Here is a 144,179-nt window from a genome sequence, read left to right as displayed (position 1 = left end):
GGACTTCAAGAGGTGCAGTCGGAATATTGATGCTTTGGGCGAAGTGAATATCCATAAAGTTCCCAGCCGCCCCTGAGTCTATCAAAGCTTGACAAGAGTGGACAGACTCACCCCAGGAGATGGAGACCGGGATGTAGATTCCTTGGCCAGGGAGTCCGGGAGAGAGGGTAGGCCCCGTCACAACCCTCCCTCGGCTGGACGGGGCGGTCCTTTTCCCAAGAGTTCGGGACATGATGCTCGGAAGTGACCAGGCTTGCCACAGTAGATGCAGCACTTGTCCCTCCTTCTGCGCTCCCTCTCAGATGCGGAGAGGCGAGTACGACCCACTTGCATGGGTTCTGGACAGTCACTGAAGGAGGTAGACGGTCTCCAGGTAGAGGTAGGGAGGCTGGGGGGGCTCAAGGCTTGGTGGCGTTCTCTCATCCTGTTGTCCAGACGAATAGCATGTGAGATGAGGGTTTCGAGGTCACTTGGGCATCCAATAGAGGCCAGACCGTCCTTGATGGGGTCAGACAGACCATGGTGGAAGGCTGACACCAGGGCAGTCTCGTTCCATCCACTTACTGCTGCGAGTGTTCGGAACGAGATGGCGTAATCTGCGACGCTTTCTCCTTGCCGGATGGACATGAGCTTTCGGGCTGCGTCGGTACTGATGTCTGCCTGATCGAAGACCCGAAGCATCTCTTCAGAAAACAGCTGGAAATCAAAGCACTCAGGTCCCTGTCTTTGCCAGATAGCAGTAGCCCAGGCTCGCGCCTTACCAGCTAATAAGGTGATCACAAAGGCAATCTTGCGGCGATCCGTAGTGTAGGTGGTAGGCTGAAGCTCAAAGGTGAGTTGACACTGGGTAAGGAACTCTCGGCACTCACTGTGCTTGCCGTCATACCTCTGTGGTGCAGGAAGGCTGGGTTCGCGAGGTGAAGAAGGCAGCATTGCAGGAGGCACTGGAGCAGGAGTGGGAGCTGGATCAGGAGCAGGAACTGGATCAGGAGCAGGAGATGCAGGCAGAGATGTCAGCTGTGCCAGGGTTTTCCCAATTTGCTGAAGCAGTTCCTCGTGGCGAGCGAGGGCCTCACGTTGGCTGGTGAGCGTACGTCCATGAGCGTCCATGGTCGCTCCGAAGCGTGTCAAAGCTGCCATAATTCCCTGAAGGTTGGCCGGGTAGACAGTTGAAGCAGCCTCTGCTGAGTCGGTCATGACGGAGTCTTTCTGTTAGGGTTTTGCTGGGATTCGAACCTGGTTCGTTGGTGTGATAATCCAGCAAACCCCCACTAGGCCACCAGGGGGATGACTCAAATGCAGAGGCGTGAGGCGGAAGTAGAAAAAGAATCAAAAGGTTTATTTAAACTATATACACTATATACAGGGCAAAACAAAAGACAAAAAAAAAACCAAAGAGTATAATCCAAAAGAAAAGCAAAGTGCAAAAATACAAAAGCTAAGAAGATCAAAAAACACAGTACAAAGGAAACTGGAGATAAACATAACAGCACAAAGACTCCGTGACAAGAGGACTGAACTCAGGGGTATAAATAGACAAACTAATTAAGGACACAGGTGAAGATAATTAGGCAATTAACACAAACACAAAACACAGGAACAGTGGCGGCCTCTAGAGGCCAAAATAAACACGACATGAAAAGGAAATAACAGCGGCCTCTAGAGGCCAAAACAGTCCTAGTCCTAACAATTGCTTTGACATATGGACTGATATATTACATGGCATATTTCAAACACTCATAACTTGCTATAGCAGTGACACAATAGCTATCAAAAATGCATTCCTATATTTAATAAAATGAGATATATAATTTTGACAATAAAAAATTTGCTTTTAGTTCTCCTTTAATGTGATGAGTAACCCAAAAAATTTCAGACGCACATAAAATCGCAAATATGACAGGTAGCACCACCATCTTGACAACTTTTTTGCACAACCACCTGAGGAACGTATGTGAGTTTGATTAAAATCCAATCAATCTTGTAGGAGGAGTAGCGATTTTTGTACAACCCCGATTCCAAAAAAGTTGGGACAAAGTACAAATTGTAAATAAAAAATGGAATGCAATAATTTACAAATCTCAAAAACTGATATTGTATTGACAATAGAACATAGACAACATATCAAATGTCAAAAGTGAGACATTTTGAAATTTCATGCCAAATATTGGCTCATTTGAAATTTCATGACAGCAACACATCTCAAAAAAGTTGGGACGGGGCAATAAGAGGCTGGAAAAGTTAAAGGTACAAAAAAGGAACAGCTGGAGGACCAAATTGCAACTCATTAGGTCAACTGGCAATAGGTCATTAACATGACTGGGTATAAAAAGAGCATCTTGGAGTGGCAGCGACTCTCAGAAGTAAAGATGGGAAGAGGATCACCAATCCCCCTAATTCTGCACCAACAAATAGTGGAGCAATATCAGAAAGGAGTTCGACAGTGTAAAATTGCAAAGAGTTTGAACATATCATCAACAGTGCATAATATCATCAAAAGATTCAGAGAATCTGGAAGAATCTCTGTGCATAAGGGTCAAGGCCGGAAAACCATACTGGGTGCCCGTGATCTTCGGGCCCTTAGACGGCACTGCATCACATACAGGCATGCTTCTGTATTGGAAATCACAAAATGGGCTCAGGAATATTTCCAGAGAACATTATCTGTGAACACAATTCACCGTGCCATCCGCCGTTGCCAGCTAAAACTCTATAGTTCAAAGAAGAAGCCATATCTAAACATGATCCAGAAGCGCAGACGTCTTCTCTGGGCCAAGGCTCATTTAAAATGGACTGTGGCAAAGTGGAAAACTGTTCTGTGGTCAGACAAATCAAAATTTGAAGTTTTTTATGGAAATCAGGGACGCCGTGTCATTCGGACTAAAGAGGAGAAGGACGACCCAAGTTGTTATCAGCGCTCAGTTCAGAAGCCTGCATCTCTGATGGTATGGGGTTGCATTAGTGCATGTGGCATGGGCAGCTTACACATCTGGAAAGACAACATCAATGCTGAAAGGTATATCCAGGTTCTAGAGCAACATATGCTCCCATCCAGACGACGTATCTTTCAGGGAAGACCTTGCATTTTCCAACATGACTCAGTGTTGGGCACGTTACTTTCAAAAAGTAATTAGTTATAGTTACTAGTTACTTTTCCCAAAAAGTAACTGAGTTAGTAACGGAGTTACTTTGTCATAAATGTAACTAATTACCAGGGAAAGTAATTATTCCGTTACATTTTGTTCCCCCTCAAAAAAAAAAATCAAATTCAATTAGTGTAATCATAATAAAAGTGAATGTTAAATGTGTTTAATGACTGAAATGGACACTTAACAGAACCAATTAGTAACGTTATCTACACTATATTAATATTTTGTGGGACAATGTGAGATAAGACATCTATCAAATGTAATATATTTTTGTAGTTATTAAAATTGTTACTAATTACTGGCCACTGATGAGGACAAACGCTTTGTTCCTCGACATAATGTGCATTGCACGTAAACACTCTTGCCTTTTATTTCAAGTAATGAAAAGTAATGGCTGTATTTCCAATGTGAAAGCGCAGTGCTGGGCTGACCGCTTGCCATCGCTGTGTCTTCCGATTGAAAGAGCGCGCAGTCGTGCAGTAGGCGTGGCACGTATGTTGTCCAAATCTACTCTGATTGGCTTACTGTGCCGCTGTCTCGCATCTCCCCGCCCCACACTAAAGCAGAGGAAAGAAAGGCTGAACGAGCAGCGTGCCAGATGAGAACAGCTTTAATAAAGTAACGCATAGTATTTTATTGTAAGTAACGGGAACGGCGTTATAACAATGTAAAAAGTAATTAGTTAGATTACTCGTTACTAAAAAAGTAACGCCGTTAGTAACGCCGTTTATTTCTAACGCCGTTATTCCCATCACTGAACATGACAATGCCAAACCACATACTGCATCAATTACAGCATCACGGCTGTGTAGAAGAAGGGTCCGGGTACTGAACTGGCCAGCCTGCAGTCCAGATCTTTCACCCATAGAAAACATTTGGCGCATCATAAAACGGAAGATACAACAAAAAAAGACCTAAGACAGTTGAGCAACTAGAATCCTACATTAGACAAGAATGAGTTAATGTTCCTATCCCTAAACTTGAGCAACTTGTCTCCTCAGTCCCCAGACGTTTACAGACTGTTGTAAAGAGAAAAGGGGATGTCTCACAGTGGTAAACATGGCCTTGTCCCAACTTTTTTGAGATGTGTTGTTGTCATGAAATTTAAAATCACCTAATTTTTCTCTTTAAATGATACATTTTCTCAGTTTAAACATTTGATATGTCATCTATGTTCTATTCTGAATAAAATATGAAATTTTGAAACTTCCACATCATTGCATTCCGTTTTTATTTACAATTCGTACTTTGTCCCAACTTTTTTGGAATTGGGTTGTAAATTGTGGATGGACAGACGACGACAGATGACGGACAGACAATGTGTGATCGCGTAAGGCCTGGCCTATGGTTGGATGAGCTAAAAATGACTCAAGCATTCACTGATGTAAGTGCTGACTTAAAAGCAGGTGACTCTAATCACACAACTTGGAGAAGAGTCACATTCAGAAGTAAACTTTCCCAGGCTGCCAGTGACCCAGGGTCTTTACTCCAGTAGTCACTAATTAAAGTCCACTAAAGCCTCAAAAGTCTTAGCACTACTCAGTACTTGTGCCACATATTAGCTGACTGACTCAGCTGCTATGGGAAATTCATCTGATGATTTTTCATTCAGAACAATCCCCTGTGATACTGTAGAGTAATGTGTGTTTTGCAGGCATTTGAATCATTTCATAATCAAATGCTGCTAGAGAGATTAATGGGCCTGCTGTGTGGGTAATTGCTTCAGCAAATCATACCATTTGAGGTGCTTCATATAAGCTACTAATCACCTCCATCTGCTCATAGCATTGCAGCACAGAAATCTCCTGAACAATACAAAAAAAAAAAAAAGGTGTAGGAGGCACCTTGGTGGTAAAAGTCAAATATTATATAATGTCTTAGTCCAGTTGATTAAAAAAAAAAAAAAAAACTTAATTTTTTTTTCAATATTTCTACATAAATGGCTCCTAGTGTCTGCATTAAATGTCTTGTCTGTATTAAATAAAAAATAATAAATCAAAGAATAATAAGTCATGAATAAAACCCAACAGGGCCTGCTGAAAATAATCCATAACTGTTCACTATGACGACCCAGAAATGGATTATTTTCAAATAACAGAATGCCATGAGGTATTTTCTTCCTCTGACACCATAGCTATTTGCCAACGGTTACATTTTTTAAATTAAAGTGCAAGACGTCATAATTTTTATCCATGTATAATTACAAATAATAATGTGGAACATCCGCAGAACAAGTTAGTTCCTGTTATCACTTACACTCACTGGCCACTTTAATAGGAACATGTTCTTGATTCTAAGATTCCTGTTCTTGGTTGCAGGAGTGGAACCCAATGTGCTCTTCTGCTGTTGAATGCTGAGATGCTTTTCTGCTCACCAACATCCATTCCAAACATCCATTCCTTTACCAGCACAGCTTAAAAAAAACAACAACTACAACTTGTCACGTTACAGAGAAAGCTATCTTGAAGACATTCCCATGGTGAAAAACTTACTGATTGTTACAAAGCACTGATTATATAGACTCCTCCCATAAATGATTAATAAAGGTCTCCTTACAATTCCAGCTAATTTATAGTCACACAAACAATTTATTGACACTTGAACCAGAATACCAACTAAAATAAATTCCATTGAAAGGATTTAATAATAAGGAACATGATCTATAAAGTTTTTCATGTAAGTACTTCTGGAAAATCCTTATTTCTTGCAACTTTGAGCAAAGAGTTTCTCCAGCTGTTGAGCAGTTCTGACACAAATCCTTGTGACAAATGACTTTATTTATGCAGATATTTGGGTCGGAGAATGTTTCAATCGATGCTGTACACACAGAAATCTGCACGAGGTGGACACTTTACAGATGACTCACCATTTGCAATGCCACATTACTCTTGTGCCTTATTTTAAAGTATGTGCAGTATATTTAATCGAAAGATTAAATATAATTTTATGTGTAATACAGTGGTGCTTGAAAGTTTGTGAACCCTTTAAAATTTTCTGTATTTCTGCATAAATATGACCTAAAACATCATCAGATTTTCACACAAGTCCTAAAAGTAGATCAAGAGAACCCAGTTAAACAAATGAGACAAAAATATTATACTCGGTCATTTATTTATTGAGGAAAATGATCCAATATTACATATCTGTGAGTGGCAAAAGTATGTGAACCTCTAGGATTAGCAGTTAATTTGAAGGTGAAATTAGAGTCAGGTGTTTTCAATCAATGGGATGACAATCAGGTGTGAGTGGGCACCCTGTTTTATGTAAAAAACAGGGATCTATCAAAGTCTGATCTTCACAACACACGTTTGTGGAAGTGTATCATGGCACGAACAAAGGAGACTTCTGAGGACCTCAGAAAAAGCGTTGTTGATGCTCATCAGGCTGGAAAAGGTTACAAAATCATCTCTAAAGAGTTTGGACTCCACCAATCCACAGTCAGATAGATCGTGTACAAATGGAGGAAATTCAAGACCACTGTTACCCTCCCCAGGAGTGGTCGACCAACAAAGATCACTCCAAGAGCAAGGCGTGTAATAGTCGGCAAGGTCACAAAGGACCCCAGGGTAACTTCTAAGCAACCGAAGGCCTCTCTCACATTGGCTAATGTTAATGTTCATGAGTCCACCATCAGGAGAACACTGAACAACAATGGTGTGCATGGCAGGGTTGCAAGGAGAAAGCCACTGCTCTCCAAAAATAACATTGCTGCTCGTCTGCAGTTTGCTAAAGATCATGTGGACAAGCCAGAAGGCTATTGGAAAAATGTTTTGTGGACGGATGAGACCAAAATAGAACTTTTTGGTTTAAATGAGAAGCGTTATGTTTGGAGAAAGGAAAACCCTGCATTCCAGCATAAGAACCTGATCCCATCTGTGAAACATGGTGGTGGTAGTATCATGGTTTGGGCCTGTTTTGCTGCATCTGGGCCAGGACGGCTTGCCATCATCGATGGAGCAATGAATTCTGAATTATACCAGCGAATTCTAAAGGAAAATGTCAGGACATCTGTCCATTAACTGAATCTCAAGAGAAGGTGGGTCATGCAGCAAGACAACGACCCTAAGCACACAAGTCGTTCTACCAAAGAATGGTTAAAGAAGAATAAAGTGAATGTTTTGGAATGGCCAAGTCAAAGTCCTGACCTTAATCCAATCGAAATGTTGTGGAAGGACCTGAAGCGAGCAGTTCATGTGAGGAAACCCACCAACGTCCCAGAGTTGAAGCTGTTCTGTACGGAGGAATGGGCTAAAATTCCTCCAAGCTGGTGTGCAGGACTGATCAACAGTTACCGCAAACGTTTAGTTGAAGTTATTGCTGCACAAGGGGGTCACACCAGATACTGAAAGCAAAGGTTCACATACTTTTGCCACTCACAGATATGTAATATTGGATCATTTTCCTCAATAAATAAATGACCGAGTATAATATTTTTGTCTCATTTGTTTAACTGGGTCCTCTTTATCTACTTTTAGGACTTGTGTGAAAATCTGATGATGTTTTAGGTCATATTTATGCAGAAATATAGAAAATTCTAAAGGGTTCACAAACTTTCAAGCACCACTGTACATTGTTATTTTTAGGTATCTGACAAAAAACACCCTCACTACTTGTTAGCTCATTCAGCCAACAGGCAATGAGCTTATGCCATCATGTGTTGTCCGTTGTCGGTCTGGCGTCGTCCACATTTCACTTCTCTCTCGATTCTTCACCAATTTTATTCTTTTTGTCAGGAAGGTAGATCTGCCTTGGGTGCATATAGCTTCTACCCAAATTTGCATAATTGCAATTAATAATGAAGAAATGGCGTAATTAAGCCCTAACGAGCAGTTTCCACACACATTGCTTCTTCTCCCTCAATTCTTCACCAATTTTGATTCTTTCTGGCATGAAGGTAGGGGTACCTAGGGTGCATATAACTTCTACCCAGATTTGCTTTATTACAATTATTAATGAAGTTATGGGCTAATTAAGCCTTCATGAGCAGTTCAACAAAAATCACTTCTCAGTCAATTCCTCGCCATTTTGGATTCTTTCTGGCAAATAGGTAGGTATTCCTAGGGTGTATATAGCTTGCAACATTTATTGCGCAAGGTGGCCCACTTTAGATTGTTCCTTCTGGACTAGACAGGGCCAGAGTGAGCTACGCCATCACTGACAGTCTCATTAGAGTATACTATTACCTATGGTGTGTTATGGCACTTTGGAGGATACAAGACACTTCATCAGAATCAGATATCAAATAGGAAACATGTTTGTTCATCATCTTTAGGGACATTTGTATCAGTAATGTCATTTTTTGACTTGTCTGTACTAAAATTGCTCATTGCTACTGTTGGGGGAAGCCATGACCAAATGGTTAGAGGAACAGCTTTGGAACCAAAAGGTTGCTGGTTCAATTCCCTGAACGAGCAGGACTGGCTGAAGTGCCCTTGAGCAAAGTGCCTAACCCCCAACTACTCTGGTGATAGTGTACCTTGTGTCTGATTAGTCAGAGAAAAAACGATGTATTTATCAGTTCAGGCAAGAACCCAGCTATAACTAACTAATTGCTACTGTAAAAATCTCAGGTAATACTGTTATATTCCTAGCTACTTATTTAACAGGTGCCAACCCTGTCAAAATATACCATGCATTCAATTCAGGATGTGCCCCTGCCATGTGCCCAGTATTCCTGGGATAGGCTTTGGATTCACCATGCCCTGACTAGGATAAAGAGGTTACTGAAGATGAATTAATAAATATGAATCACAATTTTCATCATTAACATCACAACATTTGTGAATCATTTACATTTTAGACCATGATGGCTTTCAGCTGTTGAAGTGATCCTATAGTTTGACACCGCTACTGGAAAAAAAAAAAGCCTTTTGCATTGCATTAACAAATTTTATGCAAATCTGTATAATCAGCCAACAAAGACGAAACAACCATTTATAAATCAAGTGGATCAGGTCAAACTGAAATGGGTGGACCTGAGATGACACAACAAACAATATCATTGTTTTTAGTATCTTAAAATTAAAAAAAAAAAAACTGTGGGTGGTAGCCATCATTGGTACATCCTTATTTTAGATCCTGACAAGCAAACTGATGGATCTACTGACCACCTTCCTCTTCTCATAAGCACCGATATTGGAAGACAGAGCAACTGTTCCTTCATCCCTTACTGAGATCCAGAGGTGAATCTTCTCTCTGACAGCCAGCTTGAGCATGATGAATGTCTTCCTGCTGCTGGAGGAGAGTGTCTATCGCCAGCAGGGAAGACCTCTTGCCCCCGGATTCCATTCATATACTACATCTTCACACAAAGAACTAAACTCAACCAACTGAAACTATTTTTGTGATCTGTATGGTGAGTCACACTACCATGAAATGATTCTTCTTTTTAGTCGGTGAGACACAATTTAGACACAATTTGTATACCTTGTTCCAAAGAAGATAAAAGGCTAAACAGGAACAGAGCTACATTTATTCCTTCCTTACAGTGTCAGTAAGTTACTGTCTTGATACAGTTCTTGTAATGTAATCAAAAAAGTTTCTGTAATACACAAACTAAACATATAAATCCCTGTTGACGGGATTAGTCCATCTTCAGAGCCAGATTTCAGACTCACAGTGCGAGAAGATAAGCTGAGATAAAAACTAATTTAAGAAGAAACCTTTATTTGTCACATGCACACTTCAAGCACAGTGAAATTCATCCTCTGCATTTAACCCATCTGAAGTAGTGAACACATGCACACACACCCAGAGCAGTGGGCAGCCACACTAGAGCGCCTGGGGAGCAGTCAGGGGTTAAGTACCTTGCTCAAGGGCACTTCAGCCCAAGGCCGCCCCACGTTAACCTAACTGCATGTCTTTGGGGGAAACCAGAGCACCCGGAGGAAACCCACACAGAACATGCAAACTCCACACAGAAAGGCCCTCGCTGGCCACGAACCCAGAACCTTCTTGCTGTGAGGCACCCGTGCTAACCACTACACCACCGTGCCGCCATAATTTATCAGTGTTTTACATTTATTTCTGTGTTTATCCAAAGCAACTTACAATTGACCTAAAAAGATGACGTTTTAGGCCCCAACAATGGTAGCTTCATACGATTTCAACCACTTTAAACTTTTTTTTATACATGTTCGAAATAAAATAAATTCATTCATTCATTCATTCATTCATTCAATCCAATCAACCACAAATGTCTGGCTGGGGGTGGAACTACCATGATGCATGTGGTACACTTACACCATGGGCCCATTCTAGAATTGTGGGTACATTTCAAGTGTCAATTCTGTTATCATTAAATTGGGCAAACTATTAACAGAATTGATGAAAACAGAGTTGACATTTCCCACCATTTTGTGTCTTTACTCCACATGTTGACCTCAAAATAGCTACCACATGGCATGTATAAAAACAGAATTTTATGGATTTGAATCATATTATTGTTTTTAAAAAATGAGTGAGAGATTCACTCCAATATCACAATAACAGATTTGATGAATAATTAATTTACTGTTGGTGTATCCTCTACATTTTGTTCAAATTAATGAGAGAAGAAACATAACATACCTCACTGTCTTTCTGAAGTTTCCCGCCAGAGAAAGTGACATCTCTCGGTGCAGGTGTCATGTGTGTTATTCAGTCTTTGTGGATTTTATGCGGTTTTATAACAGAGTTGATGAGACCATTGGGACGGATTAAAAAATATATTTTTGTTTATTACTGAAATTTCACATACCGTAATACCGAAAATAGACTTTCTATGCAATTGATTTTATAACAGTTAATAGAATAAGCCCCAAAAAACAGATTGTTAGACTGAATCACTTCATGTTTGTTCAAGTTGAATGGATGAATCAGCAATCGAAGACAGCCAATAATGTGAGGGGAGAATAGGAGTCATTTAGTTAATGTTTTATGGATAAATTGGGTCTAAAATGTACATCAAGCATCACTATTGGTGAAGGTTTGTCATAATTTGCATTATTGTTCAATACTGATTCAATAAAGATTTCTTTTGTGGAAAATAACAAAAGGTTTATCTTGGAGACATGAAACGTACCCTGAATTCTAGAATGACCCTGTGGCCCTTGTGTGGCTACCGTAATTGTTTACTTGGAACTGTGGATGCGTGCTTAACACCACAACCAGGAAAATTACTCCATTTTTCCAATTTTACCCAATTTTCTCCCAATCTGGTCAATGGCCAATTCCCACCCACTAAATACCTCTTCCCTATCACATGGCAATGCCAACAAGGAAGATAAAGGCTAATATGTGTTTCATCCAAGACACTTTCTGCAAACTTCTTCAATACTGCACAAGTGTTGCTTCTGCTGCATCACATGACAACTGATGAAAAAGTGGAACGTGCTATCCACCCTCTTCTATATACATGAGCACACAGAAGCCTGTGATTGTTTAGTTTTGCTTTGATTGTCAGAAGAGAGAGTAAAATTATCCCTCCCACTCGAACAGTTTTTCTCTCTTGGACTGTGGCGTCATCAGGATTTGAATGCAACACTTTTCTGTTGTGCCATTCAGGAGAGTTCTGCCTTTTAGAAGGCGTGGCATGGTGGTGCAGTGGGTAGCTTTGCTGCCTCACAGCTTCAGAGTCTGTGGTTCGATCCTGAACTTGGATTACTGCCTGTGTGGAATTTCGCATGTTATTCCTGCATCCACATTGGTTGCATTAGGTTCTCTGATTTCCTCCCACTGTCTAAAGACATGCAGGCATATGCCTTGGTGACATATGACTTGTACCCATTGTTCCTGGGATAGGCTTGGGATCAGTTGTGACCCTGATCAAGACAAAGTGGTAACTGAAGATGAATGAATCAATGAATTATACCTAATCAATTACAATTTTACATTCAACTGAGACTTTTTCCTGATGAAATATTATATGAATATTATGGAATTTGAAAGGTAATCAATATTTTTTTCTGATGTTGTAGAGATCTGGGAAATGTGAATTATATTTTGAAACACACACCTAATTTTATCAGGTAATTTAGAAGGTTCCAGTGACAGTCCATTTGTTATATTGCTTTGTTTGTTTGAAGTAATTCAGTTCTAACAGTGCAGTGGCCAGTAATGAGTAAACTAACTGGCTTAATATTTGATTATTATGTATAACCATGGCCTCTGTGCCAGTATTTAACAGTTATTCCACGAAATCGAGTCGTACATGAGCTGATAGCCAACAAGGCGCTGACTTGGCAATAAGCCATGTACAACAAGACTGAGTGGAATAACTGTTTTATTCTATCCACATTCACTGGATTTTGAGAAACAGAGCATTTCTATTTTTTGCAAATTCGATAAATAAATACTTTATACAAAACGTCCAACAAAATCATTTCTGCTTAGAATGTAAACAAACGTGCAAAATGACAGTAGGGTCATTCCACGTCAATTCAACCGGGGCCCGCGCACTTAGGTCTCAAAAAATTCTGAAAAAAAATCACCAGATTTACCCATGTTACCTAGGAGAAACACTGTACATTTATTTGAATGTAAGATGTATACTTTCCATGTTACAGCCAGTTTTACTGGGGGAGGGGGGAGTCAATTTTGTTCGGACTTTTTTTTTTTTTGTCAAAGTTCACAAGCCCATAGCTCAAGAACTAAATCATGTAGGAGGCTCAAATTTTGCATGCTGGTACATAAATAGGAATAGTATGTAGCAAAACTGTCATTTTGGGTCTGGATGATCCTGCATGGTCATAGCACTCCCTCAAAGATGATCAAAATTTTATTGGAGTATTTGGCTGTGCTCTGTTTAGGCCTTCAGAAGACATATTTTTACCTAACATAGGCTCTTGACTTTTTTCCCTGACTGAGATAAGTAGAAACACTCTCAGAAAAAGCAATAAACAGAAAGGAAACTCTATCAGTGTTTGAACAGAAGACCTCACAAGTCTGACAAATCATTTTGGATGTCATTTTCAGAGCACCGTAACACCTTGTGGGAATGTATGCAGATTTTTTAAATATTTTTTTCTTTATTCTCCATGATCCCTTTTTTTTTTTTTTAAACACCAATTTGGCTTGTCTTACTCGAATCTTTCTTTTTTATTTTCCACCCTGAACATGGGCAAAATGCACCATTGAGAGCAATATGTTTTCTATAACATTAATGTAAAGAGTAAATAACCAAAGGCCAATTTTGCCCTGACATCATCACCTGAGAGCGCTTGTGCAGGGGTGGAGGTATCCTTTTCAATTTCAATGATTCGGTGATTTTAAGGGCACCTGTGGTTACGCTCAATATTGAGAGTAAAATCACTAAATCATTGAAATTGAAAAGGATACCTCCACCCCTGCACAGGCACTCTCAGGTGATCATGTCAGGGCAAAATTGGCCTTTGGTTATTTACTCTTTACATTAATGTTATAGAAAACATATTGCTCTCAATGGTGCATTTTGCCCATGTTCAGGGTGGAAAATAAAAAAAAAAATTTGAGTAAGACAAGCCAAATTGGTGTTTTTAAAAAGAAGGGATCATGGAGAATAAAGAAAAAAATATTTAAAAAATCTGCGCACATTCCCACAAGGTGTTACGGTGCTCTGAAAATGACATCCAAAATGATTTGTCAGACTTGTGAGGTCTTCTGTTCAAACACTGATAGAGTTTCCTTTCTGTTTATTGCTTTTTTGAGAGTGTTTCTACTTATCTCAATAAGGGAAAAAAATCAAGAGCCTATGTTGGGTAAAAATATGTCTTCTGAAGGCCTAAACAGAGCACAGCCAAAAACTCCAATAAAATTTTGATCATCTTTGAGGGAGTGCTATGACCATGCAGGATCATCCAGACCCAAAATGACAGTTTTGCTACATACTATTCCTATTTATGTACCAGCATGCAAAATTTGAGCCTCCTACATGGTTTAGTTCTTGAGCTATGGGCTTGTGAACTTTGACAAAAAAAAGAGTCTGAACAAAATTGACACCCCCTCCCCCAGTAAAACTGGCTGTAACATGGAAAGTATACATCTTACATTCAAATAAATGTACAGTGTTTCTCCTAGGTAACATGGGTACATCTGGTGATTTTTTCAGAATTTTTTGAGACCTAAGTGCGCGGGCCCCGGTTGAATTGATGTGGAATGACCCAGTAGCAGTTTGTGAAAAATGCTATAATAATACTTCTTGAAAAATGAAAAAAAAGATATGTTCTTACCATCAGATACTTTTATTCCATATTTTGTTGCTTTTTTATATTTTTGGGAGTCTTCTTCTTCTTCAGGGTTTTTTGGTGGTTGGCAAACCAACTTAAAGGTGCATTACCACCACCGACTGGGCTGGAGTGTAGAACAGGAGATATTGGGTGGGAACCAAACTCATCTCATCTCATTATCTCTAGCCGCTTTATCCTGTTCTACAGGGTCGCAGGCAAGCTGGAGCCTATCCCAGCTGACTACGGGCGAAAGGCGGGGTACACCCTGGACAAGTCGCCAGGTTGAACCAAACTCATATTATATATATATTAGTTATTTCTGTTTCTTTTAGATTAGATAGATTAGAGTTAGATTAGATAAAACTTTATTGATCCCTTTGGGAGGGTTCCCTCAGGGAAATTAAGATTCCAGCAGCATCATTACAGATAAACAGAGAAAAGAAATAGAGAAAAACTTCTAGATAAATTAAAATAAATTAAGTATTTACATATACAAATATAAAAGAAGAAGATATGGGGAAGGGGGGAGAAGTGGGGTTAGGGTAAGTGTGTGTGTGTGTGGGGGGGGGGGGGGGGAGCAGGAAAGATATTGCACTTTATATCGCACGTTATATTGCACATTGTCCGGTATTCCTTATTGTTAGGCTAGGCTACTGCTCCTTCCCGTCCTCTGTCTTCCTGTTACCCCCCCCCAGAGAGGAGTTGTATACAGTCTGATGGCGTGAGGGACAATGGAGTTTTTGAGTCTGTTCGTCCTGCACTTGGGAAGGAGCATTCTGTCACTGAACAGGCTCCTCTGGTTGCTGATGATGGTGTGCAGAGGGTGACTGGCATCGTCCATGATGTTCAATAGTTTGTCCATAGACCTCTTCTCTGCCACCATCACCAGAGAGTCCAGCTTCATGACAACCACAGAACCGGCCCGCCTGATCAGTTTGTCCAGCCTGGATGTGTCCTTCTTGGATGTGCTGCCCCCCCCCAGCACACCACAGTGTAAAACAGGACACTGGCGACCACAGACTGATAGAACATCCACAGGAGTTTCCTGCAGATGTTAAAGGACCGCAGCCTCCTATGGAAGTATAGCCTGCTCTGTCCCTTCCTGTATAAGTGTTTGGTGTTGCAAGTCCAGTCCAGCTTGCTGTCCAGCCATGGCCCGAGATACTTGTAGGAATCCACAGCCTCCACCTCGACTCCCTCGATCAGAACTGGTCGTGACCTTGGTCTGGACCTCCCAAAGTCAATGACCAGCTCCTTGGTCTTCGAGGTGTTGAGCTGCAGATGGTTCCTGTTGCACCACACAGCAAAGTCCCTCACCAGGCTCCTATACTCCTCCTCTCTGTCATCACTGATACACCCAACGATGGCTGTGTCATCGGCAAACTTCTGAATGTGACACAGCTCCGAGTTGTAGCAGAAGTCCGCAGTGTACAGGGTGAAGAGAAGAGGGGCCAGCACCGTGTCCTGGGGTGCTCTAGTGCTGCTACAGTGTCAGATGTGATGTCCTTCGGCCTGACGTACTGCGGCCTGTCAGTGAGGTAGCTGGAGATCCAGGTGACCAGGCAGGGGTCCACTCGCATCCTGTTCAGTTTGTCCTGAAGCAGTAGGGGCTGGATGGTGCTGAAGGCACTTGAGAAGTCCAAGAAGAGGATCCTCACTGTGCCATTTCCCTTATCCAGATGCGAGTGGGCTTGGTGTAGCAGGTAGAGGATGGCGTCTTCCACACCAACACCTGCCCGGTACGCAAACTGCAGACAGTCCTGGGCAAGTTGTACCTGGGGTCTGAGGAGGCTGAGGAAGAGCCGCTCCAACGTCTTCATCAGATGTGAAGTGAGCGCCACCAGTCGGAAGTCGTTCAGCTCGCTGGGCCGATTCTTTTTGGGAACTGGAACGATACATGATGCCTTCCAGAGGGTTGGCACTCTCCCCAGCTGCAGGCTGAGGTTGAAGATACGTTGGAGTGGTTCACCCAGTTCAGCAGCGCAGGTCTTCAGTAGTCGTGGACACACCTTGTCCGGGCCTGCTGTTTCCTGGGGTGAAGCTTCCTCAGTTGACCTCTGACCTGGTTTGCAGTAATGCATAGATGAGTCTGTGTTGAGGTGGGGGAGGAGGGGGCTGCTGTGATGACTGGGGGGAGGTGTGTTGAGGGAAGAAGGAGAGATGGCTGCAGTGAGGGAGAGGGTGGGGGGACGTGGGCTGGTTGAACCGATTGAAGAAGTCATTCAACTCGTTCGCCCTCTCCACTGTCCCCTCAACGACTCTGGTCTTTGTATTGTGGCCTGTGATGTTTTTCACACCTTCCCAGACCTCCCTCATGCTGTTCTCCTTCAGCTTCTGTTCCACCTTTCTCCTGTAGCTGTCCTTAGCTTCCCTCATGCAGCGTTTCACCTCCTGCTGTGCTGCTTTCATCGCCTCCCTATCCCTGCTCCTGAAGGCGGCCTTCTTCTTGTTGAGGACAGCTTTGACTTCCTGTGTTACCCATGGCTTGTTATTAAGGTAACACCGTACAGTCTTAGCGGGGGAGACCACATCTGCACAGAAGTTGAGGTAATCTGTCAGACAGTGTGTCAGCCCCTCTATGTCCTCACAGTGTGGGCTAAACAGCACATCCCAGTCCATGATGTCATAGCAGTCTCTGAGGGCATCTTCCATTTCAGGGGACCACCTCCTGATGGAGCTAGTTGTTGCAGGCTGCCTTTGAACCAGGGGGGTGTACTTCGGCTGTAGAAGAACCAGGTTGTGGTCAGACTTCCCTAGTGGGGGGAGGGGTGTGACTCTGTATGCATCCCTCACATTAGTATACAGCAAGTCAATTGTCCTGTTGTTCCTTGTTGGACAATCCACAGCCCGGTAAAAAGCAGCCAAAGTAGAGTCAAAAGTAGTGTGATTAAAGTCCCCAGAAATGATGATAAATGCCTCAGGGTGCTGTGTCTGCAGCCTTGCTGTGACAGAGTGAATCCTCTCACATGCAGCAGCTGCATCTGCCTTCGGAGGGATGTAAACACAGATGCTGATCACGTGACTGAACTCCCTCGGCAGATAATATGGCCGCAGGCTAACGGCTAGTAGCTCCAAGTCCGGGCAACATAAAACTGTCTTCACGGAGATATGTCCCGGGTTACACCAGCGATTGTTGACATAAATGATGAGTCCCCCACCTTTGCTTTTCCCGCATGTGTTAGTGTCTCTGTCGGCTCTCACAGCAGTGAATCCCCGCAGGTCCTCATTAGCATCCGGTACAAGGTGTGTTAGCCATGTCTCCGTAAAAATAATCAAGCTGCTTTCCCAGTAAATCCGCTGGTTGTTCAGAGCGGAAAGCTTGTCGACTTTATTCGGCAGCGAGTTCACATTCCCCATGATAATGGAGGGAATGGATGGTTTATAGCGCCGCCGGTTGTCCGCTAGCCTAGCCTTTAGCTTAGCTCCGGCTTTGCAGCCCCTGGGTTTCCTCCTCAGCTTGGCCGGGATGGGGTGTCGTATCCCGGCTTGTCCCATTGTTTTCAGGGCCAGCAGCTCCTCTCTCGAATAAGTGAGAAAACTGGCTCCTGGTTGCGTGTTAAAGTTAAATATATCCATGTTATATAGTTAAACACACTATGTCTTCGTAAGAAGAGCAAATAAGTAAAAAAAAAAAAGGTGGAAAAAAAAGAGGTTTAAAGAGCTAAAAACTACAGAGCTACTGGAGAGGCAGCCGTCTCACACAGCGCCCACACTGCCTATTCAAATAAATACTTTGAATACTTAATATAATTTTTGGGGGTTTTATTTTTGAGTAGTTTTTATTTCGCAATTTTGTTTTTCATCTATTCAAGGTATATGAGCTGATATCCTAGTAGTAGAGTAGCCAATCAGAGCTTGCGATTGCTCATATCCAGTGAATGTGGATAGGATAATTGCTGATAGAGCAGTGCAATATGACTGGCCATAACAGGGTTGCTACAGTATATTACTGACTATGTATGTAATATTAAGAGTGTGGAGTATGCACATACAAATGTTTTGTATAATTTGGAAAGGTAATGTGTATAGGACCCAAATATAATACTCACACAGGGGTCCATGACGACACAGTTTCACCACTGAGCTTGGTACAGCTTTTCCAAAGAAAAAAAAATTAACATTTTTATAGAGACTTTTCAATCCCTAAGCACATTTCTAAATCTACCCCAAACCCATACAGAAAACATGTGACAAAGAAATGATATCCAGGTCTGACCTGGAGCATGAAAGAAGGTTGCAAACGTCACCCCATGACATACAGTAATTTCACCTTTTACTCTGACTTACTGGATCTAAATGCAAATTTTATGGTGTGTTTATGCCCCACGTCTCTCTCTACTCAGAGCCAAAAATTAATGAGTCATTCAGGCTCACGAAAATAAAGAGGGAAAAACATGAATAATTCCTAAATAAAATCTCACAGGACAGCAAACTGAGCCTGTCTAGAGCTGAGTGACCCAGACCTGCCTCGTCTGATTTCATCAAATGTAGAACAACTCACCATCGACTCTCACGCCTTCATGCAACTCACTTTGCGCATGACAAGGATCACTTTAAAATACATCATGGATTTCAAAGCAAAGCGGTACTTCCAATGTACAGTGGTGCTTGAAAGTTTGTGAACCCTTTAGAATTTTCTATATTTCTGCATAAATATGACCTAAAACATCATCAGATTTTCACACAAGTCCTAAAAGTAGATAAAGAGAACCCAGTTAAACAAAAGAGACAAAAATATTATACTTGGTCATTTATTTATTGAGGAAAATGATCCAATATTACATATCTGTGAGTGGCAAAAGTATGTGAACCTCTAGGATTAGCATTTAATTTGAAGGTGAAATTAGAGTCAGGTGTTTTCAATCAATGGGATGACAATCAGGTGTGAGTGGGCACCCTGTTTTATTTAAAGAACAGGGATCTATCAAAGTCTGATCTTCAGAACACATGTTTGTGGAAGTGTATCATGGCACGAACAAAGGAGATTTCTGAGGACCTCAGAAAAAGTGTTGTTGATGCTCATCAGGATGGAAAAGGTTACAAAACCATCTCTAAAGAGTTTGGACTCCACCAATCCATAGTCAGACAGATTGTGTACAAATGGAGGAAATTCAAGACCATTGTTACCCTCCCCAGAAGTGGTCAACCAACAAAGATCACTCCAAGAGCAAGGTGTGTAATAGTCGGTGAGGTCACAAAGGACCCCAGGGTAACTTCTAAGCAACTGAAGACCTCTCTCACATTGGTTAATGTTAATCTTCATGAGTCCACCATCAGGAGAACACTGAACAACAATGGTGTGCATGGCAGGGTTGCAAGGAGAAAGCCACTGCTCTCCAAAAAGAACATTGCTGCTCATCTGCAGTTTGCTAAAGATCACGTGGACAAGCCAGAAGGCTTTTGGAAAAATGTTTTGTGGACGGATGAGACCAAAATAGAAATTTTTGGTTTAAATGAGAAGCATTATGTTTGGAGAAAGGAAAACACTGCATTCCAGCATAAGAACCTTATCCCATCTGTGAAACATGGTGGTGGTAGTATCATGGTTTGGGCCTGTTTTGCTGCATCTGGGCCAGGATGGCTTGCCATCATTGATGGAACAATAAATTCTGAATTATACCAGTGAATTCTAAAGGAAAATGTCAGGACATTTGTCCATGAACTGAATCTCAAGAGAAGGTGGGTCATGCAGCAAGACAACAACCCTAAGCACACAAGTTGTTCTACCAAAGAATGGTTAAAGAAGAATAAAGTTAATGTTTTGGAATGGCCAAGTCAAAGTCTTGACCTTAATCCAATGGAAATGTTGTGGAAGGACCTGAAGCAAGCAGTTCATGTGAGGAAACCCACCAACATCCCAGAGTTGAAACTGTTCTGTATGGAGGAATGGGCTAAAATTCCTCCAAGCCAGTGTGCAGGACTGATCAACAGTTACTGGAAACGTTTAGTTGCAGTTATTGCTGCACAAGGGGGTCACACCAGATAGTGAAAGCAAAGGATCACATACTTTTGCCACTCACAGGTATGTAATATTGGATCATTTTCCTCAATAAATAAATGACCAAGTATAATATTTTTGTGGCGGCACGGTGGTGTAGTGGTTAGCGCTGTCGCCTCACAGCAAGAAGGTCCTGGGTTCGAGCCCCGGGGCCGGCGAGGGCCTTTCTGTGCGGAGTTTGCATGTTCTCCCCGTGTCCGCGTGGGTTTCCTCCGGGTGCTCCGGTTTCCCCCACAGTCCAAAGACATGCAGGTTAGGTTAACTGGTGACTCTAAATTGACCGTAGGTGTGAATGTGAGTGTGAATGGTTGTCTGTGTCTATGTGTCAGCCCTGTGATGACCTGGCGACTTGTCCAGGGTGTACCCTGCCTTTCGCCCATAGTCAGCTGGGATAGGCTCCAGCTTGCCTGCGACCCTGTAGAAGGATAAAGCGGCTAGAGATAATGAGATGAGATGAGATAATATATTTGTCTCATTTGTTTAACTGGGTTCTCTTTATCTACTTTTAGGACTTGTGTGAAAATCTGATGATGTTTTAGGCCATATTTATGCAGAAATATAGAAAATTCTCAAGGGTTCACTAACTTTCAAGCACCACTGTAAAACCACACTGAACATTGATGTTATGGATAGCCAAAATTGAACTCTTTTTTTCTTTTAAATTGGACAGTAACCTCCATAAAGCCTATTAAAATCTACTCTGACATCAGTGTCAAGGACATTTTCAAAGACAAATGAATCACAAATCTTTGCGCTTATGAATTCAAATGTATTCAAGATTCATTAATCTCTAAAGAGATACAAAAAGCTTCAATTATTCAGCTCTAAATTTGTGCAGGGGGAAATTAAGGAGACTCAAAGTGAAACAGCTTGGACCGGAGTGTCCCAGACAGGACTGGCTTTAAGACAAATGCTCTCTACATTCAACAACATTTATCAGATCTCGGCTAAGAGCTAAGATATTATTTACCACTGGCTGGCTGTTATAATTATCCATTTCTACACTGTAAAAAATGATTTGTTGTTTTAACTTAAAAAAGTTAGTTTAAGGGCTGCCTTAAAATTTTGAGTTCACTGAAATTAATATAGTAAGTTCATTACAATTTAATAACTTACTATGTGAATTTCAATGAACTCAAAATTTTAAGGCAGCCCTTAAACTAACTTTAAGTTAAAACAACAAATCATTTTTTACAGTGATAAAGAAAGGGACAGAAACTGTGATTGATCAAGCCAAAAATATATTTTTTGTTTTTGCTATCATCCATTTGGACTGAAATTTCGACACAGAGTCAGACTGATGTCCATGTGACTCTCTGGGAGTGAGGCAAGGGTTGACACTGATGGACTTTGACACTGACTGAATAAAAATAACAAAAGTGCTTAACCTACAATGGCTTCTGGTTAGAAAATCATATTACCTAAGATTTAATAAATTATAAGGAGTTTTGGCCAGATTATGTTATGCTGTGATAGATAGCACAGATACAGTAGCACCTTGCCTCTTATGGGGAAAAACATTATCTACCTTGGGGGAAGCCATGGCCTAAAGGTTAGAGAAGCATCTTTGGGACCAAAGGTTGCTGGTTTGAGTCCTTGGAACAGCTGAAGTTCCCTTGAGCAAGGCACCTAACCCCCAACTGTTCCCCAGGCTGCTCTGGGTATGTTATATTTCACTCTGGATAAGAGCGTCTGCAAAATGCCTGTAATGTAATATAACGTCTTAAAAGTTCTATTCTGCTTTGCTAAATTTTAACTCATGCTGGCTTAGCTATAGTGGCAGGTCAAGAGCCCAACCATGTATATCAGCCTTCCAACAAACTTTAACCCTCATTCATAACTCAATACATTTTAAATTCAGTTGAAATACTAATTACAATAGACTGTAAAAATAATGGACAAAGCCTCTGTGACATCACTCATAGGATTTCTGAAGAGCGGGTTTGAAGCTCAAATAAGGAGGCTACAGGCATCGCCATCTTGGCAGCGCCTGACTCCGCCTAACTCTCAGCTAGTCCATAAATGGAGAAAGGGGTGGGGATAGTGAAGCCTGGCTGCTGGAATAGTACAGCTGGAACATGCCTACTAACCTCGAAGCTAACAAGCTAGCTATGCAAGCTGGTCAACAAGCTACTGGATAAACTAAAAGAAGCCACTCCATAAGATACAGACCATAACCTCAATGGCCAGTTTACAAAAAAAAAAAATCACCAGGTGTGTAACTGTACGGTAACATATATTTAATCAGAGTGTCATCTTTTCAATCTTAATTCTTGTTAATAACAATCTTAATGATTGTTAGTAAAAACAACATTAGCGATAATATTTTCCCCTGATATTTCAGATAACTAAAATTAGCTTGGTTAATAGCTAGCTAGGAGAGGCTGAGGTCGATAGCAGCTACTTTTGGCTGGGCAGTCTATGATGGTCACATAGCACAGTGTATTTGATATGAAACAATTGACCAAACCCATGATTTACTTAAGAGATGTGCCTCTGGGTGAACAATTGACTGTTGCTATGCGAATCTTCATTCTGAATGGATATTATTTCTATGTCAAACTTCAAAATGTAATTTTTTTAGCTGTCAAGCTGTCAAATTGTCAGTTTGAGCCTAATTTACTGAAGGGGAGACCATGATAAACTTGATCGGCAGCGACTACATCAAAAATACTGAAAGTACAATCTAGTAAAGCAAATTAAATTAACTTACAGGTGTAGTAGTGTGTAAAAGTTGCGTTTGCCTGGAAAAACTTAGACGAAAACAGACAAGACTCCATAAATTATTAAGATACTGTAAATCCATTACCTACAGTGAATTTGGCTTGAGTTCTGAGGTAACACCAGCTAATGGCTAAAAAGATGACACAAACCCAGCTGTCACTCAAATCGGCCCCGCCCCATTTATGCATAAATGTATCACTCAGTATAATTTAAACTGTTGAATTATATCAAAATTCACCCCCAGTACTGTTGTCATGAAGGGGGAAACTAGCTAGAGACCGAAACTTTTTTTTTTGTACCAGGCTGTAAACATGTTTGTTTTCGCTGTAAAGTTGGATGTTTTAACATGGGGGGGGGGCCCTATGGGAACTGACTCGCTTTTGGGGCCAGCCTCAAGTGGCCATTTGAGGAACTGCAGATTTCAGCACTTCCGCATTGGCTTCACTTTTCAGGATGGGAGATTGCTGCTTACTAATTACCTTTTGAGTGACAATTTTTAAAAAAGTCACTATTTCACAGATATAAACCAATGTTCTATTGATTTGGTCGCCTTGCTAGGTGTTGTGCAATCATCAGGCAGTGTGCTCACTATCCCATTTAACTCCATGGATGTTTTATTGGATCTAGTAGTCAAAATGTGAATGAGCACTAATAGAGGCTCCTTAGGGAAGGAACCATGCTGCCTGATGCTCACTCTGTATGAAGGAGGAGTAGTTTACAATGACAAGGTTCCTGGGGTTAGACAGCCTGTCTATAGTACATAGAACCATTTCTATTGTGAGACAGATAATAAAGATTGGGAGAAAATTGGGATTTTGGATTGGATAATGTAGGTACATCAGAAATGCATGTGCACCAAGGCAACCTTGATTCCCATACAAAGGCTAAAATGAGTGCTCTGAGAGCACAATATCCCCCGCTGGCAACTATGCTATGACTCTGGTAAAATGCAACTGAATTGAACAAAATTGCAATATGGAGATTACCGACATATAACAAAGAATCCGGTCAAGTTTCGTGAAATTCCTCCAAAAATTGTGAGAGGAGTTGATTTCAGAAGGTGAGTACCCTCCCTGGGACAGACAGACAGACGGATGGATGGACATCGCCACGACAATCTCCCTTCGGGCCTTTTGGCCAGGGGGGATAATACAAACTGTGAGGGAAGTTGATTTCAGAAAGCAAGCACACCTTGATGAAATTGCCAAACTGCAAGTTTCTTAATAATCAAGGGCATAACTTTGGTAAAATTTGCCCAAATTAAACGAAATTTCAACATGCATATAACTGCCATATAACAAAGCCTTTTGCCAACTTTGGTGAAATTCCTCCACTAATTGTGAGAGTTGATTTTTAAAGAACGTACACCCTCATGAAATTTTCAAAGTACAAGTTATTTAATCAAGGGTCAAACTCTGGTAAAATTTTCACAAACGAAATTAAATTGCAATATACATATTACCATCATATAACAAGGCCTTTTGCCAAGCTTTGAGAAATTCCTCCAAAAATTGTGAGAGGAGTTGATGTCAGAAGGAAAACACACACTCATGAAATTGTCAAAGTATAATTTTGTTAATCAAGGGCTGTAACTCTGGAAAAATGTGACCAAATTGAACAAAATTACAATATGCGTATTACAGACATATAACAAAGAATCCTGCCAAGTTTTGTGAAATTCCTCCAAAAATTGTGAGAGGAATTGATTTCAGAAGGTGAGCACCCTTCCTGAGACGAACGGACGGACATCGCCACGACATAATCCCGCTTCGGGCCTTTTGGCCAGCGGGGGATTAAAAAAAGGGGTGGGAAGTGGAGTATTTCCCTTTTCCAGTGTCCAAATGTTTTGTGCAATTTTTTGGAAATTCTGCTGAAACCTGTCAATGATATTAGCTCTTCTGTGTTCGTCTCAAAAACTAAGATGGGAAACAAGCTGCCAGATTGTATGCCAGATGACTAAATGTCATCGACTCTCAATGGCCTATTACAGGGTTTCTCAAAACAATTCACTAGATAGTAGTCTATAGCATAAATCAAGTGTGAGAGGCTCTCAACTTAATTTGTTTGAGGCCATGTCATTATTAATGTCGTCTTTCCCAAACCAAAATCTACGTATGGTCACAAGCTGCTGCTGATCTTAACACAGATGTACTTTATTCCATCGGACAAACTAACACAAATGCTTTCTCCAGTCACACTGTCCTCCTATCTGCCTCAGGACACATTTGCAAGCAAGGAAGGGAAAAAAACCCACTGGTAATTAACAGAAACATTCAGCTCTGACAGATGTTACGCTAATCATGACCGATAACTAAGCCAAAACTGAACTGATTGCAAGCTCCAATTATATTTCACATGGATGCAGACACGCTTGTCAGACAAGTCCTTGTTTTAATTCAACATTCATACAAGTGTCCTATTATAAAAACAGGGAATGTATTATGATGGTATACTTTTTTCTTTATGTTTTATGTTCAGAGAAAACTGGAGAAAACTCAACAGCTGACTTTATATTGTATTCAAAAGTCAACCTTTGCTTAGAACAAGATAAATTTACTGCGTATGCACACTTTATTGCTCTCCTAATTTGTTTTTAATAGCAACGAAATTTGGCAGAACATCTTGTTTCCGAGCACTGATGCCATTTGATGTACTGCGGCTTACAAAGTCTCTCAGTAAAAGCATTGATTTTTTTTTTCTCCTGAGAAGAGTTTATTTTAAAGACGAAAGGAGCCCATCAGAAAAAAAACAGTGCAATAAAATGAACCTAAATTATATATTTATTCCTTAAACAAATTTAAGGCCATCGTACTGTTTCTTTTCTTTTCTTTCCTTACATTTGTTTTTATTTTAATTAAATCCATGATTCTTTACAGCCTCAGTGTCTCTGGTGACTGTGATGGAAACATAGAAAGAAGAGGAGGCATTTTAATTGAAAATGATTAGCAATGAAGCAGAACCAGTGCTAATGAGGATTTCAGGATGGTGTTTATTAATGGCTCATCAAGTTTGTAAGAGCAAAAGGGCGTACACTGACAAGTTAGTAAGAAACTCCATCAATCCATCTAATAGCTTTTGGGAAAGACAGCATATTGGGGAGGATTTGTTTCTTTACTGAGTGGCCTTTTGTACACAAAAGAACAGGTTGTGTAGAACAAATAACCAGCCGGAGAAAAAAGGCAAAAACATCTAATGACACAAAGCAAGTGTACATGACAAGTTACAGTAAAGAAACATTGATCACAGAATGATGCACTTCTCTGGCAGTTTGTAGCTGAGAGATCGTTCAAAAACCAGATGCAGGCTTTTACTTACAGTCATGTGAAAAAGAAAGTACACCCTCTTCCAATTACATGGTTTTACCAATCAAGACATAACAAAAAATCATCCGATCCTTACCAGGTCCTAAAATTATGCAAATCTAACCTCAGGTGTAAAGCAACACACAACAGATTCCACCGTGTCATTATTTATTTAACAACCTAAGTGAAAATGCAGAATCCATGTGTGAAAAAGTAATTCATGATTCAATAGCTTGTAGAACCACCTTTTGCAACAATAACTTGAAGCAATCGTTTTCTGTATGATTTTATCAGTCTCTCATCATTGTGGAAGAATTTTGGCCCACTCTTCTTTTCAACATTGCTTCAGTTCATTCATATTTGAGGGCATTTGTTTATGTACAGCTCTCTTAAAGTCCTGCCACAGCATTTCAATTGGGTTGAGGTCTGAACTTTGACTTGGCCATTCCAACACCTTGATTCTTTTTTTTTTCAGCCATTCTGCTGTAGATTTGCTGGTGTGCTTGGGATCATTGTCCTGTTGCATGACCTAATTGTGGCCAAGCTTTAGCTGTTGGGCAGATGGCCTCACATTTGCCTCTAGAATACTTTGGTATACAAAGGAGTTCACGGTTGACTCAATGACTGCAAGGTGCCCAGGCCCTGTGGCTGCAAAACAAGCCCAAATCATCACCCCTCCACCACCGTGCTTGATGGTTGGTATGAGGTGTTTGTGCTGATATGCCGCGTTTGGTTTTCACCAAACATTTCCACTTTGGTCTCATCTGTCCAAAGGACATTGTTCCAGAAGGCTTGTGGCTTGTTCAGATGCATTTTTGCAAACCTAAGCCATGCTGGCATATTCTTTTTAGATAGAAGAGGCTTTCTTCTGGCAACCCTTCCAAACAAACCATACTTGCGCAGTCTTTCTAATTGTACTGTCATAAACTTTAACATGCTAACTGTGGCCTGTAGAGTCCTAGATGTTGTTTTTGGGTTATTTGCAATTTCTCTAAGTATTGCACGGTCTGACCTTGGAGTAACTTTGCTTGGATGTCCACTCCTGGGAAGATTGGCAACTGTTTTGAATGTTTTCCACTTCTGAATAATCTTTCTCACAGTAGAATGATGGATTTCAAATTGTTTGGAAATGGCCTTATAACCCTTCCCAGACTGATGTACAGCAACAACTGCTTCTCAAAGATCATTGCTGATGTCTTTCCTCCTTGGCTTTGTGTTAACATATACCCGAATGCTCCAGACCAGCAAACTGCCAAAACTTCTGTTTTTAAGAGGTGGTCACACTGGCTGATGTTCAATTAATCAAATTCATTTGATCAGCAACACCTGGCTGCTAACTGCCTTCACAATTTCTATGGAAGCAGTAAGGGTGTACTTAATTTTTCACACACTGCTACTGCAGTTTTGGCTTACTTTGTGTTAAATAAAGAATGACAGGGTGAATATGTCATGTGTTATTGGTCATCTGAGGTTGTATTTGCCTAATTTTAAGACCTGGTAAGGGCCAGATGATTTTTTTTTATTATATCCTGACACTTAAAACCTAGACTTGAAAGAGGGTGTACTTTCTTTTTCACGTGACTGGACATGGGTTTTTCTTTAACCAGAAATTTGGAACACAAATCAAAGTGTGTGGCAGCCTTTCACACAGATTGCAAGTAAGACAGTGTCAGGAAATCACACTTAGCTACCAAGATTTTAGACATCCATCCATCCATTATCTGTAGCCGCTTATCCTGTCCTACAGGGTCACAGGCAAGCTGGAGCCTATCCCAGCTGACTATGGGTGAGAGGCGGGGTACACCCTGGACAAGTCTCCAGGTTATCGCAGGGCAGTTTTAGACATCTTTATTTAATTTAACTTTCATTTAAGTCAGTAAGATCTCACTAAGATTAAAACATTTCTTTTTCAGGCAGCACGGTGGTGTTGTGGTTAGCACTGTCGCCTCACAAAAAGAAGGTTCTGGGCTCGAGCCGACAGGGGCCTTTCTGTGTGGAGTTTGCATGTTCTCCCCATGTCTGTGTGGGTTTCCTCCGGGTGCTCCGGTTTCCCCCACAGTCCAAAGACATTCAGGTTAGGCTAATTGGTGGCTCTAAATTGACCGTAGGTGTGAATGTGAGTGTGAATGGTTGTTTGTCTCCGTGTGTCAGCCCTGTGATGATTTGGCGACTTGTCCAGGGTGTACCCCGCCTCTCACCCATAGTCAGCTGGGATAGGCTTCAGCTTCCCCGCGACCTTGCACAGGATAAGCAGTTACAGATATTGGATGGATGGACATTTCTTTTTCAAGCGTGACCTGGCCAAGAGATCAGCAAACATTATTACAATAGTAAAACACAAACGGTACAAACAGACAAATCCAGCTGTCACACACTACAGATAGCGGCAGACTGACTGTTTTTTTAAATTTCTCAATTTGTTTAGATGTCACGTTCCATCACACGTGCTTCCCCAGAGCAACTGTGAAGGCAACAGTATCTTTTCGAACTGTTGCACAGGACAGCAACATATCACACTCAAAGGAAAGCATTATCTGCCTTTATTATATGGCATGAACTACTTCTGCTAAAATCGTGCTCTCTGATTGGTTATGTCTGTGAAGGTTCTCAGTCATCCAGGTCATTGTAAACCGTAGGTGCTATAGAAGGCAACTGGACTTGCTAGAAATTCTTAAGTCCATATTTAAGTCCAGTTGCCTTCTATAGCACCTATGGTTATCTAATCGGCTCCTTCACAGGCAGTATTTTCCTGTAACGCCCATGGACGATTACGGACTTTCTTTCCAAGGCGCTGGCTTTCAATGTTGCAAAAACCAAACAAAAACAAAATGACAAAAAAAGATTAATTGGAAATCAAAAACGGCCAAAACACAAAAGACAAACAAGAGTCACCGAGTTATTCAAGAAATGAGCAATAAAGAGCATCAGAAACCGCTAACCGAAATTCAGTTTTGAAACCGCTAGCTGTTTATTCTGCATTTGTGACTCAACTATGTTACAAATATGATGTGACTGAAAGCAGTGTCACGCCTCATTATAATGACCGTTTATTTTAATCTTAGAAATAAAAAAGCCATATAATAAACTCCTTATTAACGTCACGTGCTCGGTCTTTAGGGGAAAATATCAGACCTTTCCTACGGCTTAGTCGGTATTGTCAAGACTTCAGTCTGATATTTTCCCATGCTCAATTAATAAATAGTTATTATCTTCATACATGAGCTCACAGATGTCCATAATTGGCTTGCGTTACTGTGATTGACAGAACGTAATGTCTACCATCCCTCCCACTCAGAGAGCATGGCCAGATTTGCTCTCTAGAACTCCTGGCCATGCGTGGCTGTGGCATTGTCAGGATTTGAACTCGCAATCTCCTGGCATTAGTGTTTATACTTTGTCTTTTGCAAGAAAACTTGACTTTTTTTCCTTCCTGAATACAGCCATAGCAGTGTCTCATGGGTTTTTCCAGACCTCCGTAAATATTCATCATAAAAATAAGAATACAGTGACGTGGCCTTTGATATGAATAGAAAGGTGTTAATTGATACTGGAGTTTTTTTTTCTTTCAGGTAATGCCTAATAAAAGTAATTAAAAAGCAGATGGCTTGGTGATTGGAGAAATGAGATAATTAATGAAGGATTGTTTGTTTGCCTCTCTCTCTCAAGGTGACTCTGATCATTCCATAGAACATTAGTTAAGATGTTTATTCATTTTTATCCCCCACTGGCCAAAAGGCCCAAAGGGGGATTATGTCGTGGTGATGTCTGTCTGTCTGTCTGTCTGTCTGTCCGTCCGTCCCAGGAAGGGTGCTCACCTTCTGAAATCAACTCCTCTCACAATTTTTGGAGGAATTTCACAAAACTTGGCAGGATTCTTTGCTATATGTTGGTAATACACATATTGTAATTTCATTCAATTCGGTCACATTTTACCAGAGTTACAGCCCTTGATTAACAAAATTATACTTTGACAATTTCATGAAGGTGTGCTTGCCTTCTGAATCAACTCCTCTCACAATTTTTGGACGAATTTCTCGAAGCTTGGCAAAAGGCCTTGTTATATGACGGTAATACGCATATTGCGACTTAATTTCATTTGTGAAAATTTTACCAGAGTTTTGACCCTTGATTAAATAACTTGCACTTTGACAATTTCATGAGGGTGTACCTTCTTCTGAAATCAACTCCTCTCACAATTAGTGGAGGAATTTCACCAAACTTGGCAAAAGGCTTTGTTATATGGCAGTTATACGCATATTGAAATTTTGTTTAATTTGGGCAGATTTTACCAGAGTTATGCCCTTGATTATTAACAAACTTGTACTTTGGCAATTTCATCAAGGTGTGCTTGCTTTCTGAAATCAACTTCCCTCACAATTTTTATCCCCCGCTGGCCAAAATGCCTGAAGGGGAATTATGTTGTGGCGATGTCCGTCCAGCCGTCCCTTCCTCCCAGGAAGGGTACTCACCTTCTGAAATCATCAACTCTCTCAATTTTTGGAGGAATTTCATGAAACTTGACAGGATTCTTTGTTATATGTCGATAATATGCATATTGCAATTTCGTTCAATTCAGTCGCATTTTACCAGAGTTATGGCACAGTTGCCGGCGGGGGATATTGTGCACTCAGAGCACTCTTGCTTTATATACTTGATATGAGTTATGAGTTACTGGAATGTGAAACATCTTTTCTCGACTTGATTACTCGATGCTAATTAAGGTGATAATTACTATGTCATTAAGGTCCCTACTAGTGCAAACATCTGCAGATACTCTCCAAGAACCAACACACATCACTGTCAAGTCCATAATGCAACACCACTGCTTTATTAAGAAGACGTGTGTGTACTTCACACTTCCTGGTGAGATGGGTCGATCTGAGGCTTTGCAGCAGGGAAAGACAAAAGCAACAGATGTGACATGGAACCTTAGGACACATCAGCTCAGAAAGTAGGACAGAAAAATCCATACGCAATTTACTCTGGCAAGCCACGAGGAAGAATGAGACACTTACCTTTTGTTTGAGGAAAGGATGGCAGGAAAGACATGGGTTACTCATTACTTTGCATTAATAATTAATGAGAATCTTTGTTGTATTATTTTAAGAAACTTGATGAAAAATAAAGATTAAAAATAAAAATCTGACTTAGCATTAAAGACATTACAATCTCCAGTTGTTCTTGATGAGGTGGGGCAAGACTCCTCAATCAGCAATGATGAATGGATCACAACAGAACTCAAGCCAGCTGAGGAGGACTCTTTAGCTTTGCCAATAGACAGAACTGACAATTAACAGTTATTCCACGAAATCGAAAAGTGCATGAGCTGATAGTCAACGAGACACGGAGCATCGAGTCGGCTATAAGCCATGTACGAGATTGAGTGGAATAACTGTTTTATTCTGTCCACATTCACTGGATTTTGAGAAACGGAGCATTTTTATTTTTTGTAAATTTGATAAATAAAAACTTTATACAAAATGTCCGACAAAATAATTTCCGCTTAGAATGTAAACAAACCAGCGAAATGACAGGAGCAATTTGTGAAAAATGCTATAAAAATAATTCTTGAAAATTTTTTAAAAAGATGCGTTCTTACCATCAAATACTTTTATTCTATATTTTGTTGCTTTTTTTGTATTTTGTTTTTGATTAGAGTTTTTATTTCGTCCTCAGTTGGTGCAGCAAAATGCGCCGCCATTTTGTTTTTCTCTACTCATGGTATATAACTGATATCCTAGTAATGGAATAGCCAATCAGAGCAAGCGATTGCTCATATCCAGTGAATGTGGATAGAATAATTTTGTTGAGAATGCACATATTACAGGCTAACATAGCTATCTGACATAATATAAATGTGAGTTTTTATGCGAGAAATTATTGCATAAACGTGATTGTGTATGGGAGCAATTGGTGGTTGGTAATTTTTTTTTTTTTAATTTAGTAATATTGCTCGCCAAACCAGCTTGCTAGTAGCAATAATTTTCGCTGATTAAGGCTACAAGCGTCTTAGTGAACAATAAACAAACAACGGGCCTCAGTTCTGTATCAAGCTGGATATGTACAGATTTTATTCGGGAATTATTCATATGAGTATTTGCGCAAGAAATTTGGAGTTCAAGGATGGCACAGTGGTGCGGTAGTTTGCACTCTGGCCTCATAGCAAGAAGGTTCTAGGTTCGAACCTTGTAGCCAACTGTGAGGGCCTTTCTGTGTGGAGTTTGTATGTTCTCCCCGTGCCTGTGTGGGTTTCCTCCAGGTGCTCTGGTTTCCTCCCACAGTCCAAAGACATGCAGTTAGTTTAACTGGCTACTCTAAACTGCCCATAGAGATCTTACAGTGACGTGACCGGAAAGTACACAACCACTATCTTGTCGGTCAAAAACACCCCTGAATACTGCTGCACTCGTGTACAGAATGGATCAATTTCAACCGACGGACTACACGGCTCATTTTTCTAATGAACAGATAACTAGATATATGTCTAAAATAAACGATCTACAGATTAGTGACCCTTATGGCTTACCGGACGGAGTTTTCACGACCGGATTTTGAACTGCCAGCGGAATACCCAGACGTGTAATTACCTCATTAACTTTCCCTCGCTGTTCAGTGGTGAAGCACTGCATGCTTATAAATCTCTGGACAGTTATCTTTACAGAAATTCAGGATTTGTCAGCGACTCAGATGTGGCATCTTGTAAACAAGAATCCTCATTGGATGGGTAAGTCACTTAAGTTTTTTTTTTTTGTAAGTCACTTAAGTATTGAGTATAGCACTGACCAGCCGATTATAGAATAGAATAAGGTAATTCCAGCTGTAATTCCAAATCGTCCGTCTTGTTTACATGGATCTGGCGTTGGAGAGGTAGAGGCTTGGCAGTGGAGGTTTGAGTGGCTGTTTTCTGAGCTTAGTCAACAGGCCGGCTCTGCAACCTCGGTTTTGCTTCCTCTCCCGACGCCGCCTCCTTCGCTTTGCTTCCGATAACAATCCACGGAGACCCCGCTGGTCTCGCTATCTCGTCCGGAATGTTGTGCATGCAATGGAAATCGCTACAAACCGTCATTTTCTGCTGGAAACCAATGTCCAGTAAGTCCATACGGTTGTAGTGGATATTGAAGTCCAGTACAGACGAACAACACGCAAAAATGCACACAAAAAACATAAAAAATGTTCACAGGTAGGGAGAGCTTGTAGCCGCAGCCGTTGTAGTAGAATTGTATATAGTAGGGTTTTCCAGAAGAAAAGGTAGAAGTAAAAGCAGAAGTAGAACCAGAAGTAGAAGTAGGAATATGTGTTTGACCTACAAGATGGCGTCTGTCACAATCTGGATCGGCTGTGACGTCACATGCAAGTGCTCCATAGGTATGAATGTGAGTGTGAACGGCTGTCTGTCTCTGTGTTAGCCCTGTGATAGATTGGTGATCTGCCCAAGGTGAACCCTGCCTCGCACCCAAAGTCAGCTGGGATTGACTCTGTCTTCCCCACGACCCTTACGGATAAACAACAGATAATGGATGGATTTGGAGTTCACGAAAATCTTATAATTTTGCTAAAATGTCCATATCATACACGTGCTCCTATGTTTTTATAAATGTGTGCAAAAGAGGTAATGTAGACCTCAATTGATCACGTCATATAAATGAGCTACTGCACTTTTACTGTATACGGATTATGCTGTCAAGTTAAAAGTTTATTTCAGTTACACACAAATTCATTGAAAATTTTGTGAAATCCGGTTGTTTCATATTAAAGGCATTAATTAAAGGAATATTAAATATGAAACAATGAAGAAAGCAAGCAGACATAAATCCATGAATGAAGACAAATAAGGCTGGTTGTTCAATAAAGAACGCAGGCACAACTAACTAATTAATCTTTTCTGAAATTCAGCTCAAGATATGATCCTTTTTAGATGTTATTATTTTATACTGCAAAATAATAATAATTATTCGCCAAAGGCAGAGTGAATATTGGTGAATAATAACCGAGACAAAGTTGAGGTTATTATTCACCGATATTCACAGAGTCTGAGGAGGATAATTGTTTTAGTATAAATACATAGGGGATTATTTAAAAAAAATTTTAAATTGTATTTTAAAAAATCGTTTATTTCAATCTTCAAATGCGGCCTGCAAATGTAATGCGTGCAGACTTATGTCACTCATCCACGCCGACTCACATAAAATACTTTGTATTAAAATGGAGAAAATAAATCACAATTCCACCTTATCTTTGAATAGTTTTAGACCAAACTTCGTAGCATCTTTAGTGCTTTTAGGAACAGCATTTTCTTTCATAATTTGTAACTCTTCCTCACTTACGGTGAAAAAGCGATCGGCGGCCATTTTGCTAAGTCACTTGACGTGATTATTGAGAACTAGTCCGAATCTCTTGACCAATCAGCGTGCTCAATTTTCTACAATCACCTCCGTATTTATACTAAATATTTTTATTGATATACGTAAAGTGGTGCTTGAAAGTTTGTGAACCCTTTAGAATTCTCTATATTTTTGCATAAATAGGACCTAAAACATCATCAGATTTTCACACAAGTCCTAAAAGTAGATAAAGAGAACCCAGTTAAACAAATGAGACAAAAATATTATACTTGGTCATTTATTTATTGAAGAAAATGATCCAATATTACATATCTGGGGCGGCACGGTGGTGTAGCGGTTAGCGCTGTCGCCTCACAGCAAGAAGGTCCGGGTTCGATCCCCGTGGCCAGTGAGGGCCTTTCTGTGTGGAGTTTGCATGTTCTCCCCATGTCCGCGTGGGTTTCCTCTGGGTGCTCCGGGTTTCCCCCACAGTCCAAAGACATGCAGGTTAGGCTAACTGGTGACTCTAAATTGACCATAGGTGTGAATGGTTGTCTGTGTCTATGTGTCGGCCCTGTGATGACCTGGCGACTTGTCCAGGGTGTACCCCGCCTTTCACCCGTAGTCAGCTGGGATAGGCTCCAGCTTGCGTGCGACCCTGTAAAACAGGATAAAGCGGCTAGAGATAATGAGATGAGATTACATATCTGTGAGTGGCAAAAGTATGTGAACCTCTAGGATTAGCAGTTAATTTGAAGGTGAAATTAGAGTCAGGTGTTTTCAATCAATGGGATGACAATCAGGTGTGAGTGGGCACCCTGTTTTATTTAAAGAACAGGGATCTATCAAAGTCTGATCTTCACAACACGTTTGTAGAAGTGCATCATGGCATGAAAAAAAGGAGATTTCTGAGGACCTAAAAAAAAGCGTTGTTGATGCTCATCAGGCTGGAAAAGGTTACAAAACCATCTCTAAAGAGTTTGGACTCCACCAATCCACAGTCAGACAGACTGTGTACAAATGGAGGAAATTCAAGACCATTGTTACCCTTCCCAGGAGTGGTCGACCAACAAAGATCACTCCAAGAACAAGGCGTCTAATAGTCGGTGAGGTCACAAAGGACCCCAGGGTAACTTCTAAGCAACTGAAGGCCTCTCTTACACTGGCTTATATTAATGTTCATGAGTCCACCATCAGGAGAACACTGAACAACAATGGTGTACATGGCAGGGCTGCAAGGAGAAAGCCACTGCTCTCCAAAAAGAACATTACTGCTCATCTACAGTTTGCTAAAGATCACATGGACAAGCCAGAAGGCTATTGGAAAAAGGTTTTGTGGAAGGATGAGACCAAAACAGAACTTTTTGGTTTAAATGAGAAGCGTTATGTTTGGAGGAAGAAAAACACTGCATTCCAGCATAAGAACCTTATCCCATCTGTGAAACATGGTAGTATCATGGTTTGGGCCTGTTTTGCTGCATCTAGCCCAGGACGGCTTGCCATCATTGATGGAACAATGCATTCTGAATTATACCAGCGAATTCTAAAGGAAAATATCAGGACACCTGTCCATGAATTGAATCTCAAGAGAAGATGGGTCATGCAACAAGACAATGACCCTAAGCACACAAGTTGTTCTACCAAAGAATGGTTAAAGAAGAATAAAGTTAATGTTTTGGAATGGCCAAGTCAAAGTCTTGACCTTAATCCAATGGAAATGTTGTGGAAGGACCTGAAGCGAGCAGTTCATGTGAGGAAACCCACCAACATCCCAGAGTTGAAACTGTTCTGTACGGGGGAATGGGCTAAAATTCCTCCAAGCCAGTGTGCAGGACTGATCAACAGTTACCGGAAATGTTTAGTTGCAGTTATTGCTGCACAAGGGGGTCACACCAGATAGTGAAAGCAAAGGATCACATACTTTTGCCACTCACAGATATGTAATATTGGATCATTTTCCTCAATAAATAAATGACCAAGTATAATATTTTTCTCATTTGTTTAACTGGGTTCTCTTTATCTACTTTTAGGACTTGTGTGAAAATCTGATGTTTTAGGCCATATTTATGCAGAAATATAGAAAATTCTAAAGGGTTCACAAACTTTCAAGCACCACTGTATGCTGTCTTATTAAACCTCAAATATTTAACTCACTCAAATTACCGAGTCTAGCTGGAGTCTGGACCATGTCACGGTGCAGGCACTGTGGTCTAATAATTTTTATTCTGTCTACATTCACTGGATATGAGCAATCATGCACTCTGATTGGCTACTCTACTAGGATATCAGCTCATATCCCATGAGTAGAGAAAAACAAAATGGCAGAGCATGTCAGGGTGCAGGCACTTACGGATGCAGGTCCAGGGGAGAGGTGGAGAAGCAAACTGTAGACGAAGCCAAATCAGTAGATGAGAATCATGGTCAGAGAAACGGGCGGAGGTCAGTCGATCGGCACACAGAATAATGGAGGCGAGACTAGGAGACGAGGTCGAGGAAAATGTAAACAAAGGTCAATAGCGAAAAGGCAGGCAGAAAGTAAATGGCTTGGTAACAACAGGGGATAAACATTGAACAATACTTCGCACTGACTGGGAGTGAGAGTGGTGTTTAAATAGGGAAGCTGATTATGGAGGAAATGATTGACACGTGTAATTAATATGCTGGAGACAGAGGGCGCTGTGGTTCTTGGGAAGTGTCGTTCGTGGTGGCCATGTTTGGAGGCTGTTTTGAGCTTGTGTTCTCAATGCTGTTAGACAGTTTATGTAAGGATAACAAAATAACAGATTAAAAAAATAGCCATTGATGTGCTATACATTTAGCGCTATGATGACACATTTCTGCAATGTAGACCTCACACAAATTTTGATACTGTTAATGGCCCTGGATGAGGGTAAAAAGTGTAAGCACATTTGTGCCTTTTTGTTGCTGCTGTTGTTTCATGACATATTTGTGGAACCGCGACACCAAGAACTTCTTTCTTTTGCATTAAAACCTTCTTGTCCATCTCTCTTGTTTATCTTTAGTGAGCTGGCTTGTGACGGAGTACCCATCACTACAGTTGAGTATGTGCTCTGACTGCCATACCAATGAGCCTGGCTGTTGTGGTCAGGGTGCAGGTTTGGCACCCTGTAGACCTGGGTTCAAGGCAGTATAAGGTGACTGTTCTCTTGCTTTGCTACAGATGGTGTCAGAAATGGGATGGCTTGCTGTGAGGCCATCAGAGGTGTGCCCTGTGTGTGAGCTGTACAAGGGGACCCCCCAGGATAGGTGACCCCTGTGCGAGGGACCCCAGAGATGGGTGAAGCACGAGTGTGTAGGGCACTCTGGTATGGGAGAAGTATGGCTGGCGGATATGTGAGGCACACGGGTGTGCCCTCCCCTCCTGAAGGGGAGGGCAGTGTAATGGAGTGCCCGTCACTACAGTTGAGTATGTGCTCTGACTGTCATACCAATGAGCCTGGCTGTTGTGGCCAGGGTGCAGGTTTGGCACCCTGTAGACCTGGGTTCAAGGCAGGATAAGGTGATTGTTCTCTTGCTTCGCTACAGATGGTGTCAAAAGTGGGATGGCTTGCCGTGAGGCCATTGGAGGTGTGCCCTGTGTATGAGCTGTACGAGGGGACCCCCAGGATAGGTGACTCCTGTGTGAGGGACCTCAGAGATGGGTGAAGCACGAGTGTGTGGGGCACTCTGGTATGGGATGGGGGATATGTGAGGGATGCCTGTGTGCATGAAGCACACGGGTGTGCCCTCCTGAAAGGGAGGTCAGTGTGACAGAGTGCCCGTCACTACAGTTGAGTATGTGCTCTGACTGCCATACCAATGAGCCTGGCTCTTTGGTGTTGTGGTCAGGGTACAGGTTTGGCACCCTGTAGACCTGGGTTCAAGGCAGGATAAGGTGACTGTTCTCTTGCTTTGCTACATGGCTGTGTAACATGCACGTTGATGAGACAGGATGCAAGTGCAAAAAACTCATCATGCTTTATTAGGGTGTTTCCAAACATCATAGTTCATAGCAGCGTTCAATACACAGGCAGACAGCAACAAGGTAGCATAATCCATCATAATAATGTGTATAAAACAGGTGAGGGTCAAAACCAGGAAGAACAATGATACACAAAGCACGGAACAAGACTTAACGAGACGATAGATGCCCAATAAGACTTTGCAATGAAATACAGAAACAACACACAAACTAATTAAGGACTAAAAAGAGGTGAACACACTGTGATAAATCAATGACAGGATAAAGCGGGAGAGAGGACTTGAATCAAAACAAAGGCACATAGCAAAGAATATGTAAGACAAAGAACAGGCACAAGCAGTGCTCGCTGAGCTGAGAACCACAGTGTGCACAGAGAGGGAGAATTTGTGACAGTCTGTAACATAATAACAATAATAATAATAATAATAATAATAATGTTATTCTGGTCAGGATTGGATCCAGAGCCTATCAAAGGAATACTGGGTGCGAGATAGAAATACAGACTGGATAGGGATCCATAATTTAGTTATTCAGAGTCATTAATCCAGCATATGAGACAGCAGCACTAGTCACTGTGTCACCATGCAAGCAGGATCAAATTTATGGAAAATCATAAACATATAATAAAAATCAAACATTTTGATTTCTCAGATGGTTGCAATATTGCACCAGATGGCTATGAAAATATTAAAAGGAAAAACCCTCTGTTTTACTTGCTAAACAGTTTTACAGGCTTTGATGAGTAGATACACTCACTGGCCATTTTATTAGGAACACCCATCCACCTGCTGTTTTACGCAGTTCTCTAATCAGCCGATCCCTTGACAGCAGCACAATGCATGAAATCATGCAGATACAAATCAAGAGCTTCAGGTAAATTTGATTCCCTGTAATATAGCAGGAGTAATGTGGCATTGCAAATGGTGAGTCATCTGTAAAGTGTCCACCTCATGCAGATTTCTGTGTGCACACAGCATGGATTGAAACATCCTCAGACACAAATATCTGCACAAATAAACTCATTTGTCACAAGGATTTGTATCAGAACTGCTCAACAGCTGGAGAAACTCTTTCCCCAAAGTTGCAAGAAATAAGGATTTTCCAGAAGTACATGAAAAACTTTATAGCTCATGTTCCTTATTATTAAATCCTTTCAGTGGAATTGATTTTAGTAGGCATTCTGGTTCAAGTGTCAATTACATTACAGGCATTTAGCAGATGCTCTTATCCAGAGCGACATACCCAGAGCAGCCTGGGGAACAGTTGGGGGTTTGGTGCCTTGCTTAAGGGCACTTCAGCCATTCCTACTGGTCCAGAGTATCGAATCAGGAACCTTTTGTTTCCAAAGCGGCTTCTCTACCCATTAAGCCACAGTTTCCCCCATTTTAAATAGCTGGAACTGTAAGCAGACCTTTATTAATCATTTATGGGAAGAGTCTGTAGAATCAATGCTTTGTAACAATCAGTAAGTTTTCCACTATGGGGACGTCTTCAAGATGGTTTTCTCTCAGTGTTGTAGTCGAGTCGCTAAACCTCGAGTCCAAGTCCAGTCTCGAGTCCCCAGTGTTCAAGTCTGAGTCAAGTCCAAGTCATTAAAGAAAATTTCAAGTCAAGTCCACTATTGATCCGAGTTGAGTGCGAGAACAAGACTCCAACCACATTATTTGACAGTGGCTGTTGTTGCCTTTATGTGAAACCGTCTCTGATACTGTGTTGGATTAACTTTACTGCTCAACTGCCCCATTTTAGTTAACAGGCTACAGATAAAAAGCTTGTTCATTATTCAGCAAACCCCGACAACTATCAACAGGGCAAATAACATGAGAGGGGGTTAACACTAGCTAGTTCATCGCTCAGCAAGCAAGCTCCACTATCAACAGAGCAACGAACATACCGTGTCACTTCCTTCTCTGGGCGGAATCTTACCAAATGACGATTGAAGTTCGAGGTTGTCCCCGTCATCTCCTCGATAGTTCTTCTACATATGGAACACATAGCGGTGCATTTTTTTCCCCCACTGCACGAGAAGTCTGTATAAGCAAAGCGGACAATCCTAGGGGCTTCTCTCCAGGCATTTTAGTGCCATTAACGTTAGTTTGTTCCTGAACATGATGTATGAACATGTGAATGTGCATTCTCTTGCACGAAATTAGTATGATAATTAATGTAGATATAAATATCTTGTGCCAAATTATTATGGCATGTTACAAAAAATAAAGAAAAAATCAGAGTCCGAGTCCCCAATTTACGAGTACGAGTCATCAGTGCTCAAGTCCAAGTCAAGCCGCGAGTCCTTAAAATTAGCGCACAAGTCGGACTCAAGTCCGAGTCCTGGACTTGAGTACTACAGGCCTACTTTCTCTGTAATGTGACACGTTGCATTTTTTTAAATTATTATTTTTAACTTCAAATGAAAGAATAAAGATGTGCTGGTAAAGGAATGCCTGTTTGTAGCTGCTAGGACATAGACCCATCCACCTGCTGTTTTATGCAGTTCTCTAATCAGCCGATCCCTTGACAGCAGCACAATGCATCAAATAATACAGATACAAATCACGAGCTTCAGTTAATGTTCACTTCAAACATCAGAATGGGAAAAATTGTGATCTCAAAGTGTGACTTTCACTGTGGTATGGGTGTTGGTTTGAGCCAGATGGACTGGTTTGAGTATTTCAGACACTGCTGATCTCCTGGGGTTTTCTCACACAACAGTCTCTAGAGTTTACACAGAATGGTGCGAAAAACAAAAAAAAACACTGAGTGAGCAACAGTTCTGTGGGTGGAAACAAACACCTTGTTGATAAGAGAGGGTCAGAGGAAAATGGCCAGATTGGTTCGAGCTGCCAGGAAGGATATAGCAACTCTTTACAACCATGGTGAGCAGAAAAGCATCTCAGCATGCAACAGCAGAAGACCACATTGGGTTCCACTCCTGCAGCCAAGAACAGGAATCTTAGAATTAAGAACATGTTCCTATTAAAGTGGCTGGTGAGTATAAATTATAATTGCATTTGCATATTTGGTTAAAAGAACATAATTTTTTTTTTTTTAGATTTTTGTAGTATCTGATATCCCCAAGTCTGTGTAAATGTAGACATTTTTCCTGATACAAAGAAAAAAAGACATTCAAAAGGGTTTTGAAATTCAAATTTACATGCAAGAGTATAAAAAGGTGAAAATCCAATCCACTAAATCTTCTGAAACGTGAAATATTTATGAGCTTAATTTATGAGCTTGTTTTGTGCTTCAGAAAGAAAATGCAGGTCAATAATAATGCAGAAGAGAAATTGTCAGCCTGTTGCTTAAAAACAGCACTGAATCTGGAGGCTGGATTTTCTCAGGTTTCTGGATTTTTCTGCAGATTTTATCAGCAACCTTTTCTCTGCCTTTAAAAGATTAAATATAATCTTTCATTTTTGGCATCCATATCAGATTGTTTTCATAAGGAAGGCAGTTTCATTTGGATTTTCAGGGAACCATGCTCAACACTACCACCAGCGATCATCAGAAAAAAAATACGCAAAATGAAAACGTGAGCTGATTTGGGCTGATTTCTTTCTAGCCCAGACTATAGATTAATGCAGTGACAGTTGTGTCTGGCGGGCGACACGGTGGTGTAGTGGTTAGCGCTGTCGCCTCACAGCAAGAAGGTCTGGGTTCGAGCCCCGTGGCCGGCGAGGGCCTTTCTGTGTGGAGTTTGCATGTTCTCCCCGTGGGTTTCCTCCGGGTGCTCTGGTTTCCCCCACAGTCCAAAGACATGCAGGTTAGGTTAACTGGTGACTCTAAATTGACCGTAGGTGTGAATGTGAGTGTGAATGGTTGTCTATGTGTCGGCCCGGTGATGACCTGGCGACTTGTCCAGGGTGTACCCCACCTTTCGCCCGTGGTCAGCTGGGGTGGGCTCCAGCTTGCCTGCGACCCTGTAGAGGGATGAAGCGGCTAGAGATAATGAGATGAGATGAGTTGTGTCTGGTAATTACACAGAGCAAAATATCTCCGAGATTTAGGCTGACGTTTACATTTAGGCTGATATTTTTCCACCCGGTTCGTCGACACATCCGTAACACATCAACTGTGATTGATAAAGTGCACGTGAAATACGGTTGTGGGTGTAATAAATGTGAACAAGGTAGAGATCATCCAAGTTCCACCAAAATGCTTTGAAATTAGGCTGAACATGTCAAATCAAAGAATAGACAAAACAACAGAATAAAATTGTAAGTTTAGTGTTTTTGGTATAAACGAAAGGGTTAATCAAGGGCAGCCATAGCCTGAAGATTAGAGAAGCAGCCTTGGGCCCAAAGGGTCACCTGTTCGATTCCCAGGACTGGCATGAAAAATGTGAGGGGAGTTGAATGAGTGAACAGCACTTTCCTCTCTGTCTGTATCATGGCTAAAGTGACCTTGAGCAAGGCACCTAACTCCCACCTGCTCCCTGAGTGCTGTAGCATAGCTGCCCACTGCTGTGTGTGTGTGTTCGTTCAGTGCTTCAGATGGGTTAAATGCAGAGGAGGAATTTTGCTGTGCTTGAGTGTACATGTGACAACTAAAGGCTTCTTCTTCTAAAACTTTTAACAGGGTTAAAAATAGTAGGGATTGGCTCCAGGTCTCTCGCAATCCTTAATGAATAAATAAATAAATAAATAAAGCGGTATAGATAATAGATGAATGGATGGAGTATAAATCAGTTTTTACTTTTGACAAGCTGAAGTTCTTACAAGTCAACTCAAGAGAGAACATACAGTATTACACCAATCCCGGTGATATTACATTGGCTCCAATTCTATTTCAGGATCGAGTTTAACACTCGATTACTTTGCAGTCACACCATCATATATTACGGATTTTCTGCCCCTACGTGCTCCAGATACTTCAGCAAGATCTACTACTGCAGACTTGTTCAGTGCATCAAAAAAGAAAATATGCACTTATAAAATGGTCTACCAGTCAAGGTCAGACAAGTAAGTACAATACATAGATTTTAAAAGCAGCCAAAGGCATATTTCTAATTTTTAATGTTTCTACTTCATCTCATTCCTGGGGATGATAAAAAAAAAAAACCTCTCTCATTTATATTTCTTCTTCATTTGCTGCTCATATTATGTCCTAACTGGATCTCTTTGTTGGAATGACCAACAGTTTACTACAATTTACGCGTAAATACCATAGTTACAACCATGATTTAAAATAAAAATAGCCTCAACGAGGCTGTAACTCATACCTGCCACTGTTGTTGTGTGAGAGTTTGAAATCCGATCAACCAACCCTGTAGGAGGAGTAGCGATTTTTGTGAAATTGCATATGACCCCTGTGTAGTTGCATCCATGGCAGGTGGCGCCACCTGGTGAACAACTCTTGTTGGAATCTGAATTTAGAGAGTCTTCTGGGTGAGTTTCAGTGAAAACATCCTAGCAGTTTACGAAGAGCAGTGTTTGGTGTGACGAGTCACCCAAAATTTCAAACGCCCATAAAATGTTAAATATGACAGGTGGCACCACCATCTTGACAACTTTTATGCGTGTCCGCCTAGGGAACATTTCATACAAGTTTGATCAAAATCTGATCACTCCTGTAGGAGGAGTAGCGATTTTCATGAAATTGCATATAACCCCTCTGTAGCCTCATCTGTGCTACAGTAGGTGGCACCACCTGGTGAACAACTCTTGTTGGAATATGCCTTTAGAGTCTTCTGGGTGAGTTTCAGTGAAAATATCCCAACAGTTTACAAAGAGTAGCGCTGAAAGGTGATGAGCCACCCAAAAATTTCAGACACCCATAAAATTGTAAATATGACAAGTGGTGCCACCGTCTTGACAACTTTTATGTACACCCATCTGGGGAACATTGCCTGCAAATTTGATTGAAATCTGATCAATCCTGTAGGAGTAGCTATTTTTGTAAATTGTTGACAGACAGATAGACAGCGCATGATTGCATAAGCTCATCTGGCCTGGCCTGTAGTTGAATGAGCTTAAAAAAATAAATTTACTTGTTTTTGTGTGGTTTTAAAATATTTTTTCAATACATATAGCTTTTAAAAGCACTCATTTCTCACATTACAGATACACAACCATTTAATTTTCCTATGAACTACTTTTATAATTACCATAACTACGCAAAACGTTTAATAAGTAATTCCTTTTTAACAAGGCTATTGATGAAAGAATGGTTCCCATGTTGGAAGAAGCACAACCCAAGCTGTCATCGACAAATATTCCTAGTGTTCAACTCAAAATTGTGTGCTACATCCAGCTTGTGGAGACAGCCGAGGGAAACAGGTGGGTCACATCAGTGATGCTGTGTGTCCTGAATATTGTATTCTAAAAACAAAACTGGGATGTTCTGAAACGAAAGCACCACGTACTGGGCCTGAAATGGATTGCTTAATACTGCCACCTTTAGGTTGAAACTGGAAATATTGCCTTGTGGGAATTTAAAGCTTTCACAATTTTTTAACCCTTTAAAATACAATCAGATCCTATTGGGAATCTGCCAAATGGTTTCCATGAAAGTGTTGGCAGGTTCATGATTTTTACACCACATTGGGTTGCAGGTAACGGTAGCTGACCTGACACTGATATCTTGGTTTAAAGGAAGAGCTGAGAACCCTCAGGTTCCTAAGTGGAGTTGGGAACCCACTGGCTAGAGAACAACACAACCACACATAATTAAAGGCATACACAAAGTACTTGTAAAAAGTCATTTTTATTTGTGAATTAGTTTTCAATTCACTACACGCAAGAGGTGTCAGTATGTGTAACAGCTCAGTGATGAAGCCTTTGCGCTGGTGACCAGAAGGCTGCAAGTTCAAATCCAGGCAGCTGGTAGACAGCTGTTTGGCTCTGCCCAGCTGCAGCCTTGAACTGAATTCTGCCTCACTTGTAAGTCACTTTGGATAAAAGCATCGAATTAAAATGTAATAAATTGTAAACTGTGGCAGATTCAAAACAAAGGCTGTAATACTGCAACTCAGTCAAACATACATGAGGCACTGAATCTGTATAAACATTTTGAAATGTTGAAAAAAAAAAATTTTCACAAAACACATAAGGCACTTGTGAGCCGTAGTTAACAAAAGGATAATGATAACTTAGAGTTTGACCCGGGCAGAAATGGGCAGGTTTCATTAAAACATGAATAATTGCCTTCTGTGCATACGGTTATGGATTAGGAACAAAGGAATGTTTCTCACTAAGCACTATGACATTACGATTATGTGCTACAAAGGTAGTGTGTTCATGGAGAATTGTCCAATTTTCAAATTCAAAGCAGCTTGAATCCTTTGAGTGTCACTAAAGCTTACTGATAAAGCCTAAACATTTTCTCCCACTGCAATCAGTGACTCGGAATTTGGATATTCCAAACTCGCATCATATAAATCATGCAGTTTCATATTGAACAGAAAGACATTAAGGAAAAAAAAAAGAATAAAACAAATTGCATCAGCCACCAACATTCTGAAATGGAGAAAATGCAAAAAAGGATGCTGGATTTAAAGTATAAATAATTTGAAATTAAAAACAGCCTGCTTTTTTTGTTTTCCCCCCTTGTACAACATGAGAAACGTGTTAGAACATTTGCATCATTGACAATGTGGGGAGAAACAGAGAAAATGTAGTATTTTGCTCTGTCAATCTTTGAGACAACCATTTAAACACGATACACTGAAATGGTTCATTTAAATCATATGAAAGCGCACTTGAATCTGCACATTCTGGACAATTCAGACCATACATACATTACCAGGCATATTTACACTACCGTTCAAAAGTTTGGGGTCACTTTGAAATTTCCTTATTTTTGAAAGAAAAGCACTGTTCTTTTCAATGAAGATCACTTTAAACTAATCAGAAATACACTCTCTACATTGCTAATGTGGTAAATGACTATTCTAGCTGCAAATGTCTGGTTTTTGGTGCAATATCTCCATAGGTGTATAGAGGCCCATTTCCAGCAACCATCACTCCAGTGTTCTAATGGTACAATGTGTTTGCTCATTGCCTCAGAAGGCTAATGGATGATTAGAAAACCCTTGCACAATCATGTTAGCACAGCTGAAAACAGTTTAGCTCTTTAGAGAAGCTATAAAACTGACCTTCCTTTGAGCAGATTGAGGCCCTGTCCACACAGCAACGGATTCAGGTGAATCTGATAAAATTTTTTATTGTTTCGGCCTGGCGTCCACACGGCACCGGCGTTTTGGGTGCCCCAAAACGAAATCTTTTGAGAACGGGTTCCAGAGTGGAAAAATCTGGCAACGGAGCCGTTGCGAAGTCGTCTGGATGAGTAGAACGGATTTGTTTACGATGACGTCACAACCACATGTGCTTCACGCCGGGTAGAAGTGTAACGAACTCGATGAGAGTTGTCAACAAATCCTATAACTTGGCTCATGAAACGCACTTACAAAATATTTTCACTGTGAATATTTATTGTGTAATGGTGCAAAGTGAGCGAGCGGGAGAGAGAGAGAGAGAGAGAGAGAGAGAGAGAGAGAGAATAGCCCTTAGGGCAGAGTCAATCCCGCCAGCAAAAATAGGGTAAAAAAAAAAAGGAGCGATCTCACCTCTTCAGATGTTGGTTTAAGTCCGACAATACATTCCTCAAAAAGGGCGTAGAAGAATAAAGTAAAGTAATCCATCAACGTGTAGCATTCAATTTATTCCGGACCATTAAAGAATTCTGGAGGATATCAGAATGTTGGCGTACCGGCTTCCATCTACCCCCGTTCATTCCTCTTTCCGCGTCTCCATTCAAAAAACGAGCACGTGATTTAAAGGGACTATATCCATAGGATAGGGAGTGAGAAAGTGTGTGCAAGTGACAGGGATAGTCACTGTGTGCATGCGCAGTTACGCACATGCGTCTACTTCTATTGTTCTGGTGTCTTCGATGGGACCGTCTTACAGTGCACCTAGGTGTGGCATGTGTATTGCATCGTTTTCAGCAAGCGTTGCGTTGCCATATGGACCTGAAATTTAACTGATCCGTTGTCCATGTGGACACGATATTTAAAAAAAAAAAAAAAATCTCGTTGCCGTTGTCGTGTGGATGTAGCCTGAGTTTCTGGAGCATCACATTTGTGGGGTCGATTAAATGCTCAGAATGGCCAGAAAAATGTCTTGACTATATTTTCTATTTATTTTACAACTTATGGTGGTAAATAAAAGTGTGACTTTTCATGGAAAACACAATTGTCTGGGTAACCCCAAACTTTTGAACGGTAGTGTATTTCACAATGTTTTACACAGGCATGTAGTACTCAAGTCCAGGACTCGGACTCAAGTCCGACTCATGCCCTAATTTTAAGGACTCGTGACTTGACTTGGACTTGAGCACTAATGACTCGGACTCGTGCATTAACTGCATTTGGACTCATAAATTGGAGACGAGGACTCTGATTTTCTCTATTTTTTTGTAACATGCCATAATAAATTTGGCATAAAGATATTTATATCTACATTAACTCCAACCAAAGAGGTAAGGAACACGCTATGTTCGTTGCTCTGTTGATAGCGGGGCTTACTTGCTGAGCGATGAACTAGCTAGTGTTAACTCTCTCATGTTGTTTGCCCTGTTGATAGTGGGCGGGGCTTGTTGAGCAATGAAAAAGCTTTTTATCTGTAGCCTGTTAACTAAAACGGGCAGTCAAGCAGTAACATTAGTTCAACACAGTAGCAGAGACGCTTTCACATAAAAGCAGCAGCAGCCATCGTTAAATGGTGCCATTGGAGTCTTGTTCTCGGACTTGACTTTAAATTTTCTTTAAATGACTTGGACTTGACTCAGGCTACAGCCACACGACAACGGCAACGAGATGTTATTAAAAAAAAAATATCGCGTCCACATGGGCAACGGATCAGTAAAATATCAGGTACATATGGCAACGCAACGCTTGCTGAAAACGATGCAATACACATGCCACACCTCTAGGGGCGCTGTAAGACGGTCCCTTCGGAGACACCAGAACAATAGAAGTAGTAAGGACGCATGCGCATAAACTATTATGCGCGAGACTTCATATTAGCCACAAAGTCAGAAAAATCTGTTTGTAAAATTACATTATAATGACCAAATACAATGAAAAGTATTTTTCCAGTCTCACCTGTGAAAGGTAATCCCATGTGATCTCGTTTGGATGGCAAACCTGTTGGTACAGTTAAACGCAGCACATGAATGAGGCATCTTTATTCTCCGCTTTGACCCATCCAATATGGCGGCGAGGATGACGTATGATTCTACGCAGAAGGTGGCGTCTTTAATGGTCCGGAATAAATTGAATGCTACACGTTGATGGATTAATTTGTTCTTCTACGCCCTTTTTGAGGAATGTATTGTAGGACTTAAACCAACATCTGAAGAGGTGAGATCGCTCCTTTTTTTCCCCTATTTTTGCTGGCGGGATTAACTCTCACTCTCTCTCTCTCTCACTTTGCACCATTACACAATAAATATTCACAGTGAAAATATTTTGTAAGCGCGTTTCATGAACCAAGTTATAGGATTTGTTGACAACTCGTATCGAGTTCGTTACACTTCTACCCGGCGTGAAGCACATGTGGTTGTGACGTCATCGTAAACAAATCCGTTCTACTCATCCAGACGACTTCGCAACGGCGCCGTTGCCAGATCTTTCCACTCTGGAACCCGTTCTCAAAAGATTTTGTTTTGGGGCACCCAAAACGCCGGTGCCGTGTGGACGCCAGGCCGAAACGATAAACAATTTTATCGGATTCACCTGAATCCGTTGCCGTGTGGACAGGACCTCAGACTTGAACACTGGGGACTCGAGACTGGACTCGGACTCAAGGTTTAGTGACTCGACTACAACACTGGCTTTACATAATGCTGTTCTAGAGGCACTACCTCTAAACCAGCACTAAAGTTGGCCTTTACAATAAAGTATACTTTAGTTTTTGTCCTGTTAGTGTTTCTATAGTTTAGTATTGCCTTTGCTGCAGTCCTGATGTTAATCTCACAATCTCTGTCTGTAACACTTAAGTCATTATTAGATATAAATATGCTTTTGTTTCAGCATAGTAACAACTTGCATGGCAGATGGGTCAATATCAGATTTAAAATTACTGACATGGTGAAGCTAGTGTGCGAAGGCATTTATTTAACGTTTACAGAAGGAGGATGCAACGTCAGCGCTCTGTAACTGTCAGGTAAATCTGTAGTGTTGAGTTAAGTTTTCTGACATGGAAGAGTCTTCAGAACAGGACAGAGGAGTTTGTGCTTCATATTTTTTGTTAACATGACATCATTAACGTATTAACAAGGGGAAAAAAAAAGGTGCAGAAATGATTTTGTAGCTGCTACAACGTAAGGGATCACAGGCACTAAACCTGTTTCACAGACATTCCACCATTACATTAAATATTACCAACAACAGATGACTTGTCTGTCACTCAGAAATAAACACTGCAACTTTTTAAAAAAGCGTAAATTGGATAATTGCTGTACTAAAACAGGGACAGACATTTCTTCATTGAATATTTTCCTACAACACCACTCCTGGTTGAATTTTATTCCTTATAGCACAGCTGTTTCTCTCTCTCTCTCTCACACACGAAAAAACAAACAAAAAAAACCCCCACCATTTATTTTTCACTGTATGTGCTGCAACACTTACTAGAGTGCAAAAACAAATGACTTATAGAACTTTTCTTGACTATTAGATAAGGGCTTGGGCTTTGTTCGGTCAGATTAGCGTCATCCACAACAACAATTCAAATAAATCCGCAGAAGGAAAAGCTGAAGGACATTTGAAAGGATACTGCAGCAGTAGCTTGGGTGTATTGCTAAATCTTTTCCCATAGATGCAGAAAATGGAGTGTCACAGGGCGTAAACAGTAAAGCAGAAACCGAGCTGCCAAAACGATAAATCATTCGGCCTGTTAGACTCGCTGTGTGCTGTTATACTGGGAACACGCTTCTTAATTTACCCCTGTATTAGTAACAAACACTACATAATCCTGACTGAAGCCATACATGGTAAAAAGACACTGAAGAGAGGTCATCTTTTCAACTGAAACGTACAGTACCACTCAAAAGTTTAGACACACCTTCTAACTCAATGCTTTTTTCTGTATTTGTATTCATTAAAAAACGCGTCATGTCTTCAAGTAATGATGGACGTCGTTTCTCTTTACTTAGTTGAGCATAATATGGATTACTACAGTTGTCAAATAGCGCTATTTACTGTATTATTTACCGTTTGATGGTTTCAAACGCATTAAGGCGTCAAGAACGTCCACTAATTAACTTTTAATGAGGCACAACTGTTAACCAAAGTATTCCAGGTGACGACCTCATGAAGCTGTTTAAGGTAATGCCAATGGTGTGCAAAGAGTCAAGGTAAATATCAAACTTTTTTTTTTACACTACATAATTCCATACACGTTCCATGTTATTTCATAGTTTTGACAACTTCAGTATTGTTCTACAATGCAGAAAAGAGTCAAAAATACAGAAAAAACGTTTAACTGGTACTGTAGTAAGAAAATGTGGCTCCAGTGAGATTTCTCTAAACCGAAAAGGCTGATGACAAGCAGTTGCACATTAGTTAAACTTGAATTTAATGCCTACACCTTAGTGAAATATAAGGAAAGAATATTCCATGTTTTTTTCTGGTGAAAACTAATTGTATGACATTGTCTTTATAAAAAAAAAAAAAAAAAAGGATTTGGCATTGCAAAAATTAAATAACTGAATAAACTGAAAAGACATCCCATTAGCTCTTACAGTAAAACCGGTGTTGTTCTATGCATAGCACTTTCAACTTGCGATTCTAAACCTGTCACCAAAATGATTTAAAAGGAATTTTTTCCCCCCGAAGCATTTTGTGCAGGTGTGTGTGCTTGATATTGTACATTCCCTGATGAGTATCACACACTAGTGATGATTTCTTCACCTGCTTCCTCCTTGTCAGATTTCTGTCTGTTCACACCTCCTCGAAGAAAGTCATCTGAGCCATGTAGGCAGAGTTCCTCTGCAAAACACCAGCACACAGTCAGAACCATTTCACTGTCTCAAAAGACCTGAGCTAAAAATGCTTAAAAACAAAAACCCATCAAAACCTTGACCTGTGAAAACAGCTTAGTGGTATGATCTAGCTCAACATGATAATGTCCTGTAATCACTGTCTATTTACATTAAAAAAAATTATATACATCACACACAGACACACATCAATAAAATGAAAACTACAGCCAAACTCTGAAAGACTGAGGTGCCTGACTCTTGAAAAACAACGGCCTTGCGGGGGGGGGGGATTAACCAGTAAAAATCAGCAGCAAGAACCTTGGCATTTAGTGAAGTTCTGAACCGAGAGAAAACAGTGCCAAATCTCATGGTGGTTGATGTGCAGGGGCTTAATGCAGTTCTCCAAAAACCTACTGTCTGAATTCAAGCTCGAATATTACCTGTGGGCCCCTCCTAGAACTGCCACCTTATTGTGGTGGAGGGGTTTGTGTGCTTGAATGATCCTAGGAGCTATGTTGTCGGGGGCATTATGCCCCTGGTAGGGTTTCCCAAGGCAGACAGGTCCTAGGTGACAGGCCAGACCAAGAGCAGTTCACCAAAAACCCCCTATGGAGAAAAAATCCAGGACCGTGACGTCGCCCGGTAGGACGCAGCCGGGGCCCCACCCTGGAGCCAGGCCCGGGGTTGGGGCTCGTATGCGAGCGCTTGGTGGCCGGGCCTTTGCCCATGGGGCCCGGCCGGGCTCAGCCCGAAGAGGTGACGTGGGCCCGGCCTCCTGTGGGTTCACCACCCACAGAGGTAGCAGTAGGGGTTTGGTGCAATGTGGATTGGGTGGCAGTCGAAGGCAGGGGCCTCGACGACCTGATCCCCGGACACAGCGGCTGGCTGTTGGGACATGGAATGTCACTTCGCTGGGGGGGAAGGAGCCTGAGCTTGTGCGGGAGGTTGAGAGGTACCGGCTAGAGATAGTCGGGCTCACCTCCACGCATAGCTTGGGCTCTGGAACCCAGCTCCTCAAGAGGGGCTGGACTTTCCACTTCTCTGGAGTCGCCCGTGGTGAGCGGCGGCGGGCTGGTGTGGGCTTGCTTATAGCTCCCCAGCTCAGCCGCCATGTGTTGGAGTTTACCCCAGTGAACGAGAGGGTCGCCTCTCTGCGCCTTGGGATTGGGGAGAGGGCTCTTGCTGTTGTTTGTGCCTACGGGCCAAATAGCAGTATAGAGTATCCGGCCTTCTTGGAGTCCCTGGGAGAGGTACTGAGGGGTGCTCAGACTGGGGACTCCATTGTGCTACTGGGGGACTTCAATGCTCACGTGGGCGCCGACAGTGTCACCTGGAGGGGCGTGGTTGGGAGGAACGGCCTCCCCGATCTGAACCCGAGTGGTGTTTTGTTATTGGACTTCTGTGCTAGTCACGGTTTGTCCATAACGAACACCATGTTCGAGCATAGAGGTGTCCATAAGTGCACGTGGCACCAGGACACCTTAGGTCGGAGGTCGATGATCGACTTTGTAGTCGTTTCATCTGATCTCCGGCCCTATGTCTTGGACACTCGGGTGAAGAGAGGGGCTGAGCTGTCAACTGATCACCACCTGGTGGTGAGTTGGATCCGCTGGCGGAGGAGGAAGTTGGACAGACCTGGCAGGCCTAAACGTATGGTGAGGGTCTGCTGGGAACGTCTGGCCGAGCACTCTGTTGGGGAGGTCTTTAACTCCCACCTCCGGGAGAGCTTTTCCCAGCTTCCGAGGGAGGCGGGGGACATTGAGTCTGAGTGGACCATGTTCTCTACCTCCATTGTGGACGCAGCTGTTCGGAGCTGTGGCCGCAAGGTCTCCGGTGCCTGTCGTGGCGGCAATCCCCGAACCCGGTGGTGGACACCGGAAGTAAGGGATGCCGTCAAGCTGAAGAAGGAGTCCTATCGGGCCATGTTGACCTCCGGGACTCCTGAGGCAGCCGAAGGGTATCGGCAGGCCAGGCGTGCTGCAGCTCGGGCAGTTGCGGAGGCAAAAACTCGGAACTGGGAGGAGTTCGGGGAGGCCATGGAGAAGGACTATCGGTCGGCCTCGAAGAAATTCTGGCAAACCGTCCGGCGCCTCAGGAGGGGGAAGCAGTACTCTGCCAACACTGTTTACAGTGCGGGTGGGGAGCTGTTGACCTCGACTGGGGACACTGTCGGGCGGTGGAAGGAATACTTTGAGGATCTCCTCAATCCCACCGTCATGTCTTCCACTGAGGAGACTGAGGCTGATGACTCAGAGGTGGACTCGTCCATTACCCAAGCCGAAGTCACTGAGGTGGTTTGCAAGCTCCTCGGTGGCAAGGCACCGGGGGTGGATGAGATCCGCCCTGAGTATCTCAAGTCTCTGGATGTTGTGGGGCTGTCTTGGTTGACACGCCTCTGCAACATCGCGTGGCAGTCGGGGACAGTGCCTCTGGAGTGGCAGACTGGGGTGGTGGTCCCTCTTTTTAAGAAAGGGGACCGGAGAGTGTGCTCCAATTATAGGGGAATCACACTTCTCAGCCTCCCAGGGAAAGTTTACTCCAGGGTACTGGAGAGGAGAATTCGACCAATAGTCGAACCTCGGATCCAGGAGGAACAATGCGGTTTTCGTCCTGGTCGCGGAACACTGGACCAGCTCTATACCCTTCATAGGGTGCTCGAGGGTTCATGGGAGTTTGCCCAACCAGTCCACATGTGCTTTGTGGATCTGGAGAAGGCATTCGACCGTGTCCCCCATGGTATTCTGTGGGGGGTGCTTCGGGAGTATGGGGTTCGGGGCTCTTTGCTAAGGGCTGTCCGGTCCCTGTACGAACGGAGCAGGAGTCTGGTTCGCATTGCCGGCAGTAAGTCAGACCTGTTCCCAGTGCATGTTGGACTCCGGCAGGGCTGCCCTTTGTCACCGGTTCTGTTCATAATTTTTATGGACAGAATTTCTAGGCGCAGCCAGGGGCCGGAAGGAATCCTGTTTGGGAACCACAGGATTTCATCTCTGCTTTTTGCGGATGATGTTGTCCTGTTGGTTTCTTCAAACCAGGACCTTCAGCATGCACTGGGGCGGTTTGCAGTCGAGTGTGAAGCGGCTGGGATGAGAATCAGCACCTCCAAGTCAGAGGCCATGGTTCTCGACCGGAAAAGGGTGGCTTGCCCTCTCCAGGTTGGTGGAGAAGTCCTGCCTCAAGTGGAGGAGTTTAAGTATCTCGGGTTCTTGTTCACGAGTGAGGGAAGGATGGAGCGTGAGATCGACAGGCGGATCGGTGCAGCCTCCGCAGTGATGCGGTCGCTTTACCGGTCCGTCGTGGTGAAGGAGCTGAGCCAAAAGGCGAAGCTCTCAATTTACCGGTCGATCTACGTTCCGACTCTCACCTATGGTCATGAGCTTTGGGTAATGACAGAAAGAACAAGATCGCGGATACAAGCGGCTGAAATGAGTTTCCTTCGCAGGGTGGCTGGGCGCTCCCTTAGAGATAGGGTGAGAAGCACAGTCACTCGGGAGGAGCTCGGAGTAGAGTCGCTGCTCCTCCACATCGAGAGGAACCAGCTGAGGTGGCTCGGGCATCTTTTTCGGATGCCTCCTGGACGCCTCCCTGGGGAGGTGTTCCAGGCATGTCCCCCCGGGAGGAGGCCCCGGGGAAGACCCAGGACACGCTGGAGGGACTATGTCTCTCGGCTGGCCTGGGAACGCCTCGGTGTTCTTCCCGAGGAGCTGGCCGAGGTGTCTGGGGAAAGGGAAGTTTGGGGTTCCATGCTTAGACTGCTGCCTCCGCAACCCGGTCCCGGATAAGCGGAAGAAGACGAGACGAGATATTACCTGTGGGGTCCATAAAGATACGGTCTTACCAACGTTGGTGTAGAACTCCTCGAGTGGCCTGTACAGAGCCCTGACCTCAACCCCACTTTATGCTTTAGGGATAAACTGGAACACCAACTTCACATCAGGGGACATTCAACAGTTACCGGGTAAGTGTGCCACACACACACACACACACACACACACACACACACACACACACACACACACACACACACCTTTGCAGTTTTTTTTTGTGTGACCTTTTGATAATTGGAAAGTTCTGTAAACTTGAGTGAAAAGGCACTGCTGCTAATCCTGCCAAAAAACTCTAAGCAAGTGACTATGCCTACACAGAATGTCTCCAATTAAACCAATCAATAAAAGCACATGGAAACAATTCTGAGTTATACCTTGGGTAGGAATACGATAAACTGCCAAATACTTGACAGTGGTGAATAAATCACTACCCCAGGACAAGCAAATTTAATATCTGAGCTATACATTTCAAAATAAACCCTATTTCCTGATTTCTGCAGATAACTTACCAACTTATTCTGCATTGACTTCTGCAAAACAAACGCTTTCATATATGTGCGTTTTTAAACATGATGCACCTCAGGGCTGATAGCACAGGTATATTCCAGGACTATCAGAGAAGAAAAAAATCCACTGGTCATTTTATTGCCACATAATGGTGTTGAGCCTCGACCTGACCAACTGAAGCAACCACAGGTCATAACACTGCACTATGCATGATGGGTGCATCGCTTCACTTGTTTCCATTCGAACCCTGACTCACCCATCACTCAGGAATAGAGAAAATCTGGACTCATCAGACCATATGACATTTCTCCATTGCTCCAGAGTCCAATCCTTATGCTCCCTAGCAAATTGAAGCCTTTTCTTCGGATTAGCCTCACTAAGAAGTGGCTCTCTTATGACCACACTGCAAAAAATTTAAAACCGAATTTGAGGAGAAAATTACTTCATACTAGTGAAATTATCTTTCTGCATGGACAGATATTTTTACTTGGTAAGACATCTTGGAATAAGTTGGTTGCAATCTAGAACTAGGTTTAATAATCGCAGAATTGGTGTCTTGTACTCTTCTAATAGGAAATGCTAAATCATTTAAACTATATTCAAGATATTTTCACTTGCTAAGACATACTTTTTTGCAGTACACAGCTGTTTAGTCCCAGTCCTGTGAGTTCTTGTCACATTGTGCATGTGGAAATGCTCTTTCACTATTAAACATAGGCGTGAGTTCAACTGTCCATTTTTTACTATTCGACTTCAAGCTTTTTAGTGATCCCTGATCATGGTCAGTCAAGATTTTTTTTTCTGACCGCCTTTCTTCCGCAAAGTTTACGGTTCACCACTATCCCTCGGGGTTTTAATAACACGTTGGACAGTTCTTAACCCAATTCCCGCAATCTCTATAGTCATTTTCTTTGCTTGATTCAGGTGAATAATTTGACCCTTTTGAAACACTTTTCCACAACCACGGGATACGTCTTCGGACATGGCTGTTTAAGAAACGAGAAGCTACTCACTGCATCAGTTTGGGTTAAAAGAATTGTTACCAGCTGAAACATTAATCACCCAGTCAAAGGCTCTTAAGTATTTGCTTATTTATCTCCAAACTAACTTTTTTTTTTTTGCCAGACAGTGTAGAGTAGGGTGCATCAGTTGCCCTCACTTTCATAAAATCTGATGCATTTTTGTTTGGGTGTTCCTTTTCACCAATAAAGACATCCTGTAAAATTTTTTGACCATATTCAAAAGTCTAATGGTGGCACCATGAGGTTCATTTTTTGCCAAAAAACGCTTATTTTATGTTTTCGCGTAAGGTTTGAATCACAATGTTGGACTCCGTTTATTGATTTCTTGTGACCCAGAGATCATGTTAAGAACCTTTGCAAGGGATTGAGAAGCATTAATGTGATTCATAATACATTTGTATTGTTTAAAAGTAGTTGAACAATGATTCAATGAACAGCTAAAACTCAAACTGTGCTTGATAATATATTTAGAACATGTACTAAAAATGTGTATCTAAGATATTTGGTATACTCTATAAGGTGCCATAATGTTTCATGAAAAGTGATTGAAATTTTGTCATAAAAGTCATAAAATAGCAGCTTTTTCCATAACTTTGAGCTCCTGGTGCCACCAATTAAACTTTTGAATTTTGTCAAAATATTTCACCCAGTGTGTTTTCTTACCAAAAGGAACATAAAAACAAAAATGCATCATGATCGGAGGAACTTTTCATTTTTAGGGGGCAACTGATGCACCCTAGTGTAGAATGCAGCAGAAAACGGTCATATAGCTCTGCTACTGTAAGTAACCACATGAGAAACATCAAGCCTTTAGGCTTAAATAACTTTTTTAACTTGTGATGGAAGGAAAAGGCATCACAGCTCACAGATGAAACATTTATCAGGGGATTTGCTGACTTTTTGTCACAAACACATGCTACATCAAAAACTTTATCAAGAGAGGAGGGTTAGGTTTCCAGGCAGCAAAAACATTGGACTGGGTAGTTTGGATGCCCAGTGAGTGGTTTATCATTTTGTCCACCCCTTATTTAAATAAAATTCAGCATGGCTACATGATATGCAGTGCTTCAAAACTTAACCTCAGGCAAAAGTAAAGGACTGTGCAAAGCACGCAACTCTCATCACTGACTGAATCTCCATTATCTGCTGATACCAGTGATACAGAATCCCACCTGAATTTACTAGAGGTTACACAGAGTGCACTTTGTTGACGTTACAACCCCAATTCCAAAAAAGTTGGGACACTGTAAACCATAAAAACAGAATGTGAAGATTTGCAAATCATGGAAAACCTATATTTCATTGAAAATAGTACAGACAACATATCAAATGTTGAAGCTGAGAAATTGTATTGCTTTTTTTTTTTAATATATGGTCATTTTGAATTTGATGTCAGCAACACATTTAAAAAAAAATTGGGACAGGAGCAATAAAAGACTGAAAAAGTTGCGTAATGCTAAAGAAAACTAATTTGGTTAATTGGCAACAGATCAGCAAGATGATTGGGTACAAAAACAGCATCCCAGAGAAGCAGAGTCTCTCAGAAGTAAAGATGGGGAGGGGTTCACTGCTCAGTGAAAGACTGCGTGGGCAAACAGTGCAACAATTTAAGAATAACATTCCTCAATGTAAAATTGCAAAGAATTTGGGGATCACATCATCTCTGGTACATAACATCATTAAAAGATTCAGAGACTCTGGAGAAATCTCTGTATGCAAGAGACAAGGCTGAAAACTGACACTGGATGCCTGGGATCTTCAGGCCCTCAGGTGACACTGCATTAAAAGCAGACACGTCTGTAGTGGAAATCACTATATGGGCTCAGGAACACTTCAGAAAACCATCGTCTGTGAAAACAGTTCATTACTGCATCCACAAATGCACGTTAAAACCGTATATTAACAATATCCAGAAGCACCGCCACCTTCTCTGGACCCGAGCTCTTTTACGATGGAGTGAGACAAAGTGGAAAATTGTCCCGAGGTCTGACGAATCAAAAGTAGAAATTCTTTTTAGAAATCATGGACACCACATCCTTCAGGCTAAAGAGGAGAGGGACCATCCGGCTTGTCATCAGTGCACAGTTCAAAAGCCAGCATCTGTGATGGTATGAAGGTGCATTAGTGCACATGGCATGGGTAGCTTGTACATTTGGGAAGGCATCATTAATGCTGAATGATATACACGTTTCAGAGCAATATGCTGCCATCCAGACAAAATCTTTCTCAGGGAAGGCCTTCCTTCTTTCAGCAAGACAATGCCAAACCGCTTTCTGCACATATTAAAACTGCATGACTCTGTCGTAAAAGAGTCTGGGTGCTAAACTGGCCTGCCTGCAGTCTAGACTTGTCTCCCATTTAAAACATTTGGTGCATTATGAAGTGCAAAATATATGACAAAGGAGACCCTGAACTGTTGAGCAACTGAAATTGTATATCAGGAAAGAATGGGACAATATTTCTCTTTCAAAACTACAGCAGTTGGTCTCCTCAGTTCCCAAACATTTACAGAATGTTTTTCAATGTAGATGTGATGTACCACAGTGGTAAACATGCCCCGTCCCAACTTTTTTGAAATTTGTTGCTGACATCAAATTCAAAATGAGCATATATTTTTCAAAAAACAAAATTTCTCAGTTTCAACATCTGATATGTTGTCTTTGTACTATTTTCAATGAAATATAGGCTTTCCAAGATTTGCAGTTTATCACATTCTGTTTTTATTGACAGTTTACATAGCATCCCAACTTTTTTGGAATTGGGGTTGTATGATGTGGGCCTGCGTGCGTGCGTCTTACGTTGCTGTGGGGGATGTAGGGTGGCTCAGCATAACCCCTCAGGCTGTAGAGCCCTGCTTGCTGCTGCTGCTCTTCCAGCTTCAGGGACTCGATCTCTGACTTCAGTTCTTTCAGTTGATCCTGCAGGTGCTTGCTTTTCTCCATGTACTCTAGCCTGGTGGGCGCACGCACGCACGCACACACACGTTTGTATCCCACAGTAAATAATCAATGATCAAGCAGGTACATGTACTAAAATAAAAGAAGCAGTAGTAAACTGTCAGATTTCCTGTGAAACATTAATATGCTGTGACATTACACCACCACATGCATACCGTTCGCGTTCGATCTCCATGGACAGTCTCTTCATGTCAGAATCTTTGAAGTCTAGTCGGTATGAGGCAGCCACATCCAGCTGCATCTCTGTATTCTCAGGGCCAGGTGGGGGTGGCGGCGGACTAGAATATGCAGCTATCAACTGACAAAAAGCAAAATACACACAAAATAATTTCGTTTCAATCACTGTATTTGCCTACTAGCTAAAAAGTAAACATATATGACCTAAACTATATGGATTTTACTGACAAATCTGATACACCGGAACCTCTACCAGAAAAAAACAGACAGAGAATGAACAAATGAATGCACAAATTCTGATAACCGCTAATATTACATATCCACATTCACTGGATATAAGCAATCCTGAGCTCTGATTAGCTATTCTACTACTAGGATATCAACTCATATACTGTGAGTAGAGAAAAACAAAATGGTGGAGCGTGTTGCTGAACCAACCGAGGAGGAAATAAAAACTCCACTCGAAAATAAAACCCCAAAAAATAAAAAAATAAAAGCAACAAAATATGGAATAAAAGTATTTGATGGTAAGAATGTATTTTTTTATTTTTCAAGAATTATTATAGCATTTTTCACAAATCGCTACTGTCATTTCACCAGTTTGTTTACATTCTAAGGAGAAACTATTTTGTTGGCTGTTTTGTACAAAAGTTTTTTATTTATTGAATTTGCTAAAAATAAAAATGCTCGGTTTCTCAAAATTCAGTGAACGTGGGTAGAATAAAACAATTATTCTACCTCAATCTCATCGTACATGGCTTATAGCCGACTTGGTGCTACGCGCCTCATCAGCCATCAGCTCATGTACGACTCGATTCCGTGGAATAATTCTTAAATATTGATTGCCCAATTTTGGACTGTGAAAGCATATCAGACAAAATACAGAATAATTTTAGTTAAATTGATAGGATTACTTCAAATTACAGAAACAGCTAGAGAAAGATAAAATAATTTTTTATTATTATAAAGAAGCATTTCTATTTTATTAGCCTCTTTAGAAACGGCTACAAAAATAAATTAAACCCAATCTAAAGCTAAAGTCTGTTTTACTGGGTATGTTGTTTTGGTGATCTCTAGCAGCTTCTGCTTGGCTCTGCGTTCTGCATCTTTGGCTTCGCTCAGATCCTGCTTTAGATGGTCAGCCTCCTTTGACCTGGAAAGAACAAACGAAAGAAAAACTGACTCGCTTGAGTGTTCTGCTGTACGTCATCGCACAACAAGCTGAATTAAAAACGCAGAGAAAGTTCTGAAAATAGACCTCCTTTCTGACTGCTCCACCAGTTTTACAGCTAGCTGCTCTGCCTCCCTCATCTTCTGCTCCATTAGCCTGTGCTCCTCTTTGGTCTTGATGGCCGTCACCTCCAACCTCTGTCTCTCCTGCTCTGCTTCGGCTGCTTTGTGAGCCAGCAGCTTTGCCTCCTCCTCAGCAATCTGGGCCTTCTCCGCCAGCAAGTCAGCCGTCTCCTCAGAGCGCAGCTACATGGAGGGATGAAGATAAATAAAAAAAAAAAAAAAAAGAAGTGTAAAACATGCCTGTATAATATCAATGAGATTGTTTTCTATATTTCACCAGATACAAAACTGCGTCAATTAAATTTTTCTACTATGTGTCCAAAGCTCTCTATATGGAAGGACACTTCAGCACTCATCCAAGTAGATCACACTGAGATTGAGTTACTTTCTGCACGTTGCCAGGTTTCTCACCAGAGCTTCATTAGCCATACGAGCCTCGTCCTGAAGCTGAAACAGTCGGCGCTCCATCTCCTCTTTAGCCCGCTCTGCGTCCTCCCTTAGCTGCTTCTCCCGTGCGAGAATCTGACGTTCCATCTTGTACAAATAAAAAACCCCACAAAATGAAAAACATTAAAAAGCTATTTGACCAAATCCAACACCAGAAAACAAGATCTCTAGAGAGATTTGTCAAGTAACATTTAATAGTATAATAAAAATTTAAAGGAGAACTGAAGTCACTTTTAAACTTGCTTTATTTCTTAATTAACGTGTTATTCAATTACGTTTTCGGTTTTAGTAACCTTATATCGGGACTCATATTGGCAACTAATTGCAATTAAATACATTATACTTATCAGCCTATTTGGTTTTTAACCATGTTGAATTTAGTTCGTTTGCTCCATGGCAGGCGCCGCTTATCTGCGCGATCTTCACGAGACTTCAAAACGTGAAGCGTCAGCCAGGTGTCAGTGCCGTCATTTTGAAAACCGTTTTCCAAACGAAATATTGCACAAAAACGAGTTTAAATGATGATTACTGCCTACTTTTTCAAACTTTCCTGATTGCTATCAAAACAAACAAAACTTCCGGCTTGATTACATCAGCATTCGAAAGAGGGCGCGCGCGTCTTTTGACAACGTTGTCAGATGTTGGTCACTTTGATTTCCGCTGTACGTTTTACTTCCGTCCTACGATGTCTCGCACAGGTCTCAACAAATCTCGTTAACTGCCATTGCTTTGACATATGGACTGATATATTACATATATTTCAAACACTCAACTTGCTATAGCAGTGACACAATAGCTATGAAAAATGCATTCCTATATTTAATAAAATGAGATAAATAGAATTTTGATCATAAAAAAAAAAAAAATTTGCCTTCAGTTCTCCTTTAAGACGTTACAATGAATTACAAGAAGCAGACCTTTTTCCTAGCCTTTTCTTCTTTGGCCTGAGCCTTCATCTGCTGCACTTCAATGGAGTCTACCTTCCTCCGCCTCATGAAGAGGTCATGGTTCCCAATACACAGCTGTAAGATCTTAGAAATGCAAATAAGAAACATTCAATATAATTAACAGTTATTCCATGAAATTGAGTCGTACATGAGCTGATAGCTGACGAGGCACATAGCACCGAGTTGGCTATAAATCACGTACAACGAGATTGAGTGGAATTGTTTTATTCTATCCACATTTACTGGATTTAGAGAAAGAGCGTTTTTATTTTTTGCAAATTTGATAAATACTTTACACAAAACGTCTGACAAAATCATTTCCGCTTAGGCAGACTTCTTAAAAACCTATCAATTGCTGCACAAATTGACTTTAGTGTTGTTTTTTTTGTAGAAAGTTCCGTCTTGCTGTTGTGCTGAAGTATAGAATAGCTTTAGACATTTATTTAATTCTTCCTTGGACATTTCAGTGATGCAATTTTCAAACTTTGAGCTTCTCAATGAGTCTTTTTAAAAAAAAATTGAACAAATTTTAATGCTTAAAAGATAAAAGAATGTAAACAAACTGACAAAATGACAGTAGCAATTTGTGAAAAATGCTATGATAATTCTTAAAAAAAAAGAAGATATATTCTTACCATCAAATACTTTCTTTCCATATTTTATTGCTTTTTTTGTATTTTTTGGGGTTTTGTTTTCGAACAGAGTTTTTTATTTCGTCCTCAGTTGGTTCAGCAACACGCTCTGCCATTTTGTTTTTCTCTACTCACGGTATATGAGCTGATAGCTTAGTAGCAGAGTAGCCAATCAGAGCGCGCGATTGCTCATGTCTAGTGAATGTGGATAGAATAATATAATTTCTTAACACAGCATTCAGTGTATTATAAAATGTACTAAAACATGGGAATAAACAAAATTTATCCAGAACAGATAAACTTACCAACTTATTCACTCTGAGTTGTGAAGAATAAAATTTAAAGACATCCTTCTTTTTGTCCAATGGCTTAATAGTAAACTGTTTGTACAACACAAACACAAGATTTTAGGAGTTACATCTGGAAATACAAGGACACACCATCAGGACATAGCACTGTGCTGTTGAAAGCCATTCCTGTTCTACCAGGCCACTCTCTCAATTATAATACTCAAACTGCTGTGCTCTGGTACTAAATCACTAAACCATGTAGAGGTGTGGTTCGGTATGTTTTTGTGGAACTGGTTCAATCTGATACCTCTTTCTCACTGTAGGAGATATTGCGGATCTCGCTCCAGGGGAAGGACTTCAGGGGATTCAGTTTGCTATTGGGGCTGTAGATATGAAGTCCCTGTGCATCGACACCAAGCAGGAGCTCCTTGTCTCTCTTGTTTTGCTTAAAAAAAAGTCACAAGTTATCCTTTTGTTTATTCCAGATATATTCGAAACACCTATGAAACGTGAGACAAGACGATGACTTACTGTGATTGAAAAATAGCTCACGCCATACATGTCGAGATCCTGTGCTATTTTTAGATACTCCATCTCAGCTTCATCCCTGAAAGAATATATGATTAGTATAAGACAGACATGCTTTCCAACTACTTTGCCGTCCCTTGGCTTCATGTTGAGTGCAAAAAGTTAATTAGAAGGCCACGAGGCCTGCTCTTTTAAAAAAATAAATAAAAAATTAAAAAAATTTTCTTCAGAACATTATCTCATCTCATCTCTAGCCGCTTTATCCTGTTCTACAGGGTCGCAGGCAAGCTCGAGCCTATCCCAGCTGACTACGAGCGAAAGGCGGGGTACACCCTGGACAAGTCGCCAGGTCATCACAGGGCTGACACATAGACACAGACAACCATTCACACTCACATTCACACCTACGGTCAAATTAGAGTCACCAGTTAACCTAACCTGCATGTCTTTGGACTGTGGGGGAAACCGGAGCACCCGGAGGAAACCCACGCGGACACGGGGAGAACATGCAAACGCCGCACAGAAAGGCCCTCGCCGGCCACGGGGCTCGAACCCGGACCTTCTTGCTGTGAGGCGACAGCGCTAACCACTACACCACCGTGCCACCCCTTCAGAACATTATGGTTTACTAATATGCAATATGGTTAATTAATACTAATAACTGTGATAATACTAATATGTTAATGTAATAATATTTAATAGGTACAGTTTCATAAAATTTTGTTTTTCACATGTACTGGCTGTCACAATGCACTACTAGCAGTTCAAGCTAAATAATAATCTCATCTCATCTCATTATCTCTAGCCGCTTTATCCTTCTACAGGGTCGCAGGCAAGCTGGAGCCTATCCCAGCTGACTATGGGCGAAAGGCGGGGTACACCCTGGACAAGTCGCCAGGTCATCACAGGGCTGACACATAGACACAGACAACCATTCACACTCACGGTCAATTTAGAGTCACCAGTTAACCTAACCTGCATGCCTTTGGACTGTGGGGGAAACCGGAGCACCCGGAGGAAACCCACACGGACACGGGGAGAACATGCAAACTCCGCACAGAAAGGCCCTCGCCGGCCCCGGGGCTCGAACCCAGGACCTTCTTACTGTGAGGTGACAGCGCTAACCACTATACCACCGTGCCGCCCCCTAAATAATAATAATAATAATAATAAATTATTATTCCTTATGGAATGTAAAGGGATATCTGGGATTCAGCCAACAAACAAATAAAAACCCACCCACACTGCATTTTCTTATCACCATAACCAAAAACTGAAATCTATCAAATACACTCACCGGCCACTTTATTAAGAACACCCATCCACCTGCTGTTTTATGCAGTTATCTAAAAATCAGCCGATCCCTTGACAGCAGCACAATGCATAAAATCATGCAGATACAAATCAAGAGCTTCAGTTAATGTTCACTTCAAACATCAGAATGGGAAAAACTGTGATCTCAAAAGTGTGACTTTCACTGTGGCATGGATGTTTGTGCCAGATGGACTGCTCGTCTGAATATTTCAGAAACTGCAGAACTCCTGGGGTTTTTACACACACACACACACACACACACACACACACACACACACACACACACACACACACACACGTCTCTAAAGTTTAGACAGAATGGTGCAAAAAAACAAAAAACATTGAGTGAGCGACAGTTTTGTGGGTGGAAACGCCTTGTTGATGAGGGAGGTCAGAGGAAAATGGCCAGTGGTGGGTTTCCCAAAAGCCTCTTAATGCTAAGAGCCTCTTAACTAGGAGTGTGTTCATTGTGCTGCTCGCTCTACCATTTAACGATGATCTTCATGCTGCAATGCTTTTGGGAAACTCTGCATAGATTAGTTCAATCTGCCAGGAAGGATATAGGCTACATCCACACGACAACAAGATTTAAAAAAAAAAAAAATTGCGTCCACATGGGCAACGGATCAGTAAAATATCAGGTACATATGGCAACGCAACGCTTGCTGAAAATGATGCAATACACATGCCACACCTCTAGGTGCGCTGTAAGACGGTCCCATCGGAGACATCAGAACAATAGAAGTAAGGACGCATGCGCATAAACTACTATGCGCGAGACTTCATATTAGCCACAGTCAGAAAAATCTGTTCGTAAAATTACGTTATAATGACCAAATACAATGAAAAGTATTTTTCCAGTCTCACCTGTGAAAGGTAATCCCATGTGATCTCGTTTGGACGGCAAACCTGTCGGTACAGTTAAACGCAGCACATGAATGAGGCATCTTTATTCTCCGCTTTGCCCCATCCAATATGGCGGCGAGGATGACGTATGATTCTACGTGGAAGGCGGCGTCTTTAATAGTCCGGAATAAATTGAATGCTACACGTTGATGGATTAATTTGTTCTTCTACGCCCTTTTTGAGGAATGTATTGTAGGACTTAAACCAACATCTGAAGAGGTGAGATCGCTCCTTTTTTTCCCTATTTTTGCTGGCGGGATTGACTCTGCCCTAAGGGCTATTCTCTCTCTCTCACTTTGCACCATTACACAATAAATATTCACAGTGAAAATATTTTGTAAGCGCGTTTCATGAACCAAGTTATAGGATTTGTTGACAATTCGCATCGAGTTCGTTACACTTCTACCCGGCGTGAAGCACATGTGGTTGTGACGTCATCGTAAACAAATCTGTTCTACTCATCCAGACGACTTCGCAACAGGTCCGTTGCCAGATTTTTCCACTCTGGAACCCGTTCTCAAAAGATTTCGTTTTGGGGCACCCAAAACGCCGGTGCTGTGTGGACGCCAGGCCGAAACAATAAACAATTTTATCAGATTCACCTGAATCCGTTGCCGTGTGGACAGGGCCATAGTAACCCAATCATTCTTTACAACTGTGGTGAGCAGAAAAGCATCTCAGCATGCAACAGCAGAAGGTTCCACTCCTTCAGCCAAGAACAGGAATCTTAGAATCAAGAACAAGTTCCTATTAAAAGTGGCCAGGGAGTGTATAATGAGTGTGTCAACCCTGAACATTTATGTCTTTTCCAAACCACTGATTACACTGAATAATGAAGCAGTGATCACTAGTTCTTGCTTCATTAAAAATGTGCAGAAACATCCACAAATTGCAATCGTGAGGTCTTTAATGTTAATTGTAATCTATGAAAACATAACAATAAGCGTATGGTGTTTTACCTTGCTATATTTCTGTGCTCAGCATACCAAGCTGTGATTTTCTCTTCCCACATCTCTGGTGTCATCTGATACTGCATCAGGACCTGGATAGTCACATACAGAAAAAAAACACTGAAATTGGGTTTATAGCCCTGCACTATTAATTCTTCATTCTGATTTCACAGGCGTTGATTCATGTTTCCAACAGCAGCTCTTACAGCATCTCCACCAGCAAACCACACGTTTATATTAATGTGCTCATTCTAACATATCATTTCTATAGTAACAGCTCATTCAGAGGGACTTGTGTACTGGACACTCCATATAATCCACGTCTAACAATGAACAGATTAAAAATGTGTTATTTAACAAAGAACAGCATAGATTATAATCAGTGATATGGTGATGTTTTCTGTAAGGAGATTTATTTTACATTTTGGAAGGAGTCTCTAGTTCCAGCACTTTTTAGCCATCAGGGTAAAGATTTTCTTTTTTTTCTTTTTTTTACCTCTTAACTTGAAGTTTTAGGTTTTACAGCACAGAAATTTTAAGAACAGGAATGTTACACTTTGTATTTCTTGGTAACAAGTTGCATATATTTAAAAAATAAATAAATAATTTTTTAAACTCAACGGTAAGTGAGGGAGTGATTTCTTCTTCTTAAAACATTAAATGTAACTATAATCAAATAAAAAGTATGATGCATTGCTGGCAAAACTGTTGTGGTATAAGAGGAATAAAACAATTTGGAGCGATTTTTAAAGCAGCATTCATTATTTTCTTATTGCATCATGCATCTTTATTGTTTCATTCCTTACATGAAGGTCACAATTTTATTAAAAAAAAAAAAGTTACATAAAACAAACAAAGCAAATGTAAACTTGCTCATTCTTGCGCAAATCCGTTCGAAATGCTTGGGAGTCAATACTTACCCTTTTAGGTAAGAGTTCATCTTGGGCCAGGAATCCTGGCTTATGGAAGTTTGGGTCGTAATCCCCATACTGTGTTTAAAATAAAATAAAATAAATAAAAAAAAGTGTACAGTAGCAATATTTACACACAGCCTGAAGATCTGTTAGTAATTAAACTGATACCTTGAGCTAAATAAATAATTTTTTTTATATGAACTTTAACTAGACAAGTGCAAACTCTAGTACAGTATACCAATCCACAGGAAATTTCCATCCAATCAAAAGGAGGTAGACAATAGGGTGCATCAGTTGCCCCCTAAAAATGAAAAGTTCCTCCGATCATGATGCATTTTTGTTTTTATGTTCCTTTTGGTAAGAAAACACACTGGGTGAAATATTTTGACAAAATTCAAAAGTTTAATTGGTGGCACCAGGAGCTCAAAGTTATGGAAAAAGCTGCTATTTTATGACTTTTATGACAAAATTTCGATCACTTTTCATGAAACATTATGGCACCTTATAGAGTGTACCAAATATCTTAGATACACATTTTTAGTACATATTCTAAATATATTATCAAGCACCGTTTGAGTTTTAGCTGTTCATTGAATCATTGTTCAACTACTTTTAAACAATACAAATGTATTATGAATCACATTAATGCTTCTCAATCCCTTGCAAAGGTTCTTAACATGATCTCTGGGTCACAAGAAATCAATAAACGGAGTCCAACATTGTGATTCAAACCTTACGCGAAAACATAAAATAAGCGTTTTTTGGCAAAAAAATGAACCTCATGGTGCCACCATTAGACTTTTGAATATGGTCAAAACATTTTACAGGATGTCTTTATTGGTGAAAAGGAACACCCAAACAAAAATGCATCAGATTTTATGAAAGTGAGGGCAACTGATGCACCCTAGTAGACAACCTACTTAGTGATGTGATAAACAGAAGAATAACAGTGTTGCAAAGTTTGAAACAGATTAATGACTGGTCAGATGTGGAAAAAATTAATTATAAACATCCAACTTTTAAGTATAAAACCCCCCCCCCACAATTTTCTCTCCTTTCTCTATGGTAACCCTAAATGCTTTTCTTTGCATGTGATACATTTGGTTCACATTAGAAATTAGAAATTTTACACAGCTCAAAATGATGAAACTCTTTTGAAAAACACACAGTGAGCCTGATGGCATGACATTGTGACATTAAGCATAAATAACAGCATAACTATTTTTAATAATATATTATAAAGTCTGACCTTGGCTTGAACAGCATATGACGCCAGAAGGACTGAGGCCTCTGGAGAGCAAAATATCTCCTCATCCAGTATTTGTTTCTTTACCTTGGTAAGATATAGCAAATTGTCCAACATTATTGTGGGATTTATACCAACAATGTGAACATAAAAATTACAGCAGCATTATAACGACTTAAACTCTGACTCACTTGTAAGAAGAAAAGGTGCTGTGTGATTTCCTGAACAAGTTCCTCCTCGACTTTTTCAGGAAAGAATTTAGCAAGAAAGTGAAACGTTATCGGAGAATCTGTTGGGACATCTTTATCCAAAACCTGGGTATTAAAAACAGTGAGGAGAATGTTGTGTAAATGTAATTTTTTTTTAACCAAAATTAAGAATTTTGAACTTCAGAATCCATGCTGAATGTGTGCATGCGCGCAAAAAAAAAAAAAAAGAGCCTGCGCTATTAAACTGAGCAGAATCATTTAAACAGAGAAACCAAATCACTTCACTTACCCGTTTGTCGGGCTTAAGCCAAGCGTACGTATCTTTTACAGTGTACCGGAGACCAAAGAACCAGGTTTCCCTCAGTCCAATAGTTCGGCAAACCAGATCAAACAAGTCCTTCCCTTTCCATTTTACCTAGTAATGATGATAATACAATAATCAAGCATCACAATTACCAGAATCCAATATGATATATTATTATGCATACAGGACAGTTTTTCAATGGAATAAAAAACGTGTTCTATTCCCTTCTAGCGGGTTTCGTTCACTTGGTTTGATAGCATACAATATTGTTAGCATATCGCTTATCCTATGTATATTACGTCACTCTTCCCAGTGGAGAATGAGCGTTGAATATGGTTTATGATATCGCATGGTTGTCAAGACAACATGACGTCACACATTGGAGACGTAAAACTTCTGCGCTAGTGAACGATTGTGACAATTTGTAAACAATTGACTTCTGCTACAACTCAGAGCTGTGCCACATTCAGAAGTTTGCCGATGACACGGCCATCGTTGGGTGTATCAGTGACGACAGAGGAGGAGTATAGGAGCCTGGTGAGGGACTTTGCTGTGTGGTGCAACAGGAACCATCTGCAGCTCAACACCTCGAAGACCAGGGAGCTGGTCATTGACTTTGGGAGGTCCAGACCAAGGTCACGACCAGTTCTGATCAAGGGAGTCGAGGTGGAGGCTGTGGATTCCTACAAGTACCTCGGGCTGTAGCTGGACAGCAAGCTGGACTGGACTTGCAACACCAAAACACTTATACAGGAAGGGACAGAGCAGGCTATACTTCCTTAGGAGGCTGCGGTCCTTTAACATCTGCAGGAAACTCCTGTGGATGTTCTATCAGTCTGTGGTCGCCAGTGTCCTGTTTTACACCGTGGTGTGCTGGGGGTGCAGCACATCCAAGAAGGACACATCTAGGCTGGACAAACTGCTCAGGTGGGCCGGCTCTGTGGTCGGGATGAAGCTGGACTCTCTGGTGACGGTGGCAGAGAAGAGGTCTATGGACAAACTATTGAACATCATGGACGATGCCAGTCACCCTCTGCACACCGTCATAAGCAACCAGAGGAGCCTGTTCAGTGACAGAATGCTCCTTCCCAAGTTCAGGACGAACAGACTCAAAAACCCCTTTGTCCCTCACACCATCAGACTGTACAACTCCTCTCTGGGGGGGAGGAGGGGTAACAGGAGGACAGAGGACAGGAAGGAGCAGTAGCCTAGCCTAACAATAAGCAATACCTGCAATATCTCTTCCCCCCCCTCCCTCCTTCCTCTCTTCCCCATATCTTATTCTTTTTATATTTGTATATGTAAATAATTTATTTTAATTTATCTAGAAGCTTTCCTCTACTTCTTTTCTCTGTTTATCTGTAATGATGCTGCTGGAATCTTAATTTCCCTGAGGGAACCCTCCCAAAGGGATCAATAAAGTTTTATCTAATCTAACAAACATGGCCGCCAGGTTTGCTTTCTGAAATACGGAAGAGTTTGAGAGAACTTTGAAAAAGAAAGACATGTTGAACACCCGAAAGGACTGTATGTATGTATGTATGTATGTATGTATGTATAATAATAATAATAATAATAATAATAATAGGCTTTGTTTCGTGGTATATCAGATATATTCCATTCAGCTAGCAGGATATTGAATGAAGACTCGTTCAATCATGCTAGCTGAATGGAATATATCGGATATACCACGGAAAAAAAGCCAGCCAATGTTATTTAAATATATTAAATCATGAAGACCTCTTTAAAGGAAAGATTGGGATGGTATGCCTTCTCAGCACAGATTTATGAACATAATTCAAATATTTAAAGCCATTACATAAAAGTGTGCAGTATTATTTTGCCTCTTCAAATCGAGCCATCTAAATCTTATTTTGAAATTTCCATGGACGGAACATATCTGGTTCACACTGACATTATGACTAAACTTATTGCTAAGCTACTAAGGTTTGGATTAAATGTATTCCAAAAAGCATTTAACTACATTGTTGAATAAATTTTAAAAACACTCTCCAGAAAGATAATGCTGTATTTTACCTTCTATGAAGTGACCAACAGAAACCACCCCATGGTAATACACATAAATCCCATCTTAAGTCTGGGGGGGGGGGGGGGGGGGGGGAGATTTGCTTTTTTTTGTTTCTTCAATATTATAAAAAGATACTTCTGGAATTAGCCTTTTGAAACATCTCCAACCAAAACAAAAGGGAACAAAGTACAGGCCGAGCTGAAAAGGCAGAACAATGAAAAAGGTAGGTGATGTTTAACAGCTCTCATGATGGAACAGATGCTTCCGGGAGTTTTAGGTAATTTTTCAGAGTTTCTGCCACAAGTAAAGCTAACATACATGTTACAGGCATAATCTATTAACACTCGTGCAACTTCCATGGCTACAACCCCTATAACAAATGCTTACAATAATAAAAGTCAAATTACAGTGGTGCTTGAAAAAAAAGTTTGTGAACCCTTTAGAATTTTCTATACATTTCTGCATACATATGACCTAAAACATCAGATTTTCACACAAGTCCTACAAGTAGATAAAGAGAACCCAGTTAAACAAATGAGACAAAATTATTATACTTGGTCATTTATTTATTGAGGAAAATGATCCAATATTACATATCTGTGAGTGGCGAAAGTATGTGAACTAGGGGTGGCACGGTTCACAAAAGTCGCGGTTCGGTACGTATTGCGGTTTTTTTTTTTTTAAATCTTAAGTACTCTGTATTTGGGCATATAGCTTACTATTTACCTTAAGTAAACATAGTTTAGGATACAGCATTTAAGAGAGGTTAAAATTATAGTTACAATGAAATAATCATGCACAAACTGAGTTTGAGTTGACATAAGCACATTTTATGAACAATCTCTGATGAAAAGCCAGGTAGTATTTTGAAACAGCAAGAGGGAAGACATGGATGATTTCAACAGCTTTTTTATTTACTACAGTATTTATACAAAGTGTCAGGAGTGTTTGCTGCCATGTTGTGGCATCTAGAGGAACCAGGTGTCTTTTGTCACATACAAAGTTTTCATAATTGGAAGAAATAAAAATGAGTTCTTAAAGCTTACTTTTGAACAGATGTGTGTGTTAAAGTATTCCCACGAGTGTACGGCATTCGTACTTTACAAAGCTTGCATATTGTGACGTTTTTGTGAATTGATTTTTTGCCGGCGTCATCGCATGTAATGGGAAAACCAAAATGTTCCCACACACCTGATTTGAATGCCGCGGGGGCATCCTCTATGTACGACGACCTGCCTTCTCCACTCCCACTTGCCATTTTTGCACTTGCCATCCACACTCCGCTGTCACTTCAATTCTTTCGCGCAGGGGTGATAGCGTTCCGGCGCCGTGCCGGATTTCCGGCGTACCGCGGCGCCGGAAAAAAAAAAAAAAAAAACTAGTTCGCCCATTATCCTGTGTCATTCTGAGATGCGCAGATAGACAGTCATTATCCTGTGTCATTCTGAGATGCGCAGATAGACAGTAAAGGGAATTCCGAATTCCCTTTACTGTCTATCTGCGCATCTCAGAATGACACAGGATAATGGGCGAACTAGATTTTTTTTTTTTCCGGCGCCGCAGTACGCCAGAAATCCGGCGCGGTGCCGGAACGCTATCACCCCTGTTCGCGCGAAAGAGAACCACGTGGTTTCATACGGGCATTCGGCTTTTTTTTTTTTGGCGAACGTCTTAAATAGGGGTACCGCGGTTTATACGCGTATTGCACTGCAACAGGCGTATCGTACGGTTCGGTTTTTTTCCCATAACCGTGCCAAGCCTAATGTGAACCTCTAGGATTAGCCGTTAATTTGAAGGTGAAATTAGAGTCAGGTGTTTTCAATCAATGGGATGACAATCAGGTGAGAGTGGGCATCCTGTTTTATTTAAAGAACAGGGATCTATCAAAGTCTGATCTTCACACCACATGTTTGTGGAAGTGTATCATGGCACGAACAAAGGAGATTTCTGAGGACCTTTCTGAGCATTGTTGATGCCCATCAGGCTGGAAAAGGTGACAAAACCATCTCTAAAGAGTTCAGACTCCACCAATCCACAGTCAGACAGATTGTGTACAAATGAAGGAAATTCAAGACCATTGTTACCCTCCCCAGGAGTGGTCGACCAACAAAGATCACTCCAAGAACAAGGCGTGTAATAGTCGGTGAGGTCACAAAGGACCCCAGGGTAACTTCTAAGCAACTGAAGGCCTCTCTTACATTGGCTAATGTTAATGAGTCCACCATCAGGAGAACACTGAACAGCAATGGTGTGCATGGCAGGGTAGCAAGGAGAAAGCCACTGCTCTCCAAAAAGAACATTGCTGCTCGTCTGCAGCTTGCTAAAGATCACGTGGACAAGCCAGAAGGCTACTGGAAAAATGTTTTGTGGACAGATGAGACCAAAATAGAACTTTTTGGTTTAAATGAGACGTGTTATGTTTGAAGAAAAACACTGCATTCCAGCATAAGAACCTTATCCCATCTGTGAAACATGGTGGTGGTAGTAGTACCATGCTTTGAGCCTGTTTTGTTGCATCTGGGCCAGGATGGCTTGCCATCATTGATGGAGCAATGAATTCTGAATTATACCAGCAAATTCTAATGGAAAATGTCAGGACATCTGTCCATGAACTGAATCTCAAGAGAAGGTGGGTCATGCAGCAAGACAACGACCCTAAGCACACAAGTCGTTCTACCAAAGAATAGTTAAAGAAGAATAAAAGTTAATGTTTTGGAATGGCCAAGTCAAAGTCCTGACCTTAATCCAATCGAAATGTTGTGGAAGGACCTGAAGCGAGCAGTTCATGTGAGGAAACCCACTAACATCCCAGAGTTGAAGCTGTTCTGTATGGAGGAATGGGCTAAAATTCCTCCAAGCCGGCGTGCCGGACTGATCAACAGTTACCGGAAACGTTTAGTTGCAGTTATTGCTGCACAAGGGGGTCACACCAGATACTGAAAGCAAAGGATCACATACTTTTGCCACTCACATATGTAATATTGGATCATTTTCCTCAATAAATAAATGACCAAGTATAATATTTTGTCGGACTTGTGTGAAACTCTGATGTTGTTTTAGGTCATATTTATGCAGAAATATAGAAAATTCTCAAGGGTTCACAAACTTTCAAGCACCACTGTAGATGAAAGTCATATACAGCAGATTTTGAAAAAAGGAAAAAAAACCCACCAAAACTCGTATCTCTGTGATTTATACCAAAATCACTTAGAATTACTACAGATGATATCTTCCAGCAACATTACTTAACACATGTCTGGAAGACCTATCCTGTCTCTATAGTCAAACCCCAATTCCAAAAAAGTTAAGACACTGCATAAAATGTAAATAAAACCAAAATGTGATGATTTGCAAAATCATGGAAACCCTACATTTAACTGAAAAATGGTACAAAGACAACAAATCAAATATTGAAGCTGAGAAATCGTATTGCTTTCTGAAAAATATATGCTTTTTTTATTTGGTGTCAGCAATACGTTTAAAAAAAAAAGTTGGGAAAAGTTGACACTGTGTTGCATCATGTCTACTTTTAACAACACTCTGTAAACGTTTAGGAACTGAGGAGACCAATTGCTGTAGTCTTGAAAGAGAAATATTGTCCCATTCTTGTCTGACGTACAATTTCAGTTGCTCAACAGTTCGGGGTTTCCTTTGTCGTATTTTGCGCTCCGTAATACGCCAAATGTTTTAAATGGGAGACCGGTCTGGACTGCAGGCAGGCCAGTTTAGCACCCAGACTCTTACTATGGAGCTATGCAGTTTTAATATGTGCAGAAAGCAATTTGGTATGGTCTTGCTGAAATAACAAAGGCCTTCCCTGAAAAAGATGATGTCGCTTAGATAGCAGGATGTTGCTCCAAAACCTGTATACATCATTTAGCATTAATGATGCCTTCCCAGATATGCAAAATACCCATGTCATGTGTACTAATGCCCCTCAAACCATCATAGATGCTGGCATTTGAACTGTGCACTAATAACAAGCAAGATAGTCCCGCTCATCTTTAGCCTAGAGGACGTAGTGCCCATGATTTCTAAAAAGAATTTCTACTTTTGATTCGTCAGACCTCGGGACAATTTTCCACTTCACCTCAGTCCATCGTAAAAGAGCTCAGGTCCAGAGAAGGTGGCAGTGTTTCTAGATATTGTTTATATCTGGTTTAACCTGCATTTGTGGACAAAGTGACGAATGGTGTTTCACAGACGATGGTTTTCAAAGTGTTCTTGAGCACATGCAGCAATTTCCATTACAGAATCTGATCGTGTCCATTTTTAATGCAGGGTTGTCCGAGATCCTGAAGATCATGAGCATCCAGTGTTGGTTTTCAGCCTTGTCCCTTGCGTACAGTGATCTCTCCGGGTTCTCCAACTCTTTTAATGATATTATGTACTGTGGATGATATGATCTTCACATTTTACATTGAGGAACATTATTCTTAAATTGACTCAGCCTCTCTGGGATGCTTTTTTATACCCAATCATGTTACTGACCTGTTGCCAATTAACACAATCGGGTTTTATTTATTTTTTTTAAACATCATGGCGATGCCTCACGAAATGAGAGCATCGCTATCCGCTCCACAGATGCTGAAAAGACAGCCCTCATTCACTACTCATGTTTTGGACAGCAGAGTGACACATGGCTGTGAGGTGGAGCCAATCAGACAGCCCCAGCCGGAGCAGTTTAAGTGGGGTCTCTCTTCACCTTCCTGGAGTAATCAGGGGAGTACAAGACGATACAGCCAACCTCACAGGTCAGTAGAGCTTAGGTGTAACTACGATGCCGATACCCTCATTTCATCTGCTTGCAGGTCAGCTCGCTGATGACAAGGAGAAGAGGAAGTGCGTGCTCCGGCTCAGCAGCACACTCACCGGGTTCTCCATACAGCTCCAGCCCGTGATGAAAGAGCTCCTGGACACCCATCACACCTCGCACAGCCCTACACTTGTCACTTTTCCCAACATGTTTTTATTAAATAAAAGAACACTTTTTTCCACCTCATCTTCTGGGACCGTGTCTGACAACTAGCGTCCCAGTACATAGACCCCTTCGCAGTAAACGTCATTCATACGCAAGAGGAAATTGAGCTCGCAGCCTGGACCCAAAAAAGACTCAGCGACGGTAGAGACGAGAAGAAATATTTGGAAGAAATGCGTAGTTGTTGTGTTGTCGGGTGTCAGAATCGTAGCAGTGATGGGGTTAAAATGTACAGAATTCCAGCAGGATCTCACCCATTCCAAAAAAATCGCCGACGTCTATGGCTACAAGCGTAGTGTAGACCCAGTGTAGACTGGGATGAAAGCACTATCAAAAATGCGCGGGTTTGCAGCGGCCACTTCATCACAGGTAAGATCAGGCTATTTATTAAATCTTTTTCTTTTTTATTCTTTCTAGTCTTCGTTTATTGATGTAGCAAAATACTTTGGTAACGTTTGTCTGATTAGCTGGGTCATAGTTACACAATGTAATGAATATTGTTAGCATGTTAACTTAGCTTTGCATGCAATTTTGTTTGTAGGAGAGGTCTCGCTTGACTCAAGCAGTCCAGATTTTGTGCCATCATAACAATCATATGCGTCTAAAGACTTGTAGGCACGAAGTTTTTCGTGGGTGTACACTGAAGTCTTGTCAGTAAGGTACGAGTATATATCTGGCCATTGTATACCAGGGAACTTACTAACATCGTCCGTCCACTCTTTAATTAAATACGGATCCAGTAGGCGATGTCCACTTGTTAGAGTTAACTTATTTATGTAGCATTCTCGATCTTGTAACGACAATTGTTTTGCATAATCTGACAGCTCATAATGCCGATCTATGGGCAGCGCCATTGTTTCTGAGTCCAGGCTGCGCGCGCATCCTGGTAACGGTCGGTTTGTTTACAAACATGCGAAGGGGTCTATATTACATAACTTTTGAGTCTTTTGTTGTCCCGTCCCAAATTTTTTTGAAAATGTACTGCTGGCACTAAATTCAAAATGAGTTTTCAAAAAAACAAAATTTGTTAATTTCAACATTGGTTGTGTTTGTTGTCTTTGTACTAGTTAAAAAAATTATATACGAAATATAGGTTTCTATGATTTGCAAATTCTATTCATAGAACTCTGATCATCATCATATTCTATTTTTAAATTACGTTTTATACAGCTTCCCAACTTTTTTGGCAATGGGGTTGTCATGAGTGGCACAGTGGTGTAGTGGTTAGCACTGCTGCCTCGCAGCAAGAAGGTTCTGGGTTCGAGCTCAGCAGCTGACAGGGGCTTTACTATGTGGAGTTTGCGTGTTCTCCCCGTGTCTGTGTGGGTTTCCTCCACAGTCCAAAGACATGTGGTTAGGTTAACATGGGGCAGCCTCAGGCTGAAGTGCCCTTGAGCAAGGCACTTAACCCCCAACTGCTCCCCAGGTGCTGTAGCATAGCTGCTCACTGCTCTGGGTATGTGTGCGTGCTCATTGCTCACTTGTGTATGTATGTGTGTGTTCACTGCTTCAGATGGGTTAAATACAGAGGACAAATTTCACTGTGCTTGAGTGTACATGTGACAAATAAATGCTTCTTCTTCTTGTATTTTATATAAACCTATAATTAGCTCCTCGTTGTCATGTGATCAACACTCAAGGCCATGATAATCATATTGTATTGAAAATTTAAAAAAAAGGAAAAGAGGGACTGTTTCATCCCTAAATGCAACCTGAATTACCTCACAGCTGAACTCCATCTCTGCATCCATGGTGATGACTTTGACTTTAAAAGTCTTCGGTTGTTTCTTTTTAAGTCCCAGAATTGACATCTTGAGCTTTTAAAGGTCTAAAAGTAGAAAGAAATCAATGAGCAATTCCTAGAATAAACAGCTAACAATGCACAATACATTCAGGTCCATAAGTATTTGGGCAGTGACAGTTGTGACACAATATGCCTCTGTACGCCACCACAATGGATTTGAAATTTAGCAATCAAGACTTTCAGCTTTAATTCAAGGTGTTTAACCAAAAAAAAAATTGCATTAACTGTTTAGGAACTATAGCCATTTTTTATATAAGGCCAAAAAAAAAAAAAAAAAGATAGTGCGTTTCCGGTAACATGAAATACTAAAATAAGGTCGGTAGGTAGGAAAAAGTTTTTTTCTTAATTTTTTTATTTTGTTCGAAAAAATTAACACAAGTAAACATCTTACAAAATAGTATTTTGGCACAGAATCCTTTATACCACACATCATAATAAAATAAAAGTGTTTTAAATCTTTAAACGAATAAAAAAAAAAAAAAAATATCGCGAGAGTTCGAGTTATGATCTACGGAAGCGTATTGCTGCCACACTCAAAAAAATTGGCTTAGAATCAAGTAATTACGTGAAAAGATATTGTTAATAAAGTTATCACGTTTTTACAATATATTTATCATGTAATAACATATCACGTAATTTCATGATACGAAATTATCACGTTATTTCATGATATTTTCATGTAATAACATGAAAACACCTTATCAAGAAATAACGTGAAAATAACGTCCTAGGCTAGGCTACTTCCATTAAAAGCAGACGGTCTAGCCTAGCCTACTGTAGAACTTGGGTCGAGCAAAAACACCGAGCAAAAACATGGCTGAATCCTGAATGACTCCTATTTGTATAAATAGGGGACTACATAGGCAGCAAAATGTAGTGTTTTTCCCTGCCATGGAAGTGCACTTGTATACTGAAGAGGAAGCAATTTGCATTACAGCCTTGAATGAGGATTCAAAATGGCGGCTCCGCTCAGTTTTCCCTTCCTCCTTCAGTATACAAGCGCGCTTCCATGCTTATGCAGGAGGGCTGATAGAAGTGGTGAAACATTTTACTTTTTATCGTTTCTTTCACAACTTGAATGCGTTGAAACAAACAATTATGACAAACTAATGCCGCTTACACTAAAATATCGAGGGAAATTTGTAATAAAAACTTTACGGTCGGCAATTTCGCCGCCGAAATTCTCGGTCGGTCGGGTTACCGGAAGCACACTATTTTTTTTTTATTTGGCCTAATCACTCCATTTTCACAGACTCAAAAGTAATTGGACACAAGTGCTTTCACAGCCAGGTGTGGCCCATTTCCTCATTATTTCATGACACATTAAGGAGATAAAAGATCTGGAGTTCATAGAAACTTTCAATCTGCAGTCTAAAGGGGGGCGGATTGATGCAAGTGAAAGAGGCCATCCATCCATCATCTGCAACCGCTTATCCTATGCAGGCAAGCTGGAGCCTATCCCAGCTGACTATGGACGAGAGGCAGGGTACACCCTGGACAAGTCACCAGGTCATCGCAGGGCTGACACACAGAGACAAACAACCATTCACACCTACGGTCAATTTAGAGCCACCAATTAGCCTAGCCTGCATGTCTTTGGACTGTGGGGGAAACCGGAGCACCCGGAGGAAACCCACGCGGACACGAGAACATGTAAACTCCACACAGAAAGGCCCCTGTCGGCAACTGGTCTCGAACCCAGAACCTTCTTGCTGTGAGGCGACAGTGCCTACACCATCATGCCACCCCAAAAAAGGCAATCAATAGACGGACAACAACAACGGACCCATCAGCGATAGAGAGCAGAAACTTTAGGAGTAGCTAAATCAACAATCTGGTACATTTTTAAAAAGAATGAATACACTGTTGAGCTCTGCAACACCAAAAGGCCTGGAAGACCATGGAACACACCTACAGTGGATGATTGTAAAATTCTTTCCTTGGTGAAGAAAAACTCCTTTACAGCATCTAACCAAGCTGAGAACACACTTCAGGATAGAGGCCAATCACTGCCTTCATGAATGTAAATACAAAGGGTTTAGCTTAAAGAGGAACTGCAGGCAAATTTATCATCACAATTCTATTTATCTAATTTTATAAAATGTAGGAATGCATTTCTGACAGCTATTTTGTCACTGCTATAGCAAGTTATGAGTGTTTGAAATATGCTCTGTAATATATCAGTCCATATGTCAAAGCAATGGCCGGAAACGAGATTCGCTGAGACCTGTGCGAGACATCGTAGGACGGAAATAAAACGTATAGCGGTAATCAAAGTGACCACATCTGCCAACGTTGTCAAAAGATGCACGTGCCCTCTTCCGAATGCTGACGTAATCAAGCCAGAAGTTTACCCTGTGTCCAAAATCGCTCCCTACTCACTATACAGGGCACTATATAGCGGGGACACTATTTTGTAGTGCTGTCCAAAACCTTAATGAGGATTATGTGGGAAATGCGCCCAGTATATGCATTTATCACAAAAATACATGCATGTATTTATTATTTTGAAAACCCACCAGCCACCTGATCTGGCACGTTTTAATCGTGCGACAGTAACGGGGTCCGTCTCAGAAACTGGTCTCTCATTTGGGACATTAGGGTCAAAAAATAAATTTTCTAATTTTACTTTTTTTTTTGCATTTACCGAACACTCAACGTTTCTTTTGTCATGTTTAAGAAAAATAAAGATAGTATCTTGCTTTATCTGGCCTCCACTGAGGAAAATTTTGATTACAATTGAAATACTTTTGTAAAATTGATTTACATATAAAATAACTACATCATGAAGAATTAAAGCCCTTCCTTCACAGATGAGTGAAAATATTGAATAAATTTCCTCTTTTTGATTGCTTGAGTTAAAAATGCCAAGTTATGATGACTGAATTGATTATTCACTTAAATATGAATATGATACGGCGAAATAGGACACAATGGAAAAATCAAGAACACACCGGAAAGATGAGAATAATGGCGGTGGTAAAAGAGCAGCAATTGTACTGGCTGAAGGTCACGCGGGTCTCTGCTGTGGCGCGCGAGCAACGGGACATCACTACTGCACCGGACGGAGTGCGAGGCGGGGGCGGGGCAAAATGACTGGCTGTAGATTCTATCAAAAGTTCGATCTAAATTGACCATGGTTGCAAAATATTGACCAAAAATATGCAAACACTACGAAATATGAACGCAAGATGAAAAAGAAACATGCTATTGCCTTATACTGCAAGACTAAAACAAAATAAAAAACTGTCAAAACTCACCTTTTCAGTGATAACATCCGAACAGATCACTCGTGTAACAGAAAGACCGCAAATGGAAGCACGATCAACTTCTAACTGTTGGAGTGGAAAATTCCATTCTACATATGCAAATTGTTAATGTGTGTCCTTCCCCGCACACAAATAACATGCTACGGTAAAAAATAGACCACAACTCATTTTATAGCTCAGAAATTCATACAAGACCAGCTACCATTGTAACACATTCTGTAAGAAACATATTCTATACCTAACTTTCAGCTTTTGTTTTAAAAAACAAAATCGCAGATTTATAACTAAATTTTTATATGGCGTAGTGATTTTAAGTTACTTCTTTTGGTGAGGTAGTGACCTTGACCCTGAGGCTTTCCGTTTAGATCAAAACACGATCGTATTGGTTTGGGTCTGCGGAAAATGGAGTTACAACGATGATCAAATATTTTGCATGATGTTTTATTAGTTATGATTATTCTGTGAGTGCACCGATCCTTAGACGTATAAAGTTACAACTTAAAATACAATTAGTGATAACTGTAGACTTTTCAGTGGAGTACAACCTTTTTAAGGGAATGCGATGTAGTCAACCATTTATCATGTCCCAGATCAAGCCGCCATTTTTCCACAAATTTGCAGAATTTGACAAATTCTGAATAGAGTATTCGCATCAAAGATTTAGTTTTATCTGTATTATTTCTTTCATCATTTTATTTCAAATTAAAACCAACATCACCATTCAAAACCATATAGTTTATTGACTGAGTATATTTAGTGGGGTACCCCCACAGTACCCAGTTTCTGAGACAGACCCACTGACGTAAATACCCGCGTGTCGGACTAGTCCTTATCCTGTCGTCTTTCCAACTCTTCTCTACTCCACGTTGGTTCAAAGTCGTATGGAATCATCTGTCATGTACGCGAGGGACGCAGATGTACAGTTTAATAAAGTGCAAAATATATATACAGTGAAACAATATACAGTGCCATGAGAAAGTTTGGGCACCCCGTCTGAGGTTGTACAATAATTGACTCTGTCTCCACAGAAAAACACCCTAGTGGCATGTCCTTCCTTTGCCCATCAGAGCCAAGTGCTGGGTTGTTTTGCAGACACTGATTTTAATTATTGGTGTATTCCTTTGTATGAAATTAAATCAAATGTGAAAAATAGGCTGTGCAAAAGTATGGGAACCCTTGACATTTTGTTGCTTTGAAAACCTGTAACTAATCATCACAGAGTAATTGAAAACATCAAGTTGGTTAAGTGAGCTCATTAAGCCTTGAACTTAATAGGCAGGTGCATCCAATCATGACAAAGGCTATTTAAGGTGGCCAAATGCCAGTTCTCTTTCTCTTTGACTGTCCTCTGAAGAGCTGCAAGATGGGGGCCTCAAAACAACTTTCTCATGACCTCAAAACGAAGATTATAGAGCAGTATGGACTAGGGGAAGGCTACAAAAAACTTTCCAAAAGATTTCAGCTGTCAGTGTCTACCGTGAGGAACATTGTAAGAAAATGGAAAGCCACAGGCACAGTCCTTGTCAAGGCCAGAAGTGGTAGGCCAAGAAAAATTTCAGGGAGGCAAAGACGAAGGATGCTGAGAATTGTTAAAAACAACCCACAGACCACCACCAGAGACTTGCAAAGGGATCTAGCTGCAGATGGGGTCACTGTGCATAGGGCAACAATACAGCGCAATTTGCATGAGGAAAGACTGTACGGGAGAGTGATGAGGAAGAAGCCCTTTCTTCGCAGTCGCCACAAATTGAGTCGCTTGAACTATGCAAAAGCACATTTGGACAAGCCAGTATCCTTTTGGAATAAGATCTTGTGGACTGACGAAACAAAAATCGAGTTATTTGGTCACAACAAGAGGCAATACACATGGCGTAAAAAGAACACAGAATTCCAAGAGAAACATCTGCTACCCACAGTGAAATTTGGTGGAGGTTCCATCATGCTGTGGGGCTGTGTGGCGAGTACTGGTACTGGGAACCTTGTTAAAGTTGACGGTCGCATGGATTCCACTCAATACCAGCAGATTCTTGAGGATAATGTGCTAGAGTCTGTAACAAAGTTGAAGTTGCGCCGGGGATGGATGTTTCAACAAGACAATGACCCGAAACATTGCTCAAAATCCACTCGGGCATACATGCAGAGGAACAAGTACAATGTCTTGGAATGGCCATCCCAGTCCCCAGATTTGAATATCATTGAAAATCTGTGGGATGAATTGAAGCAAGCTGTCCATGCTCGTAGACCTTCAAACCTCAAGGAATTAGAGATGTTTTGCAAGGAGGAGTGGGCCAAGATGCCTTCGTCCAAGATCCATACACTCATTGGTGGCTATAGAAAGCGTCTAGAGGCTGTAATTTTTGCAAAAGGAGGCTCCACTAAATATTGATGGAATGTTTCTGTTAGGGTGCCCAAATTTATGCACGGGCCTATTTTTGTTTTGCTGCATATTGCACTTTTTCTGTTAGCCCAATAAACTTCTCTTCAATGCTGAAATATGTCTGTGTCTTTTATTTATTTCATATGTCAAGACTAAGTTGTAGAATCAAACACCCAATTATATATGAATGAAAAATACTGGGATTTGTCAAGGGTGCCCAAACTTTCTCATGGCACTGTATACACAAGCAAACAATCCAAAACTGCAGGCTAGATCAAAAACGAGAATACAGGCAAAAGGGTCAGTCGAGGCGCAAACAGTACATCAAAGGCTAAGTGAGGACAAGAACAAGAAACAGGCACAAGGATCGTGAAACAGGAACTCAAGACAACAGGTAGAAAGGCTCGGTAATGCATACATGCGTATCGTAATACTTCGCGATGCAAATGCATCAGCACCGTCCTGAAATAGGCAAACACAGAGTTCCTTAATTGAGCTCAGGTGCGCCTTGTTCACGGCGCTCATGCTGGAGTCCACTCGGCGCACGCGCAGCCCGAGGCATGCCTTCAGGTGCACGCGCCACAGCGTGCAGGACTGACAATCCATCACTGATGAAGCTGGCAAATCTCAAAATTAACCTAAATTGGAAAGACATGGCGATCTGGCCGCTCTGTAAACAGTTTTCAAAATGGCAGCGCTGACACTTCACGTTTGAAGTCTCGTGGATAAGTGACGCCTGCCGTGGACCATATGAACTACATTCAACATGGCTAAAAACCAAAAAGGCTGATAAGTGTAATATAATATATATGTCAATACGAGTCACAATATAAGGTTAAAAAACCAAAAACACAATAACACGTTCACTGGCGCCATCTGCGGGGGGCACGGACCTTTTTGACCCCCCAAAGATAAAGTTGGGGGGGCAAAAACACCCCAATAATAAAAAAGTAGCAAACAGTACAGATGAACTCATGTTAACTGACGATTGAAACCACCTAAACAAATAATAGCCTAGCTTTGAATGCAAAATAAGTAATCTATAGAAACGTCACCTAAAATGTTATGATCGGACATGACCCGCCCCCTTTTCCGCTTGCAATATTCCAATGGTTGGCAGTGAGTGATTGACAAGTTGCACTACGCAAAATTTACACGTCCTTTAGTGCTTTGCGCAGACTTAAGACCTACCTGCGGAGCACCATGACTGCTCCGAGACTGAATTACTTGGCTGTTCTTTACACACACAAGGAACATACAGACCACATTGATTTGAAAAAAATTACCAATGAGTTCAGCGCTTGTGACAGAAGGAGTGATGTTTTTGCGAAGTTTTAGGGCTGATGGGCTATTAGGGTGAATATGATTTTCTCATGTTCATGAATATGATTTTCTCACTGCCTACTTGTTAATTTCCGTGGCCATGAAAGAGATGTGTTGTTAAAGTTTGTAAGTAAGATTAAAATTAACTTTGTCATATCCATTAACTCTTAACAGAAACTACATTCATGTACAGTTGCCTGCCGAATTCATCTCAAAGAAAATTGCATGAAACTAAATTTGTTTATTGAATAAATTGTGTTTCATACAATGTTTAAAGTCGTGAGATTTTTTTAATGCATCATAATAAGTTATCGTTAAAATGGGCGCTTCCCACTTGCAATGGTGAATAGTAATGAATGACAATGACTTACAACTGAGTCTTTGATATTCAACTACATACACTGCCGATGTCATGACGTCACGGTGCAAGAACATAATTCTGACCCCCCAATGTTGACATGAAGTTGGCGCCTATGAACACGTTAATTAAGAAATAAAGCAAGTTTAAGGCCGAATCCCATTTCACCCCTTGGACCAACCCCTTAGCCCTTCCCCTCCATTTTGCGCGTTCACGTGAAGGGGTAGGGGTATCCCAATCCCAGTTAATGCGGAGGGGTAGGGGAAGGGGGAGGGCTTCTGTACCCCTCCAAACGGAGATTTTCCTGGAGCAGACTCCGAACGAAGGGGTTTGAGTGACTTCCCACAATGCCATGCGGATTTCAGCGAGATTTCATGCGGATTTCAGAAAGATGGCGGTTCCCGCGGCGAAAGATTGTCATAAATGTATTTTCTCCATTATTTACGTGTTTTAAGTTGTTATCCAGAGGAAACACGCCGCTTGATTCGCTTTCGAGCTGAGAATGAGCAGCGATTTCTGAAATCCAAGCTGCTGCTAAAAAGCTTTGGGAGTGAGTATTGTTTTCGGTTGCTTTACTGCGTACGTTTTGTTCTGTTATTCTCGCTTTTATTGTTTACATGAGTGTTCTGACACCTCATTCTGTCGGATGTGGTGCACGAAGCGCCAAAGATATTCCATTCAGTGGTGTTAGTTAACAAATCACACCCTGCCAGCAGAGATTTCTGCCTCTGGCTCTGACTGTAGCGGCTGGTCGCAGCCAATGACGCATTTGGTCGCGTTTTGCTAACGTAAACGCTGACGGAGGTACGCGATGATGTATGCGATCGTTGAAGGGCTATCCCAATACGTAAGGGTTGAATTTCAAGCCCTATCCCTTGTAGCTCAGTTTCAAGGGGAAGGGCCAAGGGGAAGGCGGAGGGGAAGGGGGAGGGGTAGAAATTAGAATTGGGATTGGGCCTAAAAATGACTTCAGTTCCCCTTTAAGATGCAAACCACTGGTAACCATTATGAACAGAAAGGCCAGATTAGACTTTACAGGAAAGCCTGCCCAGTTCTGGAACAAAATTCTTTGGAAAGATGAAACCAAGATTAATTTGTACCTGAATAATGGGAAGAGAGCAGTATGGAGAAGGAAAGGAAGGGCTCGTGATCGAAAACATACCACATCATCCGCCAAACATGGTGGACATGGGCATGTATGGCTGCCAGTGGAACCGGGTCACTTGTATTTATTGATAATGTGACTGCTGATCTAAAAAGCAGTATAAATTATGAATTACACAGAGTGATACTTTCTGCTCAGATTCAGTCAAATGCTGCAAAACTGATAAGATGGCGCTTCACAGTACAGATGGATAGTGCCACAAAACATACCATGAAAGCATCCCAAGAGCTTCTTAATGCAAAGAAATGTAAATGTGGCCAAGTTGGTTATCCTAATTGAGCATGTTTTTCCACTGACTGAAGACAAAAAAAGACTAACAGACAAGCATCAGTAAAGGCCTGGCAAAGCCACTCAAGGGAGGAAACTCAGCATTTAGTGACGTCCATGGGTTCCAGACTTCAGGCAGGCATTGATTGCAAAGGGTTTGCATCCAAGTATTAAAAAAAAGTGATAGTTAGTCCAGTTACATTTGAGCCTGATGGAGTATGTAAAGAATGGGTGCAATTCCTAAAGGTTAATGCAATAGCTTTGTTAAATCCCTTGAATTAAAGCTGCAATTCTACATTTCAGTCAAATCTTGATGGCTTCATTTCAAATCTGTTGTGGTGACAGACGTGTCGCTGTCCAAATACTTATGGACCTTGACTTGTATACGTACCGGTACAGTGGTATGCAAAAGTTTGGGCACCCCTGGTCAAAATTGCTGTTACTGTGAACAGTTAAGCAAGTTGAAGATGAAATGATCTCCAAAAGGCATAAAGTTAAAAGATGACTCATTCCCTTTATATTTTAAGCAAAACCTATTTTTTATTTTCATTTTTTACATTTTCAAAATGACAAAAAAGGAAAAGGGCCCGAAGCAAAAGTTTGGGCACCCTGCATGGTTAGTACCTAGTAACACCCCCTTTGGCAAGTATCACAGCTTGTAAACACTTTTTGTAGCCAGCTAATAATCTTTCACTTCTTACCTGGGGGATTTTCACACATTTGTCCTTGCAAAAGGCTTCCAGTTCTACAAGCTTCTTGGGCTGTCTTGCATGCACTGCTCTTTTGAGATCTATCCACAGATTTTCAAAGGTATTTAGGTTAGGGGACTGTGAGGGCCAGGGCAAAACCTTCAGCTTATGCCTCTTGAGGTATTCCATTGTAGATTTTGAGGTGTGTTTTGGATCATCGTCTTATTGTAGGACCCATCCTCTTTTTAACTTCAACTTTTTTACAGATGGTGTGATGTTTGCTTCCAGAATTTGCTGGTATTTATTCAAACCCATGCTTCCCTCGACCAATGAAACATGCCATGTGCCACTGGCTGCAACACAACCCCAAAGCATGATTGATCCACACCCATGCTTCAGAGTTGGAGAAGTGTTCTTTTCCTGGAATTTGGCACCCTTTTTTCTCCAAACATACCTTTGTATATTGTGGCCAAAAAGTTCTATTTTGATTTCATCAGGCCACAGGACTTGTTTTCAAAATGCATCAGGCTTATTTAGTTGTTCATTTGCAAACTTCAGATGCTGAATTTTGTGGCTAGGATGCAGGAACGGTTTTCTTCGGATGACTCTTTCATCAAGGTCATATTTGTTCAGGTGTCGCTGCATAGTAGAACAGTGCACCACCACTCCAGGGTCTGCTAAATCTTTCTGAAGGTCTTTTGCAGTCAAACAGGGGTTTTTATTTGCCTTTCTAGCAATCCAACGAGCAGTTCTTTCAGAAGGTTTTCTACAGTGGTGCTTGAAAGTTTGAACCCTTTAGAATTTTCTATATTTCTGCATAAATATGACCTAAAACATCAGATTTTCACACAAGTCCTAAAAGTAGATAAAGAGAACCCAGTTAAACAAATGAGACAAAAATATTATACTTAGTCATTTATTTATTGAGGAAAATGATCCAATATTACATATCTGTGAGTGGCGAAAGTATGTGAACCTTTGCTTTCAGTATCTGGTGTGACCCCCTTGTGCAGCAATAACTGCAACTAAACGTTTGCGGTAACTGTTGATCAGTCCTGCACACCGTCTTAGAGGAATTTTAGCCCATTCCTCCATACAGAACAGCTCCAACTCTGGGATGTTGGTGGGTTTCCTCACATGAACTGCTCGCTTCAGGTCCTTCCACAACATTTCGATTGGATTAAGGTCAGGACTTTGACTTGGCCATTCCAAAACATTAACTTTATTCTTCTTTAACCATTCTTTGGTAGAACGACTTGTGTGCTTAGGGTCGTTGTCTTGCTGCATGACCCACCTTCTCTTGAGATTCAATTCATGGACAGATGTCCTGACATTTTCCTTTAGAATTCGCTGGTATAATTCAGAATTCATTGCTCCATCAATAATGGCAAGCCGTCCTGGCCCAGATGCAGCAAAACAGGCCCAAATCATGATACTACCACCACCATGTTTCACAGATGGGATAAGGTTCTTATGCTGGAATGCAGTGTTTTCCTTTCTCCAAACATAATGGTTCTCATTTAAACCAAAAAGTTCTATTTTGGTCTCATCCATCCACAAAACATTTTCCCAGTAGCCTTCTGGCTTGTCCATGTGATCTTTAGCAAACTGCAGATGAGCAGCAATGTTCTTTTTGGAGAGCAGTGGCTTTCTCCTTGCTACCCTGCCATGCACACCATTGCTGTTCAGTGTTCTCCTGATGGTGGACTCATGAACATTAGGCAATGTGAAAAAGGCCTTCAGTTGCTTAGAAGTTACCCTGGGGTCCTTTGTGACCTCACCGACTATTACACATCTTGCTCTTGGAGTGATCTTTGTTGGTCGACCACTCCTGGGGAGGGCAACAACGGTCTTGAATTTCCTCCATTTGTACATAATGTCTGACTGTGGATTAGTGGAGTCCAAACTCTCTCGAGATGATTCTGTAACCTTTTCCAACCTGATGGGCATCAACAACACTTTTTCTGAGGTCCTCAGAAATCTCCTTTGTTCGTGCCATGATACAATTCCACAAACACGTGTTGTGAAGATCAGACTTTGATAGATCCCTGTTCTTTAAATAAAACAGGATGCCCACTCACACCTGATTGTCATCCCACTGATTGAAAACACCTGACTCCAATTTCACCTTCAAATTAACTGCTAATCCGAGAGGTTCACATACTTTTGCCACTCACAGATATGTAATATTGGATCATTTTCCTTAATAAATAAATGACCAAGTAGAATATTTTTGTCTTATTTATTTAACTGGGTTCTCTTTATCTGCTTTTAGGACTTGTGTGAAAATCTGATGTTGTTTTAGGTCATATTTACAGTATGCAGAAATATAGAAAATTCTAAAGGGTTCACAAACTTTCAAGCACCACTGTCATACATGTCAACCTTTGGTCAATCAAACCTGTATAACCAACCTCCAAAATCCGTATTTCCCTTATAAAATCCGTATAAGATGCAAATTAAAATAATTTACCTAAAATTTGAATGATAATTAACAATGATATATCCCAGTTAATTTTTATTCAATATTAATAACAATAAACCTTCAGAATGAATACAAAGCTCCAATGTTTGACAAAAACACAAAGTGTTATCAGCGTAGTTACGAAGGAAATACTTCGTTGTTTGGAGGCAGGTTTCACCGAGCGGCTATTATGCGCGGGACTTCATATTAGCCACAAAGTCAGGAAAATCTGTTCGTAAAATTACGTTATAATGACCAAATACAATGAAAAGTATTTTTCCAGTCTCACCTGTGAAAGGTAATCCCATGTGATCTCGTTTGGATGGTAAACCTGTTGGTACAGTTAAACGCAGCACATGAATGAGGCATCTTTATTCTCGGCCAGAGACGGCTGAAGAATCTCCACTTTGCCACATCCAATATGGCGGCGAGGATGACGTATGATTCTACGCAGAAGGCGGCCTCTATGTTTATATGCCTATGACTTCACGGTTGGTGGGATTCTCGCAATGCGGTGTGCGCATGATCAAAAGTGGAACGAAGTCTCGCTACCACAAAATGCGCGATTTCATAAGACTCTTTACTGGCTGTTGTGTACAGTACGTTTTTAATGTTATGCGTTCTTTTATCATCGTGGGAATTGATTATAGCTCTAAATAAATACTGAAGTTTTTTTTAAAGAATCCGTATAACTTTATTTATACGCCCGTATACTACGTTTATTGAATCAAATCCGTATAAAATACGGACATTCCGTATAGGTTGACATCAGTGGCGGCTGCTGGTTTTTAAAACAGGGGAAGCCCATTTTATGCATTCATCGTAAAACCTGTAGGCCGGATATCAAAGCATAGAAAGGTGTGCCCCATTAGCATAGTGAACCAGACAACCCTACCTAGTGGCAGAAAGTATTTTTGCTTGTACATTTCATGTTATAGTCTGGCTTGCCAGGCTAGTGCCTCATATCTCATCTCATCTCATTATCTCTAGCCGCTTTATCCTTCTACAGGGTCGCAGGCAAGCTGGAGCCTATCCCAGCTGACTACGGGCGAAAGGCGGGGTACACCCTGGACAAGTCGCCAGGTCATCACAGGGCTGACACATAGACACAGACAACCATTCACACTCACATTCACACCTATGGTCAATTTAGAGTCACCAGTTAACCTAACCTGCATGTCTTTGGACTGTGGGGGAAACCGGAGCACCCGGAGGAAACCCACGCGAACACGGGGAGAACATGCAAACTCCGCACAGAAAGGCCCTCGCCGGCCCCGGGGCTCGAACCCAGAACCTTCTTGCTGTGAGGCGACAGCGCTAACCACTACACCACCGTGCCGCCTGTGCCTCATATCCTTAATCAAAAATATCAAACATCCAAAAATCACTGGCTATTCAACGAAGAGCCTTGAACATCATACCCTGATATGCAACACAGAGTCTTTAACACAACACCCAGCTGTGCAACACATCCTTGAACATCTTCTGCAACACAGTCTGGAAATTCATAACCAGGTAGGCTATGCAACACACAGAACCTTGAATATTATACCCAGGTATAACCTATAACACAGAGCCCACCATTCTCTTAACATTACTGAACAATATACACACTTCACATTCATGAACATGAACACTATTTATACACAAATTCTGCCCTCCGCTCCTTTTCCAGAAAATGGTCTGTGACCCTGTCATACCAGCTGGTTGCGCTTTCCAGAGACTTTACCAATTTCTGTTAGCAGCTAGCACTGCAGATCCCAATAAGGCTCAAGCTAGCCTACAACCAGATTGAACTACAAATGAAATAAACGAGTGAATTCACGAATGATCAAACTGATAGAATGGATGAAAGTTAACGGAGCACAACGAGTAATATTTACATTTATTTACAGAGTAATGTACAGAGACATCAATGAGAAGAACCGTTTATATGAAAAGAAATTCGGACAGCACTTTAGCACACGACTACACTTTCTTGACATCCGCTAGGGACTGACTGATCATACTTCCGTGTTCCTCGCCGAAGTACTGCCCTCCTCATGTCTTTCAAACACTACCTCCAATAATCCTTTATCAGCCTGGCTTCTTGTCCCTCCCACTGTCTCGTTTAGTCCCAGAGAAGCCCGGCTTCCCTGGAAGTGACGATTTTGTTGATTTTAACCAATAACAACTAGCCGAAATTGGCTGTTCAGAGCCGTCTCGTAGACTGCAACGGATACCCGGCTGCCAGTCAGTGTTGCCAGATACTGCTGACGTTTTCCATCCCAAAATATGTTCAAAACCCGCCAAAATGCACTTAAAACCGCCCAATCTGGCAACACTGCTGCCAGTCCATAGAGCCCATTGAAATAAGAAAGGTTACAGCCTGGCAGCAAAGGTGATTCTCGTAGCGAACTGCAAGTTCGTCAGACATCACTCAAATAAGTTACAGGATAGTTATGAACATAAATACAATCTTGGGCATATATTATGTTATGCAAGTTATTGTTTTAATGAGAATTCAACGTCGTAGACGCCGCAGTTTGGGGAGAGAATTTTAGGGGAAGCTCGGCTTCCCTTGTTGTCTCTGAGAAATCGCCCCTGGTTGACATGTATGCACTGTACATCTTCCAGACCTCACCTTGAGCTCCACTGTTTGTTAACTTTCATTCCTTAATAACATTACAATCTGAGGAAACAGCTACTTGAAAATACTTTGCTATGTTCTTGTAGCCTTCTCTTGCTTTGTGAGCATCAATTATTTTATTATTCAGAATGTGATGGAGTTGCTTAGAGGAGCCCATGGCTGTTGATTTTAGGGACAAGTTTGAGGAGTCAGAGAATTTATACAGCTTTGAAATCTGCATCATCTGACCTTTCCTAACGAAGAATTTGAACAAGCCACAGCTCAATAAGCTAATTAAGGTCTGGAACCTTGGTAAAAGTTCCCTGAGAAGTCAAATGTATTGGGGTGCCCAAACTTTCGCATGGTGTTCCTTTTTTTTTTTTTTTCACTCTCCAGTTGTACAAAACAAACATAATACACAAATCTTACAGAAAACGCTGCAAAAAAAAAAAAAAAGTCTCGTCTTTACCTTTATGCCTTCTGATGATCAGTTCATCTTCTGCTCACTTAACTATTCACAGTAACAGACATTTTCAGTAAGGGTGCCCAAACTTTTGCATGCCACTGTATAACAGCTACCAGCCATATGCACTAATCCTCATGCAGTCTATTTAGTTATGATGCTAATTTGTTTGCTAATGTTGCCTTCTGTCATATTAAATTAACTTAGCTGTTAAACAGCAACTGTAGCTAACAAGTTGAATAATAGTTTACAACCTAAAAAAATATACTAATAATAAATTAAAAATGAAAGGCGGTTATTTTTTGTTTGTTTTTTAATTTTACTGTTTACATGTACATCACACAAAATCTTAAACTTAATGAAAACTTTAAAAAGTGCTGTCAGCTAATAGCAACCCATACACAGTGAGAACTCTTCAGAACAGCTGTTTGTTCATTAGCTTTAGCTCACTAGTTTAGCTTAAATCAATTAACTGTTTTAGGAACCGGATTTATGTTGCAGTTTTGTGAAGAAAACAGCACGATAAATTAAAGAAAGCGACTACCTGACTCCCTCAGTCCTCCGGTTATTGTTCCAGGTCGAATCCCCGGAGTAAAGTTTCTGGCTTCTCCCCCAAAAGGCGAACAACAACCCGGATGAAAGTTGTAGCTTGCACCGCAGCTAATCAACTAGCTGACTCTAGTTTTCGCGCAACAACATAAAATAAACGCCAAGTGAACACATCTACGACATAAGCTGGGATCATATCGATAAATATAAAGGTGTTGTATGGCTATTTCACATACTGCTGCCGCGATTTAATATTTGGCAAAGTAGAAGCGTGTTGTCAGAAGTTTGTATTCAGAAACGCTCTACAGGCCAAAAGGAGAACAGCAAACTGTTTCGTGCAAATTCCAGTCTCCTGGAGGAGTGCACAAACTTTCTGAAGCTATGGACTTCTTCCAGTCTCTAAAAACCACACAGTTCTCCTCATGACTGCAAAACAAATACATTCGATGACCACTGTATTAAAGTGTAAATGTGCAATATTTTTGTGTCATATAAAGTCATACCTGAGGGAGTCAGGTAGTTATATGAGAAAGAGTGGAGTGAATGAGAAGTACTAGTGCATCTCAAAAAATTAGAATACCATGAAAAAGTTCCTTTTTTTCCATAATTTAATTCAAAAAGGTAAACTTTCATATATTCTATATTCATTACATGTAAAGTGAAATATTTAAAGCCTTTTTTTGTTTTAATTTTGATGATTATGGCTTATAGCTCATGAAAATCAGAAATCCAGTATCTCAAATTATTAGAATATTCCCTAAGATCAATCTAAAAAAAAAAAGGATTTACAATACAGAAATGTCCAACTTCTGAAAACTATATCCATTTATACACTCAATACTTGGTTGGGGCTCCTTTACCATGAATTACTGTATCAATGCGGTGCGGCATAGAGGTGACCAGTCTGTGGCACTGCTGAGGTGTTATTGAAGCCCAGGTTGCTTTGATAGTGGCCTTCAGCGTATCTGTATTTTTGGGTCGGGTGTTTCTCATCTTCCTCTTGACAATACCCCATAGATTCTCTATGGGGTTCAGGTCAGGCAAGTTGGCTGGCCAATCAAACACAGTAATATCATGGTCAGCAAACCATTTGGTAGTAGTTTTGGCACTGTGGGTAGGTGCTAAGTCCTGCTGGAAAAGGAAATCAGCATCTCCAAAAAGCTCGTCAGCAGATGGAAGCATGAAGTGCTCTAAAATCTCCTGGTAGATGGCTGTGTTGACTTTGGACTTGATAAAATACAGTGGACCAACACCAGCAGATGACATGGTACCCCAAATCATCACAGACTGTGGAAACTTCACACTGGGCTTCAAACACCTTGGATTCTGTGCCTCTCCACTCTTCCTCCAGACTCTAGAACCGTGATTTCCAAATTAAATGCAAAATATACGTTCATCTGAAAAGAGGACTTTGGACCACTGAGCAACAGTCCATTTCTTTCTGCTCACTGTTATGGCAAAAGCTTTGCTCACCTTGTGTACCAGTTCTTGTCTCTCCAGAGCAGCTTTGCCCCCCTCTTGCTGGAAGACAGTCTCAATTACATTATAGCCTATTATGGGATCATCGGCCACTGCTGGGTCACTGGACACTAACAGGGGGACTCTTAGTTCTGTTACTGTATCTGGTTCTCCAGCCAGTGTGAAATTCACCTCAATCCAGCCAAGGTAGGGAATTGGTGTGTTATTAGCTGCATGAACAGTGAGAGTGTCTTCCCCTAGTAGTTCCTTGATGGGTCTAATGGTTGTATGAGGGAGGTGCTGCTGTCGCCAATGGTCATTAATTACACTAGACTGAGCCCCAGTGTCCCACAATGCTTCAACTGGATGGTTGTCCAGGAAGCAGCTGACCATGCATCATCTCCCTACCAGTTTGACTAGCTGCGACTGGTGTTGGGGTGATAAGTACTGAACCCTGAACGGCTTAGAAGGATTATTACTGGCTACCTTTATGTCCATTGGGGCCACTTGAGTGGACTGGGTGTTTTGTAGTGGGTGGGACTTTTCTTGAGGAACTACTGAGTGTCCCGTCTCAGCAGCCCCTGTCCGTTTCCTGACTGGTTATTCCCGACTGGTGCCCGGCATCCACGTGAGAAATGGCCCTCCCGACCACACCTGAAGCAGTGCTGACAGTTGTCCCCATTCTGTTCCTCTTGACACTTATTGCAACCTCTACCACGCCGCCTAGGCCATGATGGGGTAGAATTGGCTTCCATTGCTTCGCGGAACATTTGCTTAATTTCAGTTCTGAGCTCTTCAATGATCTCCTGTGTACACAATGTCTCCACTTTGTTCTCCTTTCCCTTCACAGACCTCACTGCCGCCGCTGTAGCAGCAGGGCTGGCTTCTTTGGGTGGCTGAGACACTTGAACAGTTGGACGAGCAGGCTGAGTTTCTGTGTGAAGTTCCTGCACACGTGGACTCCTTGCCGTGGTGAGCCTTTTCCTTTTCTCCAGACGCTCACCTTCCAGTTTTGTTGCCTCATTCACTAGCTCAATCAATTCCTCATCTGACGTTCTGACATCACTGAGGTAGTGCAAGATCTGAAATTTCACCGAGTCACTCAGCAATCCAGTTTCGATTGAGCGTAGGAATTTGCGCTGTATGGTGTCCCTGCTATACTGCACATCAAGATCCCCATTTGTGGCCTTCCATAGGAGTTTGTCCTTCAGTTCAATAGCTCTGAACACAAAGTTTAACGCTGTCTCCCTCTGGTCTTGCGATATGTTGATCAGTTGGTGATAGAGGTCGGTGGCACTGTCTACTTTATAGTGGCCTTTTAGGATTGTGAACAGGGAATTAAGTGTTAGCCCGCGCTTGATTTCTAGCATATCTCTCAAAGGTAGACCTGGGGTTATGGCTCTGATCACCGCCTCAATTATCTCTGTATCTGAGTGTCCTTTGTCCAGTCCTACTTCAATCTGTCTGATCAGGCTAAGGTAAGATAGTTTATCCTTCTGACCACTCTCCCCGATTTGCCCAAAGATCTTAAACTCTCTTCTCAGTGTGACCTCGGGCAATCCAGCAGGCTGTTCGCGTCTGCTACAAAACAGAGTAGGCCTGTGGCTGAGTTTGCATCCACATTGTCTCGTGTGTGTTCCTCTGTCTCATATCTAGTGTGACTGGGCTGCAGGTACTTTTCACCCAGCCCTTTACATTGGCTGGGTTCCTCGAAAACTCTGTTCCTGGGCAGCCTGTTCCCCCATCTCAGTCACAAATGACAGTGTGTCAGTCAATAATGAACTAACCTCACTTTCTTCCTGAGTTTCCTCTTTTTCATCCAGCAAACCTTCGAACATTTTGATGAGTGATCTCCGGGTCCTGCTGCAGGGTTCTCCTCTGTCCAGTCCGTCGCATTTCAGATACATGCAGACTTCAGAAAGTTCCTTCTCCGCCAACTGCCACAGTGCTTCACTCACTTTGTCTCGAAGATACTGGATGTCTCCCATTGTCTCACTCAAGGCTCGTCTCCGTATGAAAGGGGTGGTGTTTTCTTGTTAACTACTCCTCCTGGCTGGCTCGCCAAAATATGTTACGGGTCCCAAAAATTACACTGTGGTCTGGAGTAACATATTTAATGAAATATCATCTGTTGGGAATACACAAAGATGCAACAGGTCAGATAGCGCTCTCATTCACGTACATTCATTCATTGACAACACTTCGTTCTGATGTCAGCTATTTCATATTGGATTCCATACTAACTGTAAATAATAACATAAGTGTTACTTAATATACAACTGATCATATGCCACGTTCTGGTCCCTTACAATAGACAAAATACTGTGTGTGCATTCACTCTCTATGGACATGTATTCCATTAAAAGGAAGTATTTCGCCAGTAACCAAATTCAACATCTTACATCAACAATAACAGTAGGGCTGCACAATATATCGAAAGAGTATCGATATCGCGATATCATAGTTTGCGATACACATACCGCAAAAATTACTTAAATTTCGATAAAAGGCACATTTTTCTGTGCCGTCCAATCACATTTGAATGTCAACAAGTGCCGCGGGATAACTCCGCCCCCTATTGCAAAACAAGTAAAAGCCTCGTGGTGATGGTGGAAGGCGGGAGCAAGTGTGGTGAGGAACTGGTTTCCAAAAAAAAAAATGCACGTCTGCTATTCGGAAGTACTTTGGATTCAGGAGGGGTGATGTACTGCAAACTCAGGTACTTTGCAAGACATGTACCTGTAAAACAGTGGTGGGGCGGCTCACTGGGACAAACACTGCTGTACAGAAGCATAAAAACATAAAACCTCACTCTCTCTCACACACACTACCGCTCTCACTCTCTCACACACACCACTGCTCTCTCACTCGCATGTGTTATTAACAGATTGTGTTTGAGTTTATGGTGAATCTGTGTCGCTCACCTTCATCTCCCGGGAGCCACTGAAATTGCCATTTTGAATGCTTTATGTTAATGTAATGTAGTTTTCAGTTTTTTGTTTACTTCAACTTAAGACATTTTCTGCTGCGCTCACAAAAATTAAGAGATTTAAAGATGATTGATGGACACCATTGCAGGTGTAGCCATGTTTTTCCAATAAAAAATAATGTTGGAATGGAAGCGATGCATTGGGTGGTTTTTTTTTTAAATGCTAGATACAGGGCAGAACGGCGAGTAGAGGTAAGAAAAACATTATATATTTAATTATCGTGATACATATCGATATCGAGATATTCAGTCATGTTATCGAATATCGCATTTTTCTGATATCGTGCAGCCCTAAATAACAGTATGCATTTCAATCAATAATCATGTCTCTCTCTACATAGTAAACATGCAGATAAATCTTAGTGTCTACTGGGAGAAGATCTAGTGTGTTTGTGGGTGGGTGCGTAGTGTGTGTGTGTGTGTGTGTGTGTGTTCCTGTGCCTGCACGCGCATTTGTAACGTTCCCACCACGGAACAACATTTGTCTTGCTTATATTCTTGCCATTCAATTTACATTTCTCACTCAACAGGGAATAACAATAAAATAGATACAGAAATAGTGTGACACAACACTTTAAAGAACAATCGTGTCTTGGTATATCCTTCCCTCAGCAACCACATACAGACAAGTACCCTCTACTGCAGGGGTGTTCAAATTGATCCATAAAGGGCCGTGTGGCTGCAGGTTTTCATTCCAGCCATGCAGCAGCACCCTGATTTGGCTTATTCAATCAACTGACAAACCCACCCTTTAATCAAGGGTGGGTGTGGCTGCAAGTATTTGACTGTGTGAAGACAGTTCAATTGATTGAATGAGCCAAGTCAGGTGTGCTGCTGCATGGCTGGAATGAAAACCTGCAGCCACACGGCCCTTTATGGATCAATTTGAACACCCCTGCTCTACTGTAATGCTTAAATGCTAAGAGTTAGCAATCGCGATTAGTATTAGGCTAGCTAGCGTTCGTTCATTAGGGCTGAGGTAAACACAGAACGAAACCCAACTACCTGCAATATTCATTACTAGCATGTTTAGGCTACGGTAAACATATTCATTACTAGCACATTTCACAGTAAACCTCATACATTACATATCCATCTCCAAACTGCATTCCTCATTTAGCTGACAGGTTATTTTGTATCAAACACTCAGTGGCTTCACTGGTGACCGTTAACTGGCCGCCCTCGCTGCACCAGAAACAACTGAGAGGAAAACTCATTGCTAATACCATTACAACCATTACACAGGTCGCTATCTGTGCTCCTATAAGTGTTACTGTTTACAGAATTATGTTTTGAGTGTATTTACCTGTTGGGAATACACAAAGATGCAACAGGTCAGATAGCGCTCTCATTCACGTACATTCATTCATTGACAACACTTCGTTCTGATGTCAGCTATTTGCAAGCTTCCTATGTGTATTCCTATGTGAGAGCGCCATCTGCTGGTGAATTTATTCTCAGCAGGAGTGAATTATATCACTGAAATTTCTATAAAGTGGCAGTTCTATAATATAAATGACATGTGTTCAGTCTTTTCTCTAAATCAAGTCTTTTTCCTATCTGTCAAATCACACTCTGCCACACATGGAGGTGACCAGTCTGTGGCACTGCTGAGGTGTTATTGAAGCCCAGGTTGCTTTGATAGTGGCCTTCAGCGTATCTGTATTTTTGGGTCGGGTGTTTCTCATCTTCCTCTTGACAATACCCCATAGATTCTCTATGGGGTTCAGGTCAGGCAAGGTGGCTGGCCAATCAAACACAGTAATATCATGGTCAGCAAACCATTTGGTAGTAGTTTTGGCACTGTGGGTAGGTGCTAAGTCCTGCTGGAAAAGGAAATCAGCATCTCCAAAAAGCTCGTCAGCAGATGGAAGCATGAAGTGCTCTAAAATCTCCTGGTAGATGGCTGTGTTGACTTTGGACTTGATAAAATACAGTGGACCAACACCAGCAGATGACATGGTACCCCAAATCATCACAGACTGTGGAAACTTCACACTGGGCTTCAAACACCTTGGATTCTGTGCCTCTCCACTCTTCCTCCAGACTCTAGAACCGTGATTTCCAAATTAAATGCAAAATGTACTTTCATCTGAAAAGAGGACTTTGGACCACTGAGCAACAGTCCATTTCTTTCTCTCCTTGGTGTAACAGAGTTAAAAATCGCCTTTGGTATGTGAGGTGAATTCGTACAAAATTGTAGATCACATACAGTATCATTATAATGTTATACTTTTTGATTGGTTTCCTTGTAAAGGTTTCGGGTGTTGTCCTGCATTCACCAATGTTGAATATGGGGCTGCGCAACTGCTCGTTCATGTTCATATTTATGCTTTTTGAGTCCGTGCGCTACCCGTACCTTCCAGCTAGATTTCCCTGCGCTGGAAGGTAAGCATGCTTTGGAAGCGCTCTGAGTTCAACTTTGATATTTTAGTAAATTGACGCGTGCAATCCACAAAATGTTTAATGCATATTGATATATATATATATATAAGGCCAAAAAAAATGTGTGTTTCCGGTTACCCGACCGACCCTAATCCGTACCGCCCGACCCTAAACTTTTTTTTTTGTTATTTCATGATATTTTCATGTAATAACGTGAAAACACCTTATCAATAAATAACGTGAAAATAACGTCCTAGGCTAGGCTACTTCCATTAAAAGCAGACGGCCTAGCCTAGCCTACTGTAGAACTTGGGTTGAGCAAAAACATGGCTGAATCCTGAATGACTCCTATTTGTATAAATAGGGGACTACATAGGCAGCAAAATGTAGTGTTTTTCCCTGCCATGGAAGTGCACTTGTATACTGAAGAGGAAGCAATTTGCATTACAGCCTTGAATGAGGATTCAAAATGGCGCCTCGGCTCAGTTTTCCTTTCCGGTCTTAACGAAACATTACAGATATTAGGTAAAAGTGATGGTCTTTGTCAAGGATGTAGAGTTAAGGAAGATGTTGAGCATGTTTTATTCCATTGTAGTAAATACAGTTCTCAAAGACAGAAATGGTTGGAGCTTGAAGCAGGTTCAGACATTCACAACCTACTAAAGGAAGAAGGAATACAGCGAAATAGAATTAAAGCACTAATCATTTATCTTAATGATACAGGTCTAATGAAAAGAATATAATTTTTTTTTTGGTAGCCTAGTAATCTGATATAGAATCTGTCCAGTCCCTTCACACACTCCTGTACAGTAGGTGGCGGTATACACAGATTGTGATAATCTGCCATTAAGAAGAAGAAGAAGTTTTCCCTTCCTCCTTCAGTATACAAGTGCGCTTCCATGTTTATGCAGGAGGGCTGATAGAAGTGGCGAAACATTTTACTTTTTATCGTTTCTTTCACAACTTGAATGCGTTGAAACAAAAAATTGACAAACTAACGCCGCTTACACTAAAATATCGAGAGAAATTTGTAATAAAAATTTTACGGTCGGCAATTTCGACGCGGAAATTCTCGATTGGTCGGGTTACCGGAAACACACTTTTTTTTTGGCTTAATAATAAATAATAATAAGTTTAACATCAGGAATCTAGCCCAGGGCTACTCTACAACAGTAGATGCTGCTACCAAGCGCATCCCACATAGGTCTGTACATCCATTTGCCAGGTACCCATTTATACAGCTGGGTGGACTGAGTGCAATGTGGATGAGGTGTCTTGCCCAGGGACACTATGCAGTTTGAGAAACCAGGTTACAAATTTTTGGTGTCTCCACCGGGATTCAAACCCTGGCCAGCATGCTAACCATTACACCACTGTGAATGCAGTAAGCTGTTGTTCTTCACCTTTATAACCATAGACCCTGAACTGAAACAAACATGGTGTATTGAGCTGTTATATTTACAGAAAAATTCATGTTAAAAGGTGTCTCATGCTGCATCAGATTCGTCAGAAGGTGGTAACTCAGGTGACCTGCAAAGAAATTCATTATATTTTGTGAAATTATTCCTGTCTAAATATAGGTTATGGCAGCCATCTTGAAAAAAAATTCCAGAAAAAAAAATGCCTGCCTACCTACCCTAGTTTTGAAATCTACGTAACCGGAAACACTTTTTTTTTTTTTTTTTTGGCCTAAGGTGTACTAACGGGTTTTTTCTGAAATTGTAACGAATGAAATGCTATGTAAATTGTAAACAAGTTTAAGTGTATTCTGGCGCCAATCGCGCCACACTATAACTTAAGCATGGTCTTGACTACTTTTGGTTTTATGCTATTTTTAGACATGCATGCAGTCGCAACATAGAGCCCAACATTGTTTATGTGAATGTGTGAATGCAGGTACGTGTTTTATATGCATTGCATATGGTTAAGAATGTGTATTGCCAATGTTATGTTCATGTTACTGTACAAACTATACGGTCACTCAGTGTGCCAGATATTGCCTGTCATTTTATCCTGTCTACTTCACACTATTGCTTGCATAAATATTAGTGAGCTGTTATTTCACATAATGCTTTATGAAGCTTTTTTTTTAAGTAATCCAGCAATAGTAATGCAGCAATAGTTGCTAGCTCCTGTATCCCAGCTAGATTTCCCTGCGCTGGAAGACATGCATGCAGTCGTGACATAGAGTCCAACATTGTTTATGTGAATGTGTGAATGCAGGCAAGCAATAAAAGCCACTGAGAAATCCCCTGGGTCCAGTCCGTCATTCACCTACACCTGGAGCAGACCAAGAGAGGGTCGTTACATTAGCCCAGATAAGACACTTCTGACATTGTCTCTGGCTCAGGAGTAGCTTGATATTAGGAATGTGAAAGTTGTATCCCCTTTCTTGAAGATGTCTGTTCGTGATGGGTCTTGATACACTGACACCAGCCTCAGTCCACTCCTTGTGAAGCTCTCCCAAGTTCTTGAATCAACTTTTCTTGACAATCCTCTCAAGACTGCGGCCATCCCTGTTGCTTGTGCACCTTTTCCAGCCACCCTTTTCAGCAATGACCTTTTGTGGCTTACCCTCCTTGTGGAGGGCATCAGTGATCATCTTCTGGACAACAGTCAAGTCAGCAGTCTTCCCCATGATTGTGGTTGTGTGTACTGAACTAGACCGAGAGATGCACTGTGTTCATACTGTTTTAGTCAAACTCGAAATGAAATATTCTAATATTTTGAGATGGGGTTTTTTTATGTTTTTGTACTGTATGCCATACTGATTAAAATTAAAATAGAAAAATGCTTGAAACATTTTAGTTTATGTGTAATGAGTCTATAATATATAACATTTTCACTTTCTTAACTGATGGAAAATATTGAAATTTTCACAATATTCTAATTTTTTGAGATGCACTAGTATATTAGAGTGGTGCAAGACATGTATGAGAAGAGTGAAACAGCAGTGAGGTGTGCATTTGGAACGACTGAATGGTTCAAGGTGAAGGTGGGACTCCATCAAGGATCTGCTTTGAGTCCTTTTTTGTTTGCCATGGTGATGGATAGCTTGACGGACGAAGTGAGGCAAGAGTCACCATGGAACATGATGTTTGCGGATGATATTGTGATATGTGGTGAAAGTAGAAAGGAGGTTGAGCTGGGTTTGGAGAGATGGACGGATGCATTGGAACGAAGAGGAATGAAGGTGAGCAGTTGCAAAACAGAATACATGTACATCAATGAGAATGGGGATGAGAGTGTAGTGAAGATGCAAGGAGTAGACATAAAGAAAGTAGGTGAATTCAAGTACCTGGGGTCAACTGTACAGGAAAATGGGGGCTGCGATTGTGAGGTGAGAAAGAGAGTGCAGGCATGGTGGAGCAGCTGGAGGATTTCGGGAGTCATTTGTGATAGGAAAGTCCCAGCAAAAGTGAAAGGTAAGATGTATAAGACAGTAGTGAGACCAGCTGTGATGTATGGATTGGAGACCATACCCTTAACGAAGCGACAGGAGGCAAAGTTGGAGGTGGCGGAGTTGAGGATGTTAGGGTTTGCGATGGGAGGTTGGACAGGATAAGGAACGAGCACATCAGAGGGACAGCGCATGTGGAGAGCTTGGGAATTAAGCTAAGAGAGATGAGACTGAGATGGTGTGGGCACATCCTGAGAAGAGATGCAGAGCATGTGGGAAGGAGAATGTTGAGGATGGAGCTGCCAGGCAAATGAAAACGAGGAAGGCCAAAGAGGAGACACATGGATGTGGTGAGAGAGGACAAGTGTCAGGTGTGGTAGAGAAGGATGCTGAAGACAGGGAGCAATGGAGACGAAAGAGCTGCTGTGGCGACCCCTAATTGGGAGCAGCCAAAAGAAGAAGAAAGTCATATTTGTTTAATAATAATTGCAGTTAGATTTGTAAGTGGATGTTCCACAACATTCAACGTAACCATCCATCCATTATCTGTAGCCGCTTATCCTGTCCTACAGGGTCACAGACAAGCTGGAGCCTATCCCAGTTGACTATGGGCGAGAGGCAGGGTACACCCTGGACAAGTCGCCAGGTCATCGCATGGCTAACACTTAGACACAGACAACCATTCACACCTACGGTCAATTTAGAGCCACCAATTAGCCTAACCTGCATGCCTTTGGACTGTGGGGGAAACTGGAACACCCGGAGGAAACCCACGCAGACACGGGGAGAACATGCAAACTCCACACAGAAAGGCCCTCATCAGCCACTGGACTCGAACCCAGGACCTTCTTGCTGTGAGGCGACAGTGCTAACCACTACACCACCATGCTGCCTCAACGTAACTATAACCTGATAAAAAAGCATGACCTATTGATTATTTAAAAGAAATTGGAATAGTTGGACAATTTCTTTAGTTATCTTTCGCTTACGGCCAAACCACTCTGACAATGCCTGATCCCGTCTGATCTCAGAAGCTAAACAGAGTTGGGCCTGGTTAGTACTTGAGTGGGAGACTGCCTAGGAATACCAGGTACTGTAAGCACTCTTTGGGGCGGCATGGTGGTGTAGTGGTTAGTACTGTTGCCTCACAGCAAGAAGGTTCTGGGTTCAAGCCCAGTGGCTGATGGGGGCCTTTCTGTGTGGAATTTGCATGTTCTTCCTAACTGCATGTCTTTGAACTGTGGGGGAAACCGGAGCACCCAGAGGAAACCCACGCTGATCCGTTGGCCATTTGAGTAGCCATTTGAGTGGCTCTTCTGCATGCCATCAGGTCAGTGGCGGCTGGTAGTCTTTCAAACAGGGGAGGCTGGTCGGTTACGATATTTCCAGATTTAAAAAGAAAAAACACATCAATTTTGCCCATACTCTTGCCTCTGATCTGGCTGATTGTTGGCAGGGTCACAAACTGTGAAATAACAGGTTCTTTTGGCCCATTAGCCTACTGTCCAATATATATGATGGTGGTGTTGGGGGGGCATATTTTAACATTTTATATTTTAAAATTGTGGCATGTTGTTTGAAAATTGATCATTATTGAAAGCAGCTCTTTGTCAGGAACCTCAGCAGTAACAGCAGAGTGTTCTGGAATAGGCACAAGCACTGACCTTGGGGAGCCAAACATAGAGCTGGGTGCCACACATTTCATTCAATGACACTTTCCCTATATTTTACTTATTTTGACTGAGAAATGTTTTATTGACAATTTTGATAACCCTTCACTTTTAATCCAGGTCTGTAGTGTGAAATGTTCTCAGCTGTGTTTTTGTTTAAAAATGTTTTCCAAATTGTAGCTGTGTTTAATTCATATCCAGAAAAATATATATTCCAATATAATATACTCAGCATAAACATTTTAAATAGATTCTATATTTTTGGTCCATCCATGACATATTACTAAAGTAGCCTATTTACTGTTGTTGATGTGGGTCACTTGCTGTTAGCCAATTCACTTTCTCGTACTAGGAGAGCTGAAAGGAACGAGTATTATTCCCTACCTTTTTCACCAAGTCAATTTGAGGCATTGGTCTACCCTGCTCTTTAATTTTAATTTTTTCCTCGAAAGGAAGACTGGCAAATGGCTTCGCCAAAATTAAATCAGCAATGCTTGGCATCCGTGTGCAGCTTTCTTGCTAGCTGACTAGCCCCCTCAAGTTCAAGTTCAGTCACTCAAATAAATGAAATTTCTGGAACTAAGATAGCAAACTTGACAACACTATATTTACACTTTATTTACAAGGAAAATATATACAAACTAAAAAAGCTGGTAGAAACCGTATGTAATTAATGAAATCGAAATGTAAGCTGATCTCTTACAATACACCACAGCACTTGCGAATCTGCATGGGACTGAACTGAGATTCACCGCTGCCTGTCTATATTTGAAACAAGCTGTCAATCAAAGAAAATATCCGGCCACTTTCACCAATCACCAGTCTCCTCGCTGAAAGCTTTGCCATGTCCCTCCCACTGTGAGGCTGGGAGTCCGTAGGCGGGCGTTTTCGCAGTATTTGTCCAATAATCGTCTTGCATTTTGAGATTGAAAAGCGCATAGCTCCCAAATGCCATTGAAGTCCACTGAGGCTGGGCTGCATCGCGCTGTCATGAGGGGGAAAAACTCACGCACACATTAGGTGAACTGGGGAAAGTTATAACGGAATGATTTTGCACTGTAGTTGGGTTGAGCACATATATTTCTATGATTCTGGATCTGAAATACAACCCCGATTCCAAAAAAGTTGGGACAAAGTACAAATTGTAAATAAAAACGGAATGCAATAATTTACAAATCTCAGAAACTGATATTGTATTCACAATAGAACATAGACAACATATCAAATGTCGAAAGTGAGACATTTTGAAATTTCATGCCAAATATTGGCTCATTTGAAATTTCATGACAGCAACACATCTCAAAAAAGTTGGGACAGGGGCAATAAGAGTCTGGAAAAGTTAAAAGTACAAAAAAGGAACAGCTGGAGGACCAAATTGCAACTCATTAGGTCAATTGGCAATCGGTCATTAACATGACTAGGTATAAAAAGAGCATCTTGGAGTGGCAGCGGCTCTCAGAAGTAAAGATGGGAAGAGGATCACCAATCCCCCTAATTCTGCACTGACAAATAGTGGAGCAATATCAGAAAGGAGTTTGACAGTGTAAAATTGCAAAGAGTTTGAACATATCATCATCTACAGTGCATAATACCATCAAAAGATTCAGAGAATCTGGAAGAATCTCTGTGCGTAAGGGTCAAGGCCGGAAAACCATACTGGGTGCCCATGATCTTCAGGCCCTTAGACAGCACTGCATCACATACAGGCATGCTTCTGTATTGGAAATCACAAAATGGGCTCAGGAATATTTCCAGAGAACATTATCTGTGAACACAATTCACCGTGCCATCCGCCGTTGCCAGCTAAAACTCTATAGTTCAAAGAAGAAGCCGTATCTAAACATGATCCAGAAGCGCAGACGTCTTCTCTGGGCCAAGGCTCATTTAAAATGGACTGTAGCAAAGTGGAAAACTGTTCTGTGGTCAGATGAATCAAAATTTGAAGTTCTTTATGGAAATCAGGGATGCCGTGTCATTCAGACTAAAGAGGAGAAGGATGACCCAAGTTGTTATCAGCACTCAGTTCAGAAGCCTGCATCTCTGATGGTATGGGGTTGCATTAGTGTGTGTGGCATGGGCAGCTTACACATCTGGAAAGACACCATCAATGCTGAAAGGTATATCCAGGTTCTAGAGCAACATGTGCTCCCATCCAGACGACGTCTCTTTCAGGGAAGACCTTGCATTTTCCAACATGACAAAGGCCAAACCACATACTGCATCAATTACAGCATCATGGCTGCGTAGAAGAAGGGTCTGCGTACTGAACTGGCCAGCCTGCAGTCCAGATCTTTCACCCATAGAAAACATTTGGCGCATCATAAAACGGAAGATACGACAAAAAAGACCTAAGACAGTTGAGCAACTAGAATCCTACATTAGACAAGAATGTGTTAACATTCCTATCCCTAAACTTGAGCAACTTGTCTCCTCAGTCTCCAGACGTTTACAGACTGTTGTAAAGAGAAAAGGGGATGTCTCACAGTGGTAAACATGGCCTTGTCCCAACTTTTTTGAGATTTGTTGTTGTCATGAAATTTAAAATCACCTAATTTTTCTCTTTAAATGATACATTTTCTCAGTTTAAACATTTGATATGTAATCTATGTTCGAGTCTGAATAAAACATGGAATTTTGAAACTTCCACATCACTGCATTCTGATTTTATTCACAATTTGTACTTTGTCCCAACTTTTTTGGAATCAGGGTTGTAGCAATGTTATAAGGTCGGCTATAACATAAGCCTAGAGCAATTCATCCTACACGATGTTTGTCATTTTTAGAGGAGGCTGAGCCTCCCTCATTGTCTTAGAGCAATCGCCCGTGCATCAGGTGGTGTGCCATTGACCCTGTTGGGTTCATCTGCCACATTGCACTGAAAAGCGCCCTGCTGACAGCGCCTTATTGGTGATGTACTATTTAACCCATAGTTGGAACCCAAGCAGGTGCTACCACTCCGGATCAGAGCGGACTTGGGAGTAATGGTGATTAAAGGGGCAACTCCACTTTCCCCAATACTCAAGTCCTTCTGGACCTGAGACTCACCACTGGTTGCAGTTTAAAGTCATACCCAGGAATAAGAATGACAGTATAATGCATTATGGATAGAAATAGAGAATAGAGTAGGATAATAGTAGAGAATAGAATATGACAAATTAATATATATTAAAATAGAGCATAGAGAATAGAGTGCACGTGCACAGAACAGAAGAGAGCGTGACAAATAATAATGATGATGATGAATAGGATAGACGTTAGGACAATATAATAGAGTATATTATAAAAGACAGAAGGGAATATGATCGAATAGAAAGCATTTTGAAGATGTAGAAAAGAATGACAAAATGCTACACATTCTTTTTAGTTTGTAGAAAATAGACAGTCATGACAATACAACAGAATAGATTAAAAGAAAGAAGAAGGGAATATGACAGAATAGAAAGCATCATGAAGACACACTTTCTTTAGTACAAGTGAAAAAAAACTTTTTAAGACTTGTGCTTATAGAAATTCTCGATTTTGATAGGTCACAAGATGTTGATTAATTTTCTATAACAGCAGCTCGGACAATAGTGCAGGCTACACAGCAAATCAATATTAAAGTCAGGGAATGTAATTTATTTTTGAAGCATTTTTTTGTATTTCTTGAAATTGTCTTTACATCCAGACAGCAATGAATAAACCAAATGCTCTGACAATAAAAAGAAAAAAAATCTGTCATCTGTGGCAGTTGTAGTGCTGTAAAAAACCGGTCTAATCATTTCATTTGGTCTGAATGAACTGATTGGATAGCCCACCTACATCTGTCTACCTACCTGTGCACACTCTGCCCGTGCACTCCTTGTCTGCGACCGGAATCTTCCACAAGGCTAGATGGACATATTGCTAAAGATAATGAGCTATTCGACAGTCGTGAGTACGAACAATAGCCATGTTCGTTATTCACATTAATCATGATAATGAGGTGTTTTCTTACATGTGAATTAGACAAAAGGTAGTTGGATATGATAATGATGCGCTATGCTCCTCCCCCCAATGCGCTCTCTCTCTCTCTCTCTCTCTCTCTCGTGGACTCTTCCTCCAGCAGTGATCAGGCAGTGTGCGTTCATGTGTTTTGAAAGAGGGGCTTTGGAGGGAGCGCTGAAGGGAGGGGTGGGAGTTTTCAGTTGGATATTGTACATTTGATGAACCTAAAAAAAGAAAAACAATAATAATTGTGCCAAGTGGAAAAGTTTGGAGACCTTTCCAGTTACAGTGCAGTCATGGGCTAAAGTTTAGAGAAGCAGCCTTGCACCCAAACGGTTGCTGATTCAATTCTCTGGACCGGTAGGAAAATCCATTACTGAAATGCCCTTGAGCAAGGCACCCAACCTTCGACTGCTCCCCAAGTGCTGGGTATGTGTGCCTGTTGTACATCGCCCTGGATAAGAGCATCTGCTAAATACCTGTAATGTAAAGTCTCAGAATCCAATTTGCTTGTTAAGGCCTTAATCAACACATTTGTCAGATCAAGAATTGTGATTAGGAATAATAATTCCAAAGCATAATAAATTATCAGACTAATAAATTATTCAGGGCGGCATGGTGGTGTAGTGGTTAGCGCTGTCGCCTCACAGTAAGAAGGTCCGGGTTCGAGCCCCGTGGCCGGCGAGGGCCTTTCTGTGTGGAGTTTGCATGTTCTCCCCGTGTCCGCATGGGTTTCCTCCGGGTGCTCCAGTTTCCCCCACAGTCCAAAGACATGCAGGTTAGGTTAACTGGTGACTCTAAGACCCCGTCCACACGTAGCCGGGTATCTGCTAAATCGAAGATATTTTTCCACGTTTTGGCCTGTCATCCACATGAAAACACATCAAAAACGAATATTTAAAAAAACTCCGGGCAAAGTGAAGATTTTTGAAAACTCCATGTATGCCTTTTCGTGTAGACAGAGATAACCGGAGGTTTGCGTTTTAGAACGTCACAATCTGCACCAAAAAAATGACAACAAATCTGCCCTGACGTCAAACGTGCGACCTTTGTTTACTGCAGAAGCCAGATTAAGCATGGACTTAAGCTAGCCGCACACTATGGCGATCCACGCGGTACCGAACCGACCCATTTCAGAGCCGACTCCCGACAGGGCACGCACATATCCCCCGACTGTTTACAAGTGCAGTCGCGATTGAAGCGACACGTGACAACTTAATAGCTTTGTGATTGGCTATTGGATATCGTTACTGTTAAATCCAACACTTGAAGATGCTACAGGCTGAATTACAAATGACACAACATGGAATATGTAGCGCACTATCTAGGCTGCATGAGCTATTATTCCCAACTTTAAATAGTGCACTTATATAGGGGAGTTAAAGCGATTTGGAATTCAGCCACACAACTTGAGCAGAGTGGCTTTCCAGCCCACTGTGTCTATGGATAAAGCTTCAGTCTATGGAATTACAGTATATACCTGCATTAGGTGCTACCAACACGTATTTCTCGCGCTAGAAATTGTATTTAATGATGTCACATGTTATATGCGAAAGATATGATTGGCTATTTATTGCTAGCGACTCTCGCCGATCAGTCTGGCTCCCGATTAGTTTTTCGAATCGGCTGTGAGATGAGTCGGTACCATCGAAAACTAGTCTTTACGCCTGACTCGCGACTTCAGTTGGCTCGGTACGCTGAAAATCGGCGTAGTGTGTGGCTAGCTAAAGAGTAATGGATCGGAGTAGTGCCTTGAAAGCGTTAATTATTGTGCAGGTGCTATTTACATCTTTAATTTTAGAAGCCCAACTACTGCTCCAAGAGCACAGGCGATGTGATTAGGGGGTAGGATTTGGGGAAATAATGCCATGTACAGGTTTGGAATGCTTATGAATGTGATTGAAAACGCAGATGTTCGGTTATGTGTGGAAGGGATTTTTTTCGAAGACGAGGTGGTGTGGATAAAACATTTTTATAAACGGAGGGGGGGAAAATGTTCGGTTTTAAAAATACCCGGCTACGTGTGTACATGGCATAAATTGACCATAGGTGTGAATGTGAGTGTGAATGGTTGTCTGTGTCTATGTGTCAGCCCTGTGATGACCTGGCGACTTGTCCAGGGTGTACCCCGCCTTTCACCCGTAGTCAGCTGGGATAGGCTCCAGTTCGCCTGCGACCCTGTAGAACAGGATAAAGCAGCTACAGACAATGAGATGAGATGAGAAATTATTCAAACACTCCATCAATGTTCAACAACTACGGGCTCTTCTAAGCAGCTGACTGAGCTTCTGAAAATGAATCTATACTGTAGTAAATGGGGACAAATCAGTTATATTCTGCTTTCCCATAAGTAACGGCAGATACCAGGACCTTCACAGATGTGAGGATTGCACTTCTTTCAGCCCATAAAAATACAGGGCCCAAGGAGAAGGTTGCGTTCTACCTATCAACAGGTCTCATCTCATCTCATTATCTCTAGCCGCTTTATCCTGTTCTACAGGGTCGCAGGTGTAGGTGTAATGAATGATTTTGTATATTTAAGATTGGATAAGTGATCAATCTTTAATAATTAAATGGATTCAATCCCATTGAATCATTTAATTTGACTCATTTGAATTGAATCCTACCATGGAATCTGTCTCATTGAATTGTTTGAAGTGAATCATTTAGTGAATCAAGTGAATCATTTAAAGAATCAATTGAAGAATCGTTTAAAATTTGATAATTCAAATTTATCACTCACCAAGCTGCATCTAATTATTCATACACCTTAAGAGTTCTTTTGCGATGTGGGCGACTTCAAAAGTATTTAGAACAGCAGATAGACGCCACACAATTTCAATAATAATGGAGTTTATTATAAAAAGATAAAAAAAGAAATTAAAAAAAGGGAAAAAAACAAGAATTTAATAATTGAATGGCAACAGAATGAAATCTTTATAACAGAGTAGGTCTCTGTGTATGTGTGTGTGGGTGTAGCCGAGTGATTAGCTATATGGCTACACTAGACACCATGTGGTCGTGGCCTAAGGCCACGTGTTTAGCTTTGTGGCTAACAGACAAAGAGGCTAGGCCTAGTGGTGATTAGCTTTGTATGCTAACTAGACAAAGAAAAGCTAGGCCTAGTGAACTGTGTGTGTGTCAAAAACCAGAAATTAATGATTAAAATACATTCAAACAGTCATCTGTAGTTTATATGCTTTAAATGTAAACAGGAGAATTACTATCAAGGTTGAATTAAACTTAGGACTTATGGTATTTATCTAATACTGATACAGAGGAGGGTTGGCTCCTGTGGCTAACTCCACGTGTTTGTGGGGGAGGAGTTAAGACCCCCCCCAGGAATGTGGTCGTACCAGGCAGAGCCAAGGTGATATTTATCTAATCTGAGATCCAGAGGCCCTCGTGTTTAAGAACAAAAGGAGAGGAGGAGGGGCTCTTCCTAAGCATGCAAAGGCCCTTTTTGGAGGCAAAACATTCTGAAATCTTAATGAGGTCACAATATGACTGAGTTAAATGAAATTAGAATGTTAGGAGAGAGAGAGAGAACATGCAAAACTTATTTATTAACCAAATTAAAATCAATAGTACCAAATAATAGAGAATCAACAATAATACAGTGTGCACACTTATTCCTGAATATAACTTCACACTTAGTGAATTAATTACTGTCTAGACTAATATTATTTTGCCCAGTGCCAGCCTTAATTCAAAAGTCTCGCCTTTCTGTAGAAAGCGGAGAATCTCTGACGAATCAGATGTTCACAGGAGCCTGGAGAGGTTCTTTGGAGAAGCTTCACAGTTCGTGAGGAGAAAAACTCTGTGCACGAGTCTAAAGAAGTGGAACCCGCCGTTTTTCTTTAAAACTCAGTAAACTGCTTTCACTTGCAGTTGCGCGCTCTTAAAAGAAAATGGAGGAAAAACCGGTTTTTAACTCGTTTGAGTTGAAGCTCGTGTGTTTCCGGTATCTGCCGTGATCAGGAGCAGACACAGAGAGGAAATCGCGTTGGAGCGTGTTTCGGACGGTCCGATGGTGAATCTCTTTATCTGGTCCGTCCCCTACGGAGTTCAGACGCAAAAGAGGAAGATGGCTGATTTCCAACTCTTTTTGGGAAGAAGATGGGTCGTGCAGGAGGAGCTGTGAGTGAATGGTCCCGCCCAGCGTGACGTGATCACGCGGAAGTTGGCTGGGAGTTGTAGTTCTTAGACACAAAATGGCACATGATCCCTACACAGGCTAGCTGGAGCCTATCCCAGCTGACTACGGGCGAAAGGTGGGGTACACCCTGGACAAGTCGCCAGGTCATCACAGGGCTGACACATAGACACAGACAACCATTCACACTCACATTCACACCTACGGTCAATTTAGAGTCACCAGTTAACCTAACCTGCATGTCTTTGGACTGTGGGGGAAACCGGAGCACCCAGAGGAAACCCCACGTGGATATAGGGAGAACATGCAAATTCCGCACAGAAAGGCCCTCACTGGCCACGGGGCTCAAACCCGGACCTTCTTGCTGTGAGGCAACAGCGCTAACCACTACACCACCGTGCCGCCCCCTATCAACAGGTATCAGCACAAAAGCGCACACTTTTAGCTGCTTATTGTTATGGCTGCTCTCACTACTGAACTTGATCCACCATGTAATGAATGTTTCCTATTTTATTTTTGAAGGATGCTGCGATGTTGAACACAATGGAAGCTAATAGTAAATGTAGAGGGTTGGAAACAGTAGGAGAAAGTAGATAAGAGAAAAACAGACACCCCTACTATAATTTTTTGATTATCATTTTTCATTCAGGGCGGCACTGTGGTGTAGTAATTGACCCAGTAATTGACCCGGACAATGATATGAGGACTACGAACTTGGATGTGGAAAGACAGAAAGGTGAAGCAAACAGAAGATGCTCTATCTGTGGCAGAAGTTTTAAGAATGAACGCGGCATGAGAATTCACCAAGGCAAGTCCAAGTGCAGGGAGCAATTGCAGCAGCGCCAAACATCTAACACAGCCCAGAGACTAATCTCAGGGTTTGTTAGCTCTGTTTGTCAGTCGATGGAGGACCAGAGTCAGGAGGCACACCACAGTGCTCAGGACCTCCTAGCTGAACCTTCTCCGAGTATAAGGAGGAGCCAAGAAGCCCGCAAAGTGGAAGGCTTGCTGAAGAAGCCACGGTTGAACCTGCCACTAGCCACGGACCGCAGATGGGCGCAATTGGATGAAGACCTCAGCATCATCCTTGACAACACTTTGAAAGGGGATGCCGTAAAAAAGATCAAGACTTTGGTGGAGACTGTGTATCAAACATGTTACGACAGATTTGGAGTCAAGGAAGGAAAGCCTGATAAACAGCCATCAGGCCCCAGCAGAAGGCAACAGCAAATTGCCGAAATGTGCCAAGACCTGCGAGCATTTAAGAAGAGGTGGCAGAGGGCAGAACACCAGGAGAAGGAAGCACTGAGCGAGCTAAGCTCAGAGGTGCGGAGAAACCTACTCCAGTTACAAAGGGCAGAGGCAATTCGGAGAAGACAGAAAGAGAAGTGCCAGCAGCGGAAATCATTCTTTAACAATCCATTCCGCTATACATCTAACCTCCTTGGCCAGCCAAAAAGCAGAAGACTGGTGTGTTCCAAGGAGGAAGTGGAAGATGCCGTCAAGGCAGTGCATAGTGACCCCAGCAGGGATCTACCACTGGGAGAGTGCCCCTTCCCAATTCCAAAGCTCAATCCAAGCACCCCTTTCAACATGGCAGACTTCACTTTTGAAGAAGTGAACTCAGTGGTGAGATGGGCTCGTGCGGGATCGGCTCCTGGTCCATCAGGGACTTCTTATAAGATCTACAAGAACTGCCCACAATTGCTAAGGAGGTTGGCCTCACTCCTGTGCACACTGTGGAAGAAGAAGCAGGAACCCTGGCTGTGGACACTCGCCGAGGGATGCTTCATTCCTAAAGAGCTAAATTCATCGAGCCTTGACCAGTTCAGGGAGATTTCCCTGCTGGACGTAGAGGGGAAGGCCTTCTGGGCAATTATTGCTAGAAGGTTAACCTCGTACTTACTTAACAACGGCTACGTTGACGCAAGTGTCCAGAAAGGAGGAGTACCGGGTTACTCTGGATGCCTGGAGCACACGGCGGTAATCAGCCAGATCATTAAGGAAGCGAAGAGGAATAAGAAGACCCTCTCAGTGGTCTGGCTAGATCTCGCCAAGGCTTACCCAAACGTACCACACCAGCTCATCTGCAAGGCATTGGAGCATTACCAAGTACCACCAGAGGTCGTCAAGCTGGTGATGTCTCATATAGACTCATTGCAGATGAGGTTTAGCGTGTGGGATTTTACCACCAAGTGGCAGAGGCTTGAAAAGGGGATCATGGCTGGCTGCACAATATCGGTTTCCCTGTTTGTGGCAGCTATGAACCTGCTACTCAAAGCAGGAGAGTCACAGTGCAAAGGACCGATAGCAGGTGATGGGACAAGGCATCCAGCCTGCAGAGCCTTCATGGACGACATCACTGTGATGACCCCATCCATTCTCGGGACACGATGGTTCCTGAGTTCATTGGAGAAGATGGCCACTTGGGCCCGCATGCAGTTTAAGTCTGGCAAATCCAGGAGCTTGTGCCTCCTGAATGGGAGTCTGTCGGAGAACACCTTCAGCATTCAGGGGTCGGAGATTCCAACCATTCAGGAGGAGTGAATCCGGTGCTTGGGGAAGAGTTACGACAGTACCCTGAAGGATAGAGGGAACTTCGAGGACACCTCAGCCCAACTAAAGGAGTGGCTGAGGAGAATCGACAAGAGTTTGCTGCTGGGCAGGTTCAAGGTGTGGTGCTTCCAGCATGGCATCATACCAAGACTCCAGTGGCCATTTCTGCTTTATGACTTCCCACACTGTAAAAAATAGAATTACGCTTTGTTCAAGTAATTCCATATTCACAATTGAATGGACAAGAAAATATGAATAATTATTAACGAACAGAAAAATCCACATCAAACTGATAGGGTGCACCTCAATGATGTGTAAATATACAATAGTGAATAATCTGAATTGAAAATACATAATTGCCACAGGTGTTTATTCAGCGCATGCTTTTAATGACCAAGACACAGGGGTTCCTCTCCCAAATGCAAGGGCTGGGCAGTGTGGTTCTCTCTCCAATTGAAGTTCATGTTGTCGTGGCTCAGGTGGCTAAGGTGCCATACCATAAATCCGGGAACCTGGGTTTGATTCCAACCTGAGGTCATTTCCCAATCTATCCCTGTCTCTCTCTCCTGCTCATTTCCTGTCTCTACACTGTCCTATCCAATAAATGTAAAAAAAAATCTAAAAAAAAAATTGCGATAACCTCGATTGCCTTTTTGTACTACTGTGAATGCCACTGTTCAGCAAAAAGAAAATCTATGTTGGCAGAATGAGGAATTGAAAATTGACTTAATTAAGAATTCTTAATAAAGATAACAGTGTTTGGATTATCATGGGCACATCGTTGGCAAAACATAAAATTCTTAATGCAGACGGTTGCCTTGAAATTTCAAGTATTCTCAACTATTCTTTTTTTACAGTGCACTAACTAGGGTAGAAGCAATGGAGAGAGTCTGTAGCAGGTTTATCCGGAAATGGCTGGGTGTCCCTCCAGCGTTTAGCTCAGTCAATCTCTACAGCAAGTCATCAGTACTCTGTTTACCATGCTCCTCCATCATTGAAGAATTCAAGGCAACCAAGGCAAGGGCAGCGTGCACGCTTTTACTCTCCAAGGACACAAAAGTCAGGCCTGCAAGCACCGCTATCAGCTGCGGCAGGAAGTGGAAACCCCTGGAAGCGGTGAAGGAAGCAGAAGCCTACTGGAGGCATCGGGAAATCGTGGGCACTGTGTGTCGGGGACGTCTAGGGCTCGGCAACTATAGCGTCAAGAGCTGGGTGAAAAGTAGCACACCAGGTAGAAGGGACTTGGTGGTGTAAAGGGTCTGGGAGACAGCTGAAGAAGACCGTCCTATTAAAGTGGCGGGGCTGGGCTCCCAGGCGCGTTGGATGCAGTGGGAAGAGGCGCTCAAGAGGCCACTGTCTTGGAAAGAGCTGTGGGCTACTGACCAAGGCAAGCTGAACTTCCTGCTGCATGCTGTGGCCGATCTCCTACCCACACCAAGCAATTTGAAGATCTGGGGCAAGGAGCAGGAGGCATCCTGCAGTCAGTGCGGCGCCAGCCTCTGCACACTGAACCACATTTTGACCAGCTGCCCAAAAGCTTTTGCGGATGGGCGCTATAGGTGGAGACACGACAAAGTCCTCACCGAGGTTGCTAAGTGGGTTGAACTGCAGAGAGGCAACATCAACAAACAGCCGCCAGCACCACCAAGATTCACAGGCTTCCAACTAGAGGGCAGCAAGGTTCTGAAGGGAAAAAGACCCAATAACCTACCATCTCTGCTGCACCGTGCAACAGATTGGGAACTGCGCATGGATCTCAAGAAGAAGTTGGTCTTTCCTCAGGAGGTCATGGTAACTACTCTCCGACCGGATATGATCCTTCTTTCTAGGAGTTCAAAGTCCATCATTCTAGCCGAACTCACTGTTCCCTGGGAAGACAGGCTAGCCATATCCCACCAGGCAAAGAAGGCTAAGTACCAGGACATAGTGGAAGAGGCGAGCCTTGCCGGGTGGTATGCCACCCTCTATCCAATCGAGGTCGGCGCTCGGGGTTTCCCTGCAACGTCGTTGCGCAGTTTTCTGCAGAAGATTGGGCTTGATCCCAAGCAACTGCGGAAGGCTATCAGGGAGATAGCCACAGTAGCCGAAACCAGTTCCAGGTGGCTGTGGCTGTCAAGGAATCGTAGCTGGACCCCTTCTGCAGGTGAAGGCTAACTTAGCCTTTGCCGCCCCACTCAGGAGAGGTGTACAGGTTAAGGGGCGAAACACCTGTGACCCTGAGATGCCTGCTGAGGATGCGGAAGGGGTCCCTAGGAACACCACAACATTCCACCAGTTTGATCTTTAACTTCCACATCCTTAGTTGCTCCTGCAGTTTCTGCTTGTAGCAAAGCATCTTTGGTGTTTATTTCATCTTAAGTAGTGTATGAAGAATGTTTTATCCAAAACAACCTGTGGATGTACTGAATCTGTTTCATACATATGTTATTTACCAGCTGGGAGGTCTTGAAAGTACTGACCGAGGCCCGTATTCAAGGCTGAGGTCACGGTATTTCACCATACAGACTGACCTTAAGTTGGTAAATAATATATATATATTTTTTTCTTTACCAAATCCCAACAGAAAACGGGAGAGCCTGAAAGGGAAAACTGAGCCGAGCTGCCATTTTGAATCCTCATTCACGGCTGTAATGCAAATTGCTTTCTCCTCAGTATAGAGGATTTCGGCCTACGTCATTGTTTCCATAGAGACAATATTTATGCCGCCATTTTGACGGTCACAAATATGGCGACTACCGGTAGCGATACACTGTTGATCATGACGAAGTCTCATTGTCGAGTATTTTATCCGGCCTAGATGACGCGAGTAAGAAGCGATATCACCAGAAAATCAATGATGCTGGTGTACGTGATCCGTACACGTTACCAGGCTATCTTTTTCTGGCTTTGCAGCGCTGCAGCGCGGGTGATCTTCCTGACGTGTAGTCAGGCGTGTGGGAAATACCAGGGAAAAAACATAAAAAGAAAAAGGAGCGAGATGCAGAAAACACCTTCACTATCCAGTGATGTAGGGCATTTACAGGGTGAGCAGAGGGAGAGGTATTTGCAAAAATTGAGGTTAGCAGGCTTAGAGAACGACATTTATCTGCTTCCACCAGGATTGTTCACTGACGTACGGAAGTACACGAAGCCCTCGTCTTTACCTGACTTCGGCCCACATGATCTGTATACCTATGTCGTTAAAAACCAGGCTGGGTAACATGCCTACATCAGCGGGTCGTCCCTGGAGCCGGTGGTCACCATCTTATTACAGCTAAGGTTTGTTCACATTTTCATTTACTTTCCGTCCTCAGGATAAACAAAATGTTATTAAATGTCATTGAAATAACTTCTTAGTCTGTTGAGACATGGCCCGTTATAAATTTGCTGTTACCAGGCAATGACCAAGAACTGTATTATTAGGGTCGGTGTAGTTGTAGCAGTGCACTAGCAGCTAGCTGTTAGCACTAGCTAATGTCACCAACATAGAGCTGGTATGTTACTGTAGCAATGTTTACGTTCAGTCATTTGGATGACTGTTAAAACCTTTCAGTCTCAAGTTTTTCCTTTACTGTATTTACTAGTTTACTGAGCTAGCGCGCTAGCTCGGGCAGGCTGGGAGCGAGCGCGCTAGCTCGGGCAGGCTGGGAGCGAGCGCGCTAGCTCGGGCAGGCTGGGAGCGAGCGCGCTAGCTCGGGCAGGCTGGGAGCGAGCGAGCGAGCGAGCTAGCTCAGTAAACTAGTAAATACAGTAAAGGAAAAACTTGAGACTGAAAGGTTTTAACAGTCATCCAAATGACTGAACGTAAACATTGCTACAGTAACATACCAGCTACTATGTTGTTGACATTAGCTAGCTTGACCTTCAAAATAGCGGACACCGGGGCGTCACGTGACCTGTGACATCACGTCGAAATCCTCTATACAAGTGCACTTCCATGGCAGGAAAACAACTACATTTTGCCACCTATGTAGTCCTTTTTTTATACAAAACTGAGTCATTTGCCCCTTTTCCACCAAAGCAATTCCAGGGCTGGTTCGGGGCCAGTGCTTAGTTTGGAACTGGATTTTCTGTTTCCACTGACAAAGAACTGGCTCTGGGGCCAGAAAAACCGGTTCCAGGGTAGCACCAACTCTCTGCTGGGCCAGAGGAAAGAACCGCTTACGTCAGCAGGGGGGCGGAGTTGTTAAGACCAACAACAATAACAAGACCACGAAAGATCGCCATTTTTAAGCGACGAGAAGCAGCAGCTGTACAAACGCGGAGTCATCCATTATTATTATTGTTGTTGTTGTTGCTGCTGCTGCTGCTTCTTCCGTGTTGTTTTTGCTTCGATATTCGCGCCAAGGTTTATGCAAACGTAGCGACGTAACTGACGTATACAGCGACGTAATGACGTGTCTTCCCTTAGCACCACGAGCTATGGAAAAGCAAACTGGCTCTCAGCTGGCTCGCAAGTTGAACGAGTTGTGAACCAGCACTGGCCCCGAACCAGCCCTGGAACTGATTTGGTGGAAAAGGGGTAGAACTGATTTGGTGAAAAAGGGGTAATTGAGGATTCAGCCATGTTTTTTTTTTTTTTAAACTTTATTTATCGAGGGTGGCATAAAATATCACATGATAATATACATATGGCCCTCAAACAAAATGAATGAGAAACAGAAAAAAAAACATACGTAACTACATTTAAAATAAGTAAAAACTCACGTAAATTACAAAAATTGGTTAATACGAATGCTCTTTAGCATTCCTCTAAAAGTGCTAAGTGATGAACATTCCTTAAAAGTAGCTGGGAGACTGTTCCAGAGTTTTGCTGCGCTGAAAATTACTGATTTTTGCCCAAAGGTTTTTTTAACTTTAGGCAAAATTAAATTTTTGCTTGAGCTATTCCTTGTATTTCTACTGTGGACAGTTCTAAATTGAACAAATTTATCACTGATGTATGTTGGTAATAAACCATTGATAGCTTTGAAAACAATCTTCACTTTAGATCTAGCTACTCGTTCATCTAATGGAGTGAAGTTTAGATCCTCAAAGAGATCCTTCGAAGGAGCGTCCCATGGTGCATCTGATATTATTCTAGCTGCTCTTTTTTGCAGACGAAGCATAGTACTAGTATGTGACGTGAAGCTGTCTCCCCATAAGCAAGACCCATAGTCCATTACTGGCTGAACTATACTATTATAATATGCTAGTCTTGCTTTCCTCGTTAGGTGTTTCTTGGCGCGCATGAGAAGCCCAAGTCGCTTGTGGATTTTCTTGGAAGTTTTTTCTACATGTGTCTTCCAGGACAGACAGTTGTCTAGATGAATTCCAAGTAACTTGTAACTGCTAACTGTTTCTATTTTCTTTCCCTCAAAAGATATTTCAAAAATCTCATCAGACTTCTCCAAAGACTGATGCTTGGGTCTACTGCATATTAACATAGCTTTGGTTTTATCAGTGTTAAGCGCCATTTTGTTTTGGATCGCCCATTCATTAATCTTCTGAAGGTCGTCCTCTGAAGCAGTTGCAACTTCACTTATGCTGTGACCTTTAGCCATCTGGGTGGTGTCATCAGCATATATGTAGATGTTACTGTTGGTAGCATGCAACGGTAGGTCGTTAACGAAGATGATGAAAAGAAGTGGCCCCAAGATGGATCCTTGTGGAACTCCTGATGTTATAGGAAGGGAACTCGATACCTCTCCATTTACTGAGACTTTCTGAAGGCGTCCATGGAGGTAAGATCTAAACCACTGGAGCGAGGCGTCAGAGAGATGGTAAAGTTTTAACTTCTCAAGTAGCACATTATGATCTACCATGTCAAAGGCTTTTCGGTAATCTATTAAACAGAGTCCGTTAAGAAGACCATTATCCATGTTGTGGAGTAAGTTGTCTACAATCTCAATCAACGCTGTCTCACATGAGTGGGATGGTCGGAATCCTGATTGGTGTTTAAACAATAGATCGTGCTTAGACAGGTGATCGTAGAGGGCGAGATGGACATGGCGCTCCAGCAGCTTAGACATCACCGGTAGAATGCTGATGGGCCTGTAGTTACCAGTATTGAGATGGTCTCCACTCTTAAACACAGGGGTCACTTTGGCGATCTTCCAACTGGAGGGGAAAGAGTTCTTTGATATGCACAGGTTTAGGATCTTAGTTAGAGGATTAAGTATTGCTTGAGCTGCAATACGAAGAAGTCGGGCGCTGACATCATCAAGTCCAGTCGCTTTAGTTGGTTTAAGATTGTGTAGATACAAATATACGAATGTATTGGAAATCTCCGGGATGTCAAACTTGGGAGAGCCTGGCTGAATCTTCATTCTTATGAACTCCTCCAATGATCTCATGCTAAACTCAGTGATATTGCCTGATCTAAATTTTGAAGCAACAGACACAAAGAATTCGTTGAAGGCATTTGCAATCTCTACTGGATCACGTGAAACACGGTCCCCTATATTGATGGTAGATACTGTTGATCTTGCGGTTGTTCCTAGAGCAGTCTTCAGATGTTTCCAAAATTCTTTCGGACTCTTGCTATTCTCAAGTGAATCCTGGAAGAAAGTGCTCTTAGCATTCCTGATGGCTCTGAAGGTCTTGTTACGTTGTTCTCTGTAAGCTTGCCATGTTTCAGGTGTGCCCTGATTGCGGGCTGACTTTAAAAGTAAATCCCTTTGTACGATGTCGCCGTACATTTCCTGGGTCATCCACTGGGGCTGCTTTTGACGCTTTACTTGCTTTTCTACCCAAGGTAGGTGAGCATTAACGACGTCAAGGAAGGTCTGAGTAAAAAACTGAACAGCGTCATCCGGATCATCGTACATGTCCAGTACATTCCACGGAGACCTTCGAAGATCATCTCGGAACTTATTCTCATCAAAGCCCTTCCATTTACGGTATCTAATGGTAACAGGCTTGCAATGTTGTTTCTGATATTTCCTAACAGCACATACTGGTAGGTGGTCTGAAATTCCAATGTCGAGCACCTTAGTTTTAAGGATGTGCTGGGGTCTGTTTGTATAGACATGATCTAAGCATGATTTACTGGCCGGATGGGTGACCTGATGAATAAGCTGCTGCAGACCAAGATCAGCCATGAATTTGAGGAGTCGATGATCACATTGTGACTTGTCCAGTGTATTGATGTTTATATCACCAAGTAGGAGGATTTCTTTGCCCGTTATGTAAAGCTGTTCAATAACACTCTCGAGTTTCTGATCCATAGCAACAGTTGACTCAGGACGATAGACACCAGCGAGGAGAAGGGGGCAGTTGGACTTACGGGGAATGATCTTAACACACAGAAGTTCAACGTCCTTGGTCTCCAGGGATTTTGCATGGCTGTAGGTGAGGCTATTAGATATATACATGAGAACGCCGCCACCATCCTTATCAGTCCTGTCCTTGCGCTCGATCTTGAATCCAGGGATGTTAATCTCCGAGTCAGATACATTGTCATTGAGCCAGCTTTCTGTGACGATTAACACATTCAAATTGTCAGGTTCAGTTGTCAAACGCGTGCGAATTTCTTCAAACTTTGTATTATTGAAACTCCTGACATTCCAATGACACACCCTCAGGCCCTTAGTAGAGATGTTAGGCATGCTGACTGGCCCGGGGTTGAGCTGCATATCGTTTAATAGCTGTACTTGGAGAACCTTAGATATTTCTTGGTACGGCTGTTCATCTGACTGCTCTGCTTCAGAGTAGTCCACGATGTGTGTCGGCACTCTCTCAGGGATGACATCAGCAAGAATAGTGATCTCCTCAGCAAGCAACGGGACCTCATCAGGGAATTCTTCACTGACCAGCGACATGATCAGTGACGTCTTCCCGACTTTAGATTAGTGGATTAAACAATGCGCCAGTCGACCTCACACTGAAACGAAGGCGTAACGTAGCTAAAGTTGAGGGCAGGAAGCGCGAGAAGCAGCAGGCTAAGCTGTGAGATTGTGTTTGTGCTCGTCCAATCGATTTCCGCTTAGAATGTAAACAAACCAGCGAAATCCCATGTTTTTGCTCGACCAAAGTTATACAGTATTATGACCTTTATATTGCATAAATAAAGCCATTTGGTGAAACTTTGAAGAAGAGATTGTACTGGTTTAAAGTTTTTACCAAACATAATATTATGTATTAGGATAACATGGTGGGGCGGCACGGTGGTGTAGTGGTTAGCGCTGTCGCCTCACAGCAAGAAGGTCCTGGGTTTGAGCCCCGGGGCCGGCGAGGGCCTTTCTGTGTGGAGTTTGCATGTTCTCCCCGTGTCTGCGTGGGTTTCCTCCGGGTGCTCCGGTTTCCCCCACAGTCCAAAGACATGCAGGTTAGGTTAACTGGTGACTCTAAATTGACCGTAGGTGTGAGTGTGAGTGTGAATGGTTGTCTATGTGTCAGCCCTGTGATGACCTGGCGACTTGTCCAGGGTGTACCCCGCCTTTCGCCCGTAGTCAGCTGGGATAGGCTCCAGCTTGCCTGCGACCCTGTAGAAGGATAAAGCGGCTAGAGATAATGAGAGAATGAGAGGATAACATGGTCCAAAATGGGCCTCATTAACTAATGAGATCAACCTGTTAGCAAGTTACAGGTTTTTAGCTTTCTCCTGAAATGTTTTCTTTTATTTCTTCTTCCTCAGGGGAGTAAAACTCACTTTCGCTGCGAACACTGTCATTATCGCTATCCATGCTTAGGGTGACCAGATTTCCCGAGTCTAAAACCGGGACACTTTGTTGTAGTAATAATAATAATAATAATATTTTATTAATATCAACTGCAAACCATAAGTTTGAAAAATAGATATTTACAAATGTACAATTAAAAATTGTTGTTACTCTATAAAAATATAATAATCAAAAAAATCAAGTCCTATAAATCATTATCCCATATCTTAACACAGCTAGGCACAAAGCTACTTTGAAATCGCTTAGTCCTGCACTTGAACGTCTGATAGTTGTGTGGATTCCGGAGATGGTATGAATGTTTTTTTGTATCAGATAACAGATCCCTCAGTTTGTTAGATTCTTGAAGAGTGACTTCTTTATAGAGTCTCTGGCATTGAGCCAGTATTCGTTGGCTGAGGGTGGATAACTTGGTAACTTTGCGCGTGACCGTGATACTCGTGCACGCACACGCGTTTTAATGTAAACATGCGCCGGCTCAAACCATGACTCAGACAGGTGCTTTTATCATTTTGTAGATGCTCACTTTTATCAACATTTCAGAGAATAATCAAGTATTTTCTTGTTCTCTACATGTACTTCTATCACAATTCAGTTAAAGTAAGAAAATCAGACAGCAGATGTGATGATAGGGAATAGGCCAATAGCCTAAATTTCAACTGATTTATTTCACCTTTGTGAAAACGGCAAGAAAATGCATTGCTTCTATATTAACATCAACATTTTATGCGATTAACTTTTTTTTTTAAACAATAGGCTATGCATTGTAACAGGAACGAGTGCATGAGCCTAATCGTTGTCACCTCTGAACCTTTACCCAAAATGCCTCTGTTTAATCTTAACCAGTGTAGGCTGTTAACTATTTTGAAAACGTGAACCCTGAGTTGACAACAGCATCAAACAAGTCAAGACAATCTGTGATACAGATGAAAGACAACAAAAAATGTTTCAGAAACACAGCCATCCACCCTAAAGAAGATGCCATTTTATTGCATATATTTACATGATGAGTGAATTTACTCCAGTAGCGCTTTATAGAGTGCTCCGAGATGATGCTAAAAATAGTAACACTGCGGTCTGCGCGGCCATCTTGGAAGTCACTCGCTCCAGAGCGCTTATAGAGTACACATCATAGAGTACACATTCACCGATTCGTTTCTGCGTTAGAGGGCTTAGAAGCTTGGATAGTTTAAGAATTTAGACATCTGAAGTGATGGACCACTACTGTGAAAGTTTGGATAAGCAGGCACGGGAGCATTATGCTGAGAAGGTACGTTTCATTGGGAATGTAGATCCATACTGTTAGTGAGAAGGAATAGAAAGCTGACCCCAGCTTGTTGCCGCATGTGACATACATCGATCTTGTGAACTATCTAGTGTTTCACCCAAGTCCATTTTGTGAACTAAAGGATTTCTAGAACTACAAGAGTATGGAAGCCAAAATCTAAATAATGTTTGAAAAACTATTATAATTATTATCAATTATTTTAGTCAGTGAATAAAATGTAGGCCTATTATGTACTGTAACTTGTACTAACAGCATGTGTACATAAACATTACTAGGCCTAGATCTTAAATGCCATTTGATGCAACAATGCACTGCAGTAGACATAAGCTACCTAATGTGACAAATATATCCATTAATCATTGCTGAAAGTACATAGGAAAGATAATAGTTTGTATCACGTTTATTTTAGTAACTATGAAATTCAAGACAATATTAACCTACCTGTCACAAAGTGATCAGAACAAATCCGGATACAGTCAAGTTGTCCTAAATTTGATCGGTTAATGGCAGCCAGCCACTGTTGTCTCCTCCGCTCGCTTTTCTCCTGTGCTGCAATTCCCTGGTTAGTCACGACTTTAGGGAGTCTGTGGAAGCTTTTGCCACCCTTTTCCCCCCAGCTACTACAGCCAACAATGACACATGTATTCGGCATGTCACCCCTTTTTGCTTCGCTGAACAACAACAATGCACTGACACAGCGACCTTTGACTTCCAATATGGCCGCCGCTGGGTTCGCGCTGACCTCGAAGCACTCTATTGCCCGAGAGCCTGCTGTGAAACTGCGAGCACATATCATCGAAATTGGCCCGGGTAATGAGCAAGGCTTTGAGAGTAGGCACGGTCATGCGATTCCTCTCGTCAGTCCAGGTGTTGCTCATGAGTGAAAATATTCTCTCAACTGGAGCATTGGTGCCAGGTAGGCACATGGCAAAGCTGGCTGACATTGCTGTAAGGAATCTCCCTACTCTTGAAGTGCGCGAACATCTCTGCCCAGCGCTCATCCGTTTGGCATTGTCGCGCAGTAGTTGGCAGCCACTAGCGAAAAAAAACATTAGATTAGATTAGATTCACTTTATTCATCCCACATCAGGGAAATTCACGTGTTACAGTAGCAAGAAAATGTCAAACAGATAGCAAATAAAACTGAAATAAAAACTTGACAAACGAAGGATTAAATACAGAGGGCTATTTGCATTATCTATAGAAAAATTGCCTTATTGAGAGGCTCGGAAAAATTGCACATTACAGGTAGACTCTGTGTGTGTGTGTATATAGTGTAAGTAAGTATGCATAAAATTAGTTTAAGGCCTATATTATTGCACATAATAATTGCATCGATGAGAGATGGCAGAGATAGTAGTGGTGAAGTAGTGCAAATATAACGACAGACAGGTTATTGGTGCTACATTACAAGTTGTGGGTGTTCTACAGTCTGACAGCAGTAGGTATGAATGGCCTGCAGTACCTCTCCTTCTTACACCGTGGGTGTAGCAGTCTACTACTAAACGAGCTGCTTAAAGCCCCCACAGCCTCATGTAGGGGGTGAGAGGGGTTATCCATGATTGAGGTCAGCTTGGCTAACATCCTCCTCTCACCCACCACCTCAATGGAGTCCAGAGGACAGTCCAAGACTGAGCCAGCCCTTCTGACCAGTTTAAGTTTCTTCCTGTCCCTCTCTGAACTTCCACAGCCCCAGCAGACCACAGCGTAGAAAATCGCTGATGCTACCACAGAGTCATAAAAAGTCATTATAACGCGGCCTCTATATTGCAACATTGTACAAATAGATACAAGAGCTATAAGAATAATTCATAGTGCTGGTTACCGAGATCATACTAATTCACTATTCTTACATTCAAAATGTTTAAAATTCAGGGATATTATAGAATATAAAACTGCCTTAATAATGTACAAAGTAAGGAATTATAAAGTACCAAGGAATATCCAAACAATGTTCTTGGATAGAGAGGGGGGCTATAATTTTAGAGGGAAAATGAAATTTAAAACTCGCAGTGCTAGGACAATGTTAAAAATGTTCAGTATTTGTGGAGTAAAGCTATGGAACAGTTTGAATGTGGAGCTCATTAAATGTACAACTATAAACCAGTTCAAAAAAAAAGGTATAAGGAGCAGATCTTTATGAGGTATAGGGAGGAGGAATTACAATAACATTCTATTGATAATGTATATATGTGGGTATGGGTACATACGGATATATATATTATAAAATGTGTGTGTGTATATATATATATATATATATATATATATATATATATATATATATATATGCATAATTATGATATGGGTGTCTGTGTACGTATGGATGTGTATAGTTATAGGTATGTGTGTGTACTGTATATATGTATTGCATGTGTGCATATATTAGGGTTGCCACCCATCCCGTAAAATACAGAATCGTCCTTTATTTGGCAATTAAATCTTGTGTCCCGTATTGAACTAGCCTAGTAAACTAGACCCACCCGCCTAGCGGGCAAAAATATTTTTGCCTAGCGAGTGGGTCTAGCCTCGCACCATATAAACAAAAACACCCCGGGCATCAAATCGTGCCCGCCAATCACAACGCAAGGTTTTTGTTTGGATTCTTTGGGCGGGCTTTTGCAGGAATGATGACAAAGCTGCGCGACGCTGGAGAAAGCACAGCAGGAAAGATGGCTACCGCTAGTGAACAGCGTGCGTTTGACTCTGCTTTGGAATCAGTTTTAGAAGAATTAGACTTGGAGTTTTCGTTGAAACATGAGCAGGAAGAGGCTCTCCGCTCATTCCTTTTCAAGAAGGACGTTTTCGCTGTTTTGCCGACCGTCTGTGGCAAAAGTCTGATCTACCAGCTAGCTCCGCTCGTAGCCAAAAGGATGGGGCTAGTTTGTGCAGTACGAAGAATTAATAAACAGCTTTAAAACATTACTTTTTGATTGTTTCTTATTTTCCCGTTATTTTAAATTTAAGGGAAATTATTTCACCAAACACCACTAAATAAAAACTCTCAAAAACAGTTTTAAGCAAACCCTTGAAAAACACTTGAAAAAAATAAGTTATGTGGTACAGACTCCAAACTTGTGGTCATTATCTCCAAACTTAATATCTAGAACCTGTTTATTAATTAATACGCATTTTGAAAAATTATTTATTTCAAGGTCTCCCCTACTGAGCGCTCTGACTACGTCACAGTCACTGTTGCGCTGATTGGTCAGAGCGTTGGCCTATACGCACAGAGACGGTTTGAAAGACAGCGGGTTGTTCCTCCCACACCCGTCGGAAATGTTTACGGATCGAGGCCAGACTAAATATTCACATTTAGTCTGGCTTGCCAGGCTAGTATTGAACCGATACGGGACGCGATTTGTTCCGTATTTTAATGTCCAATACATGTCTGTCTCATACATATCAACACTAAATCTAACAATAATGAACAAAATAAAACAGGAAATACTCCGTTGCGGGATCTACCCAGGACACAAACCCCTCCACTCTGCGTCCCGCTCTGTGCGTCTGTGCCTGGCTGCCTGCATCACTGCGTGTGGCGCTGTCACGGTTGCCTAGAGACAGACAACACACACCGGCGCTGCTCAAAAAACCCGGGCCTTTTCAAAATGCACCCGGGACTCCACCACGTCCTCAAAAGCGTAAAGGCTTACAAAAATACAGACGTGAGTGGGAAGAGGCGCATCCTTGGCTGGACAGCGTGAGCGGAGACGACTACAGAGCAAACTGTAAAGTCTGTCGGCGAGTGTTTTCAGTGGCGGACGGTGGGCTGTCTGACATTAGACAGTATTCGTCAGGAGAGCAACACTGCAGATATGTAAGAACACAGAAGACACAAGCGTCAGTGTCACAGTTCTTTATACCCCAATCATCTCCTGAGAGTGATACGGTATGGGACATTATGTTATGATTGTCGTTTGTTTGATTGCTTGAATTAATGATCATTCATCCGTCCGACTGGACGTGTTAAAAAGGATGACAGAGTTGATCCACAAATCAAGCTCTCACTAAATCTCAGCACCTCACTCACACACAGGACCCCTGTCTTCCACACTCACCCCGCCCCCTCGCTTTCTCATCCAACCACGTACTTGCCCGTACTATACGCATTCACTGACAATCAGAAAACACGTTATTATTATTATTATTATTATAATTAGCACACAGCATTCACATTATAATAGTAACAAATAAATAAATAAATAAATAAATACACACATACATTTACGCGGCACGGTGGTGTAGTGGTTAGCGCTGTCGCCTCACAGCAAGAAGGTCCGGGTTCGTGGCCAGCGAGGGCCTTTCTGTGCATGTTGTCCGTGTGGGTTTCCTCCGGGTGCTCCGGTTTCCTCCACAGTCCAAAGACATGCAGGTTAGATTAACTGGTGACTCTAAATTGACCGTAGGTGTGAATGTGAGTGTGAATGGTTGTCTGTGTCTATGTGTCAGCCCTGTGATGACCTGGCGACTTGTCCAGGGTGTACCCCGCCTTTCGCCCGTAGTCAGCTGGGATAGGCTCCAGCTTGCCTGCGACCCTGTAGAACAGGATAAAGCGGCTACAGATAATGAGATGAGATGAGACATACATTTACATGGCCCCAAGGAGCCGTGGTGGGCGTCCCTTATTTTCATTTCTGAATGGTGGCAACCCTAGTGTATATATGCATAACATAAGTATCTGTATATATGATTTGGTCGATATTATACCAATACCAAGACGTTTTCTTTTTGTTTGTTGCTTTTGCTTTCTTTTGTGTATATAGTTTATTATGGCGGAAAGCGATGTTTGATTAGCGGTGGTATAGAGGGTTAGGATCTGATAAGTTATTTACTTCTTCCTAATCCTTTCCGAACATTATTATGTTACTGCTTTGTGGCTACGCTATTGTTTATGATGATGTTTTGATTATTGCATTTTTTAAATACCTTCTTTACTGTTCGGAATAAAGCAATCAATCAAAAAAAAAAGTTAACACCAGCACACCGTGCATCTCCTTTATTCTTACCACAGGCAAGACAGAAGACTAGCAGCCTCCCTGGTTATCAAGTTAGGGAGGCAACATAAAAGTGTTTCTCTTCTGGTGTGATATCTGATTAAAAATATATAATATATTCTATAGTAAAGAATAAAGTCAGAGAAAACATTGATAACAATAAAGGAGTTAATGTTTTTCCAAGTTTATGTGTAAATTCACAAGGCCAAAATAAATGAGAGACAGTTTCAGGGTGCCGTTCACAAAAAGAACAATTCATGTCGATGTAAAAACACTTTTCTGAGGTAAAATCTATGGAGCAACTTGAATGAGACCTCTTTCGTTTTATACGTTAGAACTTTTGGGGTAAGGACCAGATTTTTTTTTTTTCCCAGACCATATTGTTGACAAACTTACTCCAGGGGGTTTTATATTTTATTTTCGTTTCTTGTGGGACTGGACCATGACACGCCTGGATCCACTGAACTGCTCTCAGACCTGGAGAGAAGCTGTAAAGCCCGCCCACACAGAACACTGATTGGTCGATTTAGCAAGACAGAGCAATCAGGATGCGTGCGTGCTCTCTCTACTTACCTACATGCATTCTGGATTATCATATTTAATAGGCAGGTGTCTGGGAGCCTCAGTAAGGGGGAGTTTAGCTAAATGTTAAAACAGCCTGGACTGGAAGACTCGGGAGTGGTGGTGAACTAACAAACAAAGCTGTCGGTATAAATAGCTAGCATTAGCGTTAGCATTAACATAGCCTGGAGTGAGAAATCTGTGAGTATATTGGCCGACGGCCTGTATAGGTCCAGTATACGATATCCTTGCAAATTCTCCGCCATGGCGGGGAGTCAAGGGGGGGAGGAGAGTATTAGTATGGATGGCATTAAAGATGATGATAATAGTTGGCAGGTTAGGAAAAGGTTTAAAACTACGGTGACGGGAGAAGGGGGGAGAGACAGGGAGAAGTGGCCTTTTGTGGTTGTAAGGTTTGAAAGTGGTGGCATCAAGAATATGGATCCTATAAAACTGACGAATGTGCTTAAGAATCAGGTTGGAACTATAAATAACGCCAGAGTGTTGGATGATGGTAATTTGTTGATTGGGTGTGTATCTGAAGAACAGGTTGCGAAGGCTGAAAGGTTGCAAGTTGTTGGGAAGGCAAAGGTTGTGAAAGTGATAAGGGTTGGTAATGAAGGGAGTAGGGGGTGATGTATGGAATTCCTGTTTCAATGCAAATGGATGAGTTGGTTAAGAATTTGAAAGAAAGATGTGGACCCGTTCAGAGTGCAACGCGATTGACCAGGGGAGTTGAAAAAAAGGAGACTGAGTCGATACTGATTACGTTTAGTACTAGAGACATACCCTCTGAACTTTATTTAGGATATTTGAGGTATCGAGTGAGTGAGTTTGTGCATAAGCCTTTGAGATGCTTTAAAATGTCAAAAATTCGGCCATACAGCCAAGGTGTGTAAAGGGGTACAAACGTGCAAAGTGTGGGGGAGCTCATGACTATGGGAAGTGTGATGTTGGAGCGAGACCTAAATGCTGTAATTGCGGAGGAGCGCACTGTGCAGCGTATTGGGGCTGTGAAGTTATGAGAAGAGAGACAGAAATCCATAATGTGAAGTTGAAAAACAAAGTAACTTACGCAGAAGCTGTTAAAAGTGTGGACCAGTCTAGAAATAGTGGAAGAATTGTAAGAAGAGACTTAGCTGCAGCTACAGACAGGGAGGTGGGATGTGCATCTGTTAAAGTGAAGGAATATGGGTGGAGGGAGAAAAGAGACCTTGTAATATTTATTGCAGGGGTAATAAATGCCACAGCGGAAATGAAATCGAAGACAGACAGGATCCAAATTATTACAAAGGCAGCGGTTCAGCATTTGGGTATGGTGGGATTAAAGTGGGAAGAGGTGAGGGATGGGCTCTGTGTGATGCAGACAAGCCAAGATAGTGTAGGATGATTATTCTGTGTATGATCATTTTACAATGGAATGCAAGGAGTCTGCTGGCAAATGGACAAGAATTTAAAAAGTTTGTGGATGATATGACCGTGAAACCGGATATAATATTGTGGCAGCGGGGGCGTGGTCAAGCGCCGGTCTGTGACAGGAGGGCGGAGTCAGGGAAGGTAAGTGGCAGAATCACTTCACCTGAGAGCAATTAACCTGTGTTTGTGTGTCTTCCCAGCAACCACGCCCTATATAAGGAGAGAAAGAGCAGAGGAAGTGAGCTCTCTCCCGCACCAGACGACTTGTGTGTCTGAGTGACTGGGAGTGTGTGTTTTTGACTGAAAAGTAACACAATAAATAGTTTTTGGAACTCAGTTCTGTCCTGCCGTACTTCTGTGCTCCACCCACCTGCTCTGACCTCTACAGTGGTGCCGAAACCCGGGATCTGGAGCACAGCAGCCTCACAGCCCCATGGAGTCCTCCCCGTTTGCTGAACTGGTCCACGCCCTTGCCACGGCCCAGCAAAGCCAGCACCAGGCACTACTCACCCTCCGAAAGGAGCAAGAAGAGCGGTTCGAGGCCCTGGTGTTGGCCCAACAAGAAGATTGACAGGCATTCCGGCACCTCCTCACGTCGGCGGGGTCCACCAGTGCTCCTACCGCGGGCCCGTCTCCCCTCACTGTCACCAAGATGGGCCCGCAGGATGACCCCGAGGCGTTCATCACGCTCTTTGAGCAAGTCGCCGAAGCCTCGGGGTGGCCGATGGAGCAGTGCGCGGCGCGCCTCCTCCCCCTGCTCACGGGAGGAGCACAGCTGGCTGCGCTACAGCTCCCCGCCGACCGCCGGCTGGCCTACGCGGACCTCCGCCGGGCCGTCCTCCAGCGCGTGGGGCGCACTCCAGAATGGCAGCGCCAGCGCTTCCGCGCGCTGCGCTTGGAGGAAGTTGGCCGGCCGTTCGCGTTTGGCCAGCAGCTCCGGGACACCTGCTGGCGGTGGCTGAGGGCCAACAACCGCGACGCCGAAGGAATCCTCGACCAGGTGGCGCTGGAACAGTTCGTCACTCGCTTGCCAGCAGGAACTGCGAAGTGGGTCCGGTGCCACCGCCCGGCGTCGCTGGATCAGGCAGTCGAGCTGGCGGAGGACCATTTGGCGGCTGTCCCGGCGGCAGGACGGCAGAGGGCATCTTCTCTTCTCTCCTCTTCTCTCTCTCCCCCTCCTCCTGTGTCCCGTCCTCGCCCCATTCCCCCACCGCGGAGACGGGGGCCGGCCCCACCCCAGCCGGCCCGCCGCACCCGCGGTGCCCTCCCGTTTCTCCCTTCTGTGTCTGTCTCTCCCCCACCTCAGGTGAGTGAACCCCAGATCACCGGTGCAGAGGGAAAGCCCGGGCCGGTTGGCTGGCGCTGCGGGGAGCCGGGCCACCTTCAACAGCAGTGCACGACAATGGAAGTGGGCGCGGTGGTTCGGATCCCCGACGCGCCAGAGGCCGCCCTCGATCGGGCCGGAGCGTATCGCATACCGGTGAGTATCCAAGGGGCTACATATCAGGCACTGGTGGATTCTGGTTGTAATCAGACCTCAATTCGCCAAAGCCTGGTTCAAAACGAGGCATTGGGGGGAGCACAAGGGGTGAGGGTGTTGTGTGTGCACGGGGATGTTCACCGCTACCCTTTGGTGTCGGTCCACATTATTTTCAGAGGGGAAAAATTTATAGTGAAGGCGGCGGTTAATCCTCGCCTTACCCACTCTTTAATTTTGGGGACTGATTGGCCGGGATTTCGGGGTTTAATGACGCGCCTAGTAGAGAGTGGGTCCTGCCAGTTGACAGGGGGAGGTCCCGGTGTCGCTTTGGCGGGAGCAGCTGTCACAGAGCCATCTATGTCATCTCCGCGTCAGAGTGAGGAGCCGCCGGCCCCTCCTCTCTCTATTGGGGAATCCCTCGCGGATTTTCCATTAGAGCAGTCGCGAGACGAGACTCTGCGGCATGCGTTTGGCCAAGTGAGAGTAATCGATGGTCAAACGCTCCCGCCGAACGCCACCCCATCCTTCCCCTACTTCGCGATTATGAAGGATAGATTATACTGAGTGACGCAGGACACTCAAACTAAAGAGCGAGTCACGCAGCTTTTGATTCCAAAGAGCCGCCGGGAATTGGTATTCCAGGCGGCTCACTTTAATCCCATGGCTGGACACTTAGGGCAGGATAAAACACTAGCCCGAATAATGGCCCGATTCTATTGGCCGGGGATTCGCGGCAATGTCCGTAGGTGGTGTACGGCATGCCGCGAATGCCAGTTAGTAAATCCAGCGGCCATTCCAAAAGCGCCTTTGCGCCCTCTACCGTTAATCGAGACCCCGTTTGAGAGAATTGGGATGGATCTCGTCGGGCCATTAGATCGGTCAGCACGAGGGTACCGCTTTATATTAGTTCTGGTGGACTATGCAACGCGATACCCGGAAGCAGTGCCTCTGCGCAATATCTCAGCACGCAGTATTGCAGAGGCACTCTTCCGTGTCATCTCCCGAGTTGGAATCCCGAAAGAGATTCTGACTGACCAAGGCACTACGTTTATGTCACGAACACTGCGCGAACTGTATGGGTTATTGGGGATTAAGCCGATCCGCACCAGCGTATATCACCCACAAACGGATGGTTTAGTGGAACGGTTCAACCGCACCCTCAAAAATATTATTAAGAAATTCGTAAGTGAGGACGCACGTAATTGGGATAAGTGGCTCGAACCCTTGCTGTTCTCAGTGCGAGAGGTCCCCCAAGCCTCCACGGGGTTCTCCCCGTTCGAATTATTATATGGGCGTAAGCCGCGCGGCATCCTGGACGTGCTGCGGGAAAATTGGGAGGAGGGACCTTCACAAAGTAAGAACGAAATTCAGTACGTTATGGATCTGCGCGCAAAACTCCACACGCTCACCCACCTAACTCAGGAGAATTTGCGGCAGGCCCAGGAACGGCAAGCCCGCCTGTACAACAAGGGTACGCGCCTTAGAGAGTTCACACCGGGAGATAAAGTACTCGTACTGTTGCCCACGTCGAGCTCCAAATTGATCGCCAAGTGGCAAGGGCCCTTTGAGGTCACACGGCGAGTCGGGGACGTCGACTATGAGGTGAGGCGAACAGACAGGGGTGGGGCGCTACAGATCTACCACCTCAATCTGCTGAAACTCTGGAACGAGGATGTCCCCGTGGCATTGGTGTCGGTAGTTCCGGAGAAGGCGGAGCTGGGGCCGGAGGTTCAAAAAGGGACATTGGCATCACGTACCTCTCCGGTCCCCTGTGGAGACCACCTCTCCCCGACCCAACTCACGGAGGTCGCCCAGTTGCAGGCCGAGTTTTCGGATGTGTTCTCGCCCCTGCCCGGTCGCACTAACCTCATAGAACACCACATAGAGACGCCCCCGGGGGTGGTAGTGCGTAGCCGCCCTTACAGGCTACCCGAACACAAAAAAAAGGTGGTTCGGGAAGAACTTCAGGCCATGCTCGAAATGGGCATTGTCGAGGAGTCCCACAGTGACTGGAGCAGCCCGGTGGTCTTGGTTCCCAAGGCCGACGGCTCGGTCCGGTTCTGTGTGGACTATAGAAAAGTCAACGCGGTGTCTAAATTCGATGCGTACCCAATGCCTCGTATTAATGAGCTGCTCGATCGACTAGGCACGGCTCGCTTTTACTCGACACTGGATTTGACGAAGGGATATTGGCAGATCCCCTTGACTCCATTATCCCAGGAGAAAACGGCCTTTTCCACACCGTTCGGCTTACACCAGTTCGTCACACTTCCATTTGGGCTGTTTGGGGCGCCCGCTACGTTTCAGCGGCTGATGGACAGGGTCCTCCGGCCCCACGCCACCTATGCGGCCACGTATTTAGATGATATTATCATTTATAGTAATGACTGGCAGCGGCACCTGCAACACCTGAGGGCCGTCCTTAGGTCGCTGAGGCGGGCGGGACTCACTGCCAACCCAAAGAAGTGTGCGATTGGGCAGGTGGAAGTACGGTATCTGGGCTTCCACTTGGGCAACGGGCAGGTGCGTCCCCAAATTAATAAGACAGCAGCGATTGCGGCCTGCCCGAGGCCCAAGACCAAAAAGGGGGTGAGACAGTTCCTGGGGCTGGCTGGCTACTATCGTAGGTTTATACCTAATTATTCGGACGTCACCAGCCCGCTGACTGACCTCACTAAAAAGGGGGCGCCAGATCCGGTCCAGTGGACGGAGCAGTGTCAGCGGGCTTTCTCTGAGGTAAAGGCTGCACTGTGTGGGGGGCCACTTTTACACTCCCCTGACTTCTCCCTCCCTTTTACGTTACAGACGGATGCGTCGGACAGAGGGCTGGGGGCCGTTTTGTCCCAGCAGGTGGAGGGTGAGGACCGCCCGGTCCTGTACATCAGTCGGAAGCTGTCAGTGCGTGAGGGGCGCTACAGCACGATTGAGAAGGAGTGCCTGGCGATCAAGTGGGCGGTCCTCGCCCTCCGTTACTACCTGCTGGGGCGCCCTTTCACCCTCTGTTCGGACCACGCGCCCCTCCAGTGGCTCCACCGCATGAAGGATGCCAATGCACGGATCACCCGTTGGTATCTGGCACTCCAACCCTTCAACTTCAAGGTGGTCCACAGGCCGGGGGCGCAGATGGTCATGGCGGACTTCCTCTCCCGTCAAGGGGGGGGGAGTCGGCTGCAGGCCGGACGGGCGCCTGGCCTGAGTCGGGCAGTGGGGGTATGTGGCAGCGGGGGCATGGTCAAGCACCGGTCTGTGACAAGAGGGCGGAGTCAGGGAAGGTAAGTGGCAGAATCACTTCACCTGAGAGCAATTAACCTGTGTTTGTGTGTCTTCCCAGCAACCACGCCCTATATAAGGAGAGAGAGAGCAGAGGAAGTGAGCTCTCTCCCGCACCAGACGACTTGTGTGTGTGTGTGTATATATGTCTCTCTGGGTGACTGGGAGTGTGTTTTTGACTGAAAAGTAACACAATAAATAGTTTTTGGAACTCAGTTCTGTCCTGCCGTACTTCTGTGCTCCACCCACCTGCTCTGACCTCTACAAATATGTATTCAAGAAACATGGCTCCAACCTAGGTTTGATTTTGTTTTAATCAATTATATAGTTGTTAGGAGGGACCGAGTGGGAGGAAGTGGAGGGGGTTGTGCTACCTTTGTTAGACAGGGGATACCATATAGAGTACTGGGTATGGGGACGGAGCAGGAATATGTGGTGGTGGAAATATGGGTGGGTTCAAAGAAAATAGCTGTTATAAATTATTATAACCCTTGCAAACGGTTAGAATTAACTGAGCTAGAGAAGATAGGACAGGATAGAGGAAATGTGGTGTGGGCTGGAGATTTCAATGCTCACAGTTCATTGTGGGGTGGGGATAGGTTTGATAGAAATGGTCAGGTAGTCGAGGACTTGCTGAGTGAGAGGGACTTAGTTTGCCTGAATGATGGAAGGGGAACTAGATTTGATGGTAGGACGGGGCATGAGTACCGACTAGTGGCCTAGTGGTTGCGTGTCTGCCTCTCGATCGGAAGATCGTGAGTTCTATTCACGGTCGGGTCATACCAAAGACCATCATAAAAATGGTACCCACTACCATCTGGCAAGGCACGCTGCAATACAGATGTGCATGGGGAGTTGAACTCTCGTGGTTACCAGAGGACTAGCCCCCCACTGTAACCCTAGCTATGTAATAGGTGAGAGGCCGAGGGCTACAGAAACGGAGATCGGCGCCACCATCAGAGTTGGGCCTGGTTAGTACTTGAGTGGGAGACTGCCAAGGAATACCAGGTACTGGGCGTGGGAAGGACTTTAACTTAAACTTTTTTTAACGGGGCGTGAGTCAGTATTAGATCTGACACTTTCATCATCTAGATTGGCCCCAAGGTGTGAGTGGGAAGTACATGGAGTCAGTTTAGGGAGTGATCATTACCCTATTATTTGTACTGTGGATATTGATGTTAGACTCAGATCAGGAGTGAGGCCTGGGAGGTGGGTCTTTGAAAAGGCAGATTGGGAGAGGTTTAGGGAATTCAGTGACCTGTTTCTTAGGTCAGTTCCAAATACAGATAATGTTGAAGGGCATGAAATAGAGTTGCGCCAGAGGATTTATATGGCTGCAATGGAAGCAATCCCGAAAAGCTCAGGGAAGCTGGTTAGGAATGCAGTCCCGTGGTGGAATGAAGATTGTGAGATGGCTGTGAAAGTCAGGAATAGGGCTTTTAGAAAGGTGAAGCAATCACATAACTTTCAACGCTTTATTGAATATAAGCAGGCACAGGCAGTTGTCAGGAGGGTCATTAGACAAAGGAAAAGGACTTACTGGAGAGAATATTGTAGCTCAATAGGTAGTAGTGTGGACATAAATGAAGTGTGGGGTATGATTAAGAAAATGGAGGGTAACAGAAGAGAGTGGGGTTATCCTATTCTTTCAGATGGAGACCAGCTGGCTGTGTCTGACATGGAAAAAGCGGAAATGATGGTGAAGACTTTGAGTAAGGTCCATAGTTCTGATAATCTGTCAGAAGAGGAAAGACGTGGGAGAGAAGAGACAATGGATATATTTGGCGGGGTTGTTCAAAAGAAAGAGAAATCAGAGGATAAATATAATGTTCCTTTCACATTGTTGGAGCTTAAAAATGCTTTGGAGAGGTGTAGGAATTCAGCCCCTGGGCAGGACGGAATCTGCTATCGAATGTTATCTCATTTGAGTGACACGAGTCTGCGGACAGTTTTGAATCTGTTCAATAGGGTGTGGGAGGAGGGACATATTCCAGCAGGATGGAAAGAGGTGGTCATTGTGCCTATAAAAAAAAACCAGGGAAGGATGCTAGTAACCCTGTCAATTACCGGCCTATAGCTTTGACCTCACAGTTAGGTAAGCTGATGGAAAAACTGGTCAATGGACGGCTAAGGCACTTTGTTGAGGAAAAGGGATTGTTGACAAGGTATCAAAGTGGTTTCAGGAAGGGACGGAACACAATTGACTATTATATGTCTTGAAGATGAAATCAGAAAAGCTCAGACAAATAGAGAAACTGTAGTGGCAGTGTTTCTGGATGTAGAAAAAGCGTATGATATGCTTTGGGTGGAGGGTCTTTTGATTAAGTTGCACCTGTTGGGTATTGGGGGAAATATTTTTAATTGGGTGATGGATTTTTTGAGAAACAGAAGCATTCAGGTCAAGATAGGGATGGACATATCAAGTCGATGTTTGGTTGAGAATGGAACTCCACAAGGAAGTGTGATCAGTCCTTTATTGTTTAATATAATGATCAATGATATTTTTTTCTGATGTTCAGCCTGATATTGGACAGTCCCTGTTTGCAGATGATGGTGGATTGTGGAAGAGGGGGAAAAATATGCGACATATTTTGAAGAAGGTCCAGGAGTCTCTGACTCTTGTAGAGGACTGGGGTAGGAAGTGGGGTTTCAGATTCTCAGTTGAGAAAACAAAAACGTTTTTTACAAGGAAGAGGGTCTGTGATAACCTAAAGCTATATCTTTACAACCGTCCTGTGGAAAGGGTTTCTTGTTTTAAATTTCTAGGAGTGTTCTTTGACACTAGACTTACTTGGAGAGTACATATCTCAAAAGTGGTGGATAAATGTAAAAATGTATTGAACCTGATGAGATGTCTTGCTGGAAGGAACTGGGGAGCAGATTTGACCTCTTTAAAACTGATTTATGTTTACCTGATCAGAACAAGGATTGATTATGGGTGCTTGGTTTATGCATCTGCAGCGACATCTGTACTGGCTAGGCTGGATGTAATCCAAGCGGCTGCGTTGAGATTATGTACTGGAGCGGTGTGATCTTCCCCAGTTTGTGCTCTACAGGTTGTGGCAGGAGAAATGCCTCTTGGGCTGAGGAGAAAACAGCTGCAGGCCAATTATTGGATTAATTTGATGGGACAGAGTCCTGTTCACCCTGTTAGAAGAGTGATTGAGCCAAGCTGGGAGAGGGAAGTGGCGAATCAGCACAGTTTTGGGTGGACTGTAGAATCTGTTGCCCAGGAGTTGAATATTCTTCAGAGGACCTTTTGCCCAGGAGTATTGTGGCCGTTGATCCCTATGTGGCAGCTGGAGGTCCCAGAGATTGACCTAATATTACTTAAAACTAAGGAGCAAGATCCTGAAGCAGAATAGGTGTATAGCTTTCATTGCCATGTAAAAGACAAATACCGTGATTATGTATTAATATTTACTGATGGATCAAAGGATCAGGATACAGGGGCTACTGGGGCAGCTTTTGTAGTCCAAGGAATGAATGTGCAGGCCTCAAAGAGGACTTCTGATCTGCTGAGTGTGTTTACAGTGGAGTTGTTTGCAATCCTGATGGCTGTGCAGTGGGCTGGACAACTTCAGAATAGGAAGGTGCTGATATGCAGCGACTCTGTGTCGGCTATCAGGAGTCTTGGGAAGGGAATGTCCAAGAGGCGACAAGACATAGTATATGACATCCTTTTGACAATTAGAGATGTGGGAAGATATGGAGTGACAGTGGCATTTTTATGGATACCTGCCCATGTGAGAATCAAGTTCAATGAAAAGGTGGATAAGCTGGTTAAGGAGGCGACGCGACGGGAAACAGTAGATGTTAATCTGTCCTTATCAAAGTCTGAAGGCAAATCTATTGTGTGGCAGCAATCTCTTTTGAGATGGCACCATCTTTGGGAACAAGATATAAAGGGCAGGCATCTATTCTCAATAAATAGTCGTGTTGCTGATTCAGTTAATGTTTGCGGAAGTGGTAAACGTAAGGAAGATGTCATTATTAATAGATTGAGAATAGGTCATACGTGTCTGAATGGCTCATTATTTTATTATAGGGAAACATCCGGATGGGCTATGCTCTTGCCAGCAGATGGAGACAGTTCAGCATGTTTTATTGTCTTGCAGGACCTATGATTGCCATAGAAAAGTATTGATCAGTTCCTTGATGCAGAATGGCATGAAAGAGATATCATTGGAAAGTGTACTGGACATGGGGACAAATGTGAAGGGCATTTGATCAAGTTTTTACGAGATTCTGGTTTATATAACAGAATTTAGTTCTTTGACCGATTAATACTGTAGGTGGCAGCAATGCAACATATTGGATGCCAGCTGCCGTAAAACTCCAAAGAAGAAGAAGAAGAGCCTCAGTAATATGCACGAGATTCCCGGAAGTATTGGTATGTCTGTATATATCTGAACTACAGCGCATGCGTGAGCAGCTGCAGGTATGTGCCACAATTTACAATATAGGTGTATATTTATAATAATAAGAATAACAATGTACATTGTTGAGATAACGGCTATCAGCCATATGCACTAATTCATCATGCAGTCTGTTTAGTTATGATGCTAATGTTGCTTTGTCTCATATTGACGCTTTAGGACAGTCGTTTTTTTTTTTTTTCCCCCATTAGCTTTCTCACGAGTTATGCTTAAATCAATTATCTGTTTTAGGAACCAGAAATTAATGAAGTAGCCCAGAAATGCAGGGAAAATATTTTTATTATGAACCAAGGCAGTCCAAACATTTAATTGTTCCAGACTTCATTATTATTATTATTATTATTATTATTATTATACTGGTCTTACAGTTCTGGTATCTCGGATGGAACCATTTCCTGCGTTTTAATTTGGTTTAATTCGTTCAACATGTCTTCCATATCTAAAGTTGCAATGAAATGAACACATCCTTTGTCTTCATACTGTATATATATATATATATGTATATATATATATATATATATATATATATATATATATATATATATATTAGTGCTGTCAAAGTTAACGCGATAATAACGCGTTAACGCGATATCAATTTAACGCGATTAAAAAAAAATAGTGCCGTTAACGCAAATTCTAATTTGGCCCTGCGAGTCACCCGTAGTTCCTGCTGAGGCTTGTCGCGCGCTGCGTTTAACTGTACCGTCTGTTTACCGTCCAAACGAGATCACATGGGATTACCTTTCACAGGTGAGACTGGAAAAATACTTTTCAGTACTTTTCCTTCAGTCTTCAGTTTCCCAGCTCATCTCCACCGGGGAGGTGTAGAGTTATAAGCAGTGAGCATTAGATAATACAGTGCCACACTATGATGAACGTTTTTGAACGTATGATGAATGTTTTTATTTTTGTTATGTTTTTTTTCTTCTTTTATGGCAAATACTTCTCTTCAAAAGAAACTAATGAAGAGTAAAATAAAACATTTTTTTAATTTTCACAGTGATATGCACTTTATTTTTCATCCCTTGGTTTTCTCATCTAATATGGAAGTTATGG

At 42.3% G+C, this 144,179-nt stretch overlaps 2 protein-coding genes and 1 non-coding gene across 7 annotated transcripts in view; 2 read left to right on the top strand and 1 right to left on the bottom strand.

The window, feature by feature from the left end:
- Positions 1-45,345: 45,345 nt before the first annotated feature.
- On the bottom strand, positions 45,346-94,772 carry nf2b (NF2, moesin-ezrin-radixin like (MERLIN) tumor suppressor b). Of its 2 annotated transcripts, XM_060936214.1 has the most exons (19): positions 94,452-94,772; positions 93,914-93,955; positions 78,842-78,948; positions 70,099-70,224; positions 69,792-69,914; positions 69,604-69,687; positions 68,361-68,429; positions 67,450-67,532; positions 64,274-64,349; positions 64,050-64,187; positions 63,758-63,832; positions 62,791-62,904; positions 61,838-61,960; positions 61,392-61,609; positions 61,184-61,286; positions 60,112-60,254; positions 59,798-59,951; positions 51,576-51,653; positions 45,346-45,548 (listed from the first exon to the last, which is right to left on the bottom strand). In XM_060936214.1, the coding sequence occupies exons 3-18, from the start codon at positions 78,929-78,931 to the stop codon at positions 51,606-51,608; spliced, it is 1,767 nt and encodes a 588-aa protein (XP_060792197.1). In that variant the 5' UTR covers positions 78,932-78,948; positions 93,914-93,955; positions 94,452-94,772; the 3' UTR covers positions 45,346-45,548; positions 51,576-51,605. The 2 variants fall into 2 exon arrangements, with proteins under 2 accessions (XP_060792197.1, XP_060792196.1); XM_060936213.1 differs by lacking the exon at positions 93,914-93,955.
- A 10,899-nt stretch (positions 94,773-105,671) lies between these two features.
- LOC132895801 (5S ribosomal RNA) lies at positions 105,672-105,790 on the top strand. Its single transcript, XR_009655836.1, has one exon. It is a non-coding gene; the product is annotated as a 5S ribosomal RNA (ribosomal RNA).
- A 37,233-nt stretch (positions 105,791-143,023) lies between these two features.
- LOC132895506 (methyltransferase-like protein 27) overlaps positions 143,024-144,179 on the top strand; it is a 14,637-nt gene continuing 13,481 nt past the window's right edge. Inside the window, exon 1 of one of the 4 annotated variants that reach the window (XM_060936212.1) lies at positions 143,024-143,125. The gene's annotated coding sequence lies outside the window, so the exon portion shown is untranslated. Of the gene's footprint in view, positions 143,126-143,666 lie in introns of those variants that run through there. The other 3 variants (XM_060936210.1, XM_060936211.1, XM_060936209.1) reach the window with 3 other exon arrangements.

The sequence above is a fragment of the Neoarius graeffei genome, chromosome 12 (genome assembly GCF_027579695.1).
Source record: "Neoarius graeffei isolate fNeoGra1 chromosome 12, fNeoGra1.pri, whole genome shotgun sequence".
NCBI classification, from domain to species: domain Eukaryota; kingdom Metazoa; phylum Chordata; class Actinopteri; order Siluriformes; family Ariidae; genus Neoarius; species Neoarius graeffei.
The sequence above is the reverse complement of the archived record's forward strand: the minus strand, read 5'-3'. Positions and strand labels throughout refer to the sequence as shown.

Coding starts and splice junctions, on each gene's coding strand:
- nf2b (XM_060936214.1), bottom strand. CDS start 78,931: ATGTCAATTCTGGGACTTAAAAAGAAACAACCGAAGACTTTTAAAGTC. Junction 63,833..64,049: donor TCTCCTACAGTGAGAAAGAG/GTATCAGATTGA, acceptor TTGTACAAACAG/TTTACTATTAAGCCATTGGA. Junction 59,952..60,111: donor ATGGAGATCGAACGCGAACG/GTATGCATGTGG, acceptor TGCGCCCACCAG/GCTAGAGTACATGGAGAAAA.